This window comes from Heterodontus francisci, chromosome 4 (assembly GCF_036365525.1).
Source record: "Heterodontus francisci isolate sHetFra1 chromosome 4, sHetFra1.hap1, whole genome shotgun sequence".
In the NCBI taxonomy this organism is placed as follows: domain Eukaryota; kingdom Metazoa; phylum Chordata; class Chondrichthyes; order Heterodontiformes; family Heterodontidae; genus Heterodontus; species Heterodontus francisci.
The window spans coordinates 27,511,991-27,656,169 of NC_090374.1; the positions used below are offsets into that span (position 1 = coordinate 27,511,991).

General features: G+C 44.6%; 1 protein-coding gene and 1 long non-coding RNA gene across 3 annotated transcripts in view; one reads left to right on the forward strand and one right to left on the reverse strand.

Moving 5' to 3' along the window:
- Positions 1-601: 601 nt before the first annotated feature.
- LOC137368948 (15-hydroxyprostaglandin dehydrogenase [NAD(+)]-like) lies at positions 602-78,273 on the reverse strand. Of its 2 annotated transcripts, none has more exons than XM_068029313.1 (7): positions 77,729-78,273; positions 77,398-77,521; positions 75,835-75,941; positions 73,602-73,698; positions 18,271-18,347; positions 15,070-15,233; positions 602-824 (listed from the first exon to the last, which is right to left on the reverse strand). In XM_068029313.1, the coding sequence occupies exons 1-7, from the start codon at positions 77,819-77,821 to the stop codon at positions 818-820; spliced, it is 669 nt and encodes a 222-aa protein (XP_067885414.1). In that variant the 5' UTR covers positions 77,822-78,273; the 3' UTR covers positions 602-817. The 2 variants fall into 2 exon arrangements, with proteins under 2 accessions (XP_067885414.1, XP_067885413.1); XM_068029312.1 differs by having other exon boundaries at positions 602-10,929; positions 77,729-78,270.
- Positions 78,274-141,592: 63,319 nt separating this feature from the next.
- LOC137368632 (uncharacterized) overlaps positions 141,593-144,179 on the forward strand; it is a 9,304-nt gene continuing 6,717 nt past the window's right edge. Inside the window, exon 1 of the long non-coding RNA XR_010974792.1 lies at positions 141,593-141,916. This is a non-coding gene — a long non-coding RNA (uncharacterized lncRNA). The remainder of the gene's footprint in view (positions 141,917-144,179) is intronic.

The following is a 144,179-nucleotide window of genomic DNA, read 5'->3' on the forward strand; positions in this document are numbered from 1 at the left end:
TTCATAAATTCTTTCTCCTTCTAATGGAAGTGCTCAGCCATGTATTCTAGATGAGTTGATGCCTCCATTTAAAACAGCAGATGGGAGAATTTGATACAACTCTGCAATAAAATCACAAAAAGTATTCCCTGGGCTTTTTCGTCCTTAGCAGTTAATGCTTAGTGTTACTCAACTTTTTAAAATCCTTCTTCTAGAAACAAAATGACAGGACAGTGAAGCGAAATATGTCAGGAACTGGGCAATGCACAAGGTTAAAATCAAAGCAGTCAAGTTATTCTGTCCCATGACCATCTTCCAACCATGGGTTTGATAAGGAAATAAAAGTTGGGAGAGCTGTTAAGACGGGCTGTTGATTCACTTTACACAGCCGCACAAAGTCAACATTTAGCCCTAATTAAAGTGCAGCGCTGACTGTAATGCAGGTAAATGCAAGAGCTATTTTTAACAAAGTGAGGTCCCACAAACAGAAAGGAGATGAATTTTTGGCAGCGCTGTTTGATAGAGGAATGTTGATCAGTGTGAAATGAATTATTTCAGCCTCATTAAATGTTTATAGTCCATGGGTATTGGTATTCAAAAATGTTGATCCATGACAGCAATGTTGGCATGACAAGTTGCTTTAATATAGCTCAGTGATCAATACAAATTTACAACAGTTAAGACAGTACTAAGATAGTTAAGTTTATTGCAAAAAAACACTTTGGCATTTCCTTTTCAAATGCAAGTCGAGTTATGGTATTCTGCTGTGCTGATACTTTATTGGGGCTGAGACTTGGCACATCAAAGTTGTGAGACTTTTCACATCTCCAGCACTTCATCATTCCCTGAACAGTGCATGTAAATGTCATTTTAGTGCATCTTCCAACTTGAATCTGTTCAAAAGGTCAATTTTAACTTAAGCTACCCAGCAGGAAACGTTGAACATAAGAAATAGGAGCAGGCCCTACGGCACCTTAAGCCTGCGCCACCATTCAATAAGATAATGGCTAATCTTCGACATCAGTTTAACTTTCCTGCCAATTCCCACATTCCTTAATTCCCCGATAGTCCAAATACCTAGCAATCTCAGCCTTGAACATAACGACTGAGCATCTACAACACTCTGGGATAGAGAATTCTAAAGATTCACAACCCTCTGAGTGAAGATGTATCTCCTCATCTCAATCCTCAATGGCTGGTCCCTTATTCTGGACTCTTCAGCATGGGGAAACAACCTCTCCGCATCTACTCTGTCAATGGCCCCCACAGGTTGTACTCTGAAGTCATTGGGGGACTAAAATGTCTCAGTTCCTACACAGAACTGAAGGGAATGTCACTTCACAGCCATGTAAAAACTATATTGAATATAGAGGAAGTGGAAACTCAATATTCCGCTCTGTTGCCATACCTCCGGTGGGGCAGGAATCACAAAATGGTGGTGAGTACCCATGCAGTTTTAGTGCAACAAGGGTGTCCAACAAAGGAAGGGGGAGGGGAAGCAGACCAAATTACTGGACAGCTGATAGAATCACCTGGAAAATGGAGGGCATATGACCCTATGTATGAATCCACTGGGACCACAGCTTGAATGTTGAGTGCATTCCAGACCATTCACCAGGTTTGGTCCTCACTTATAGGGATCTAATAAACCATACACTTGCATCTTGTTCATGTACAGTTCATTGGGGACCTAGAAGGTGGGAGCACGGGTAATTCCAATGGGTGACACCATCTTTGTCCCATCTTTTCATGTGCCGACCCCAATTCCAATCGCCTTTAATAAACATACATTGCCATTTTAGTGGCAGATTAAATTATTTTTAACAGCTTTTGCGAACAGATTGGTCCCAAACTGATGATGACTTTTAAACTGAGTAACGAAAGAAGATACTGTGCCTTTAAATGTGTAAAAATAATATATCTTGTGGCGTTTGATCACACCATCCTTCACATAGAATGATGTGAAAACTCAAGCCTCAATGTTAACTTTGCCTGCCTGGCATAAAACATGCAGGGGGAGGAGGGAACAGTTAGAATAGCGTGGGTAGGGGGTTACTTACCCACTCTTTTTCCTTTCAGGCAACAAGATGGGATCCTCTTTAAACATGCAGATCATGTTGGAGGATGTCATCAGGGCCCAATCTACCATTTTAGCCTAAGGCCTGAGCAGTGGTGGTTTCCCCACCAGGCCAAATCTGCTGGGGACAGTGCTCAGGGTCACAAGAGGCCACTCAGCCTTTTGTAGTTTTCATATGGGGGACAACAGGAGCAGGATTGGACCTCTGGACACCAACAGAAAACCTTTGGCTTCCTCAATCCTCCCTCAACATACATTCCTCTCCCAGTTTCCTTCGATGGACTTCCCTTGTGCCAGGGACAGTTCTTAGGCAACAACCATCCGAATTACCGCTCAGGCCAGGCAGTGATTCCTGCTGGGTTTTGGTGGGGGTCCAATCTTGCATATGTAAATCTCAGCGAGCTTGTTGCTCACCTTCCCCATGCTTTGAGTCAATAGCGAGGCCTCAAAGATGGTCAATATTACAATAGAGTAACATCCCCAGTGTTAAATGAGATATTAGAGTGGGCCTACTCTACGATTTGTTGGAGAGTTTTCTTGAATCCTCATTTACTCTGCAACTATGTTTGAATTTCTTCCAACTCTTTTGGAGTTTAAAATTGAAGCACATGTCCCAAGTTTGTTTCATTCGGATTCTAATACCCAGCGAAAATTCTGAATGCTGTTTATAAGTGTGTTCAGCTGGGTGAAAGCCTGATTTCCATCTTCACTTCCTTCTGCCTGATCTTGCCTCTAAATGGCCCTACCCTCAGCCCTTCAGGATTCTAAGGCCCGGGTCGCATGAGGAAATTTCAATTTAGCTCTGGCCTTAAGAGCTGTAGTGTGACTAGGCCATGTTACTCAATGAGAGATTGAGGAAACAGGGCTTGTGTTCCCTAGAGTTTCAAAGAATGAGAGGTGATCTCATTGAAACCTACAAAATACTTAAAGGGATAGACAGGGTAGATGCAGATAAGATGTTTCCCTTGGTAGGGCAGTCTAGAACCAGGGGACACAATTTCAAAATAAGGGCAGAGATGAGGAGAAATTTCTTTATTCAGAGTTGTGAATCTTTGGAATTCTCTACTCCAGAGGGAGCTCAGTCATTGAGTATGTTTAAAGTAGAGATTGACAGATTTCTAAATACCAATGACATAAAGGAATATGAGGATAGTGTGGGGAAAAGGCATTGAAGTGTAAGATCAGCCATGATCGTACTGAATGGTGCTGCAGGCTCGATGGGCTGAATGGCCTACTCCTGCTGCTATGTTCCTATGAAATCTGGAACCAGGAAGGGGTGCAGCAGGGAGCGGGTCAGTCAGAAAGTTGTGGGGAACCCAAAATTCAGGGTTCCCACATGTTGTGGAGTTTTAATGGGGGTGAGGAGGTCAATTGGGTACACTGCCAATCCCGGGCAGGGGGCTGGTGGGGAGGAGGTTGGAGGATTTCTGCTGCGGGATGTCGGGGGGGGAGAGGGAATTACAGGCCTGAGCGGGGAGGGGCTAAATCAGAGGCCTCATTGGGGAGTCAGATTTCTTATTTGAGGGCTGGGGGAGGGAAATTGGGACCTCATGGTGGGATCCGAGGCTTTGGGAGAGAAGGTGGAGAAAGGGTTTGGAGGTGCCTTGGGCAGGCACCTGAATCCAGGAGGTAGGAGTGAAGGCTCATACCTCCTGAATCCACCTGAATCCTCACCTCGATGAGGCTGCTGGGTTCCCTGATACTTGCCCAACCACAGTTAAAATTTCAAAAGCTGAATAGCAATGAGGCATGCAGCCTCATTATCATAATTAAAGTTCCAACCTGCTTTCTTGGAGCAGATTGGTTGCCCGCCCACATTCCGGCCTCAGAAATGGGCGGGCTGGAGGCAGGTTTGGGTCAGAAAACAGATTTACCAAACTATAACCACCCCTCCCACCCAACCCAAACCCATCCAGACTAAACACCAATTATGGTCGAAAATCCAGGGGAACTTCCCTCTTTGCACAAACTTTGCATAAGGTTTTCGTAATCTCCCTTGGATCTCCAAATAGGATCCTGGCAGATCCCCTTCCTAGCCGTGACCAGGTATAGCCAAGCTAGGTCAGTCCTCTGCCATTTTTCCGAAGTTCTGGAGTTACGGTAGGAGACCAGAAGAGAGCATCAGTAGAATTTTAGAACCAAAGTGTTTATGATTTTTCTATAATGACACACAAAGAAATCCCCCTCCCTGATCCCCAGTGATGCTCACATCCCATGACTGAATTTAAAAAATGAAAACGTCTTTGCTTTGGTCTCTTTCCAGCATATAAAGTACATTTTACCATTAGGATAGATTTTATGAATCCTTGGCCAACAATGTGTTGAAAAATCATGACCAAGGCACTTGCCATACTTTAATACACAGTGACGGTAGGCAAGGATTTGGAATGTGGTTGCTTTTATCCCTCCTCGTGGTTTTGTTGATAACTTTTTAAAAAAATTCATTCTTAGGATATGAGCATCGCTGGCAAGGCCAGCATTCATTGCCCATCCCTAACTGCTCTTGAGAAGGTGGTGGTGAGCCGCCTTCTTCAACTGCTACAGTCCATGTGGTGTAGATACACTCACAGTGCTTTTTCTCTGTAGCAGTTTGATACAACAGAGTGGCTTGCTAGGCCATTTCAGAGGTAAGTTAAGCAACCGCATTGCTCTGGATCTGGAGTCACGTGTACGTCAGACCAGGTTAAGATGGCAGATTTCTTCCTCTGGAGGACATTAGTGGGATTTTACAAAAATCCAGTAATTTCATTATCACTGAGACTAGCATTTTATTGTAGATTTTATTGATTAATTGTATTTAAATTCCCCCAGCTGCTTGGGATTTGAACTCAAGTCCCTACAGCATTAGTCCAAGCTTCTGGTTTTCAGTCTAGTAACATTACCACTATGCTACCTTCCCCTATTGTCATAAAGTACTGAGCTGTACAGACCAGGAAGTTCTCAGCCTCAGTCCCCGGTATTTGCTGTTCTCACGGAGCAGAAAAGAATGAGGCTGATCCTTGGTACTGTAGTGAAGAGTTCTGAGGAGTACATCATAAACTAGGGCTCTTCAGCCTTGGAAAGAAGGTCTCGGGCGACCTGATTAAACCCCTCTGCCTCTTCTGCTTTTAGGATGCTCCTTAAAACCTACCTCTTTAACTAACATTTCAGTCACTGTCTCAATATCGTTTTAGGTGGTTTTGTGTCAAATTTATTTGGTAATGATCCTGTGAAGCGTCTGGAGATGTTTTACAACGTTAAAGGTACTTTGAAAATGCAAGTTATTGTTGTTGAATGCAAAACTGGAATAATACAGATAAGGCGGAGTGCAGATTCAGGGTTATATAGGTGTAGATTTAAAACTTTACATAGAGCTGACAGTGGTTGAGGCAAGACACTAGGAGCTGATATTCCAGCAGGATATGATCAAATTGGTTGAATAACTCTCTCCATCTGAACCTATCTCAGGATCATGTGATTCAGCTGGACTGGCAGTGGATACATTGTAATTCAGCATGTCTGGATGGGAAGAGGAAAATATTCCCCAAACTTTCCTGTTTTTGATCAAGCTTCAATATTCCCTGTTGGAAAGTGTGTATTGGGTCAGGTGCACTTGTTTATAATATCCCAACATTCATTATTTAAGCTCAGTTAGGTGAGTCACTGGAGGCCTCCAGCATCCATGGAATGACACTACTAGAGGTGATGAACGTACTGAACCGGCTGCTCAGGGAGAGAGTGAAAGGGTAGTAATGGGTGCAGCAGAAACATAGAAATATAGAAAAATAGGAGCGGGAGTCGGCCATTCAGCCCTTTGAGCCTGCTCCACCATTCAATATGATCATGGCTTTGTGTTAAACCTTACTATAAAAATGATGAGAAATTGAGCTCAGTAAGTATGGTAATTTTTGGCTTATATGTCTAAATAAAGTCACCATGAAAAGTGCTGGATTGTTGTAAAAATCTAATGGGTGTAATGTCTTTCAGGGTAGGGCGCCTGGTCTGGCCTACACGTCCTACTCTATGTTGACTCTTGATGCCCTCAAGCAACTAGGCATGGGCAATAAATACTTTCCAGTGCTGGTCCGAGGGAGAAAATTATATTTTACTTCTTATATACATATAAGTTATCTTCTTTTCCCTGAGGGTTTTAGGATAGGTTAAAGTAAGTAAAAGCCACATGTCTCCATAGATGGAATTTTAACTCCTGTGTGGAAAAAGGGGAACCCAAGGTGGAATAGATCCAAACTTTCCTTGTGGGGTCTCGAGGAGCACTCCTTCTGTTCCTCGCACCACAAAGCTTGACTTTAAGTTAAAATTGCATCAGGGACTTCATGACATTATAGCGAGGGCCCTGATTCTCTTTTAATCACAAACTCCTGTCAGAGTAAGAGGGGGGCTTCAACCGCCCAAGCAAATAGCTGTGTTAAAATGGCCACAGGGTGGGAAATGAGGGTGAAGTGCACATCACTGGATTTTAACCCCAGTTCCACCTGGTTTCTACTGGGGATATATGAGAGTTAAAAATCCTCCCGGTACATGTGAGAATCTGAAGTAGATGATAGTTCATGATTGGCAGCCATCATGGAATTGTATGACCCAGAAGGTGGTCATTTGAGCTCATTGTGCCTGTGCTAGTGATGCAAAAAAATGGGGCAAGAGCATGTCTAGGAGCAGAATGAATGGACTGGATATTAACAGGGGCAGGTGCAGAGTTTCGGGTGGGAAACCAAAAGCGCATCTTTTGTTGCTGACAGGATAACCCATTCGGAAGTCAGCCTGATGGGCAGTCTTAGCTCCGATGGGCACAGGGTGGACTTGGGAGATGGCAAGTCCAATCCACAACTGCGGGGAGCACTCCTGTTCCTCCTGGGCCCACAAGCAGTGCTGCAAAGGCACTTGTTTTCTCCCTGAATATGTCCGCACCTCTCTTGTGCTATTGGGTTTCCCAAGTTACTATGTGGGGTCAGAGTAAGGGAGAAAGGAATAAAGTCTGAATCAGGGCTAATGTGCATGTATGTGAATGCACGGAGTGTGGTTAGTAAGACTGGTGAGGTATAGGCGCAGCTTGCCTTGTAGAAATATAATGCTGTGGCTATAACAGAGACCTGGCTCAAAGAAGGGCATGACTGGGTGTTAAATATTCCTGCACACAAGGTGTTCAGGAAAGATAGGAAAGGTTAAAAAAAGGGGAGGAGTGGTTTGATTAAGGAGAGCATTGCAGTTCTGGAGAGAAAGGATGTCTCACAGGGGTCGAGGACAGAATCAATTTGGCTCGAGGTAAGAAACAAAAAAGGTGCAGTTACATTGCTCGTTGTTGTCTATAGGCCACCAGCTTGTGGGAAGGACGTGGAGGAACAAATTTGCAAGGAAATTACAGAGAGGTGTAAAAATTATAGGATAGTTTTAATGGGGGACTTTAATTATCCAAATATTGACTGGGATAATAATAGTGTAAAGGGCAGTGAAGGGCAAGAGTTCCTAGAGTGTGTTCAGGGATATTTTCTGCAACAGTATGTTGCTAGTCCAACAAGAAAGGAGGCACTGCTAGACCTGGTTATTGGAAATGAGGTGAGCCAAGTGGATCAAGTATCAGGAGGAGAGCATTTAGGGAATAGTGATCATTGTACCATAAGGTTTAGGCCAACTATAGAAAAGAACAAGGAGCAATCCAGGGTAAGAATAATTAACTGGGGGAAGGGCAACTTCAATGGGGTAAGAATGGAGCTGGGCGAATAAACTGGAGCCAAAAGCTGGCAGGAAAACCGGTAGATGAACAATAGGCTACCTTCAAAGAAGAGATAGTTCGGGCACAGTCAAGGTATGTCCCCTCAAAGGGGAAAAGTAGAACAAACAAATCCAGAGCTCCCTGGATGACAAAAGAGATAGAGATTAAGATAAATAAGAAAAAGTGTACTTTTGACAGATGCCAAGTAGAAAATACTATTGAGAACCTGGCTGAATATGCAAGGTCCAGAGGGGAAGTGAAAAAGCAAATAAGAGAAGCAAAGAGAGAGCATGAGAAGAGACTGGCAGCTAGCATTAAAGGAAATCCCAAAGTTTTCTATAAGCATATAAATAGTAAAAGGGTGGTAAAAGGAGAGGGGCCGATTAGAGACCAGAAAGGAGATTTACACATGGAGGCAGAGGGCATAGCGGAGGTATTAAATGAATACTTTGCATCTGTCTTTATCAAGGAAGAAGATGCAGCCCAGGCAATGTTGAAAGAGGAGGTAAATCAGACACCAGAGGGGTTTAAAATTGATAAAGAGGAAGTATTAGATAGGCTGTCTGAACTTAAAGTGGATAAAGCACCAGGGCCGGATGAGATGCATCCAAGGATACTGAGGGAAGTGAGGGTGAAAATCGCAAAGGCACTGGCCATAATTTTTCAGTCTTCTTTAGATTCAGGGGTGGTGCCAGAGGACTGGAGAATTGCAAACGTTACACCCTTGTCAAAAAAGGGTGTAAAGATAAGCCCAGCAACTACAGGCCAGTCAGTTTAACTTCGGTGGTGGGAAAACTTATAGAAAAAATAATTTGGGACAAAATCAATAGTTGCATAGACAAATGCATGTTAATTAAGGAAAGCCAGCATGGATTTATTAAGGGAAAATCATGTTTAACTTACTGGAGTTTTTTGAGGAGGTAACAGAGAGGGTTGATGAGGGCAATGTAGTTGATGTGGTGTACATCGACTTTCAAAAGACATTTGATACAGTGCCACACAACAAACATGTGAGAAAACTTGTAGCTCATGGAATAAAAGGGACGGTAGCAACATGGATATGAAATTGGCTGAGTGACAGGAAACAAAGAGTAGTGGTTAGGCTGGAGGAAGGCTTGTAGTGGAGTTCCCCCAGGGTCAGTGTTGGGACCCTTGCTTTTCCTATATATATTAATGACCTAGACCTTGATGTACAGGGCACAATTTCAAAGTTTGCAGATGATACAAAACTTGGAAACATTGTGAACTGTGAGGAGGGTAGTGTAGAACTCCAAAAGGACATAGACAAGTTGGTGGAATCGGCAGACAGGTGGCAGATGAAGTTCCATGCAGAGAAATGTGAAGTGATTCATTTTGGTAGGAAGAACATATAGAATAAAGGGTACAATTCTAAAGGGGTTGCAGGAGCAGGGAAAACTAAGTGTATACGTGCATAAGTCATTGAAGGTGGTAGGACAGGTTGAGAGAGCGGTTAATAAAACATACAGTATCCTGGGCTTTATTAATAGAGGCATAGAGTACAAGTGCAAGGAAGTTATGTTGAATTTGTATAAGACACTAGTTCGGCCTCAGCTGGCGTACTGCATCCAATCCTGGGCGCCGCACTTGAGGAAAGATGTGAGGGCATTGGAGAAAGTACAGAAGAGATTCACGAGAATGGTTCCCCAGGGATAAGGAATTTCAGTTATGAAGATAGATTGGAGAAGTTAGGACTGTTTTCCTTGGAGAAGAGAAGGCTGAGAGGTGATTTGATAGAGGTGTTCAAAATCATGAGGGGTCTGGAACGACTAAATAGAGAGAAACTGTTTCCACTCGTGAAAGGATCGATAATGAGAGGGCGCAGATTTAAAATATTTGGTAAGAGAAGCAAAAGTGACATGAGGAAAAACTTTTTCACACAGCGAGTGGTTAAGGTCTGGAATGCGCTGCCTGAGAATGTGGTGGAGGCAGGTTCAATTGAAGCATTCAAAAGGGAATTAGGCAGTTATATGAAAAGGAAGAATGTGCAGGGTTATGGGGAGAAGGCAGGGGAATGGAACTGAGGGAATTGCTCTTTCGGCAAGCCAGTGTGGACACGATGGGCCAAATGGCCTCCTTCTGCCCTGTAACAATTTTATGATTCAGTGAAGGACTAGGAAACCCAACAGCCCAAACCTGGACTTGTCAACCATGCAAAGCAGGTTAAATCAGTGGCTGCTAGCTTCATTAAAATATTTAAATTGTCAACCTCCCTCTTTGTCCCACATCAGTAAAACCTGGAAGTTGGGGGGGGGGTGTTGGGGTCATTGTTTGTGTTTTAAAAATTTTAATATCTGTCCTGACTCCAACCAACACTTTCAGAGATTAAAATTCAGCCCAGAGAGCCAAAAATATTAGGCAATGTCAAAAGAAAAAAATCTGTTTGCGGACAATTACAGAAGCAAAAAAAAAGAAAAAATATAATATTACAGTCTTTGAGCTATTAAATGACATATTCATGAGATCATTTTGCACATATGTACTGGGTCTGGTGGATCACACTGACCACGCTAAAAACTGCCCAAAACACAAACACACAAAAAAAAACATCGTTGCATTTTACTGATTCCTGCAAAACTTGAGCCTTCATCTGGATAAGTGGATTAAGGAGCTATTTGTCTGAGGGGCTCAGGAGGTCCCTCAGTATATCTTGTAAATAAAGCCTTGGCAACTGGAAAAGCATTGCAAATTCAAGCTCCTTATTGTTAGTTTAAACCGTAATTACTCTAATGGAACCCACAATCATTTCACACCGCTGGGCTCCTTTTGATGATAAAAATGGAATTAACTTAAATAATTTAAAAGAAAAAGGCTATTACAGAAATTCGTCCAGAAATGAACCTGCACAATCTTTGGCTGTTCAGAATTAGTGCAAAGCACAGTTTTAGCTACAGAGGATTTTTCCCCCCCCACTCTACATTCTCTTCCATCGAATTCAGGGGCAAGAGAATTTGAGAACCACACTGTTGGCGAGACTGGTGCGATCTCAGCACTCATATAGGAGGCATTTTACTTCAGATTCGGCTGAATCAGCGTCGTCTCGTAGATCTCAAAATGGATTCCCTTTGCCTTAGTTATCTTCATTACTGCTCCATTCAGCTCTTCCTCTTGAAGTATTTTCATCAATCCCTGAACGATTAGGGATGGGCTGAAAAGCGCAAAGTGTTTTATTTTTAAAAATCGGTTACGATGCAAATATTTTCACATGCATCTACAGAAGCATCTTAAGCGCAGGAAAATAAGGGGTGATCTGAAGCGTTTACAATGTTAAAAGAATTCGACAGGGTAGGCCCAGAGAAACTATTTCCTTTGGTCAGGAAATCAGAAGGTGAGGACAAGTTCTGAAAATTAGAGTGAGGTTATTCAAGGGAATTCAGGTCGTACTTGTTCTGCACAAATAATGGTGGAAATATGGGGCAGGATTTTTAGCCCCTGATGAGGGCAAGGACTGAGGCGAGTGGGCTCAAATATTCACGCCGCTGGCTGGGGTGCCAGTTTGCCGGCACCATTCCACCCTTGGGCTATTTGCCCAGAAATGGGATGTGCGTCAGGGTGTCCACAAGTGGCCACTTAAGGCCTATTTTCAGAGGTTGACTGGAATGTTGCAGTTGGCCTCCAGGCATCCCGAGGTGTCAGGGAACAGACCAGTGGCAGAGCAGGAAGACAAGCGCACCAGGCAGGCTTTGAGGCTCTCTGCACCTGCCTGCCTCAGCTAAGGCCGCAGGCTGCCCTGTCGAGCCACTCTCCTCCCACAATGGTGACCCAACTGCTGAGGGAATTTTCTAATTTAAAAAATGTGGAGAGAGGGCACCTCCATCTTGATGTGCTCTCTCTCCCTTAACTGGAAAGGAAGGCTTCTGCTTCTTCAGTGTTGGAGGGCCTCCTATTGACTTTCCAGCTTTGAAGGCCTGCAAGGATGGTGGGCCCACCATCTAGCCACTAATAGGCCAACTCAGGGAAGATTACAGCCAGGTGACTATTTCCCACACAGTGCGGGGTTCTGACCCCCATTTGACCCCGATGTCAGGGTCCCGAAGCCCATGGGGAAAATTGAATTCTCTCCCCCAAGAGGCTGTGGATGCCGGGGATCAATTGGAGCTTTGAAGACTGAGATTGATGGAGTTAATAACACACATGGACCAAAGGCAAGCAAATGGAATGGGAGTATAGATCATCCATGACTTCAGCGAATGGCACAGAAGGCCTGAGCAATTGAATGACCTCCAATTGTTTCTAATGTTTGTATCAGCTAATGGTCTTGGAATTCTGGGGAGGGGTTGGTTTTACCTCTTTTGCCGTAACATTGGCAAGACATTGGTAGAACCACCACCGTCAAACATCCCCAAACAGAAACAGCATGAAAACAGCTGAGAAAGACTATTCCTAGAGCCATAGAGTCATAGAGTTATACAACACAGAAACAGGCCCTTCAGCACATCAAGCCCTGTAAGCCATCAAGCACCTAACTGTTCTAATCCCATTTTCCAGCACTTGGCCCGTAACCTTGTCTGCTATGGCATTTCAAGTGTTCATCTAAATACTTCTTAAATGTTGTGAGGGTTCCTGCCTCTATCACCTCTTCAGACAGGAAGCCCCTCTAGGGCTTGGTATAGCAAGAATCTGGGAGAATCCCTGTCGAGTATCAGAGCCAACATATTTAGTACTCAAAATTAACTGGTAACGGTAAGTTTAAGACTGATGTTAGAACATAGAACATAGAACATAGAGGTAGAATTTTAAAAAAAATCACTCTCAGGATGTGGACATCACTGGCAGGGCTAGCATTAATTACCCATTCCTTGTTGCCCTATAAATGTGATGGTGGTGAACCGGTGTTCTTTGTTGCGGTTTGAGGTACATCAGCAACTAATTAAAAGTCAACCAAGTTGTTGTAGGATTGAAATCACATGTAGGCCAGACCAGGCAAGGAAGGTGGGTTTCCCTCAAGTAGAGAAGCAATTGGGTTTTTGTGGCAGTCCAACAGCTTCATGGTCAGATTTTCCAATATCAACTTTTTATTTCCAAATTTTCTTCTGAAGAAACTGAATTCAAGTTCTCAAACTTGCTATTATTCACCTAAACTTCTGGATTATTATCCCACTTACATAATCATTACCTTACCCACTTCTTCACACAAACAGCTGTTCCAGGTAGGGTAGTGGAAGTGAAAACTCAAGTCATTGAAAGGCAGTTAGAGGTAGTGATGGGATAGTAGGTTTCCATGGAAGGATGGGGTAGATGGGCTGAAAGGCCTCCCTCACCATTTGGATTCATGAGATTTCTAAAACCATAGCGACTGTATGGCTGGCCAATGTGAATTTACTTGCTCAGGACTGAAATATGGGGTTAACATTCATCTTGAGCACAAAGTAGGTGCTAGAGAATCAGTTTTAGATCTAGCCCGATTTCCTTTTCAATTGATTTGGAAACCAAGCTGGTTGGCCAACATCTGAAAAAGACAAGGTAATGTTCTAGGGAAAGGACCAATTAACAGAGCAGGTCTATGAAGTATTAAGATTTCATTGTTTTCCTGGTGCTAAGGACCACCCCACCCCCCCACCCCACCCCGGCATGATCTACTGGCACTGAGGCACTTAAGTGCCCAGCACCGGGATCCTCGTCCATTTAAAGATGGGGCTTCCGCCTCCAAGAGCTGCTGGCCAATCACAGGGCTGGCAAATTAATATCAGCAGCACCATCGGGAGCAGTGGCCATTGCCCATACTACAACGGGCCTGGAACCAGGCCCAGCAATGGAGCCCGAACCCAAGGTGAGTGAGGTGGGGTTGCCCAGCAAGGGGTGGGGGGGGGGGGGGGGAAAAGGGTGTGTAAACGTATGTGGAGATTTTTCCAGTGGAGGCCCATGGAGGAGGTCACCCCCCACCTCCCCAAGCCTGCAGGGAGGTCACCTTGTTTTATTGGGGGACCTCCCTATGTGACGGAGGCCCCCTCTGCCGCTAGTTAAATCTCAGTGGCACTAGGAAGAGGCCCTTAAGTGGGGTCTCAATTAGCCTCCGGGCAGGAAGGCCATCATTGGCCTATCCCACCGTCACCCCTCAACAGCTTTCCATTGCAATTCTATTGACCCCCACCTCCAAACCAGTCTCGGGAGGTTGGTAAAATTCAGCCCACTGTGTGGAAAACACTCATTCATGGTGATTTTCCCTGGAGCAGCCAATTAATGGCCAGTTGGCAGGCTACCGTCCTATTAAGGATGGTGGGCAGGGGCGATGTTGGAGGGCCTTGAAAGCAGCAGCAGGATGCCATGGTAGGTAAGTGAGGATGCAGGTGCTTCAAAATGGAGGTGGCCTCTCTCCAACTTTCAAACTGTAAATAAAAAAAATGGCCTTTGCAGCCAGACTATCAGTGAGGTGGGGAGGCCCTCTACGATGTGGCCTGTGGCTGCTACTGAGCCCAGGCAGCCCTCCCCTCTTCCCCAGTCTCCCACCGGGATGCTCCCTTCAAACAATGAAACTGTCCTCTGTATCCTTCAGGATTCTGGAGGCTGTCTGGAAAATCCCAGTCAGCCTCTTTCAATAAGCATTAATAGGCCCTTAACTGCTTCAATCGGCTGCCTGCTGCTTGGGGGTGGGTAATCCTGCTGCACCTCCCCCCCCCACCCCCAATCCTACTTCTGGGAAAATGGCCCAGGTGCTGGACAGAGCCGGGGAACTGGCACACGGGCTGGCAGTGTGAAATTTTGCACTTGTTCGCCTGCTTCCGTTCCCGGCCTTGGCAGGGGCGAAAAAACCAGCCTGATACAATGGTTTTGAAGGATGTGCAGTGTAGTTTCACTAGAATGATATTGGGGCTAAAAGAGTTAAATTATGAGGACAGGTTGCATAGACTAGGCTTGTATTCCTGGCGGGCTGGCTTGGAATGACCCCCAAAGGGACAGAAGTAGGCCATTCAGTTCCTTGAGCCTGGTCAACCAGTTCGATCTTGTTGATCTGTATCTCAACCTCCTTTACCTGGCATTTCCTCCCCCATATCGCTTGATATCCTTACCCAACAAATATCTATCACTGTCAGTCTTGAAAATTGCAGTTGGCCTAAGTATTCATAGCTTTTCTGGGGAAGATCATTTCAGATTTCCACTACCCTCTGGGTGAAAAAGTGTTGCTCGGCTCTTTGGTGAAGAACATCACGATGAAGATCAACCATGCCACCCTCCCCTTACACAACGATGTTGGGGAAAATGGGAAAGGGGTTATACCTCAGTGCAACTCACTCCCCAACAGAAGCTAGTTTTCTTACATTACTTTTTCATCTCTCAAAAATGTACTTACTCTAGTATTCCATAGTGCTGCATCAGCTTTTTGACAGTGTCCTTGAATATGTAATATTTTCCCATCATTTCCTCACAATTCACAGAGCTTAGAAGTGGGGTATCCACAAAGCCCGGACAAATTGTGTTGATCCTCACTCCATAGCCTGAGAGTTTTGACGTTGCCTGAAAGGAAAGCAGTTGGAGTGTTACCATTCACTGTACAATGTGGTCCCACTGAGTGCATTTTATCTAATGGGGATGGATGCAAATGGTGGCTTAGCACCCAGTGAAGATCCCTGGGAGGATGGGAAAAGTTGAAGACAGGAGGTAAGTGTTCCTTCAGAATTTTTACACTCCACCAGGATGCGGAGAAATCATTTTGCATTTGGGATTTTCCCTTTCTGCTATTAGTAGGCCCTACCAGGGGTGCCCGAGGGCTATAGTAATCATCAGAGCCCTAGGTTATCACAGCCAGAATTCCTCAGGGCAGTATCCATGTCCAACCATTTTCAGCCACTTCATCAATAACATTCCCACTGGAAGAATTTTTTAATTCATTCATGGGATGTGGGCGTCACTGGCCAGGCCAGCATTTGTTGCCCATGCCTCATTGCCCTTGAGAAGGTGGCAGTGAGCTGCCTTCTTGAACCGCTGCAGTCCATGTGAGGGAGTTCCAGGATTTTGACCCAGCGACAATGAAGGAATGGCGATATAGTTCCAAGTCAGGATGGTGTGTGACTTGGAGGGGAACTTGCAGGTGGAGGTGATCCCATGCATCTGCTGCCCTTGTGCTTCTAGGGGGTAGAGGTGCTGGGTTTGGAAGGTGTTGGTTAAGGAACCTTGGTGCTTTGCTGCAGTGCATCTTGTAGATGGTACACACTGCTGCCACTGTGCCTCAGTGGTGGAGGGAGTGAATGTTTGTAGATGGGGTGCCAATCAAGCGGGCTGCTTTGTCCTGGATGGTGTCGAGCTTCTTGAGTATTGTTGGAGCTGCATCCATCCAGGCAAGTGGAGAGTATTCCATCACACTCCTGACTTGTGCCTTGTAAATGGTGGACAGACTTTGGAGAGTCAGGTGGTGAGTTACTCGCCAAAGGATTCCTAGCCAGGGAGGAGATTGCAGAGCCTTTGTCCTTGATCTTTATGTCGTCATTGTCGACAGGAATAGTGCCGGAAGACTGGAGGATAGCAAATGTTGTCCCCTTGTTCAAGAAGGGGAGTGGAGACAGCCCTGGTAATTATAGACCTATGAGCCTTACTTCAGTTGTGGGTAAAATGTTAGAAAAGGTTATAAGAGATAGGATTTATAATCATCTTGAAAAGAATAAGTTCATTAGCGATAGTCAGCACGGTTTTGTGAAGGGTAGGTCGTGCCTCACAAACCTTATTGAGTTTTTTGAGAAGGTGACCAAACAGGTGGATGAGGGTAAAGCCGTGGATGTGGTGTATATGGATTTCAGTAAGGCGTTTGATAAGGTTCCCCACGGTAGGCTATTGCAGAAAATACGGAAGTATGGGATTGAAGGTGATTTAGTGCTTTGGATCAGAAATTGGCTAGCTGAAAGAAGACAGAGGGTGGTGGTTGATGGCAAATGTTCATCCTGGAGTTTAGTTACTAGTGGTGTACCGCAAGGATCTATTTTGGGACCACTGCTGTTTGTCATTTTTATAAATGACCTGGATGAGGGTGTAGAAGGGTGGGTTAGTAAATTTGCGGATGACACGAAGGTCGGTGGAGTTGTGGATAGTGCCGAAGGATGTTGTAGGTTACAGAGGGACATAGATAGGCTGCAGAGCTGGGCTGAGAGATGGCAAATGGAGTTTAATGCGGAAAAGTGCGAGGTGATTCACTTTGGAAGGAGTAACAGGAATGCAGAGTACTGGGCTAATGGGAAGATTCTTGGTAGTGTAGATGAGCAGAGAGATCTTGGTGTCCAGGTACATAAATCCCTGAAAGTTGCCACCCAGGTTAATAGGGCTGTTAAGAAGGCATATGGTGTGTTAGCTTTTATTAGTAGGGGGATCGAGTTTCGGAGCCACAAGGTCATGCTGCAGCTGTACAAAACTCTGGTGACACCGCACCTGGAGTATTGCGTGCAGTTCTGGTCACCGCATTATAGGAAGGATGTGGAAGCTTTGGAAAGGGTGCAGAGGAGATTTACTAGGATGTTGCCTGGTATGGAGGGAAGGTCTTACGAGGAAAGGCTGAGGGACTTGAGGTTGTTTTCGTTAGAGAGAAGGAGGAGGAGAGGTGACTTAATAGAGACATATAAGATAATCAGAGGGTTAGATAGGGTGGATAGTGAGAGTCTTTTTCCTCGGATGGTGATGGCAAACACGAGGGGACATAGCTTTAAGTTGAGGGGTGTTAGATCTTGGACAGATGTTAGAGGTAGTTTCTTTGCTCAGAGAGTAGTAGGGGCGTGGAACGCCCTGCCTGCAACAGTAGTAGACTTGCCAACGTTAAGGGCATTTAAGTGGTCATTGGATAGACATATGGATGAAAATGGAATAGTGTAGGTCAGATGGTTTCACAGGTCGGCGCAACATCGAGGGCCGAAGGGCCTGTACTGCGCTGTAATGTTCTATATCTAGCCTCTGACCTGCTCTTGTAGCCATTTGCTGTGAATAGCTCAGGGCAGGAACTCCTGGTCCTGTAAATAACCAAAAAATCTGTCCTTATATTTCCAATTTGAAAACATTAAGATCGAACACATTTGGGGGAGTGAGTGGCGGTGAGTTAGATACTGGCCACCTTCTGGGAATTGGGTTCAAATCCACTCCAGAAAAACAGGATGAACATTCTCTCTCTCAAGGATGTGGCATGGGCTTGGCAGTCTCAATCCAGATCCTTGAGGGAAAGGGCCTCGACTTCAACACAAGACACAATGCCGCTCAAGACAATAGGACAATTAATATAAAGAGCGGAAAAATGTCAAATGATGTCATGTTGATTGCCAGTTTGAGGGTAACGCTAAGCCTTTTGATGTGACAAGTCTTGTTGATGTGACAAGGTGAAAAAACCTTCACTTTGCATCGAGCAACTGAGTGGAATGTTACATTCCGTGGCACTAGCAACTTGAGCACAAAGCTACATACAATATAAAAATCAAAGAAATTTAAAATGCTATTTCTGCCTGACCACAACAAAGTATGAACTGCAAAAGCGCACGGAGATGATAATGAAAATGGAAGGAAGTAATGACTCAGGCATACTCACTGCTATAGCCCTGGTGAATCCAATCACACCATGTTTTGTGGCTGTGTAGACTGGCCCATGTGGTGCTGGGTATATACCTAAATGGAAATGGAAGAACACAAGGGTGAATTGAACAACAACTTGCATTTATATGCCATCTTTAATGTAGTAAAATGTCTCAAGGTGCTTCACAGGAGTGCTATCAAATGCAGTTTCACCCTGAGCCACATATTTGGGACAGGTGACCAAAAGAGGTAGATTTAAAGGAGTGTCGTAAAGGAGGAGAGAGGAGTCGAGAGGCAGAGGGGTTTAGAGAGGGAATTGCAGAGCTATGAGTCTAGACAGCTGAAGGCACAGTGATGGTGGAGATATGAAAATCTGGTGTGTGCAAGATGCCAGAATTGGAGGAGCGCATGTCTCTCAGAGGGTTGTAGGCTGAAGGAGGTTACAGAGATAGGGCGGGGAAAGAACATCGAGAGATTTTAAAACAATGATTCCTGAAATATGAACACCAAATACCGGTTATGCAACTCTGACATCATGCATTATATGTCAGAGAGCACGAGAGAGAGGAAGAGTGAGTGATCTCACATCTGCACACACTTATCAACCTTTTCCATTATAATTTGGGATTGTTTTCATTAGAACAGAGGAGATTTGACAGATATGTTTAAAATTATGAAGGGTCTAGCACAGGGTTGTCCAACCTTTTTTTATGTTGGGGGCCACATTACAATTTTTGGCTTAAATTGGGGGCCAATGAGACAATTTCTGAAAGAGAAAAGCATTGAAAATTTATCTTACTATTAATCAAATCAATAACAAATGTGCATTATTGTGAAGAAGTGAGATACCTGGCATTTTTTTTGCTTGCACAAGTAGTCAACGTTTGCCTGCACAATTCTTGTAGTAATGCAAAGTATTCCAGATAGATGTCCATCTGTCAGGAGTGATCTTGATCACTCTCTCTTCCTCCCTCCCTCTCTGTGCACCCCCCCATGTTGTCCCCCGAGAACCTGCCGGAAAACCGCAAATCTGTCTGAGGTTGGGAAACTGCTATGAAACTGATAGCACAATGTTTTAAAAAGCTAGTCATAAAGAAGACAACAATGGAAAATCTCTTATCTCTAAAATACATCCGTGGGCTGGATGGAAACCTTTGGCAGGCTGGATCCTGGCCCACGGGCTGTATGTTGGACAACCCTGGTCTAGCACATGGAGTCATAGATATAAGAATAAACATAAAAGATTTAGGAGAGTGGGAGAAGCAATTTTACACAAAAAGATGCAACACGATGCACTACCAGAAGAATAGGTGAGATAGGTAGTTGAAGGAAGGGGGAATAAATGGACAGAGGAACAGGTTGGCCACATGGGATCAGGAATACTGCTCCTATGGAAAATATACACCACCATAGACTGGTTGGTCAAATGGCCTGTTTCCATTGTTATGACCAGGTGACAGAAGTGTCTATAGGTCCCTCTCAGCCTTCACCTGGTCTTACTATAATTTTAAAACACCTTGTTTTGAGCTCCCCCTTGGTGAATCCTTGTTCACTACTTTCCAATTATAAGGCAAAGAAATGAGCACAAACAGGCTTTCTTAGGTTTAAAGAAGAAAGGTGAAATTTATTAAAACTTAAACTCTAATTCGGTTAACGCCTACGGATACACAACATGACCACACTAGCGTGCATACGTGATACACACATGCAGATAGGGACAGAAAAGAGCTGAAGAAAAAATAAAGTGGAAAGGTTTGAGGCAATCTCTGAGGACTGTTTTTTGTTACTGTGCTTCGAGCTCGCTGTAGAGTCCATGATTGAAGATCTGGTCTTGCTTTTCATTGGGGCTCAGGATTCTTCTTAAACCTTGTTCACTGTAGGAGACCTTTCTCTCTTGGGGTTCATGTGTCTTCAATGGATCTTGGAGTTCCGTGAGAAAGAGATGGGAGCAGAAAGGAGAGGCTTTTTTCAATCCAGGAGCCAAGAGCTTTCTCCCAATTCAAACACTGTTTCTACAATTTAAAACTCCCCAAGTTGGCCAGCAGGGTAGACATGTGACTGGTATAACCACTTCTGGCTTTGTGTATTGGGTGGGTTAGGGAATGGTCCTTTGTTCCTTTATTTGATGCCGCACCACCACAAGTAGGAGAGAATGCAATTGGAGGTTGGCATGTTTACACAAGAATTCCCATTATAAATGTGGATGGGAGCATAAGAATATAAGAAATCAGGACAGGAGTAGGCCATTCGGCTCTTCAAACCTACTCCATCATTCAATATGATCAAGGCTGTTCTTTTACCTCAACCCCAACTTCCTGTACTATCCCCATATCCCTTGGTTCCCTTAGTATCCAAACATCCATCTATCTCTGTCTTAAATATATTCAATGACTAAGCATCCACTCCTCTCCGGGGTAGAGAATTCCAAAAATCCACAACCCTTTGAGTGAAGAAATTACTTAACTCAGTCCTAAATGGTCACTCCCCAGTTCTAGTCTCCACAGCCAAGGGAAACATTTTCTCAGGATCTGCCCTGTCAAGTCCCTTAAGAATTTTATATGTTTTACTGAGATCACTTCTTCATTCTTCTAAATTCTAAAGGAGTTTAATAATTAATTTTTTAAAGAAGTGCAGAATGCATAGTTTAAAAATGACTGAATCAGATCTACATCTGATTCAATCAGCCCCTGCCCCCAAACTCTGCTTCACTTTAAGACAACATTTGGCTTTGACTCCCTGGGGGTAAATTTGGCTTTTTTGGACAACAGTGAGAAATGGTTGAAATTTGAGCAGCTTGCCCAAATTTCATTCCTATTAACTTTAATGGAAATGAGAGTCGAGAGGGATGAGACCCGATATTGTCCATTTCATGCTATCACCCAAAGTCAAAATGCTGTGCGTAATATCATGGGAGATAAATTAGCATTTTCAAAATGATTCTGTGAGAGCAAGGCACAGGAAGAGAAGCGTAGCTTTGTGTGCTGTTCCCTCCTCGACTCGTTTTGCTGCCACTTCTCCTACTCAAGCTCAGAGACCAACAACTCTATTGAAAAAAAGGGAGAGGATTTTTATCAATGGAATTCATAAATGGATAAAGGGGTTTGGGGGGGGGGGGGTAGGTGCAGGAACAGAGAGTGCTGGCAGTTCTCATACACAAATCTGTGAAGGTGGCAGGACAAGTTGTTAAGTCTGTTTGATCCTGAGCTTTCTAAACAGAGGCATAGAGTACAACAACAACTCCACTAAAACAGACTATCTAGTCATCATCTCATTGCTGCGTGTGGGATCATGTTGTGCACAGTTGGGCTAGCCAGTTTGTTATGTAACCAAAGGAATAAAAACGAGACAGAGACACAAACATTTCCTTTTGTGAGGACTACTGAGTCTCCTGTAGCATTGCTTGTTAACAAAATAAAAAAAAACTTGCCCTTAAATAGCACCTTTCATGTCCTTCGAATGCCCCAAAGTGTTTCATAAGTAATGAATTACTTTTGAAATGTAGCTACTGTCGGCACATGTTGCAGGTAATTTGAAGGTCATTTGAACAGCGATGAGATAAATGGCCAGTTAATTTGTTTTTTGCTATTGCTGGTCCAAGAATAATGTTGTCTTGAACACCCAGAGAAACCCTTATTCTACTTCGAAAGTGTTCTATGGGATCTTTTATATCCACTCAAGAAGGCTGTAGGGGGTTCGAGTTTAAGTTCAAGGAGCTGAGTGGCCTACTCCTGTTCCTAATTCGTATGTTCATATGTTTACCATGTTTTCCAAAAGACAGCACCTCTGACAGTGCAACACTTCCTCAGTACTGCATTGGAGTGTAAGCCTAGATTATGGGCTCAATTCTTGACACGAGGTTTAAACCTGTAACATTCGATTCAGAGTGGGCATCTGGATGTAAACGGGAGGACGGGCTCTTCAAGTTGAGTCTGAAGCTTGTAGATCTTCAAACATCTCAACATCAGGGTGCTGTAAATGGAGTTATAGCTTTTGTGCATGTAGTCTGACAATTTGGAGGTGAAATTTATCTTGGGCAGTTGAGCAAAGCAAACAATAGTGCATCGGCAGAGGGTTTTACATGCTGCCAAATTTTTGGTGCCATTGAAATTCATGAATGTCTTTATTGCGAGGAATTTATAATATCCTCATCTCAGAATTCACAACAATGTTATCAAAAGTTTTCTTCCCAGCCAGAGACGGGAATGAGAGTGTCATGGCAGCTGCATCACATATAATTTAGTTTTGCTGCAATGATCGGGCAGAATATCTTTAAGGGGAAAAATAGGTTTTGTGGCAATATAATTAGGAACACAAGAACATAGGAACAGGTGTAGGCCATTCAGTCCCTCGAACTGTTCTACCATTCAATGACATCATGGTTGGTCTGTACCCTAACTTTATCCACCTGTCTTGGCTCCATATCCCTTAATACCCTTGTCTATCAAAAATCTATCAATCTCATTTTAAAAATTATTAATTCAGCTTGCATCTATTGCTTTTTATGGGAGAGAGATCCACATTTCTACTGCCTTTTGTGTGAAGTAGTATTTCCTAACTTCTCTCCTGAATGACCTGGCTCTGATTTCAAGGTTATGTCCCCTCGTCCCAGACACTCCTCACCAGCGGGAGAAGTTTCTCTCCATCTACCCGATCAGTTCCTTTCCAAATCCCAAAAACCTCAAATCAAATCATCCTTCTATATCCCAGGAGATATAAGCCTAATTTATCTCATGTCTTTTCATAATGTAACACTTGAATTAATGAGTAAGAAAAGTAGAAAATTAGCAATTAGAGAGGAGATAATGCAGACTTAACCAATGAGGAAGAAAAGATGTTTGACCAATGAAGAGAAAAAACAATGTATAGTCATGACAGACACTGCAGTCACAATATTTGTTTTTCTTTTACAGTTAGGTAGATGGATGGATGCATAATTGAGTTGTTTGTGCATGGGAGGAGTCTTCTCATTACAAAGACTGGATTGATGTCAGCGTCCTCTACGCTGCGAGTATATGACGCCTGGGTTATTGAAGTATAAATGTCAAGATCTTATGAGAAATAATCTTCAGCTGATTACAGGGAAATTCTATCTCTAGCATATGCTGCAGAGTGCCATTCCTTCCTCATTATACCCAATAAACACACAATTAAACTGCTTACACGTTACAGGAACGCAAATAAAGTGTTGGTGCGTCACATTTTTAAAGAGGAAAAGCCCCATGTTACGCAAAAGACTGCAGGTAAACAATCTTCACAAAAGCATATGCTTGACTAAGCTAGAACACATCTCATGAGTATAATAAGAGTAAAGCAGTTTAGAACTCTGAACAATGCTAGAAACATTTTGCTGATTTAATAGAAGTGTCGCTCGGGTCAGTAATGTACTCATTAGAGCAGTAGACTGGGATCCCAGAGATTTTAAATTTTCAATTGCCCCACGGCAGGTAGTGAAATTGACTTCAATAAAGATGGTCATTTAATGACCTCGAAAACTGCTGTATTATTGTGAAATCTGGTTTGCTCATGCCATTCAGAAAGGGGAACTTGCTACCTAACCTACATGTGAATTCAGCCCCACACAATCTGGTTGACAATGCCTTCAAGCAAGTCCCTCGGTTGTAAAAATAATCAGGCAATTTGGGAGGAATAATGAAATGTGGCCTCTCTAGCATCACCCGCCTCTCGACAGTACATGAACACAATCAACACTTTTATATAAAACTGGCAGTCTGCTACTTTAAGAGAGGAACTCCATTAAAGAAGCAGGTAAATTCATTTCATACAAATATGGTAAAAAAGGGGTTGATTTGGAGTACCCTGCTCCCAGCAGAAAGCTGCACTCAAAGGGAACATGGGTTGCTCGTATTTTCCAACAAGCTCTCCCTGCGTCACGATCTGGCCTCTTCATTGTTCATATATCAACATCATGGTGTTAGGTTTATAGTATAACAACAACTTGCATTTATATAGCACCTTTAACATCGTAAAAATGTCCCAAGTCACTTCACAGAAGTGTTATCAACCAAAGCTCAACACTGAACCATATCATGAAGATATTAGGACAGGTGACCAAAAGCTTGGTCAAAGAGGTAGGTTTTAAGGAGTGTCTTAAAAGAATTGAGAGAGCAGGAGAACTGGAGAGGTTTAGGGAGGGAATGCCAGAGCTTAGTGCCTAGGCAGTTGAAAGCATGGCCACCAATGGTGGAGCGTTTAAAATAGGGGATGTGTAAGAGACCAGAATCGAAGGAGCATGTGGATAAAGTAAAACAGTAGAGCAGGGCCCCATTACAGAACCTCAATCAGGTGTGTGTTATGGCTGAGAAATAAAGCCCTTGTTAAAAAAAGGAAGAGCTCACATTTATATAGCACAACCTTAGGATGTCCCAAAGTGCTCATCTAAATACTTCTTAAATGTTGTGAGGGTTCCTGCCTTTATCACCCTTTCAGTTAGTGTGTTTCAGATTCCATACACCCTCTGGGTGAAAACTTTTTTTCCTCAAATCCTCCCTAAATCTCCTGCCCCTTACCTTAAATCTAAGCCCCCTGGTTATTGATCCCTCCGCTAGGGAAAAAGTTTCTTCCTATCTATCCTATCAATACCCCTCAATCAGGTCCCCCCTCATCCTTCTCTACTTTAAGGAAAACAACCTTAGCTTATCCAGTCTCTCTTGATAGCTGAAATGCTCCAGCCCAGGCAACATCCTGGTGAATCTCTTCTGCACCCGCTCGAGTGCAATCACATCCTTCCTATAGTGTGGTGACCAGAACTGTACACAGTAATCCAGCCGTGGCCTAAATAGCATTTTATACAGCTCCATCATAATCTCCCTGCTCTTATATTCCATACCTTGGCTAATAAAGGCAAGTATCCCATATGCCTTCCTAACCACCTTATCTACCGGTGCTGCTGTCTTCAGTGATCTATGGACAAGTACACCAAAGTTCCTCTGTACTTCCTAGGGTCCCACCATCCACTGTGTATTCCCTTGCCTTGTTAATCCTCCCAAAATGTGTCACCTCAGCTGGAATATTGCGTACAGTTCTGGTCGCCACATTACAGGAAGCCATAGTTGCTCTGGAGAGAGTGCAGAGGAGATTTACACGAATGTTGCCAGGGCTTGAAAGTTGCAGTTATGAAAAAAGATTGGATCGGCTAGGGTTGTTTTCCTTGGAGCAGAGGAGGCTGAAGGGTGACTTAATTGATGTGTACAAAGTTATGAGGGGCCTAGATAGAATAGACAGGAAGGACCTGTTTCCCCTAGCAGAGAGGTCAATTACCAGGGGGCACAGATCTAAGGTGATTGGTAGAAGGATTAGAGGGGATATGAGGAAAAACCTTTTCACCCAGAGGGTGGTTGGTGTCTGGAATTCACTGCCAGGAATCATGACGGAGGCAAAAGCCCTCAATTCTTTTAAAAGGTACCTGGACATGCACCTGAAGTGCTGTAACCTGCAAGGCTATGGATGAGGTGCGGGAAGGTGGAATTGGATTGGGCGGCTAGTTTTTTCGGCTGGCACAGACACGATGGGTTGAATGGCCTCTTTCTGTGCTGTAATTTTTCTATGGTTCTATGGAGAATATTACAGATGGTCTAGTTATAATCTTCCAAAGTTCTCTTGATTCAGGAGCCATTCCTTTAGAAAGGAAAACTGCACAATTCACTCCACTGTTAGAGAGAGAAACCAGGGAATTAGATGCTAATTGTACATGATTGTGTATAATTGTAGGCATTATCTGGGATTTCACTTGAGCTCATATAAACAGTCACTTATTGAAACTGTGTGTGGTTGAGTTAGGAGGTGTATGCCTGTGATGTTTAACACTGTAAATAAATATAAGACTGAGTTAAGATTGGCTCCGGTATCATCCTTCACCAACTGACTTTTTAAACATGGTAGCAGAGAGTGGTTGCCTAAAAGGTGAAGGTTATAAATGACGAAAGAAAATTCAGATGGAAAACTACAATCCTAGATGTCTGCTGCCTTGAAATGATTCCGGGGGAAACTGTGATTTTCTGCAGCCTTGGTGGAATAAAAAGGGACATCTGCGATAACACACAAATAGAGGACTCAATTATTGCCAGATTTCGAAATGTTCCAGATAGTGGATGTAGGCATCAATATAATGGAAATGTTGCAGACTGGACAAATGGAGATGAAAGCACCTTTACCAGATCTGGCTATTACAGAAGATAGAATTGGAACAGCAATAATTGGTTAATGGATCCCAGGAATGACCAAGGTACAATAAATTGATGCTTCAAGTGTGACCTAAAGTATCATTATGTGATGAACTGCCCAAAGTGGAGAGGCTGGGTCCTTGAAATGACACATGCCACAGAAATCTGAGGCAGATGAAAATGATAATTAATCTGAATGAATTGTACTGATCACAAGGCATTTTAGTCCTGTGATGAATGTGTTAGTTGCAAACACATTTAACTGTGCCCTGCTAGATAGTGCATGTACTTCAATTGTATGTGGATCAGTTTGGTTAAAATGTTGTCTAGATTCACTAGGTAGTGAGGATAGATGCAAGGTTAAGGAATATAAAAGTACTATGTGCTTCAGTTTTGGTGGTGACAACACAGTGAGGTCACTAAAAACAGTCATAATTCAATGTAAAATAGCTGGAATAAGCCATTTTATCACCACTGATTGTAGTCTCCAGTGAAATACCTATGCTGTTGAGTAAACCTGCTATGAAAAAGGCACAAATGGAACTTGATGGAGCATGATAAGGCAATTATTTTTGGATAAACTGCAGATCCACTGACTTTCCAATCAGGAGATTATTGTATCCCCTTAACAAAACCTGATGTTTCTCAGTGTTAAAGAAATACTAATGGCATCAGGTGACAAGAATCAGAGAGAAAAAAACAAATTGTCTTAAAGTTACATAGACAATTTGTTCAACCTACTTGTCAGAGGTTGAAAACTCTGCAAGTGTGGTTGAATAAGGCTGTATAAGGCTACTAGAAGAGAAGTGTGAAATTTGTAAAAAAAAAAATAGGAGGACGCCACCATGTCCTATTGTAATCACATTCAGCTTAAATGAGGTAATTACCATGGATTTAAAATATGGGACAAAGAAATGTTTTCATTTTGCATTTTGTACATAAGATTTAGTCTTTCTCCAATAAGGACAAAAGGGTGATTATAGGCAAAATTATGGAGAAATGGATAGGGACTGGACCTGGGGGACCAGCAAACCTTCTGACTGATAACAGAAGGGAATTTTCCAATGACTACTTCAAAAGACATATGTGAAAACATGACCATTATGAATACCACAGCTAAAAGTCCTTTCAGCAATGGACTCTGTGAAACAAAATAAGTGACAGCCATTCACTGGTTCATTCCTCAGGGCAATGCCTTGACCAATTAGAGTCAAGCTGCCGGGTTTCAAATTTCAAACAAAACTTGGCAGTTAACTGTCAGTCACCATAAACTGGTGCATTCTCCATGGCAACGCCTCTACCAATCATAGTTCACTTGCCAACCAATCTGCACTCTCTTCTCATACAGTATAAAGTCATTGTTTTCCCTCACATTGGTATTCTTGCGGATTGTCCTGATGAGTACAAGACAAAAAGCTTCAACATGTCTATATTTTCAGCAATACTCAAATTTAGGATAGAGTAATTTAAAGACCTTAAATTTTCAGCTGATCAGAGAGAGCCAGCATTGATTTATAAAGAGTAGGTCATACCTGACAAACCTGATAGGATTTTTTTGAAGTAGTAACTAAGTAGCAGACTGGGGAATATCTATGGATGTTATTTATATGGACTTCCAGAAGGTGTTTGATAAAATCCCTCATAACAGGCAATTAGTGAAAGTTGAAGCTCATGGAACTGAGGGCAAATTATTGACCCTATCAGGAGTTTGACTGAGTGGCAGGAGATTGAGAGTAGGGATAATAGGAAAGTACTCTAATTGGCAGGAGTGACTAGTGGTATCTCATAAGGATCTGTTTTGTGGCCGCAATTATTCACTGTATTTATTACAACTTAGATGATGGGAGAGAGAGAGAGACACATATCCAAGTTTGCTGATGACACAAGGATAGACACCATCGTAAGCAGTGTAGATAGAAGCATAACATTACAAATAGATATAGATTGAATAAGTGAATGGGCAAAACTGCGGCAAATGGATTTCAATATTAGGCATATGTAATGTCATCCAATTTGGATCTATAAAGGATAGAGCAGAGTACCTTTAAATGATGAAGAGCTGAAAAGAGCTGCGATCCAAGGAGACCTAGGGTTCCAGGTATATAGGTTAAAATGTCATGGACAGGTACAAAAAGAAAATTTAAGAAGGCGAATAGAACGTCAGCCTATGTATCTTGAAGACTAGAATGCAAGGGTTTAGAAATCATGCTACAGCTATACAAAGTACTAGTTAGACCATACCTAGAGTATTTTAAGCAGTTCTGGGCACCACACCTTAGATAGGATATAATAACCTTGGAGGGAGTGCAGTGTAGATTTACTAGAATGATACTTGGGCTCCAAAAGGGGAATTTTATCCTGATGGCGGGGGTCTTGAAGTTCGGAGAAACTGACGCCGAGAACCTTGTGGCGCCTCTTCTCCAGAAGGCCCGCCAAATTTAGTACCAATCAGGCACTTAAATGGACAGTGGCGGGCCTTCCCTGTAGCTGAAAGTCCTGCCCTTTCAGAGCTCCCGGCCAACCAGTTGCGCCTATCAGAGGCTGAGGAGCATCATTGGAATCAGGCCTGAGGTAGGTCAGGAGGGGTCTCGTGGGAGTGCCTTTTAATGACGGACACCGCACAGCCCACCCACCCCGCCCCCCATCCCATCCCCACTCCAGCTCCAGAGCCAGAAAGCAGCCCGCACGGGTTTTCATGCCATGCTTTCCATGTGGCAACAGGGCCACCCACCGCATGGCAAATCGTGGCTGTGGCAGGAAGAGGTCCTTAATTGGGGGTGAATTGCCCAGTTAAGGGCCTCAATTGGCGGCAAGGTGGGAAGGCCTTCCTCCCTGGACTAAAAATTTTGACTAAGGCAGGATGGTGTTGTGAGCCCTCTCCCTTGCCCCACCCCACCTACCACCATCCTACCCAATGTTCTGCTCTCTCTGCCTCTAAACCCGCTGTGGGGGAGAGCATAAAATTCCTCCCCAAGGGTCAAATTATGAGAAGCGATTACTCAAACCAGGGTTGTATTACCTGGAATTTAGATTAAGGGGTGATTTGATAAAAGTTTAAGATACTAAGTGGAACAGATAGGGTAGGTAGAGAGAGAGAAACTATTTCCCCCAGTTGGAGAATCTAAGTCTATGGGACACAGCCTAAATTTAGGGCCAGGCCTTTTGGGAGTAAAGAGTAAGGAGTAGAAGAAGTTTGGAACTCTCTTCCACAAATGGAAGTTGATGCTGGGTCAATTGCTAATTTTAAATCTGAGACTGATAGATTGTTAGCCAAAAGGTATTAAGGGATACGGGGAAAAGGCGGGCATATGTGGTTAGGTCACACGTCAGTCTCATTGAATGGTAGAACAGGATCGAGGGGCTAAATGATCTATGTTCCTATCAACGTTTACGTAGTGCCTTTAGCTCAGGTTGGGCTTTGATAGGACATTGAGGCTGTGAACAGTCTGGTTTGGCCCTGGACAGTGGCTGTGGAGGAGGATGGAATGAATGGCAAGACCCATAGAAAATGACTTTGATCACAATGTTTAATTTGAGGAAGTTCTGACTGGATGCTAGATAAGCAGTCTGACAACAGAGACAATAGAGGGAACAAGATAAATGGTGGAGAGTTTAGGTTGGATGTCATCAGCATACATGTGGAAACTGACTCCATGTCTGTTGCCAAGGGACTACATGTAGTTGAGGAAGAAGAGATGGCCAAGGATAAATTGCTGGGGGATTCCAGAGATAACTTTATTGGGGACAGGAAAAGAAGCTATTTCTGGAGGTGTTCTAGCTAAAAACAAATAGGTAAAAGTGGAACCATGTGAGGGTGTGCAATGGCAGGAGAGTCACAGGAAGAAGCTTGCATGGTCAACTTTGTCAAAGGCTGCTGAAAGGCTGAGGAGAAGAAGGAGCGATAGTGCAACACAGGTCATTTGTGGCTTTAGTCACAGATATAGCTGGTCCTTATCTGCAGTATCAGCACTCATTGATTTTTATATCCTCAACCTTTGCCCCATCTTAGTAATCTGGACATCTGTCATCATTGCTTTCTGGAGTGCAGAGTCTGTTATACTGAACTGCACATAGCTGAAGTGTAATTTAACACAGCCTATCTCGCGTGACTCATGCTAAAGAAATCAATATCCTGGAGAAAAACCACAAGACTTGAAGATCTGTATTTGTTCACAGCTCACAGAAACCGAAAGGATAGCTGCGGTTGATGCTGTTGTTTCATGTTGAAACTGAATCCAAGAAAATTTTAATTACTCTGCCCTGAGAACTACGACAATCTGGATTTTGTAAACATCTTGAAGGTAACAAAATATCCCAAGGTGCGTCACAGGTGCGGTTGGATTGAGCATGTGTAAGTTAGGAGAGGTGGCTGAAGAGAGGTTTTAAAGAAGAACTCACATTAAATGTAGCATTTTATCACATTCTCAGGATGTGATTATAGAGAATTACATAGAAATTATACCATGGAAACAAATCATTTGTCCCAATCAGTCCATCTTGGTGTTTATTCTCCACATTATTTCTTCCATATCCCTCGATTCTCCTTTCGTTCAACCATTAAATGTTGACATTGTTGCTACTTCAAGTGCTCACTCCGCTAGGAAATTCTACAGCTGCAAAACTCAAGGCTTTTCCCTCTCTCTATCTTAAACCTCTTATATTTAATCTTGTATTCATGTCCTCATGATCTTGATTTCTCTCATCATTTGAAAAAAAAAAGCACTTCACAACCAATGAATTACTTCTGAGGTTGACTGTAATTAGGCAAACGTGACTGCCAATTTGTATTATATGCAGCATGGTACCTTAAACATTCATTCCCTCCATCCCTGGCACACCATGGCTGTATTGTGTACCAACTACAAGATGCACTGCAGCAAGTCAACAAGGCTCCTTCGACAGCACCTTCCAAATCCATGGCCTTGATCACCTAGAAGGCTAAGGGCAACTGGTGCATGAGAACACCACCACCTGCAAGGTCTCTTCCAAGTTACATACCACCCTGACTTGGAAATATATAACCACTCCTTCATTGTTGCTAGATCAAAATCCTGGAACTCCAGACTCAACAGCACTGTAGGTGTACCTACAACACGCAGACTACAGCAGTTCACGAAGGCTGCTCACTGCCACCTTCTCAAGGGTAACAAGGAATGGGCACTAAATGCTGGCTTTGCCAGTGAAGCCCACATCCTATGAATGAACACATTACAAGAAATTGTCCTACAAACAGCATTTTTATGAATGGTGCTTTTCATGCAATGAATGTTGGCTAGGACCCAGGAAAACTACTCGCTGTTCTTTGAATAATGCCGCAAGCTCTTTTGAAACTACGTCAGCAGCCAGACAGGAGTCTTGGCTTAAAATCTCATCCAACAGATGACATCCCTAACAATGCAATACTCCTTGAGCCCTGCACTGAAATGTCAGCTTGGATTATGTGATCAATTCCTGAAGCAAAGTTTCACTCCACAAGCTTCTGATTCAGAATTGAGAGGGCAACTGACTAATCCAAGCCAAGCCAAGACTACTTAAGAAGGCACTTCCAGGTGATAGAGCTGTAGCAAGGTGGAAGGGTTTATGAAAGAGAATTCTGGAATGTGGGGCAAGGTGACTGAAGCCCTCTATCATCATGAGTGAAATGGAGCCAAGAGGAACACTCAGTAGATCAGAATCCGAAGAGCAGAGGGCATGAGTGAGATGCAGAGCCAGAAAAGGTTTCACACGCAACTAACCACTTTTCCAAAGTTTAGTCACTGTTACTATGTAGACAAATTCAGCAGCCACTTTACACACAGCAAAGGACTGTTAATTTGTTGGTTTAGAGATAAATGTTGGCCAGGACAATGGGAGAACTTCGCTGCTCAATTACAAATAGATACGGTGGAGAAAGGAGCAAGGGCACAGAGGGATTTTGTACTCAGCTCAGGGCGCATTTTCCTAAGTCAACAAGTTTAATTTGGCACCTTGCCTAATCGAGATGGCAAACTTTGTTAATGATCAACGTTCCCCTCCCCTCTCCCTACTCCCACCATCAAAATGCTTGATTAAAATCACTAATAGCTATTGATTGGTCCGGCTTCCACTGTTCTGACCAGCTATCATTCTCAAACGCCAGCAAGCTGTGTCAAAGTGCTCAAACAAATACAAGAGGAAAACATGTATTAATTGGCATACTTAGACTTCTGGAGCTGGAATTCACTGCCTGACTGTTGACGTCACATCTCAGCTGCACAAACTGACTGAAGCTTGTGGGGAGGGCGAGGCAGGTAATGTGACACCAGCAATGAAATGTTAATTTTGGAGAAGGCACAATGCCCTGGGCCTATGGGTGATGCTGATCCCATGATTCAGAGTGTCTCAGAACTAAGAACAGGCTAAATGTTCTAAAATTCCTGCGTGCTGATCCTACCTGTCATTTAGTTTCCTGTGTGTGAGGTAGTCTCCATTCAGGTAAATACTGACAGAACTTTTTGGAGGGGCGTGGAGGTAAGTCGCAAATGAAGTGAATTGTACAAGACAGTTGGCATTTGAAAGAAGTGTTGAAGGAGAATCTGATCCAAATAAGTGAAGGTGTTAATAAAACAAAAATGCTGGAAACACTCCGCAGGTCTGGCAGAATCTGTGGAGAGGAACAGAGTTATTGTTTCAGGTCTATGCTGCTCCACAGATGCTGCCAGACCTGCTGAGTATTTCCAGCACTTCTGGTTTTTAGTTCAGATTTCTGCATCCTCAGTATTTAGCTTTTGGGAAAAAAATCAGAGGCTGGTTAATCAAAATCTGCTGAAAATGCATTGGATCAACATGACAGATGCCAACTCTGGCTTGGTGTATTCCTGGAAGTTACATCACATTGCTTCCTGTTACCAACTCCCACCACTGACCCATCCTCCAGGTGCACTGCCTTCCCATGCCAATCGGGAAGGCAACAGACTCTTTGCTACCTGGCTGCATTCCCCTCAACTATCAGTGAAACAACCATTTCCCAGCACATCCATCTCCAATATACTTAAAACTGTAGTGTTCAAAGCAAATGCAAAGCACATTTTTATTTAATGCCCCTATGATTTTTCTCCCATGTTGTGTGTAGCAGTGTCCTGGAAATTCATCTGGAGTCTTCAGAGCAATGCTAGAGGGTTGGCAACCCTAATCAGAAACCTGAACCGTAAAATGATTGCTCTTCAAAGGAATCAAGCTTGAAATTGCGGAGCAATACTGGAAGCACTCAGGAAGTAGCAATGATCCAACAGCGGTCCAATATAGCAAAGTATAAAAGACCAGGAAAAGAAGAATTTGCTGTAAAACTGGGAGGGAAGAGGCTGAGGTTAATTGCTACAGATGTAGAGCAAAGGTAGAGCCAGCACAAGAGCAGAAGATTGAACTTGGAGACCAAATTAGCACTGGACGGAGTCAGTAGACCTTATTTAAAAATGCAGAAACCTCAAAAGCAGATAATTGTGCAAAGCTGGGTGGCAGGTCAGACGACTGAACAGAATATAAAGAACAGCAAAGAATGACTAAAAGATTGATAAGGAGGGAAGAATTAGAGAATGAGAGAAAGCTAGCTAGAAATATAAAAAAACAGAAAGTAAGAGTTTCTACAGATATTTAAAAAAGAAAAGAGTTAACAAAGTGAGCATTGGTCCAATAGAAAGTGAGTCTGGGGAATTAATAAGGGAAAATAAGGAGATGGCAGATGAATTGAACAGGTATTTTGCATCGGTCTTCACCATAAAGTAACATCCCAGAAATTGCTGTAAACCAGGAAATGGAAGGAAGGGAGGAACTCAGGAAAATTACAATCATCAGGGAAGTGGCACTGAGCACATTGTTGGATCTGCGGGCTGACAAGTCCCTGGGTCCTGATGAACTTCATCCTAGGGTCTTAAAAAAAGTGGCTACTGAGATAGTTGATGCGTTATTTTCAATTTTCCAAAATTCCCTAGATTCGGGGAAGGTTCCATTAGATTGGAAAATAACCAATGTAACTCCTTTATTCAAAAAGGGAGGGAGACAGAAAGCAGGAAACTACAGGCCAGTTAGCTTAACATCTGTCTTAGGGAAAATGTTGGAAGGTATTATTATTTATAGCAGGACACTAAGAAACATTTATGGTAATCAGCAGAGTCAACATGGCTTTGTGAAAGGGAAATCATGTTTAAGCAATTTATTGGCATTCTTTGAAGAAGTAACGTGCTGTGGATAAAAGGAAACCAGTAGATGTATTGTACTTAAATTTCCAAAAGGCATTTGATAAGGTGCCACATCAAAGGTTAATGCGTAAAATAAAAGCTCATGGTGTCGCAAGTAACATATGGAAAGAAGATCGGTTAGCTAACAGGAAACAGAGAATAGGCATAAATGGGTCATTTTCTGGTTGGCAAGATGTAACGAGTGGTGTGCCGCAGGGTTCAGTGCTGTGGCCTCAACTTTTTACAATTTATATAAATGACTTGGATGAAGGGACCGAAGGTATGGTTGCTAAATTTGCTGATAGGTAGGAAAGTAAGTTGTGAAGAGGACATAAGGAGGCTATAAAGAGATATATATGGTGAGAGATTGCAGAGCTTTGAGATGCAGAGGGATCTGGGTGTCCTAATGCATGAATCGCAAAAGGTTAGTATGCAGGTTCAGCAACTGTTTTGGAAAGCTAATAGAATGTTATTGTTTATTGTGAGGGGATTTGAATATAAAAGTAGGGAGGTTATGCTTCAGTTATACAGGGCATTGGTGAGACCACATCTGGAGTACTGTGTACAGTATTGGTCTCCTTATTCAAATAAAGCATGTAAATGCGTTAGAGGCAGTACAGAGAAGGTTCACTAGACTAATACCTGGAATGGGCAGGCTGTCTTATGAGGAAAGATTGGACAGGATTGTATCTGGTGGAATTTAGAAGAGTAAGAGGCGTTTTGATTGAAATATATAAGATCCTGAGGGGTCTTGACATGTGGAAAGGATGTTCCCCTTTATGGGAGAAGATAGAACTCGGGGTCACTATTTAAAAATAAGGGGTCACCCATTTAAGACAGAGATGAGGAGAATTTTTTTTCTCTCAGAGGGTTGTGAGTCTTTGGAACTCTCTTCCTCAAAAGGCGGTTGAAGCAGAGTTTTCAAATATTCTCAAGGCAGAGGTAGATAGATTCTTGATAAGCAAGGGGGTGAAAGGTTATCGGGGGTCGGCTGGAATGTGGAGTCAAGGTCACAATCAGATCAGCCATGATCTTATTGAATAGCGGAGCAGGCTCGAGGGGCTGAGTGGCCTACTCCTGATCCTAATTCGTATGTTTGTATGTTTGTATAATAAAAAGATGAGCATTTATATAGTGCCTTTCACAATCTCTCAAAGTACTTCACAGTTAATGAATATAATTACTTAATGTGCAGTTATTGTAGTAGTAATGCAAGGCAAAGAGACAGTCAATTTGTGCAGGGCAAGCTCCAACCAACATCAATGAAATAAATAATGGGAGAATCTTTTTTTAAATGCTGTTGAGGGATAAATATTGGTGAGCAGACCAGGGAGAACTGCTTTGCTCTTCTTCTAAATAGTGCCATGGGATCTTTTACATTCATCTGAGGGGCAGGTGGGATCTAGGTTTAAACAGCCCATCCAAAAAAGACGGTTCCTTCAACAATGCAGTACTCCCTCAGTCCTGCACTGGCAATGTCAACTTTGATTATGTGGTGCAGTCTCTGGAGTGGAACTTGAATGCACAAACATTTGACTCAGATGGAATGCCACCCACTGAGCCACGACCAACAGCTAGAGATCCCTAGGAAACACAACTTGTCAGATCCTGATGATCAGAGTAGATTCCCTTTATCCTTACTCGGTCTCTGACGTTCCAACCAATTACAGGTAACTTCCACGAAATTTAATTTTTGCTGATAATCCCTTATGCAGAATCTTATCAAATGCCTTCTGGAAATCCAAACAGACAATATCCATACCCACCACCCCCCCCCCCATCCCCCGACCCCTCAAAAAATTCAAATAATAAATTTATTTGTATCCAATTAAAATTTATCACATGCCAACAGAAATAAGAAACATATTGGGGGTGGGTGGGGGGGTGGGGGGGGAAACAATATTTTCTCATCAATACATTCTTTGTATTCACATTTACAATTTTGCCATAAATAACCAAGACAACATATCCCCCAACATGGGCGCCTCCAACAAGTTTCCACACGTGAGGCGGCCATTTCCTTTCATCCTGTGGAGCAGCTCATGGCAGTCGCAAAAGATGCTCAGGCTATTTAGGAGTGGACATGTCATCTTCATCAGAGACTTTAATAGTGATTAATTACAGAATGGCAATGAAACACCAATTTGCATTTATACAGCACCTTTAGCGCAGTAAAACACTGAGAAGCATAAGTCAGAAAATCAATACTGACTATTTACCCACTTAATGTCCCTACCCAATGAAAATGTAGCAAGCTCTGTTTTTAAATTTTAAATTGGCCTTGCCTCAGCTGATTTTAGTGGAGATAGCTTTTTGTAGAAGTGACCAAGAATAATGAGGGGTCGGTGCGGTGTGGTGGGGTGGTGGTAGAGAAAAGAGGGATTAAAGGTTATAGGTTAAAATCGAGAAAGAATAATACGAAGAAGCAGCTGACAAACAGAGTACACTGTGAATAGATTCTGACAGGCCAGTTATCATTAGCAGTATTTTTTGTTTTCATGTCACACTGACATTTGCAGTTTATATCGACAAGCAGCAAACCCATTATTGGCTTTTTTATGACAGGAGTTAGTGGAATTGACTTTAACCCTTTTGTTCAGTCCTAAATATGGGCGCAAACTAATGTTCAGGCCTTTACTTCTGAGGAGATCTCTATGCCTCAACCAGACTTTTCTCTTTACAGATGCACCGAATGGGAGGGTAGGTTTTCCAATTAGGCCTCTGATCAAAGCGTTAGTCGGATGGTCTGTTACCTTCATCTGATTCTGTAGGGTCAGTTCCAATCACAAGTTGTGGGTTAGCTTCTGGTTCATGTTGGGCCTGATATGTAGAACTTGTCAGATTGAGGGTGGGGGAACATGCAGATGTGTACAAGGGGTGATAGGCAAATTTAAAACGGATGCAGCCACTTAAAGATCAAATGGGATCAAAATGCCGGTAGCCTTTATAAAGGCTTTTTATATTCAAAAGCTGTATGAAAGATAAAAAGCTTTTAGTGTCATTCAAAACTTGTTGGTATTTTATTTACATGCCATACAGAATTAAAAAAGAATATTGTTGAATGCATGTTGTGTCCAAAAAGCAAGATTGAACTTGCAAAGCAGTAGTTTATCATTCCCTTTGAACACAGAGGAGCAGAAGCATATCTTGCCAAGGCTAGCTCTGAGTGAGAATGAAATATAGATCAAGTCAAAGCACGATAGTCAGGAAAATATTTCCAGTTGCCAACCTCAACGTGGATTAGTAGCTCCCAATTCATGTTCTCAACACATAAATGCTTCAGGAAGGAGGTGCGAGGGCCAATATCTCCCCTCCAATTGGGACAACTTCCAGTCAGAAGCAGTGTTCACAAGCAACACTGGTTGGAAAATTGATTGCTGCAGCCCTCTTGATTTTCCACTTTTTTTTTTATTCATTCAGGGATGTGGGCATCGCTGGCTAGGCCAGCATTTATTGCCCATCCCTAATTGCCCTTGAGAAGGTGGTGGTGAGCTGCCTTCTTGAACCGCTGCAGTCCATTTGGGGTAGGTACACCCACAGTGCTGTTAGCAAGGGAGTTCCAGGATTTTGACCCAGCGACAGTGAAGGAACGGCGATATAGTTCCAAGTCAGGATGGTGTGTGACTTGGAGGGGCACTTGCAGGTGGTGGTGTTCCCATGCATTTGCTGCCCTTGTCCTACTAGTTGGTAGATGTCGCGGGTTTGGAAGGTGCTGTCTAAGGAGCCTTGGTGCATTGCTGCAGTGCATCTTGTAGATGGTACACACTGCTGCCACTGTGCGTCGGTGGTGGAGGGAGTGAATGTTTGTAGATGGGGTGCCAATCAAGTGGGCTGCTTTGTCCCGGATAGTGTCGAGTTTCTTGAGTGTTGTTGGAACTGCACCCATCCAGGCAAGTGGAGAGTATTCCATCACACTCCTGACTTGTGCTTGTAGATGGTGGAAAGGCTTTGGGGAGTCAGGAGGTGAGTTACTCGCCTCAGGATTCCTAGCCTCTGACCTGCTCTTGCAGCCACGGTATTTATATGGCTACTCTAGTTCAGTTTCTGGTCACTGGTAGCTCCTAGGATGTTGATAGTGGGGGATTCAGCAATGATAATGCGGTTGAATGTCAAGGGGAGATGCTTAGATTCTCTCTTGTTGGAGATGGTCATTGCCTGGCACTTGTGTGGCGCGAATGTTACTTGCCACTTATCAGCCCAAGCCTGGATATTGTCCAGGTCTTGCTGCATTTCCACACGCACTGCTTCAGTATCTGAGGAGTCACGAATGGTGCTGAACATTGTGCAATCATCAGCGAACATCCCCACTTCTGACCTTATGATTGAAGGAAGGTCATTGATGAAGCAGCTGACGATAGTTGGGCCTAGGACACTACCCTGAGGAACTCCTGCAGTGATGTCCTGGAGCTGAGATGATTGACCTCCAACAACACAACCATCTTCCTTTGTGCTAGGTATGACTCCAGCCAGCGGAGGGTTTTCCCCCTGATTCCCATTGACCTCGGTTTTGCTAGAGCTCCTTGATGCCATACTCAGTCAAATGCTGCCTTGATGTCAAGGGCAGTCACTCTCACCTCACCTCTTGAGTTCAGCTCTTTTGTCCATGTTTGAACCAAGGCTGTAATGAGGTCAGGAGCTGAGTGACCCTGGCGGAACCCAAACTGAGCGTCACTGAGCAGGTTATTGCTAAGCAAGTGCCGCCTGATGTTACTGTTGATGACACCTTCCGTCACTTTACTGATGATTGAGAGTAGGCAGATGGGGCAGTAATTGGCCGGGTTGGACTTGTCCTGCTTTTTGTGTACAGGACATACCTGGGCAATTTTCCACGTTGCAGAGTAGATGCCAATGTTGTCGCTGTACTGGAACAGCTTGGTTAGCGGCGCACAAGTTCTGGAGCACAGGTCTTCAGTACTATTGCCGGAATATTGTCAGGGCCCACAGCATTTGCAGTATCCAGTGCCTTCAGTCATTTCTTGATATCACGCAGAGTGAATCGAATTGGCTGATGTCTGGCATCTGTGATGCTGGGGACTTCAGGAGAAGGCCGAGATGGATCATCAACTCGGCACTTCTGGCTGAAGATTGTCGTAAATGCTTCAGCCTTATCTTTTGCACTGATGTGCTGGGCTTCCCCATCATTGAGGATGGGGATATTTGTGGAGCCACCTCCTCCAGTTAGTTGTTTAATTGTCCACCACCATTCACGGCTGGATGTGGCAGGACTGCAGAGCTTAGACCTGATCCGTTCGTTATGGGATCGCTTAGCTCTGTCTATCGCATGCTGCTTACACGGTTTGGCATGCAGATAGTACTGTGTTGTAGCTTCACCAGGTTGACACCTCATTTTGAGGTATGCCTGGTGCTGGCTCCTGGCATGCCCTCCTGCACTCTTCATTGAACCAGGGTTGGTCTCCTGGCTTGATGGTAATGGTAGAGTGGGGGATATGCCGGGCCATGAGGTTACAGATTGTGGTTGAGTATAATTCTGCTGCTGCTGATGGCCCACAGCGCCTCATGGATGTCTCGTTTTGCATTGCTAGATCTGTTCGAAATCTATCCCATTTAGCACGGTGGTAGTGCCACACAACACGATGGATGGTATCCTCAATGTGAAGGTGGGATTTCGTCTCCACAAGGACTGTGCGGTGGTCACTCTTACTAATACAGTCATGGACAGAAGCATCTGCAGCAGGCAGATTGGTGAGGACGAGGTCAAGTATGTTTTTCCCTCGTGTTGGTTCCCTCACCACCTGCCGCAGACCCAGTCGAGCAGCTATGTCCTTTAGGACTCGGCCAGCTCGGTCAGTAGTGGTTCTACCGAGCCGCTGTTGGTGATGGACATTGAAGTCCCCCACCCAGAGTACATTTTGTGCCCTTGCCACCCTCAGTGCTTCCTCCAAGTGGTGTTCAACATGGAGGAGTACTGAGTCATCAGCTGAGGGAGGGCAGTAGGTTGTAATCAGCAGTAGGTTACCTTGCCCATGTTTGATCTGATGCCACGAGACTTCGGAGTCGATGTTGAGGACTCCCAGGGCAACTCCCTCCTGACTGTATTCCACTGTGCCACCACCTCTGCTGGGTCTGTCCTGCCGGTGGTTAACCACATTGCTGTGGGTCTGGAGTCACATGTAGGCCAGACCAGGTAAGGACAGCAGATTTCATTCCCTAAAGGCCATTAGTGAACCAGATGGGTTTTTACAACATGGTCATCATTAGACTAGCTTTTAATTCCAGATTTATTAATTAAATTCAAATTTCACCTTCTGCTGTGGTGGGATTCGAACCCATGTCCCCAGAGAAATACCCTGGGTCTCTGGGTTACTAGTCCAGTGATAATACCACTACGCCACTGCCTACCCTTAACTTAAATGAATAGAAAGGTCGGGGACTTCTGAGGCCCAGGGTTTCCCGACTGGGGATCTCCATGGGCGCCCCTTCTTGGCAGGAGCATACAACTGTGAAACAATGTTTTATGAAAAAACTTGCACTTATTTAGAGCCTTTCACAATCTTAGGACATCCTAAAGTGTTTTTCAGCCAGTGGAATATTTTTGAAATGTAGGTACTGTTGAAATGTTGAGAAACATGGCAGTCAGTTTGCAAGGTCCCCCAAATAGCAATGAGACAAATGATCAAAGCATCTCTTTTTAAATGGTGTTGGTTGAGGGATTAATGTTGGTCAAGGCAACTCCCTTGCTCATTAAATAGTTTGAGGAGAACTTATGTCCATTTGAGAGGGCAGATGTGGCCCTCATTTAACATTGCATTGAAAGGCAGCACCTGGTTCGAGCCTGGTTGGTGCCTTTCCAAATGGATTTTAAATAAAGAGAAAAATGATTAACCAAAATTGCAAAATTATTAAAAGCTAGGAAATGATTAACCAAAAAGTCAAACATGATATCGAAAATAATGTTCAAAAACTAAGTCTGAAACTGGAAATGATTAACCAAAAAGCAGGGAAACGAATCAAAATTATCAGCCTCGATTCTGTGCTTACATCTTTGAAGTAGGACTTGAACCCATAAACTTCTGACTTAGGATGAGGGTGCTATCACAAGAGTAAATTTTGCATCACTATAAATTGATTGTTCTTAAACATTGGACTGAATTTTACCCTCGGACGGGGGCCATCCACTAACTGAAATCCAGTCCAGATTTTACGATCCCCAGGCCTGTAATAGGTCTGAGGCGGGACTTCCACCTCATTGAGGCAGGAAGTCCCGCCTACTGGAGCTGCCAGCCAATCAGTGGGCCGGCAGCTCTTAGTCCCAACAGCACAACTGGGAGCAGTGGCCACTGCTGGAACCGAAGCCCTGCTTTGCAAAGAGGAGGGATGCCCCCGGAAAAGGTCGGGCCCTAGCGAGGCAAGGGTGGTCGAGTGGGGGGAGCGGGGCGCGCCATGGACGTTGGGGTTGGTTGGGGCATCGGGAGCGGCCCTCCGTTGGGCATAGGGTGCCTGACCAGGAGGGCCCTCCCTCAGGATGTCAGAGAGCTGCCTGCTTTGGTTAGCGACTTTTCTCAGGCCTGGGCCGCCCGACCGGCCAAGGGTAAAATCCCCGTGGCGGCGGGTGAAGGCCCTTAAGTGGCCATCAATTGGCTACTTAACGGCCTTGATTGGCCTGGGGCGGATGGGCCGTTTCCCGCCGCCCTGTGTAAAATGGTAGTGAGGTGGGAGCAGGTCAGGAAGGGCTCCCTGAGCCTCCTGCTACATTTTACGCACCCCCACCCACCCCCATCCTGCTCTTTTGGTGGTGGGGGGGGGGGGTAAAACTACGGCCATTGTGTCAGAATTTGCTGTACCAGGATATCTAATATGAACGCATGTTCGTATGAATCTAACACTTCTGTTGTTTAGTTATAGCCTCCATTGCACTCTTGAGGTCAAAAAAAATTTTGCTCAGAAAGTTGCTGAAAGTGTGAAATGGGAATCAGGCCATCTCCTGAAGCAATGAGATTTGAAGACTGAAAAATAAATTCAGCAAGGACTGAAGGGAGAGCAATTTAAATGTCAAATCGGGTACAGAGAGAGAAATAAAGAGGAGGTAAGAAAAATTAAATTAAGGGAGAAGGAAAAAAAAAGAGACAGGAAAAGAAAACATTTTAATGGATTAAAATCACACCAGAAAAAGTCAATACCTGAAGGAATGAGATGCCACACTTTTCAATTACTTTTTTGGTGCCACAGATGTTGATTGGCAGTCATTACCATGTTGTTGAGAATATTATACTTTTAGTGACAAGACTTATTTGTCTGTGGCGAGTTTAATGGACAAGAGCAAATACAGTAAGTTCATACAAGAAACAGGGAGGCTAAGAAGGAGATGCTGTTTTGGCAAAGCTCATGACCGAGTGAAGCAACTCTTGACAGCAACTTTTGGATATTGACATTTAACTGCATATCAGCTCGTCGCCTCAAGTTGCTTTACCATTTTCCCAGGGAGAACGGTGGGAGTCATTAGCCTTGCTGTTGCTTTGGAATTAAATTCTGGTCTGTTATTGTAACAATATTGGTGACAGGGGGTGGGGGGTCGGGAGGGGTGGTAGTGAGTCTGGGAGTCCAGCTTCATGATGCATGAGCTATCAACAGGCAGAATTACAATGGGAGACAGGAATTTCTCTGAGCCAGTGGGAAAAAAAAGTAGTTTGTACACAGTTTGCAACAGGCTGAGAATTGCAAGGAGTCATGATGCTTGCTACTCAGTGTTGGAACTTGAGACTCAGGATTGGGTCTCACTTAAAGCAGCCAGAAAGAGCTGTGAAAGAACATTGTCAGATCTCAGTGGAAGAACTGACTCAAGAGCCTGAATTTTCCCAGCCCTGTAGAAAGGGGAAGTGGGGGGGGGGTGGAAAAATAGATGCTGCCTGTCGCATTGCTCCCACCGCAGAGGTTTCATAGGGGCGGCCTGGGAAGTGGATAGCCTGCCCACTGCCTGGAGGTGGGCAGCCAATTTACATAGTTAAGGCCTCCAATTAGGGATGAGTTACTGGCAGCAGAGCAGACCCCAGCCACGTGGCAAGGCCTCCATGGGAGGTGGCCTTCATCCAGTATTCTGGTGGGCCATTGGGGCCAGAGGCTTCATCTCACAAAATGGGAGCACCAGGCAGGAAGGGCAACCCCCGTGGCCCCAATGATCTAACTAGAGGGATTTCCCCCTCCAGCTTGGAGGAGCCTGCCACCTTTCCCACGTAAATATTTAATTATTTTTATGCTTCTGAGGGCGCCTCCATCTTGAGGCTCCCTTGCAGCCCCTGATCTGCCTAAGCTGTGTCCACATCTTCCAGTGGAGCTGTTGAGGCTGCAGAGCTACTGGCCCTCTGATTATCATAGAGAGATACAGCACCAAAACAGGCCCTTTGGCCCAATGAGCCAAACATCAACCACCCATTTATACTAATCCTACGTTAATCCCACTTCCCTCTCACATCCCCACCTTCCCATACCACCTACCTACACTAGGGGCAATTTACAATGGCCAATTTACCTATCAACATGCAAGTCTTTGGCATGTGGGAGGAAACCAGAGCACCCAGAGGAAACCCACACGATCACAGGGAGAACTTGCAAACTCTGCCCAGGCAGTACTCAGAACCGAACCTGGGTCGCTGGAGCTGAGGTTGCGGTGCTAACCACAGCGCCACTGTGCCTGATTGCTGCTGGCATCAGGAGCTCACCTGCCATCCTTAATAGAACGGCGAGTTGGAGGTGGCCAATTAGGAGGCCTCCTCCGGGAAAATAGCTCCGCCGGTCTGGCTCCCAGCAAATGCGGGCTGTGGACCTCCATTTGGTTGTAACATTGGGGTCCTGAAGTTTCCGGAGGGTGGTCTCAATGTTGTTGAGCTCAGAATGATGGAGGACCTCAATGTTTGGTGATTTTTGTCCTGCTACTGAATTCTCATGATGGACTTCAGGTGTCTTTGGTGGAAGCATTCCAGAGCTTTGATGTGGTTCCGATAGTAGACCCAGGATTCTTCACCATACAGCAGGGTGGCAAGGACAATGGCCTGGTAGAGTTCAATTGTCCTTGATTGGCAAATAGAATAGATGCTTTCAAAAGGGGGCAGCTAGATAAATGTACGAGGCAGAAAGGAATGGAAGGGTATGCTGACAGGGTGAGGTGAAGTAAGGTGGGAGGAGGTTCCTATGGAGCATAAACCAGTCGGGCAAAATGGCCTGTTTCTGTGCTGTAAATTTCTATTTTCAATCCAGGAAACTCAATTTGGCTTAGTTGAAAACATCAGGAAAATTAATTTACTTTCTTTTATAAAATAATTTTCCAGTAACAATTCTCCACGTAACACTGTTAAGACTATAAATATACAGCAGTTTGTATATGAAAAGTATTTCAATATTCAATTCTCAAAATCAATGAACAATTGGTATCTACATGGGAACATCAGAGATGATTGTCTCTGTGTACTATTTGTTAGAAGTCATTAAATATGTGCAAAGTCACTGTGGCTTGTACTCTCCTCATTTTATAAAGCCAAGGTGATTCTCCTTCACTAATGTGACATGGGTTTGGTTCCTATAAATAAGTGACATCTAGGAAAAAGCCTTCATCATGGTTACATACAATAGCAGCCAACTGCACGTGACTGGAAACGTGAAGACTCATCTGCCATTCACAAATCTAATACTTATATGATTAAAATGCATGGCAAGAGCTCATTCTTGACAGAGTGCTGCAGCACAAACTTTCAGATGTGGCTTTCACACACTATTTAGAATAAATGTCTTGTGAGGGGCAAAAGGGGAGGTGTTATAGTTGAGGTTCCTGTGGTTAGTCTTTAACTGAAAGTCAATTCTGCTTGGAAAACTCTTCAAAGATTACTGAAACCTTCTCTTTGTGATTATAGAGGATATAAGTAACATCCCAGAAATAGCTGGAAATCAGGAAATGGAAGGGAGGGAGGAACTCAAGAAAATTACAATCGCCAGGGAAGTGGTACTGAGCAAATTGTTGGAGCTGCGGGCTGACAAGTCCCCAGGTCCTGATGGACTTCATCCTTGGGTATTAAAAGAAGTGGCTAGTGAGATAGTTGATGCGTTAGTTTTAATTTACCAAAATTCCCTAGATTCAGGGAAGGTTCCGTTAGACTGCAAAATAGCGAATGTACTTTATTCAAAAAGGGAAGGAGACAGAAAGCAGGAAACTACAGGCCAGTTAGCTTAACATCTGTCATAGGGAAAATGTTGGGAGCTATTATTAAAGATGTTATAGCAGGGCACTTGGAAAAAAATTCAAGGTAATCAGGCAGAGTCAACATGGTTTTGCGAAAGGGAAATCATGTTTAACCAATTTGTCGGAGTTCTTTGAAGAAGTAACATATGCTGTGGATAAAGGGGATCCTGTAAATGTACTGTACTTAGATTTCCAGAAGGCAGTTGATAAGGTGCCATATCAAAGGTTATTGCAGAAAATAAAAGCTCATGGTGTAGGGGATAACATATTGGCATGGATAGAAGGTTGGCGAGCTAACAGGAAACAATGGGTCATTTTCTGGTTGGCAGGATGGTGTGCCACAGGGTGCTGTGGCCTCAACTTTTTACAATTTATATAAATGACTTGGATGAAGGAACTGAAGGTATGGTTGCTAAGTTTGCTGATGACACAAGATAGGAAAATAAGTTGTGAAAAGGACATAAGGAGGCTACAAAGGGATTAAGGTTAAGTGAGTGGGCAAAGATCTGACAAATGGAGTATAATGTGGGAAAATGTGAAATTGTCCAGGAAGAATAAAAAAGAAGCATATTATCTAAATGGTGAGAGATTGCAGAGCTCTGAGATACAGAGCGATCTGGGTGTCCTAGTGCATGAATCGCAAAAGGTTAGTATGTAGGTTCAGCAAGTAATTAGGAAAGCTAATAGAATGTTATAATTTATTGCGAGGGGAATTGAATACAAAAGTAGGGAGGTTATGCTTCAGCCACATCTGGAGTACTGTGTACAGTTATGAGACCACATCTGGAGTAAATCCGAAGAAGGGTCACTGACCCGAAACGTTAACTCTGCTTCTCTTTCCACAGATGCTGCCAGACCTGCTGAGTGATTCCAGCATTTCTTGTTTTTGTTTCAGATTTCCAGCATCCGCAGTATTTTGCTTTTATTCTGGAATACTGTGTACAGTATTGGTCTCCTTATTTAAGGATGGATGTAAATGCATTGGAAATAGTTCAGAAAAGGTTTACTCCACTAATACCTGGAATGGGCAAGTTGTCTTATGAGGAAAGGTTGGACAGGCTAGGCTTGTATCCACTGGAACTTAGAAGAGCAAGAGGTGACTTACTCTTGTGGATGTGGAAAGGATGTTTCCTCTTGTGGGAGAATCTAGAACTAGGGGTCACTGTTTAAAAATAATGGGTCACCCACTTAAGACAGAGATGAGGAGAAATTATTTCTCTCAGAGGGTCGTGGATCTTTGGAACTCTCTTCCTCAAAAGGCGGTGGAAGCAGAGTCTTTGAATATTTTTAAGGCCGTGGTAAATAGATTCTTGATAAGCAAGTGGGTGAAAGGTTATTGGGGATAGGCTGGAATATGGAGTTGAGGTTACAATCTGATCAGCCATGATCTTGTTGAATGGCGGAGCAGCTCAAGGGGCTGAGTGGCCTACTCCTGCTCCTAATTCATATGTTCATATGAATCAATACGCCAGAGACTCTCCAATGAGATTTGACAGCACAATATTTCAATACAATTTACTGTTATAAAGATGCCAAAATGTCCATTTAATAACCCTTGTGGGTTGGCAACGTTGTGAAGTTAACAGTTTGCTGTGATTTAAGTGCAGCAGAATGCAGCTCAACTAGTAAGCAAGTCCAGAGAACTAAAAACGATGACAAATCAAGTTTAATAATCTATGTTGAATTAGCTAACTTCTGACACTAGCTAGAGACAGCAAACTGGCCTCAACATCCCCAGGTTAGGGAGGAAGAAGTCCCATACCCCTAATGGAAGTGCACAGGAAATAACAATAATTGCCCACCCTCCACAACTGTAACTGAGTCTCCAGGAACTAAATTAACTAGAATGGGTGCCACTTTACTTCAACACTCGACTGACACGACCTTGGCTAAGTTCAAAAATGAACTTGGTGGCAGTCCAAAGAGACTTGGAATAAATAATGTTTTTACAGAAATGCTATTTTCCTAAAAAGAATAACCAGAGGCAATAAATTAATTAAAATTTCCACAAGATATACGGCCTCAAAACAAGATATGCAATGCAAAATAAAATTAAATCTTGGAGACAGTTATAACGTCAAGTAATAAATTCAACGTAGACCACTGACAAAGCCACTGACAAAGTTTAACAAAACCACAGGAACACAGAAGACTGTCAGCTTGGAACTCAGGTCTACAACTGTGCCATCTGGATTTAACTATGCAATAAATTAAATATGCTGTAAAATCTATCGAGCTATACTACATCAAAAGATACAGAATTCAATAGGTAGATACAGATAAACTATTTCCTTTGGTGGGAGAATCCAGAACAAACGGGCATAATTTTTAAATTAGAATTTGGTCATTTAGGAGCACTTATTTTTCATTTTTACACAAAAAGTAGTGAAAATCTGGAACTTTCCCAAAATGGCTGGGGATAATGGATCAATTAAAATTTTTGTTAGGCATGGGTAACAAACGATATGAAATAAAAGTGGGCAAACAGAGTCAAGGTACAGTTCAGGTATTATCTAACTAAATGGTGGAACTAGAAGAGCTGAATTGCCCACTTCTGTTCTCGTACTTGTTTGCTGCATTTCCTGTCCCCAAAACCTTACTTCCTATTTTCACTTTTCCATCGCACTTTAAAAACATTTTTTTATTTTGAAAATGATTCATTCATCGTATGTAGGCACCACTGGCAAGACCTTCTTGAACTGCTGCAGTCTATGTTGAGGTAGGGAGTTCCAGGATTTGACCCGGCAACAATGAAGGAACAATGATATCTTTCCAAGTCAAGATGGCATGTAACTTTAAGAACTTTCAGATGGTGGTGTTTCCATGCGTCTGCTGCTTTAGTTCTACTAGGTGGAAGAGGTTATGGGTTTGAGGTGCTATCGAAGAAGTCTTGGTGAGTTACTGCACTGCATCTTGTTGATGGTACACACTGCTGTCACTGTGCGTGGTCCGTGGTGAGGGGGAGTGAATGTTAAAGTGATGATCAATCGGGCTGCTTTGTCCTGGATGATGTTGAGCTTCTTGAGTGTTGTTGGAACTGCACTCATACAGGCAAGTGGAGAGTATTCCATCACACTCCTGATTTGTGCCTTGTGGACAGGCTTTGGGGAGTCAGGAGGTCAGTTACTTGCTGCAAAATTCCCAGCCTCTGACCCGCTCTTGTAGCCATAGTATTGTTGTGGCTGCTCTCGTTGAGTTTCTGACCAATACAAGCTCCCAGGATGTTGATGGTGGTGGATTCAGTGCTGGTAATACCATTGGAAGTCAAAAGGAAATGGTTATATTCTCTCTTGTTGGAGATGGCCATTACCTAGCACTTGCGTGTTGCAATTGTTACTTGTTACTTATCATCCCAAGCCTGAATGTTGTCCAGGTCTTGTTGCATATGGATACATACTGCTTCATTATCTGAAGAGCTGGTGAATGGTACTGAACACTGCGTAATCATCAGCGAACATCCCCACTTCTAACCTTATGGAGAGAAGGTCATTGATGAAGCAGCTGAACATGGTTGTGCCTATGTCACAGCCCCAAGGAACTCCTGCAGCAATGTGCTGGGGCTGATTTGATTAGCCTCCCAACAACCACAACCATCTTCTTTTGTGCTAGATATGACTCCAGTTAGTGGAGTTTTCAATTTTACTGGGGGCCCTCAATGCCACATTTAGTCAAATGCTGCATTGATGTCAAATGCAGTCACTCTGACCTCAGCTCTGGAATTCAGCTCTTTTGTCCATGTTTGGATCAAGGCTGTAATGAGGTCAGGAGCTGAGTGGCCCTGGCAGAACCTAAACTGAGCATCGGTGAGCAGGTGCCGTTTGATAGGACTGTCGATGACACCTGCCATCACCTTGCATTTGTATTGTCCTTTTGACAACTACAGGATGTACGAAATTACTCCACAGGCATTGAAACACTTCTGATGTGTAGTCATTGTTGTATATGGGAAATGGTGCAGCCAATTTGCATCCATCATCCCATCAACAGTAATGAGAAAAATGACTGGATTATCTGTTTTTAGTGATGTTAATTGAGGGATAAATATTGGCCAGGATACCAGGAGGAATGCTGCTGTCTTCTTCGAATAGTGTCATAGAAAACTTTTACATCCACAGGAGACAGGGCCTCAGTTTAAAGTCTCATTTGAAAGGTAGCATGTCCTAAAGTGCATCGCCACCTCATTATTGCACGGTACAGCACACCATTGAGGCTGCACAATTCTCTGGGATGGGGCTTGAAGCCATACCCTTCTGACTTAGATGCAAGTGTGCTACGACTGAGCCAGGACTGACACAATTTGTGCTAATTGTTTCCACGATAAATTCCTATGTCTGCTTTTATAATACGAACATACACATTAAGAACAGAAGTCTGCTATTTGGCCCCTTGAGTCTGCTCCACCATTTAATAAAATCATTGCTGATCTGTTTGTGTTTCTAATTTCACACTCCCATCTACCCCTGATAACTCTTGATTCCCTTGCCTAACAAGAATCTATCTACCTCCGCCTTAAAAATATTCAATGACCCCACCTCCATCACCTTCTGAAGCAGAGTGTTCCAAAGTTGCACAATCCTCCCAGAGAAAACATTTCTCCTCATCTCTGTCATAAAAGGGTGACCCCTAATTTTAAAACAAGGCTCCCCAGTTCTGGACTCACCCACAAGAGGAAACATCCTTTCCACATCCACCTTGTCGAGACTGTTCAGGATCTTATAAACTTCAATCAGGTCTCCCCTCACTCCTCTAAACTCCACTGAAAACAAGCCCAGACTGTCCAACCCTTCCTCATAAGAAACTCGCTCATTCCAGGTATCAATCTAGTAAACCTCCTCTGAACCGCCTCCAACACATTTACATCCTTCCTTAAATAAGGAAACCAAAACTGCACACAGTATTCAAGATGTGGTCTCACCAATGCCGTGTATAACTGAAGCATACACCTTTACTTTTATTTTCAATTTCTCTCTTAATAAAGGATAGCATTCCGTTAGCCTTCTTTATTAACTGCTGTACCTGCATACTAACATTTTGCGACTCCTGCACGAGAACACCTAGATCTCTCTTTACCTCAAAATTCTGCAGTTGTTCTCCGTTTAAGTAATACTTTGCTTTTTTATTCTTCCTGCCAAAGTGAACAACTTCACATTTTCCCACATCATAATGGGTGGCACAGTGGCGCAGTGGCTAGCACCGCAGCCTCACAGCTCCAGCAACCCGGGTTCAATTCTGGGTACTGCCTGTGCGGAGTTTGCAAGTTCTCCCTGTAAACCGCGTGGGTTTTCGCCGGGTACTCTGGTTTCTTCCCACAGCCAAAGACTTACAGGTTGATAGGTAAATTGGCCATTATAAATTGCCCCTAGTATAGGTAGGTGGTAGGGGAAGGTGGGGATGTGGTAGGAATATGGGATTAGTGTAGAACATAGAACAGTACAGGCCCTTTGGCCCACGATGTTGTGCCGAAACTTTAACCTACTTTAAGATCAAACTACCTACATACCCTTCATTCTACTATCATCCATGTACCTATCCAAGAGTCACTTAAATGTCCCTAATGTATCTGCTTCTACTACCACCGCTGGCAGTGCATTCCACGCACCCACCACTCTCTGTGTAAAGAACCTACCTCTAACATCTCCCCGAAACCATCCTCCAATCACCTTAAAATTATGCCCCTTGGTGATAGCCCTTTCCGCCCTGGGAAAAAGTCTCTGGCTATCCACTCTATCTATGCCTCTCATCATCTTGTACCCCTCTATCAAGTCACCTCTCATCCTTCTTCGTTCCAATGAGAAAAGCCCTAGCACCCTCAACCTTTCTTCGTAAGACATGCCCTCCAGTCCAGGCAGCATCCTGGTAAATCTCCTCTGCACCCTCTCTAAAGCTTCCACATCCTTCCTATAATGAGGCAACCAGAACTGAACACAATATTCCAAGTGTGGTCTAACCAGGGCTTTATAGAGCTGCAGCATAACCTCGCGGCTCTTAAACTCAATCCCCCTGTTAATGAAAGCCAACACACCATACGCCTTCTTAACAACCCTATCAACTTGGGTGGCAACTTTGAGCGATCTATGGACATGGACCCCAAGATCCCTCTGTTCCTCCACACTACCAAGAATCCTGCCTTTGAGCCTGTATTCTGCATTCAAATTCGACCTTCCAAAATTAATCACTTCACACTTTTCCAGGTTGAACTCCATCTGCCACTTCTCAGCCCAGCTCTGCATCCTGTCAATGTCCCGTTGCAACCTACAACAGCCTTCCACACTATCCACAACTCCAGCAACCTTTGTGTCATCGGCAAACTTGCTAACCCAGCCTTCCACTTCATCATCCAAGTCATTTATAAAAATCACAAAGAGCAGAGGTCCCAGAACAGATCCCTGCGGAACACCACTGGTAACCGAGCTCCAGGCTGAATACTTTCCATCTACTACCACCCTCTGTCTTCTATGGGCCAGCCAATTCTGTATCCAGACAGACAACTTTCCCTGTATCTCATGCCTCCTTACTTTCTGAATGAGCCTACCATGGGGAACCTTATCAAACGCCTTGCTAAATTCCATATACACCACATCCACTGCTCTTCCTTCATCAATGTGTTTTGTCACATCTTCAAAGAATTCAATAAGGCTTGTGAAGCATGACCTGCCCCTCACAAAGCCATGCTGACTGTCTCTAATCAAACTATGCTTTTCCAAATAATCATAAATCCTGTCTCTTAGAATCCTCTACCGACGTAAGACTGACTGGTCTATAATTCCCAGGGTTATCCCTATTCCCTTTCTTGAAGAAGGGAATAATATTTGCCACCTTCCAATCATCCGGTACTACTCCAGTGGACAGTGAGGATGCAAAGATCATCGCCAAAGGCGCGGCAATCTCTTCCCTCGCTTCCCTTAATATCCTTGGGTATATCCCGTCTGGCCCCGGGGACTTATCTGTCCTCATGCCTTTCAAAATTTCCAGCACATCCTTCCTCTCAACATCAACCTGTTCGGGCATATCAGCCTGTTTCACGCTAACCTCACAAATGACCTGGTCTCTCTCACTAGTGAATACTGAAGCTACCTCCTCTGACTCCAGGCACAAGTTCCCTCCACTATCCCTGATCGGCCCTACCCTCACTCTGACCATCCTCTTGTTCCTCACATAAGTGTAGAACGCCTTGGGATTTTCCTTAATCCTACCCGCCAAGACTTTTTCATGTCACCTTCTAGCTCTCCTAAGTCCATTCTTCAGTTCCTTCCTGGCTACCTTGTAACCCTGTCTGATCCTTGCTTCCTCAACCTTAAGTAAGCTTCCTTCTTCTTCTTGACTAGCTGTTCCACATCTCTCATCATCCAAGGATCCTTCACCCTACCATCCCTTCCTTGCCTCATCGGGACAAACATATCCAGCAGTCGCAGCAAGTGCTCCCTAAACAACCTCCACATTTCTGTCATGCATTTCCCTGAGAACATCTGTTCCCAATTTATGCTCCCCAGTTCCTGCCTAATAGCATTGTAATTCCCCCTCCCCCAATTAAATATTTTCCCATCCCGTCTGCTCCTGTCCCTCTCCATGACTATAGTAAAGGTCAGGGAGTTGTGATCACTATCACCGAAATGCTCTCCCACCGAGAGATCTGCCACCTGGCCTGGTTCGTTGCCAAGCACCAAATCCAACATAGCCTCCCCTCTAGTCGGCCTATCTACATATTGAGTCAGGAAACCTTCCTGGACACACCTGACAAAATCTGCTCCATCCAAACTATTTGCACTAAGGAGGTTCCAATCAATATTAGGGAAGTTGAAGTGACCCATGACAACAACCCTGTTACTTCTGCACCTTTCCAAAATCTGCCTCCCAATCTGTTCCTCCGTGTCTCTGTTGCTATTGGGGGTTCTATAGAAAACTCCCAATAAAGTGACTGCTCCTTTCCTGTTTCTGACTTCCACCCATACTGACTCAGTAGACAAACCCTCCTCGACGACCTCCCTTTCTGCAGCTGTGATACTATCCCTGATTAGCAATGCCACTCCCCCACCTCTTTTACCTCCCTCCCTATTCCTTTTGAAACATCTAAACCCTGGAACATCCAATATCCATTCCTGCCCCTGCGATATCCACAGGGTTAGTATAAATGGGTAGTCGATGGTCGGCACAGACATGGTGGGCCGAAGGGCCTGTTTCAGTGCTGTATCTCTGAATAAAATAAAATAAATAAATAAAAATAATCCATCTGCCAGATTTTTGCCCACTCACTCAACCTATCTATATCAGTCTGAAATCTCCTCATGCCCTCTTCACAACATATTTTCCTACCTATCTTTGTGTCATCTGCAAAATTAGCTAACTCCCCTCATCTAAGTCATTGATATAAATTGTAATAAGTTGAGGCCTGAGCACAGACCCTGTGGGACTTTACTTGTCACATCCTGCCAATCAGAAAAGGACCCATTTATGCATACTCTCTGTTTTCTGCCAGCCAGCCTATCTTCTATCCATGCTAATATGTTACCCCCTACACCATGAGCTCCTACTTAGCACAATAACCTTTTATGTGGCACCTTGTCAAATGCCTTCTGGAAATCCAAGTACAGTACATCAGTGGGCTCCCCTTTATCTACAGCGCATGTCACTCCTTCAAAGAACTCCAACCAAACATAATTTCCCTTTCACAAAACCATGCTGACTATTCCCGACTACCTTGAGTTTTTCTAAGTGCCCTGCTAAAAACTCCTTAATGATCGATTCTAACACCTTCCCCATGACAGACTTCAAGCTAACTGGCCTATAGTTACCCGTTTTCTGCCTCCCCCCTTCTTGAATAGAGGGGTTATATTTGCTACTTTCCAGTCTGATGGAACCTTACTAGAATCTAGTGAATTTTGAAAAATTAACACCAACTCATCTACTACCTCATTAGCCACCTCTTTTAAGACCCTAGAATGAAGTCCATCAGGACTCAGGGACTTGACAATCCTGCAGTTCCATCAGTTTGGTCAGTACCGCTTCCCTGGTGATTATAATTTCACCAAGTTCCTCTCTGCCTTCCACCTCCTGATTTATAGCTATTGCCAGAATGTTTTTTGTATCCTCTATAGTGAAGACAGAAGCAAAATATTTGTTCATTACACCTGCCAATAATGGAAGTTGCCTATGTAAATGTCATGTTGTAATTACATCACCAGCACTGGCAGGAGGGTGTAACACCTCAGCGCTGCGTCTAAGCTCCTCAGCCTATACTGCAAAGAAATTCCTGTGCTCCAAACAGCTCTTCTTTCTTCCCTATTTACTGTTAATGTTACGATTTAATTGTTGTTATGACCGAAGTGGGAGGAGTGCACTGTCTTTTCTAGTCTCACTTCTCTACAGGTCACAACATATATTTAAATGTTTACCCAATTACCGATACAGTCAATATACTCTACTCTTTATCCCAGAATAAAATACCCCAACCAGGTTTTTTAATAAACAAAATTATCAGATTATAAAAATGAGTCATATCCAGTAATGAAGCAAAGCATTAACACACAGATTGAAATATGAAAGTTCCTTTTTAAATCCCCCATACACACACTGAAAAAAATAAAGAAATTCTTTTTGCAGAGATCTGTTACAAAACCAAAAGGCAAAAAAAGACTTTGGCCAAATACAAGTTCTCCCTGTGTCTGCGTGGGTTTCCTCCGGGTGCTCCGGTTTCCTCCCACATGCCAAAGACTTGCAGGTTGATAGGTAAATTGGCCATTATAAATTGCCCCTAGTATAGGTAGGTGGTAGGGAAATATAGGGACAGGTCGGGATGTGGTAGGAATATGGAATTAGTGTAGGATTATTATAAATGGGTGGTTGATGGTCGGCACAGACTCGGTGGGCCGAAGGGCCTGTTTCAGTGCTGTATCTCTAAACTAAACTTGCGAATTCTCAAAGAGAAAAAATTATATGAAAAGATGTCAGTTGTCCCTTTTGGTCTGGCGTCCGAGTGCACGTAGACAGGTCATTGGGATCTTTTCTGGAGCAGTTCTTTTCAGGCGACGTCGAGAATTAATCTGGCAGGTTTTTTTCCAGCTTTTCAGGAGAAATGTGGCATCAAGGGTTTCGGATATCACGCTTTTCAGCAATAGGGGGAAAGAGATGAGTGGAGTGTTTTTTCCTTGGCAGGCTCATTTTCAATTGTCTTCAAAACAGTTCACACCCCAACTGAACTGAAAACAATATCCAAACACCAAAACAGAAAGTGAACATCCTGATCTCCATAAACCTTGACATGTGGTTTCCACAATTTAAATATGTCTTTAAAACATTTTTTTTAATAGAATCACTCTCATAACACTAAACAATAAATTCAAAGTATTATATAAAAATAACAATGTACAACAATAACACTGGGATTGAACTACAACTTCACACCCTTATTCACTGATTTCAAATCCTCTAGCCCTGCTTCATCTGAAGACTACACTTCATCTTCACTCATGATGTGTGTGATACCATGGGACTTTAACTAGTACAAACAAAATAAAATGAACAAACTTGTGAATAAAACAATTGCTCAGGCAGCACCTTGACAATTCTACATATGTCATTGTAGACAAGAAACTGGCAGTTCATACAGGTTAAAGCAAAGCAAAAACCTGCATCACTAGTATTGACAGGTACTAAGTTACAGACAACATCACACAGCAAATGCTTCCCAAACAGGATAACTCAACCGACATTATAAACTACCTCCAGATTACATTCCAGTGTTTGTGGCTTCACATGGTAACTAACTCTAAAGCAAAGGAGGTATCCAATAAAAATTAGACAAAAATACAAAACAATATTTGGAGTATTTAACCAGATAGCAAGGTCGGAACAAAACAGAGTACAGAAACTGAAATTTCAAGTCCTTTATGTAGCCTTTCCTAACCTCAGGACATCCCAAAGTGCTTTACAGCCAGTGAAGTAGTTTTGAAGTGTATTCACTGTTGTAATGTAGGAAATGCAGCAGCCAATTTGCACACTGCAAGCTCGCACCAACAGCAAAGTGATAATGACCAGTTAATCATTTTAGTTTAATCATGTTGGTTGAGGGATAAATACTGGCCCACGACACCTGAGAGAATTCTCCTGCTCTTTAAATTGTGCCTTGGATCTCTTACATCCACCTAAGGGGGCAGATGGGACCTGGATTTAATGTCTCATCTGAACGGAAGAAAATTCAAACCAAAAGCATTTGGATAGCAAATCGGCACAGTGGCACAGTGGTTAGCACCGCAGCCTCACAGCTCCAAGGACCCGGGTTCGATTCTGGGTACTGCCTGTGCGGAGTTTGCAAGTTCTCCCTGTGTCTGCGTGGGTTTTCGCCGGGTGCTCCGGTTTCCTCCCACATCCAAAAGACTTGCAGGTGATAGTTAAATTGGCTGTTGTAAATTGCCCCTCATGTCAGGAGGTGATAGGGAATATGGGATTACTGTAAGGTTAGTATAAATGGGTGGTTGTTGGTCAGCACAGACTCGGTGGGCCGAAGGGCCTGTTTCAGTGCTGTATCTCTAAATAAATAAATAACAAAAGGACCCTCGGCATCCAGTGACATTATATAATACAAACACACACAATGGCCTGCAAGTAAACACCAGAGTATCCTAGCTTACGCCAAACATGAGGGAGATCTCAATGAGGAAAAAAAAAGATATTTGACTCCACTTCAAAGCAGGATGAATGCAAACATTGTAGATAATGGTCGGCAAAAGTACCTGATCAAAGACAACAAGAAACAAGGCTCTGACAGGACATTGCCACATATCCTGCACACCTATCCGAAATGTTGGCCACATGGCCTGGGCAATAGGTTATTTTATTGAACAGAGTTTCGCTGTCCTGTATTCCTGCTCCATATGTTGAAGTACCCTACAATCGCTTTCTTCAACTTGCAAGTTGCCCCTCATACTTCACTAATGTACATTGCCCTCTACTCTGTTACAAACTCAGGAAATGCTGTCGACACGTGGCAAATCAGTCAATATTTGGGCAGAGAACAGAGGAGCCAATGCTTCAGACCAGAGTGTTAATTGGATGCTAATTGTGTGCAGGTGGTCGGCATTAATTGGGGTTTTACCTGAGCGCATAAAAAGATATTTATTGGAACTGTGGTGTGGTTGAGTTTGTAATGTTTCACTCTATTTATAAATTTAAGACTGAGTAAAGATTGGCTCGAGTACTATCCTTCACCAACTGGCTTTCTGGAATAGAACACAGAGCCCCTCCCACCTGTTTCTCATCTCCTGCTCAGAGTTTCAATCCTTGCCCTCTCTGTGTTTACAATCCCTACCTCACCTGCTCTACCTTTGTCTAACTCCAAATTCCTATCTGCTCCATAATACTGATGGAAAAGGCAGGATTGCTGCATCCTTCATCTTACAGTATCAGGAAGCCTGAAGAAAACTAAGCTAGACCAATTCTACAGCAATAGGAAGGCGAACAGTTTCATTGAGCACAGAAACTCAAGCCAAGTGCAAGTGTCCGCACTGTTAAACCGAATGTCTAATTAATCCCTTAACTCTCTCTCAAAAGGCACAGCAATATTTTACAACAGCAAAACAATGCTGGAGGCAGCAATGGAAGATAGGTAAAGTGAGTGAGAGTAAAGGGGACCTGGAAGATGGCACATGACCATGAACAAAAAAATAGACTTGCATTAATATAGCATCCTTCATGACATTAGCACAAAGCACTTTACAGCTAATTAAATACTTTTGAAATGCAGTCACTACTGTAATGCAGGAAATGTGTAAGCCAATTTGCACACAGCAAGGTCCCACAAACAGAAATGTGAAAATGATCAGATGTGATCTTTAATGATGTTGGTTAAGGAATAAATATTGTCCAAGACATTGGGGAGAACTTCCCTGCTCTTCAAATAGTGCCAAGGGTTCTATCTATCCACCTGGTGGGGCAGACTAAAGGCATGGAATTGGAGGTGTAGGTGAAGGAACAGGTGTTCTAGAAAGTTAGTGATATCATATGCCACTATTAACATCACATAAGATATTTGTCTACAATGATAGTTAAAATCTTGATAATTGCCATACCTTGCAATAAATTAACAGATCTCACAGTCTCAGCTCCTTCAGTCATGAAGGATGACTAAATTGATAAGGGACTGGAGGCCTTTTGGTATTTGTGCAATCGTACCCCAGCAGAGGTGGTGAGAAAGTTAGCAGAAGGAGGAAGGATGATATATTACTATATAAACTGAATGAGCCCAGCATTCCTAGGCATCCATTTCACCAACCACTGCGGAAGCTGGAAATCTCATCCCAGGACTTTGTCATCTGGCCGGGCACACTGCAGTGCAGTGGCGTTCTCTCTGAATCATCTTCTGGAATGGCAGAACGGTGGCATGCCACTCTTCTGGGGAGAGCCAAAAAAAAAAGTTCTAACCTTTTGTTCATTATATTTTCTACTCCCGATGGAGCAAGGAGGCCCCTTAGGGAAGCCGAACAATCTCCATCAAACTTTTACTCGGGGAAGCAGAGTCTCTCGAGGCTCTCAAGATGGCTCAGACCAGCTCTTCCTCATTACAGGGAATGGAAGGGGAGAGGAGGGACAAAAAAGAGTAGACTGAAGATCTGTTAATACCTGTTTCCTCCCCCACCCCCTCCCCAACCCCAACACCCTTTAAAGGGTCAGTGTTATGACCAGGTGAGAAAGGGGTCTCGGGGTTCCTCTCAGCCTTCACCTGATCTTACCATAACAGGGTTTAATTTTTAAAACACTGTGTTTTTAGCTTCCCCTTGGTGAATCCTTGTTCACTGCTTTCCAATTTTAAGGCAAAGAAACCAGCACAAGCAGGTTTTCTTAGGTTTAAAGAGGAAAGGTTGAAATTTATTAAACTTAAACTCTCATTCAGTTGACACCTACGGATACACGACGCGCCCATGCTAGCATGCATACGCAATACACACATGCAAGTAGAGAGAGAAAAGAACAGAAGAAAAATAAAGTGGAAAGGTTTGAGGCACTATCTGAAGAGTTTTTGTTATGGTTCTTCGAGCTCACTGTCGAGTCCTTGATTGTACGTTGTGCTTGCTTTTCATTGGGGCCCAGTATTCTTCTTAAACCTTGTTCGCTGTAGGAGACTTTTCTCTCTTGGGGTTCATGTGTCTTCAGTGGATTTGAAGTTCCTTGAGAAAGAGATGGGAGCAGACAAGAGAGACTGTGGCGAGCCAACCAGGAGAGGGTTTTTACAGTCCAGGAGCAAATCGACACTCTGAGTTCAAACTGTTTGTACAATTCAGAAAAAAAAACAGGTTGCCAAGCAGGCTAGTCACATGACCAGATGGTCTGACCATGTCTGTTTGTGGATTCTCTGGTCTTAGACGACCTTGGAATGTCTCTTCTTACACACAATACCTGGTGCTCAAAGTCCATTGTGGGTTAAATTGGATAAGGGAGTAACCCCTTTGTCTCCACAAGCACTGTCTATGAATATGAAAATGTATTTCCAGCCAGGGGCCTGGTGATTTTTTTGAATAAGTCCTTTCTTCACTTCAGCAACAGTTCTCAAATCAATGCCCATATGACAAAATTAATATGCCTCATTCTCGGCAGGTGGGGGTCTGGCGTGTCAGTCAGTGTAAATAAAGTGCAATCTTGGTGCCACCAGGTCCTGCTCAAAATTCCTGACCTTCCAGGGAGAAATCTATCTTTCTGTTCTCTCTCGCCCCATAAATTTTGAGACCAATGGATTTAAGGATCATGTAATCTTATCCACTTTTGAGATGCAACGCTATCAGCGCTTGATCATGAGAAATCTGAAGATCCACAAATGTTTTGAAATTCAGCAGGGCAGATTTTCCAATTTAACATTCCTAACACAAAGCTTTTCCCAATGGGAGCGGGCATTTGGAATCTGGGTTTGTAGGTCAGATCTTCCATTGAACTGATTTCAAAGGACAGAAAATACAGCAAAGGCACCAATTTTCAAACACAGAATCATATAACACAGAAGGAAGCTGTACTGCCCATTGTCCCTGTCCCAGTTCATTGAAACATTTACGTAATTAATTCCACTCCACTGTACTTTCCATAGACATGCTAATTTTTGCTTTTTTAACTAAATATTCAATTATCTTTTGAGTTACTATTGCCAGGAAGAACATTCCTGTTCATAACAATTTGTTCCATATAAAAATTATTCATGTTACCTCTGGCTATTTTGTCAATTATCTCAAACCTGCTCCTCTGGTTACTAACCTTCCGGCTAGTGGAAACAGTTTTTCCTTATTTATTCGACAAAATCCCCTCAATTTTGAACACCTTTATTAAATCTCTGCTTAACCTTCTCTTCTCTGCTCGAAGGAGAACAATCCCAGCTTCTCTAATCTCTGAAGATAAAAGTGGTCCCTTATCCTTTGTGCCATTCTCGTAAATCTCCTCTGCACTCTCTCCAAAAGATATCCTCCTTAACATATGCAGAGCTTCACAAATCTGCCCTTAAAATCCAAAACGTAACCATGTTCCGAAGGTGTAAATGATGGCTCAGCACGAACTTCGAGCCAGAGAGGATGTTTGGTTCTCTGGAAACAAGTCACATTTATTCCTGATTTTAGCAAAACAAAACACTAAGCCAGCAAGATAATGCTTAATGGCCTTGCTTATCTAACCTCTTGAAATTTCTGCTTTTAAGCATTTAGCATGCAGCCAGCTGACCTGGCAGAAACAAAAGAAAAAACAAACGTAGAACATTTTAAACTATAATATTCTGGTGAAGACAAGCACGATAGGATATAGGAAATGTAGATTGAGGTTGCCAAATGTTGAAACTGAAAAATGCTGGGAATACACAGCCAGTCAGGCAGCATCTATGAAGAGAGAAAGAGTCAATGTTTCAAATCGGAACATGGAAAATTTAGAAATGTAATAGATTATAAGCAAGTGAAGGGAGGGGGGGGGGGGAAACGAGTGGGGGGGAAAGAACAAAAGGGAAGGTCTGTGATAAAGTCGGAAGGCAGGAGAGATTAAATGACAAAAGACTTGACGGTGCATTTTTTTATTGATTCACGGGATGTGGGCTTCGCTGGCGAGGCCAGCATCTATTGCCCATCCCTAATTGCTCTTGAGAAGGTGGTGGTGAGCTGCCTTCTTGAACTGCTGCAGTCCATGTGAGGTAGGTACACCCACAGTGCTGTTAGGAAGGGAGTTCCAGGATTTTGACCCAGCGACAGTGAAGGAACAGCGATTTAGTTCCAAGTCAGGATGGTGTGTGACTTGGAGGGGAACTTGCAGGTGGTGGTGTTCCCATGCATTTGCTGCCCTTGTCCTTCTAGTTGGGAGAGGTTGCGAGTTTGGAAGGTGCAGTCTAAGGAGCCTTGGTGCATTGCTGCAGTGCATCTTGTAGCTAGTACACACTGCTGCCACTGTGCGTCGGTGGTGGAGGGAGTGAATGTTTGTGGATGGGGTGCCAATCAAGCGGACTGCTTTGTCCTGGATGATGTCGAGTTTTTTGAGTGTTGTTGGAGCTGCACCCATCTAGGCAAGTGGAGAGTATTCCATCACATTCCTGACTTGTGCCTTGTAGATGGTGGACAAGCTTTGGGGAGTCAGGAGGTGAGTTACTCGTCACAGGATTCCTGGCCTCTGACCTGCTCTTGTAGCCACGGTAGTTGTATGGTACTCCAGTTCCGTTTCTTGTCAATGGTAGCCTCTAGGATGTTGATAGTGGAAGATTCAGCGATGGTAATGCCATTGAATGTCAAGGGGAGATGGTTAGATTCTCTCTTGTTGGAGATGGTCATTGCTTGGCACTTGTGTGGCACAAATGATACTTGCCACTTATCAGCCCAAGCCTGAATATTGTCCAAGTCTTGCTGCAATTCTACACGGACTGCTTCAGTATCTGAGGAGTTGCGAATGGTACTGAACATTGTGCAATCATCAGCAAACATCCCCACTTCTGACCTTATGATTGAAGGAAGGTCATTGATGAAGCAGCTGAAGATGGTTGGGCCTAGGACACTACACTGAGAAACTCCTGCAGTGATGTCCTGGAGCTCAGATGATTGACCTCCAACAACCACAATCATCTTCCTTTGCGCTACGTATGACTCCAACCAGTGGAGAATTTTCCCCCGATTCAGTTTTGACTTCAGTTTTGCTCGGGCTCCTTGATGCCATATTTGGTCAAATGCTGCCTTGATGTCAAGGGTAGTCACTCTCACCTCACCTCTTGAGTTCAGCTCTTTTGTGCATGTTTGAACCAAGGTTGTAATGAAGTCAGGAACTGAGTGGCCATTGCAGAACCCAAACTGAATCTTACTGAGCAGGTTATTGCTAAGCAAGTGCTGCTTGATGGCACTGTTGATGACACCTTCCATCACTTTACTGATGATTGAGAGTAGGCTGATGGGCGGTAATTGGCTGGTTTGGACTTGTCCTGCTTTTTGTGTACAGGACACACCTGGGCAATTTTCCACATTGCTGGGTAGATGCCAGTGTTGTAACTGTACTGGAACAGCTTGGCTAGGGCGCGGCAAGTTCTGGAGCATAGGTCTTCAGTACTATTGCTGGAATATTGTCAGGGCCCATAGATTTTGCAGTATTCAGTGCCTTCAGTCGTTTCTTGATATCACGTGGAATGAATCAAATTGGCTGAAGTCTGGCATCTGTGATGCTGGGAACTTCAGGTGGAAGTCGAGATGGATCATCAACTCGGCATTACTGGCTGAAGATTGTTGCAAATGCTTCAGCCTGATCTTTCGCACTGATGTGCTGGGCTCCCCCATCATTGAGGATGGGGATATTTGTGGAGCCACCTCCTCCAGTTAGTTGTTTAATTGTCCACCACCATTCACGGCTGGATGTGGCAGGACTGCAGAGCTTAGACCTGATCCGTTGGTTATGGGATCGCTTAGCTCTGTCTATCGCATGCTGCTTAAGCAGTTTGGCACACAGATAGTCCTGTGTTGTAGCTTCACCAGGTTGACAGCTCATTTTGAGGTATGCCTGGTGCTGCTCCTGGCATGCCCTCCTGCACTCTTCACTGAACCAGGGTTGGTCTCCTGGCTTGATGGTTATGGTAGAGTGGGGATATGCCGGGCCATGAGGTCACAGATTGTGGTTGAGTACAATTCTGCTGCTGCTGATGGCCCACAGCGCCTCATGGATGCCCAGTTTTGCATTGCTAGATCTGTTCGAAATCTATCCCATTTAGCACGGTGGTAGTGCCATACAACACAATGGAGGGTATCGTCAATGTGAAGGCGGGACTTCGTCTCCACACGGACTGTGTGGTGGTCACTTCTACTAATACTGTCATCAACAGATGCATCTGCAGCAGGTAGATTGGTGAGGATGAGGTCAAGTACGTTTTTCCCTCTTGTTGGTTCCCTCACCACCTGCCACATACCCAGTCTAGCAGATATGTCCTTTAGGCCTCGGCCAGCTCGGTCAGTAGTGATGCTACGGAGCCACTCTTGGTGATGGACACTGAAATTCCCTACCCAGAGTACATTCTGTGCCCTTGCCACCCTTAGTGCTTCCTCCAAGTGCTGTTCAACATGGAGGAGTACTGACTCATCAGCTGAGGGAGGGCGGTAGGTGGTAATCAGCAGGAGGTTTCCATGTCCATGTCTGACCTGATGCCATGAGACTTCATGGGGTCCGGAGTCGATGTTGAGGACTCCCAGGGCACCTCCCTCCCGACTGTATATCACTGTGCCACCACCTCTGCTGGGTCTGTCCTGCCGGTGGGACAGGACATACCTAGGGATGGTGATGACAGTGTCTGGGACATTGTCAGTCAGCTATGATTCTGTGAGTATGACTATGCTCGGCTGTTGCTTGACTAGTCTGTGGACAGCTCTCCCAACTTTGGCACAAGCCCCCAGATGGTAGTAAGGAGGATTTTGCAGGATTGACAGGGCTGGGTTTGCCGTAGTTGTTTCCGGTGCCTAGGTCGATGCCGGGTGGTCCATCTGGTTGCAAGTCCAAATGAGACAGGTAAAGAAACAAAAAGATGTGTCTCGAGGTGTGAATGCAACAGATGCCATCCAAAAGTTAAAAAAAAGAAAAATGAGAGTAAAACCAAAACGTATCATTTAATTTTTTTCCCACCCTCCCCCTTTCATTTGCTCAAAACCTACTCCATTTCTAACGTTACCCAGTTCTGATGAAAGGACAACGACCTGAAACATTTACTGTTCTTCTCCCCACAGATGTTGCTCGCCCTGCTGACCTTTTCCTGCACTTTCTGTTTTTATTTCAGATTTCCTGCATCCACAGTATTTTGCTTTTGTATAAAAGTGTTGCAACCAATTGTTTGGCCGACCCACCCTGAGGTTGATTGTGGAAAGTGGTGAAATTTTGCTCTAGGTCGACCGAGAAGTGGTTGCAGCTTTCCAAACAAAGTGCTAAAAATTCATCTGCACTCGTTTGCCGGTGCAGGGGTTACAATTTGTGATCTGCCAGCGCTCGGTTGCACAGAGGCAGGCAGTATGCAAACTTGATGCTGCCTCATTAGTCTAATTGTAGCATTCAGCCAGGTGGAACCTGCTCTGCTGGCTGAACACTCAATGTGGGGCCGAGTAACATGCGTGGCTTGTCTGCGTTCCAGATAGCCTCCAGCTCTTAAAGGCAGTCTGCCTCGCTTCAAAGGGGAACTGCATTGATTGAAAGGAAGTAGCTGCTCACTGCCAGTGCTGCAATTTGAAACAAAGTAAAAAGGAGCACCAGAGCAGAGAGAGCTCTCAGATTCACTTAGTCATGAAGGTGGACACAAGGAGATAGAGGCCAAGGGAGTCAGGAGGACATGAAGGAACCTGTTCTGAAGGGAATGGGGCAAGTGGAGTGGGAGATCAATTCCTGGAGTATGGCCCCAAGACCCTGGTAATAGTCATAGAGAGATACAGCACTGAAACAGTCCCTTCAGCCCACCGAGTCTGTGCCGACCATTAACCACCCATTTATACTAATCCTACATTAATCCCATTTTCCCTCTCACATCCCCACTTTTTCCCTTCATTCTCCTACCACCATTTGGGGCAATTTTTACAATGGACAATTCACTTATCAACCCACAAGTCTTTGGCATGTGGGAGGAAACTGGAGCACCTGCAGGAAACCCACAGGGTCACAGGGAGAACTTGCAAACTCCACACAGGCAGTACCCAGAACCAAACCCAGGTCGCTGGAGCTGTGAGGCTACGGTGCTAACCACTGCGCCACTGTGCCGCCCTGTGTCACCAACAAATTCAATGACCTCACATCGGTGGCCTATGTCAGTGAATGCATCTTCACATGGCATCCCACACCCATACAACCTCTCACAGTGCTCAATGCACTGCACCCCCACTTACCCATCAGCAGTCCCTAGCAGTCAGGACTCAGGCCCAACATTCAGATACTCCACATCACTAACCTTCCAAAGCTGCCAGCCTCACACCCACCTCTCGCTGCATCTGCATTGCTCCAGCTATTCAGCTATGGCAGGCACATCACTCAGCCACAGCACGTTATAAATCATTGAGATTCTTCCCTCTCTATTGCAGGACAGGGTGGCACACTATAGAAGGGAGCAGAGCAGAAGCAGCGAGGGACAGGCATGCCTGAATCCGCTGAGCCCCATGGCAGCTGTGACAGAGCCCGAAGCATCCAGCATTGCCAAGACTATCCAGGATGGCTACATATTACTACCTTATGCTCCTTCTCAGCTCCCAGCTCCCCCTCATGGTATGAAGTGAAAGCTGCTGATGCTGTGACCATGAGCCGCTTGTGTTCTACCCCCGCCCCCATTTTTGATTTTCTGCTTTCAAATACCCAAACGCTGCCACCTGCCCAGCCTCAGCAGCTGTGTGAGAAACACTGAGACTGCACACCACTGATGAAGAAATACCGTCACTAGCTCAGAAGCTAGTAAAGAGTGGGGATCTGCACGTGGTGAGTCGCCGGGCTGAGTGGGCTGCAGGAATGCCGGGGGAAAGAGTAGTTCAGATGCCAGTTCCCCGAGGGAGAGATCACAGATGGGTTCTGCTTAGTGGACTCAGAAGAGGACTTCAATGGGGTGACGTACAGGAGAACACTGAACAGCATGCTTGGTGCATTGGTAGGCTGGACAGAGAGCTTCCTGTCACTCTCAAGGGGCATGATGGAGTCCAGCTCCAATGTGGCACTGGGCATCACACAGAGTTTGGAGCCCATCCTTTGCAGTGTGGAAGTGGTGGCCAGCTCCATGACAGCCTGCGTGGACCCAGCAGTGATGCAGCATCTGGTGGATGACGTCTCAGTTTCCACTACAGCACTAGAGGTAGCCCCCATCCCCTCCCCCGTCTCAGTGCTGCAGTAGAATCTTAGACAGACGTCATGAGATCCATGCTTGTTGCTGCTGGCATCTAGGCTGTGGATCTCTGTGCTGGAAGGTGCATGCAGGTTCTCATGGCAGTCCAACAATTTGTGCTTCACAGATTACTAGGACTGGCAAGGTGTTGCCCTGTGGGATGGCACCAGAGCACGAACTTGCTATCCTTTCACAGGATGACAGCATCCATGCTCCCACACAAAGCTGCTCCAGGGTGTCCTGCAAGGCCATGTGTGGTCTCCCTTCATGAAAGTCAGCAGCCTTCCTTCAGCCATGCAGCAACCACTGGTGTAGAACCAGGCCAGGCAAAAGCATCTGCAAGACAGGCATTAAGTGAATGCACAAGGGAGGAGAGTCCATTTTTGTTTGTATAAGTGGATGTTTTTTGGATAAAGATGTTATGGAAAGATTGGAGGCCCAAGTGTGTGCAGTCAATGACTCCCTGCGTCATTGGGAGCCCCGCTATAGTGAGGACACTATATGAATGTGTTTTTTTTCCCCTTTATCTTTGAAATGCCTTGGCCGTGAGATTGTGCTCCATATTGCTTCTGGTGTCAGCACTATGAAAGACGCAAAGTCTTTAAAAGGGTGCGCAGCCCCCTTTCAGTCATTTCCAGCATGGGTCACATGCGTGCTGGACGCATCAGGAGTAGTCGTGACATCAAAGTCATTTCGGCTGTATTTGGTGCACATCTTTGGAATTTGGACTATGCTGGTCTAGTAAGCACCTGTGAAGGTGAAGTATTCATATGCATGAGGGGTGCCCCCACTAGCACTATTTGAAGGGGCAGGCGGCCAACTTGCAAACTTGCTGTGGCAAAGTGGCAAAGTTTGTGGAAATACTGTGGCTTGTTTCTGGAGGTCTTATGATGAGTTGATGCATCCATTCATGGAGGGCAGATCACCTGTACACACTGAGTCTGCAAAAGGTATGCGGCCTGTGGTTGCAGTGCCTCTGGGTCTACAACATGGCCAACAAATGGAGCCGAGGCTGCCAGAGGTGGGGGGAGCAGGGGGGGGGGGGGTGGCGTTGAAAAGAGAAAGGAGGAGTAAGGCTCTCCACAGAAGGCACCAGTTACTGAGGATTTACAGGGAACACTTCTACCTCCACCTCATCCAGCTGCAATACCTGAGGCAACTCAGATTCAACAAAGAGTGGTCACAAAACTGTGTCACCTTCTTCAACAGGACCTGCAACCTTACACCAGGGCGAGGACAGTGCTGCCAGTAATGGCCACAGTCATGTTAAACTTCAATGAGACAGAGATCATTCCAGATGGGAGTGGGCATCATGCTGGATATCTCCCAGTATACTGTCCATTGCTACATCCACGAGATGCTAGAGGCCCTGTATGTGAAGCGAGGTAACTTTATCGTATTCTCTCCAAGCAGAGACAAACAGAATGAGTGACCATATGGGATGTCTCAAAACGCTTTATAGGCCATTAACTACTTTTAGAAGCGTAGTTACTATTGTAATGTAGGAAACGCGAGGGCCAATCTACACACAGCAAGCTCTACACAAACAGCAATGGGAAAATGACCAGCTAATCTGTTTTAGTGATGTTGGTTGAGGGATAAATATTGACACAGACATCAAGTAAAGTTGGGCTGAACTGCAGCACAGCATGAAAGTTAAAACATAGAGGGAGAAAAGTTTATTCATGCAGGTAAAAGTAGAGGGGCAAGAGGACTTCAATCTTCACTGGAAATTAGGATGGAACAGCTGTGAGGATGACAGAAGCTACAATTTTCCACTTTACCACAGACAAACTGCACAGTTATAGGATGGCATACTTTTCTTTGGCATCCTTATTTTGGGAAAGTAGAAAGCTGGGGATAAGGAACGCTTATTCCGCTTATCAACTTTATCAAGTTGCCAATGGTCATTTGTTTTGTTTATCAGAAGTGTGTCTGATAAGCGCAGAAATCTATTGTTATACTCGAGTCACCACAACAAACTGAGAAACACACGCAACATAAATTCAGTTAAGAGACATTGAACACGTTGGCAACAACCACAATTTAGTAACTAAGTATATTTAGAGGTATTTCTGGAATTTAACCAACTAAAACGACACAGATCACCAACACAGGACATGGTAAGTTTGTCCAGCTGAGATCACCCTACTTGCTAGATGATAGGGTTTTCTGGAGCAGAATAGGATATCTCTTAGCTTCCATTGATGTAAGCCATCAATTGTTCAGTTATAAGCAAGTTACTTCATGTCCTAATGTGATTATCTAGTACGTAATGTAACAGTAGTTAATGAATAATACTCAGGAACACTGTGGATATGACTGACTCAGTTGTTGATTTATAAAGATCACCAGGGACGAACGCTCCCATCACAGTTTGGCCACTTTGGAGCCAACTCAACCGCAAAAGAAACCCAACTTATTGTATTGAAGATGGGAAGAGCAAGAGATATATCAATACTAAAGTTACTGCTCATGTACAATTCAAATGTAATCAAATTCAAATTGCATGGAAGAGTAAGGAGGATTTCATTTTTGTACAACTAGATCCACAGATATCAAAGTTTTACACTATTACACTGCATGCTACACAATGATGAAACAGGCTTGAGAGGGACTGAGTGGCCGACTCCTGTTACTATGTAAGGCATTCAGGGTGCGGATAAACTTTGCTGCAGCAGGGACTTCTTTGGCCTCCTTATCTCGAGAGACAATGGGTAAGCGCCTGGAGGTGGTCAGTGGTTTGTGAAGCAGCGCCTGGAGTGGCTATAAAGGCCAATTCCAGAGTGACAGGCTCTTCCACAGGTGCTGCAGAGAAATTTGTTTGTCAGGGCTGTTACACAGTTGGCTCTCCCCTTGCGCCTCTGTCTTTTTTCCTGCCAACTACTAAGTCTCTTCGACTCGCCACACTTTAGCCCCGTCTTTATGGCTGCCCGCCAGCTCTGGCAAACGCTGGCAACTGACTCCCATGACTTGTGATCAATGTCACAGGATTTCATGTCGCGTTTGCAGACGTCTTTAAAGCGGAGACATGGACGGCCGGTGGGTCTGATACCAGTGGCGAGCTCGCTGTACAATGTGTCTTTGGGGATCCTGCCATCTTCCATGCGGCTCACATGGCCAAGCCATCTCAAGCGCCGCTGACTCAGTACTGTGTATAAGCTGGGGATGTTGGCCGCCTCGAGGACTTCTGTGTTGGAGATACGGTCCTGCCACCTGACGCCAAGTATTCTCCGGAGGCAGCGAAGATGGAATGAATTGAGATGTCGCTCTTGGCTGACATACGTTGTCCAGGCCTCGCTGCCATAGAGCAAGGTACTGAGGACACAGGCCTGATACACTCGGACTTTTGGGTTCCGTGTCAGTGCGCCATTTTCCCACACTCTCTTGGCCAGTCTGGACATAGCAGTGGAAGCCTTTCCCATGCGCTTGTTGATTTCTGCATCTAGAGACAGGTTACTGGTGATAGTTGAGCCTCGGTAGGTGAACTCTTGAACCACTTCCAGAGTGTGGTTGCCAATATTGATGGATGGAGCATTTCTAACGTCCTGCCCCATGATGTAGCTGATGTAGCGAAATAGCACACAATTGAAACAATGGGGCAATATCCATAACAAATGGTGTTGATCTAGCTAGGGAGGAGGCTGAAAGAGACGCTCGATAATTAGCATGTCTAGTCATTGCAGAGCAAGAATTAATAAAGTGAACAGAATGTTGGAGCTATATTGTTAATTTGCTCGAGTACAAGACAAGAGGTCAACTAGGAATGTAGGACCTGCATATAGGCTCCAAGATGTATCACATTTGTTTGTCATATATTTTTCCAAAGTTCCCCTATTATAACCTGTTATAAAGTTGCATATCTTCCAACTCAGTGAGAAGCCAGCTAGCATTAATGAAATAACTTTATCTGCAATAGTATCTTTCCTTCAAGTGCCCCCGTGAGTGTGTCAATACTTGTGATGAGTTCCCCAATATGTAAAAGGTTCAGAAACTACTACATTAAAATAGCTGCCCTACCTTGTGAACATTAGCTTATCAGAGAGAATATCTGCAAATTACAGACAGAGAAGCTCCGAGTGCCAAGGCAAACACCACCGTATAGTGAATTTCTCCCAGTGTTACTTTTGCACAAATGCTTCCTTCCCTTTGTTATTTCATGGATGGGGGAAAAAAAACCTCTACATTTCCCTTGTGAAGTTCACCGACTGCAGCCAAAATGTTCGCGGATCGAGAGTTTCACTCTGCTCGAGGTACGAATTTGGGCATATGACTGGAAAAATTGAGAAAATTTGCAGAAAAATAAAAGAATGTTTCTTGAAAAAGGAAGCAGTGGCATTGCAGTGGGGGACAATGTCGATTCAAAGTCCATCGATAATAAAGTCATGTTTAAATACTCAGAGACCTTTTCCAAATATAGTTAAACCTATATTAAACAGGGAGGAAAGACTAGTCTGATTGCATTGTGTAACATCATAAACACCACTAATGCAAAGCAAAGAGAATGATTGAAAATAACTAAATCTTGAAAATGCTGGAAATACACAATAGATCATGCTGCACTAGCAGAGAGAAAAGACAGAGATGTTTTGAATGGATCACTTCAGAAAAGAAAGACTTGAGTTTCTATAGCTTCTCACAACATCAGGATGTCTCCAAGTGCTTCTCAGATAATGAAGTACTTTTGAAGTATAGTCACTGTTGTAAAGTAGGAAGCATGGCAGCCAATTTTCACACAGTAAACTCCCATAAACAGTAATGGGATAATTACCAAAGTGATGTTTAGTTTAGTTTAGAGATACAGCACTGAAACAGGCCCTTCAGCCCACCGAGTCTGTGCCGACCATCAACCACCCATTTATACTAATCCTACACTAATCCGATATTCCTACCACATCCCCACCTGTCCCTCTATTTCCCTACCACCTACCTATACTATGGGCAATTTATAATGACCAATTTACCTACCAACCTGCAAGTCTTTTGGCTTGTGGGAGGAAACCGGAGCACCCATTGAAAACCCATGCAGACACAGGGAGAACTTGCAAACTCCACACAGACAGTGCCCAAAATTGAACCCGGGTCGCTGGAGCTGTGAGGCTGCGGTGCTAACCACTGCGCCACTGTGCCGCCCCAGTGTTGATTGAGGGATAAATATTGGTCAGGACACTGGTGAGAACTCCCCAGCTTTTCTTCCATATAGTGCCTTGAGAACTTTTACATCCATCTGCAAGGGCAGACAGGATCTTGGTTTAACATCTCATCCAAAGATAGCACCTCAAACAGTATTACACTGGACTGTCAGTCTAGATTTTTTTTTTGCGCTCAATCTCTGGAATGGGCTTTGAACTTCCAACCTTCTGCCTCAGAGGCAAGTGTGCTAGCAATTGAACCACAGCTAACACTAAAGGCAAACATTTTAATTGTTTTTAAAAACATTCTCTTTACAAGAGATATGCTGGTGATGTGGGGCAGGCCTGTTGATGTCTGGGAGAGGTGAAGAAGGTTGGTACTTGGGTGCAGACCCTTCCTCAAGCACAGTGCTGTTGGGAGGAGTGTATGATATTGATGCTAGCCTGTTAATTCTCTTTACAGGACTGTCCCCCCTATGTTTTGTTCACCGTTTACATTTTTTTTAAATTTAAGACCTACCAGAGTATCTGTGCCTTTTTAATTCAAATTCTCCCAACTGCCTGACTATTACCTTGAGTAGGCCTCTCACCATCTGAATTCACTTGCACATACTTTTTTTTTCTCCTTTAACATATTTGATGCTTCTTCCTGTTGCCCAACTGAGATGATCCGATATCATTTAACAATTTCCTGTATTTTTTCAATGGAAAATGTTCAACAATTCTACTCACTTAATCTCTGTCCTTTTTTAAAAAAATTTTCTCCACTTAATTGCATTACAATTTTTGCCTAAAATTTCAGCCTTTGGTTCTGTGGAGCTCTGTCCTTGACATTTTTTCTCAACCTTGCTGCTTGCTTACGAAGCTTCCTGTTTAAGTTCCATCTTAAATCTCTTTCTTTTAGGGTGCAATCACAATGGGGGCCAAGTTCTGCTCCTGGTGCACTCCACGAGCAGAAATCATGGAGTTTGCATTGCTCTCAGCCTTCAGTCATGGAATCAATCATATCGAATCATAGAGTGCTAAAGGTGGCCAAATCGATCCATTGTGTCTGTCTTTGCTCTGGAACAAAGGCTACCCACCCAATTCGTCCCATTCTCCAAATTCTTGCAAACAGCCAGAAAAATGAATGAGAAATTGCAGGGTAGGAGTCTAAAATTTTTATTCCAATGTCATTACACCTGTGACCACAGCAATTCCTTCCTCATCGATGAACAATTTTTCAACTCGATGTCAAAGCAATTCCTACTTTTGTGAACCCTCGTAGAACATTGTAGCAGAATAGTATTCCTGCTAAATATATTTCCTCGATAACAGCATCTCTGTTTTTAAACCATCCGAGATATTTTCTTACCTGCTAAAGATGCCATGTTCACAATAACTCCTCCTTTTCCACCATGCTCTTTGCTCATGTATTCCAGCGCTATGTATGTTCCTCTTATCACTGAGGTCTGACATTTAGAAAATACAATTTATTTTTAAATCAGTTAAAAACTCAGTAACCTGCTGATAAAGTGCAAATCTGGGTTAGGTATTCAGCGATGAGATGGATTCCCATGTCAACCTTGTAACATATACTGTTTGTTTCCCAGCAGTGAACACATATTGTCTGCTGGGAACATATATTGGAAACTTGGGTGTTTTGTTGTGTATGATATTTCTCAAGCTGGGATGAGATACTTAAGACTAGAGAAGCTCCTTAGAGCAGAGAAGGTTAAAGGGATATTTAATAGGTGTTCAAAATTATAAGAGGTCTTGATAATAAGGAGCAACAGTTTCCATTGGCAGGTGGGTCAGTAATCAAAGGATACAGATTGAAGAAAATTTGCAAAAAAAAGTCAGCAGCTGGGGAGATTTTTTTTTAAAACCCAGCTCTATTTCGATAACTCTTCCAAAAAGCCAGCACAGCCATGAGAGCTGAAAGAATCTTACAGCTTAGAAGGAGGCCTCTGATTCATCATTTTGAATAGTTCAAAAATTGTAGGCAAAATGCATCTGAATTTCCTATGTGCAGTGAGAGATCAGAAAGTTAACTCCTTATACTTAATTGTAGATTGGTATTGATTTGAAAGAGTTATAAGATTAAGATTAGAGATACAGCACTGAAACAGGCCCTTCGGCCCACCGAGTCTGTGCCGAACATCAACCACCCATTTATACTAATCCTACACTAATCCCATATTCCTACCAAACATCCCCACCTGTCCCTATATTTCCCTACCACCTACCTATACTTGTGACAATTTATAATGGCCAATTTACCTATCAACCTACAAGTCTTTTGGCTTGTGGGAGGAAACCGGAGCACCCGGAGAAAACCCACGCAGACACAGGGAGAACTTGCAAACTCCACACAGACAGTACCCGGAATTGAACACGGGTTCCTGGAGCTGTGAGGCTGCGGTGCTAACCACTGCGCCACTGTGCCGCCCATTCTAGATCTTAACTGGGATTTTGGCCCATACTATTCAGCTTACTTTGTGTCCCTAATTAGTTTAATCACACTCTTTAATTTTGGTGATGCTTTTCTAAGGTGGCTTGTAAGTGAGCCTTTGGATCATTTCTCCATTATCTGTGATCATAACCCGATTACAATTCTTAGAGGTGCAGAACTATTACTGTTGAGCGTCAATGCAAAATTGACAGCACTATTTTATACTCAGACTCCTATCTGACAACAGGTCACAGCAAGTGTGAGACGCTCCATTCTCACTTTGGGCGACCCTTCCCCAAATGGCTTAAGTTTCACACTGTGTAGTTCCCACCTCCAGTCAAACCAGGTTTAAAACATGCTAGTTGGAACTCCTTGGGAGTGGGCTTCGGAAATTCAAACAGAGTCTTTTTACTGCTTTGACAAAGCAGGGACTACCAACCCAAGTGCACTCTCAAAATATTAAAATGTTACTGTCTGAGATTGCAGCTCTTTGGCAGCAAGCATGAGTAGGTACGGCCCTTTCTTGGTCACCAGAATTGAGTACACAAAAAGGCAATCTAAGAGGGGATCATGCCCAGCCAACAGATCAGGGATCTACCAGCTATATAACAGGAATCCTAACAGCAGTAGATCTGGACAGAAGCGTGTGATGAAATATAACCACAGCCTAAAGTATTTTTCTTCAAACAAATGTGATAGCATGAAAAAAAAATCAATGAAGCACCAGTTTTCAACTGAGAATGACTGACTTTAATTCCAACCTTTACAGCTAGCGTATTGATGTGTGTATTCTATGTTAATTAAAGCACTCTGAATTATTGATCACATAGCACAGAGTGTAGCCAACATTAATTTAGTGAGCCTGTGTCGAGAAACCTGTTTTGAAATTCAGCATCACACTGAATTATTTTATAACAGGGCTGAATTTTCTCCAGATTATAGATAAGAGATGTCTTCATTGAAATTGGTCCCTGCTGCTCCCCTCACACCTCCCAAAAATGAAAAGATACGAGATGAAAAATGCAATTCCCTGCCATTTCTAAGCCAATAATGATTAATTTTGAAGTGGGATCTGTCTTTGTGAGTAAGGAGGGCTTTCAGATTTATGAACAAGGCAGGATATTAACTGAGAACTCGAGATTTTTTTTCTTACCAAATTAATGTTGATTGTTTGCTCCCAGTTGTTTTCATTATTTATGCCGGCATTGTTACACACTATATCCAAACTTCCAAAGAGATCAATTGTCTTCCTAAAAGCACCTAAACAACAAGGCAGAATCATTGATTAGTACAACACAGAAGGAGGCCATTTGGCCCATCGAGTCTGTGCCAGCTCTTTCAAAGAGCAATCCATTTAGTCCCACTCTCCTGCTTTTTCCCCATATCCCTGCAATTTATTTCCTTCAAATATTTAGCTTCTGAACATTATTACTTAATTTGTTTCTACCAGCCTGTAAGACAGTGCATTCCAAATCTTAACTATTTGCTGCAGAAAACAGATTTTCTTCACAACGTCTCTGGTTATTTTGCCAATCATCTTAAATCTGTGCTCGCTCTTTATGGAACCTTCAGCCAATGGAAGCAGTTTCTCCTTATTCATTTGAGCTAAACCCTTCATGATTTTAAAACACCTCCATTGAATTTCCTCTTAGCTTTTTCTGGAGGAGTTTGCTGGAAAAGTCTTTTTCGTATTTTTGACAGTGTTCACTTTTCACAAATGACAGGTTAATGTGAATTTCACTGCTCATTATAAAAAAAAAATTATAGGAGAATTTGTCCATTCTCCCTCATGTCCTGGCTCCACCTATAGAATGATTTAAAGGTTACCAAGCCTTTGGTCACCTGAAAAAACATCTCCTGCTTTGGCTTGGTCTGAATTTGTGTCCAATTTATGCTCCTGTGACATTTTACTATGTTAAAGGTGTGATATAAATGCTTAGTTAATGTTTAGTTTAATCTCACACATTGCTCTCTTGTGCATTTTTTAATATTTTAGGTCTTTATCTAATTCTCTAAAGAATGTTTTCATCATCTTGGATTCAGTAGCCCCTCACAGTTATGCATTCTAGTGACTTGCTACACAGTCACTGCACACTTGCTTTTTAAAAAAGGAATTCATTGCATCAGGAACCTTGGGACTTTAAATAAAAGCAAAATACTGCAGATGCTGGAAATCTGAAACATAAACAAGAAATGCTGGGAATACTCAATAGGTCTGGCAGCATCTGTGGAGAGAGAAGTAGAGTTAATGTTTCAGGTCAGTGACCCTTCATCAGAAGGTTATGAATGAAGAAGGGTCACTGACCTGAAACGTTAACTCTGCTTCTCTCTCCACAGAAGCTGCCAGTCCTGCTGAGTATTTCCAGCAATTTTTTGTTTTTATTTGGGACTTGAAATCCTGAAACGACTGTGGTTTTACGAGCAGCTTAACACATTGGCACTCAATTTTAAATGGGTTAACATCATCAGAGGGAATCACTTGATTTGAAGATGTTATGTATCCAGGAGATAATGTCACTGCAAATTCTGGCTGATATAAATACAAATATCTAAGCTCTGTGTGTGTGTGTGTATTTGACATTTATCAAAGGACATGTTGAACAGTGCAATCAGCAAGAAACCTGCACAGTTGCAAATCCAACACACGCTACTACAGATCATATTACAATTAGCATATCTTTTTAAAGAGGACAAACTCTTGTCCTGAGCCACTTACATTTCAACTGTTCCTCTGATCCCACGTCGCATGCGATGAATAAGCTGCGAGCAGCATCAAATTCCCCATCCAATGCTTTCTTGCAGTCTTCGCCAGCACTTCCATTTAAATCCACAAGAGCCACCTTGGTATGAAGGGTATGTAAGAGAGGACAGGAGGGAGAGGGTGGGGGAAAGGCAGGAGGGAGAGGGGTTGAAGAGGAAAGTGGGGCGAAGAGGGGAAAGACAGGAGGTGGGGGGAGGGAGGGGGAGTAAAATAAAATTAAACAATGCAAAACAAAGCGATTCAGCAGTTGAACTTGCTCCGAGTAGTGTCGGGTTCAGGTTTGTACCTTTGCGCCGTGTCTCAGCAGAGCTTCAGTGAAGGATCTGCCGATTCCCTGTGCTGCCCCTGTCACCAGCGCCACTTTGCCACTGAGATCCATCGGGGACTGTGAGGTGCTCCGATCCTCCAGCCTGAGCTTTATCCAAGAGGCAGGGAGGGAGTGGACTGGCCGCTGGGAGACTTCCCTGCTCTCGGTGCAAACTGTGAACTTCAGCAAGTGGTTTCCCACCGTCACGTCAATGTTTGCATCACGTGCAGTCACAGGGCTTGCAAAGGGTAACGATGATTAGTGACAGAGGGTAACCGGCCACTTCTATGAACACATTGCAAATCCCCTCCCTACCCTCCTTAGGAGCATCTGGATCCGCTCCCCATCTCTGTGCCAGTCGCTAATGGGTTTGATGTTGTGGAGACCCTGGTTTCCTCTCTGCCATGCAGCAACTATGCAATCAGAGTGAGCATGTCCAAAACTTGAGTGAAACCAGCGGACTGTTAAAGGGACACAAATTGAAGAAACGAACTGGCTCTATCATTGCTCGAGATGTGCCTACTCCAGACACCCAGCCGATGTAAATAAAAGCCCCTTACGGGACCTCATGACTTCACATAGCTTTACAACCAACTTTCTGAAGTGTTGTGATGTAGGGAAACACAGCAGCCAATCCGCACACAGCAAGCTCCTGCAAACAGAATTATGATAATGACTGGATAATCTGTTTTAACGATGTTGGTCAAGGGGTCAGTATTGTCCAGAGTTCCTGCTCCTCTTCAGAAAGTTGCATGGGATCTTTCTATTCTCTGAGAAGGCAGACAGAGCCTCAGTTTGACATATCATCCAAAAGCAGCACCTCCAACAGTACAGCACTCCCTCAGTACTGCACTGGAGTATCAGCCTGGATGAAGATGCTGGAAGGGCGTTTGAGTCCACAACTTTCTGATTTAGAGAGAAGCAAGCTACCAATGAACCACAGCTGACACATAGGAAGCACAGACATTTCAGCCACTCAACAATTCTGACAGTAACTGCATCTTCCAAGCCTCTTACAATGTCAAAATTCCTGTCAGTCCCTCACCTTTAATAAAATCATCGAATGGTTACAGCATAGAAGGAGGCCATTCGGCCCATTGTGCCTGTGCCAGCTCTCAGTAACAGCAACTCAACTAGTCCCACTCCCTTGCCTTTTTTCCGTAGTCCTGCAAATTTTTCTCCTCAGACAATTAACCTTATTTAATATGCGTGGCCCTGGTATGACAATTCAGTTACAAACTAGAACCAGAATTCCTCCCTACTAACATACTGTGGGAGTACATACGAACATACAAATTATGAGCAGGAGTAGACCACTCAGCCCTTCAAGCCTGCTCCGCCAGTCAACAAGTTCATGGCTGAACTGATTGCTCCACATTTCCACCTACCCCTGATAACCTTCCACTCCCTTGTTTATCAAGAATCTATCTACCTCTGCCTTAAATATATTCAAAGACTCTGCTTCCACTGTCATTTGAAGAAAAGAATTCCAAAGACTCATGACCCTCTCAGAGAAAACATTTCTCCTCATCTCTGTCTTAAATGGGCGACCCCTTATTTTTAAACAATGTCTCCTCGTTTTAGATTCTCCCACAAGGGGAAACATCCTTTCCACATCTACCCTGTCAAGATGCCTCAGGATCTTACATGGTTCAATCAAGTCGCCTCTTACTCTTCTAAATTCCGTGGATACAAGCCCAGCCTGTCCAATCTTTCCTCGTAAGACATCCTGCCCATTCCAGGTATTAGTCAAGTAAACCTTCTCTGTACTGCCTCCAATGCATTTACATCCTTCCTTAAATAAGGAGACCAGTACTGTACACAGTACTCCAGATATGGTCTCACCAATGCCCTGTATAGCTGAAGCATAACCTCCCTACTTTTGGATTCAATTCCCCTCATGATAAGTGATAACATTCTACTAGCTTTCCTAATTACGTGCTGTACCTGCATACTAACCTTTTGCAATTCATGCACGAGGCCACCCAGATCACTCTGCATCTCAGAGCTCTGCAATTTCTCACCATATTTTAACCACATGGACTGCAGCAGTTCAAGAAGAAAACCCACCCACTGCCATCTCAAGGACAACTAGAAATGGGCAATAAATGCTAGTGTCGCCCATATCCCAAGAATGATAATAATAATTAAAAAAGAAAGAAAATCCTGGAAATACATCTATCATCTTTGAAAAGAGAAGACAGGTTAACCTTTTGGGTGTACACAGGTTCGTGGGAACTTTGTTAACCTTTTGGGTGTAAACATGTTTGTGCGAACTTTATTAACCTTTTGGGTGTAAACCCTGCAAATAAACTCAGCCGAAAAAACAAGTAACTCCTCAAGCATTAATAATTGGCCTTTTCTCTCTTCACGTGCTGGAAAACTTGCTGTGCGTTATTATCTTAGGCGCAATTTTAAATCACTCATACAGTCATCCATTGAGAGTAAAATCCAAATGCCACACATACTGCACATTCCCTGTCCTTTTTTTTTATTCATTCATGGGATGTGGGCATCGCTGGCTATGCCAGCATTTATTGCCCATCCCTAATTGCCCTTGATAAGGTGGTGGTGAGCTGCCTTCTTGAACCACTGCAGTCCACGAGAGGTAGGTACACCCACAGTGCTGTTAGGAAGGGAGTTCCAGGATTTTGACCCGGCGACAGTGAAGGAACTGCGATATAGTTCCAAGTCAGGATGGTGTGTGACTTGGACGGGAACTTGCAGATGGTGATATTCCCATACATCTGCTGCTCTTGTCCTTCTAAGTGGTAGAGGTCGCGGGTTTGGAAGGTACTGTCTAAGGAGCCTTGGTGCGTTGCTGCAGTGCATCTTGTAGATGGTACACACTGCTGCCACTGTGCGTCGGTGGTGGAGGGAGTGAATGTTTGTGGATGGGGTGCCAATCAAGCGGGCTGCTTTTTTCTGGATGGTGTCGAGCTTCTTGAGTGTTGTTGGAGCTGCACCCATCCAGGCAAGTGGAGAGTATTCATTCACACTCCTGAATTCTGCCTTGTAGATGGTGGACAGACTTTGGGGAGTCAGGAGGTGAATTACTCGCCTCAGGATTCCAAGCCTCTGACCTGCTCTTGTAGCCATGGTATTTGTATGGCTACTCCAGTTTAGTTCCTGGTCAATGGTAGCCCCTAGGATGTTGATAGTGGGGGATTCAGAGATGATAATGCCATTGAATGTAAAGGGGAGATGGTTAGATTCTCTCTTGTTGGATATGGTCATTGCCTGGCACTTGTGTGGCGCAAATGTTACTTGCCACTTATCAGCCCAAGCCTGGATAATGTCCAGGTCTTGCTGCATTTCTACAAGGACTGCTTCAGTATTTGAGGAGTCGCGAATGGTGCTGAACATTGTGCAATCATCAGCAAACATCCCCACTTCTGACCTTATGATTGAAGGAAGGTCATTGATGAAGCAGCTGAAGATTGTTGGGCCTAGGACATTGGGCCTGAGGAACTCCTGCAGTGATGTCCTGAGCTGAGATGATTGACCTCCAACAACCACAGCCATCTTCCTTTGCGCTAGGTATGACTCCAACCAGCAGAGAGTTTTCCCCCGATTCCCATTGACTCCAGTTTTGCTAGGGCTCCTTGATGCCATACTCAGTCAAATGCTGCCTTGATGCCAAGGGCAGTCACTCTCACATCACCTTTTGAGCTCAGCTCTTTTGTCCATGTTTGAACCAAGGCTGTAATGAGGTCAGGAGCTGAGTGGCCCTGGCGGAACCCAAACTGAGCGTCACTGAGCAGGTTATTGCTAAGCAAGTGCTGCTTGATGGCACTGTTGATGACACCTTCCATCACTTTACTGATGACTGAGAGTCGGCTGATGGGGCGATAATTGGCCGGGTTAGACTTGTCCTGCTTTTTGTGTACAGGACATACCTGGGCAATTTTCCACATTGCTGGGTAAATGCCAGTGTTGTAACTGTACTAGAACAGCTTGGCTAGGGTGCGGCAAGTTCTGGAGCACAGGTCTTCAGTACTATTGCTGGAATATTTCCAGATAGATGCCAGTGTTGTAGCTGTACTGGAACAGCTTGGCTCGGGGTGCGGCAAGTTCTGGAGCACAAGTCATCAGTACTCTTTCCGGAATTTTGTCAGGACCCATAGCCTTTGCAGTATCCAGTGCCTTCGGTCGTTTCTTGATATCACGCGGAGTGAATCGAATTGGCTGAAGTCTAGCATCTGTAATGCTGGGGACTTCAGGAGGGGATCAAGATGGATCATCAACTCGGCACTTCTGGCTGAAGATTGTTGCAAATGCTTCAGCCTCATCTTTTGCACTGATGTGCTGTGCCCCCCCATCATTGAGGATGGGGATATTTGTGGAGCCACCTCCTCCAGTTAGTTGTTTTATTGTCCACCACCATTCACAGCTGAATGTGACAGGACTGCAGAGCTTAGATCTGATCCGTTCGTTATGGGATCGCTTAGCTCTGTCTATCGCATGCTGCTTACGCAGTTTGGCATGCACATAGTCCTGGATTGTAGCTTCACCAGGTTGACACCTCATTTTGAGGTATGCCTGGTGCTGCTCCTGGCATGCTCTCCTGCACTCTTCATTGAACCAGGGTTGATCTCCTGGTTTGATGGTAATGGTAGAGTGGGGGATATGCTGGGCCATGAGGTTACAGCTTGTGGTTGAGTACAATTCTGCTGCTGCTGATGGCCCACAGCGCCTCATAGATGCCCAGTTTTGCGTTGCTAGATCTGTTCGAAATCTATCCCATTCAGCACGATGATAGTGCCACACAACATGATAGACGGTATCCTCAATGTGAAGGCGGGACTTCGTCTCCACACGGACTGTGCGCTGGTCATTCCTACCAATACTGTCATGGACAGATGCATCTGCGGCAGGCAGATTGGTAAGGGCAAGGTCGAGTATGTTCTTCCCTCGTGTTGGTTCCCCCACCAGCTGCCGCAGACCCAGTCTAGCAGCCATGTCCTTTAGGACTCGGCCAGGTGGGTCAGTAGTGGTGCTACCGAGCCACTCTTTGTGATGGACATTGAAGTCCCCCACCCAGAGTACATTTTCTGCCCTTGCCACCCTCAGTGCTTCCTCCAAGTGGTGTTCAACATGGAGGAGTGCTGAGTCATCAGCTGAGGGAGGGCGGTAGGTGGTAATCAGTAGGAGGTTACCTTCCCCATGTTTGACCTGATGCCATGAGACTTCATGGTATCCGGAGTCGATGTTGAGGACTCCCCGGGCAACTCCCTCCCTACTGTATACCACTGTGCCACCGCCTCTGCTGGGTCTGTCCTGCCGGTGGGACAGGACGTACCCGGGGATGGTGTTGGCAGTGTCTGGGACATTGTCTGTAAGGTATGATTCAGTGAGTATGATTATGTCAGGCTGTTGCTTGACTAGTATGTGGGACAGCTCTCCCAACTTTGGCACAAGCCCCCAGATGTTAGTAAGGAGGACTTTGCAGGGTCGACAGGGCTGGTTTGCCATTATCGTTTCCGGTGCCTAGGTCGATGCTGGGTGGTCCGTCCGGTTTCATTCCTTTTTATAGACTTTGTAGTGGTTAGGTACAACTGAGTGGCTTGCTAGGCCATTTCAGAGGGCATGTATGAGTTAACCATATTGCTGTGGGTCTGGAGTCACATGTAGGCCAGACCAGGTGAGGACAGCTGATTTCTTTCCCTAAAGGACATTAGTGAACCAGATGGGTTTTTACAACAATCAACAATGGTTTCATGGCCATCATTAGACTAGTTTTAATTCCAGATTTATTAATTGAATTCAAATTCCACCTTCTGCTGTGGTGGGATTCGAACCCCTGTCCCCAGAGGAATACCCTGGGTCTCTGGATTACTAGTCCAGTGACAATACCACTGCGGCACCGCCTACTGCCTGTTTGCTCAGAATATACCTAATTAAAACCCCTTGTCAGAATCCCACTTTCTGTCATGTGACCAGAGCATCTCTTTCCATTGTCCTCATAAATAGTTTCTGATGGTTAAGGCATTGTCAGACGATGGAGTCCGGGTAGCACTCATCCACCTACCATCTTGATAAAAGAGAGCTTTTCACACCGATTTTCTGGATTTCTAATTTGGAGTCCAAACGTCTGCGGCAGTATTGTGAACCTTGTTTTTTTAATTCGTTGGAGAAATGCAGCAGTCACACAGGAAGGGTCATTTGTATTTTAATGACTTCGCGAAGACATGAAAATTAGCTTGGGGTTTTTGCAGTTCCATGTGTGTTGTCAGGAAAGAAAAGGTCACTTGCCCTTCAACTCTATTTTGTTTACAGAAAAGCATTCACTATGGGTTTACTTCGTAAGTTCATGTTTATAGTTCATAAGTTCGTATTGCTTGATTGTGACAATAGGTAGAGGGGAGAAAGGTTTACATAGGAACATAGGAGCAGGAGTAAGCCATTCAGTCCATCGAGCCTGCCATTCAATACGGTCATGATTGATCATCCACCTCAATGCCCTTTTTCCACAGTATCCCCATATCCCTTTATGTCATTGGTATTTAGAAATCTGTCAATCTCTGCTTTCAACATACTCAATGACTGAGCTTCCACAGCTTTCTGGGGTAGAGAATTCCAAAGATTCACAACCCTTTAAGTAAATATATTTCTCCTCATCTGTGTCCTAAGTGGCTTCTCCCTTATTTTGAAATTGTGTCCCCTGGTTCTAGACTCCCCAGCCAGGGGAAACATCTTAGCTGCATCTACCCTGTCTATCCCTTTAAGTATTTTGTAGGTTTCAATGAGATCACCTCCTACTCTTCGAAACTATAGAGAATACAATCCCAGTTTCCCCAATCTCTCTTCATAGGACAGTCCCGCCATCCCAGGAACAAGTCTGGTGAATATTCGTTGCACTCTCTCTATGGCAGTAGTATCCTTCCTAAGGTAAGGGGACCAAAACTACACACTGAACACCAAGTGCGATCTAACCAGGGTTCTATACAATTGAAGCATGACATCACTACTCCTGTCCTCAAATCCTCTTGTAATAAAGGCCAGCATACCATTAGCCTTCTTAATTGCTTGCTGCACCTGCAGATTAGCTTTCAGTGACTTATTGACGAGGACACCCAGGTCCCTTTGTACATCTGCACTTTCTAATTGCTTAACATGTAAGAAATACTCTGCACATCTATTCCTCCTACCAAAGTGGATAACCTCATATTTTTTCACATTCTTGCCCACTGACAAAGTCTTTCCAAATCCCCTTGAAGTTGCTTTACATCTTCTTCACAACACACGTTCCCACCTAGTTTTGTGCCATCCATGAACTTGGAAATATTACATTTGGTTTAGGGAGGGAATTCCAAAGCTTAGGGCCGTGGCAGCTGAAGGCACAGCTGCCAATGGTGGCACAAATAAAATAGGAGGTGCTCAGTCATCCAGATTTAGAGTTATAGAATCATAGAAGGTTTAAGGCACAGAAAGAGGCCAAAATAAAAGCAAAATACTGCGGATGCTGGAAATCTGAAATAAAAACAAGAAACGCTGGAAATACGCAGCATGTCTGGCAGCATCTGTGGAGAGAGAAGCAGAGTTAATGTTTCAGATCAGTGACCCTTCTTCAGAAAGAGGCCACTTGGCCCATCGTGTCTCTGCTGGCCGAAAAAAGTTCACCTATTCTAATCCCACCTTCCAGCATTTGGTCTGTAGCCCTGCAGATTACGGCACTTGAGGTGCATATCCAGACTCCTTTTGAATGAGTTGAGGGTTGCTGCCTCAACTGCCCTGTCAGGCAGTGAGTTCCAGACCCCCATCACCCTCTGGGTGAAAACATTTTTCCTCATCTCCCCTTTAATTTTTCTATCAATCACTTTAAATCTATGCCCTCTCATCACTGACCTCTCTGCTAAGGTGAATAGACCCTTCACCTCCACTCTATCCAGGCCCCTCAAAGTTTTGTACATTTCAATCAGATCTCTCCTCAGCCTTCTCTGTTCCAAGGAGAACAACCTCAACCTATCCAATCTTTCCTCATAGCTGCATTTTTCCAGTCCCAACAACATCCTCGTAGATCTCCTCTGTACCCTCTCTAGTGCAATTACATCCTTTCTGTAATGAGGTGACCAGAACTGCACACAGCACTCAAGTTGTAGCCAAACCAATGAGTTATACAGTTCTAGCATAACCTCTGTGCTCTTATATTCTATACCTCGGCTAATAAAGGAAGAGATTCCATATGCCTTCTTAACCATCTTATCGACCTGTCCTTCTACCTTCAGGTATCTGTGGGCATTCACTCCAAGGTCCCTCACTTCTTCTACACTTCTCAGTATTTTCCCATTAATCGTGTATTCCTTTGCCTTGTTTGACCTCCCCAAATGCATCACCTCACACTTCTCCAGGTTGAATTCCATTTAACACTTTTCTGCCCATCTGACCAGACCATCACCATCTTTCTGCAGCTTACAGCTATCCTCCTCGCTATCTACTGCATGGCCAATCTTTGTGTCGTCCACAAACTTCTTGATCATGCCCCCTACATTTACGTCCAAGTCATTAATATATACCACAAAAAGCAGGGGACCCAGTACTGAGCCCTGTGGAATGCCACTGGAAACAGCCCTCCAGTCGCTAAAACACCCATCAACCTTTGTTTCCTGCCACTGAGCCAATTTTGTAGCCAGCTTGTTGCATTTCCCTGGATCTCATGAGATTTTATTTTTTAACCAGTCAGCCATGTGGGACCTTGTCCAAAGCCTTGCTAACATCCATGTAGACCTCATCAACTGCACTACCCTCATCTTCCTTGTTACTTCTTCAATAAATTTGATCAAGTTGGTCAAACAAGATCTCCCTTTAACAAATACATGCTAACTATCCTTGATTACCCTTTGCCTTTCTAACTGACAGTTTATCCTGTCTCTCAGAATGGATTCCAATAATTTGCCCACTACTGAGATTAGACTGACTGGCCTGTAATTAAGCAGAGGTACAACATTAACAGTTCTCCAATCCTCCAGTACCACACCTGTATTCAGTGGGGACTGGAAAATGATGGTCAGACTTCTGCTATTTCCTCTCTTGCTTCTTTTAACAGCCTAGGATACATTTCATCTGGCCCTGGTGATTTATCAACATTCAAGGAATGTAATCCCATTAATACTCTCCCAATGTTTATCATAACCAATATTTCACATTCCTCCTCCTTAACTACAATATCTGCATTGTCCCCTCTTTTGTGAAGACAGACACCCAGTATTCATTAAGAACTATAGATTACCTTTGTGGTCTTTTATGGGCCCTACTCTCTCCTTAGTTGCCCTCTTACCCTTAATGTATTGATAAAACATCTTTGGGTTCACCTTGATTTTGCTTGCCAATATTCTTTCATGCCCCCTCTTTGCTTTCCTAATTTCCTTTTTGATTTGACCCCTCCACTTTCAATACTCCTCTCAGCTTTCTGTAGTATTGAGTTCTCGTTGTCGGATATAAGCTTTCCTTTACTGCCTTATCTTAAGCCGTAGGCTCCTTGATATCCATGGGGCTCTAGATTTGGCTGTCCACCCTTCTTCTTTGTGGGAACATGCTTACTCTGAACCCTTTGAATCTTCCCTTTGCATGCCTCCCACTGCTCTGATACTGATTTACCTTCAAGTAGCTCTTTGCAGTCCACTTTCGCTAAATCACTCTTCAGTTTAGTAAAATTGGCCTTGCCCCAATTGAGAACTCTAATTCCTGTTCTATCTCTGTCCTTTTCCATAATTATGTTAAAACTGACTGAATTATGATCATTACCACCAAAATGCTCTCCCACTGCCAGCTCTTCCACCTGCCCATCTTCATTTCCTAAAATTAAGTCTAAAACTGCGCCCTCTCTTGTTGACTAGCTACAGACCGGGCAAAAAAAGTTCTCCTCAATTTGGAGGACCACAGATATCTCAGAGGGTTCCAGGGCTGGAGGAGATTACAAAGAGAGGTAGGGGGAATGTCTTGGAGGAATTTGGAGGGTGAGAATTTTAAAATCGAAGCATTTGCTTAGCTGAAGGAAATGTAATTCAGCAAGCACAGGGGTGATGGGTGAATGGGATTTGAAGCAAATTGGGACATGGGCAGCAGAATTTTGGATAACCTCAAGTTTACAGAAGGTAGAACATGGGAGGTTGGCTAGGAGTGCATTAGAATAATCAAGTGTGGAGTTAACAAAGGAATGGATGAGGGTTTCAGCAGCAGATGAGCTGAGGTGGGGCAAAGCCAGGTGATGTTACAGAGGTGAAAATAGGTGGTCTTAGCGATGGAGTGGATAAATGATTGGAAGCTGATCTTGGGATCAAATATGACACTGAGGTTGCGAACAGTCTGGTTCAGCCTCAGTCAGTTGTCAAAGAAAGGGATGGTTTCAGTGGCTGGGGTACAGAGTGTGTGGTGGCAGCCGAAGAAAATGACTTTGGTCTTCCCAATGTATAGTCAGAGGAAATTTCTACTCATCCAGGCCTGCATGTTGTGCAGGGCATCATCGATTGCACCCATGGGCCCATCAAGGCACTAACCAAGCGCTCAGTGAGATTCATCAACAGAAAGCATTTATACTGCCTCAAAGTTCAACTGGTCTGTGACCACAACAAGATGTCGTAGGCGCTCGCTTTCCTGGAAGCACCCATTAGTCCTACATTCTCCGACAGTCCAGGCTGCTGCAGCTCTTTATTCCACCGCCCCCACCCCCCCCCCCCCCCCAAACTCCTTGGATGGATTCTCGGGGACAAGGGACAACTGATCTGATTGTCTTATATTGACTCCTTCATGGGTTACAACACTAACTAACATCTTAACAAGCTGCTGACTAGCACGTATGTGGAAGATCAATATGATAATCTAATTTCCTCTGTCCTCTATTCTTGGACCCTTGAAGATATGGAGATAATCTCCTACAGTTAGGTGCTGAAGTACACTGCCAACAGTAGGCAACCAATGAGTAGGTGTGTTTACTGTCTGAAAATACTGCTGCTACCTTGGTTAGTATAACCAGTCTTCAGTACTTCCTCTTTTACATTCCATCAGTCTCTGAGTTGTTGCTCTGGACCCCAGAACCTCTTAAATAGGATTTCTATGTTTTCAAACATACAAAAATGACGGGCTAGAAAATACCAGTTGGCCCAACAAGCCTGCTCCGTGCTCATGATGGCTGGAGCATTATGACTAGACACTTCCTGTCACTAACCACCAACAACCCCCCAACCCAACCAACCCCACCCCCACTCTTTTCTTCTCAGGCATGTAATCTCCTCGGAGACGCAACAAAAATACCTGGACAAAGGGAACAGGGATCCTTAACCTCACATCTTCACTTCTATTTGTTCTGGGCCATTTACACTAACAAGGGCAAGAAAAGACTTGTATTTAAATAGTTCCTTTCACAACTTCAGGATGTCCCAAAGCCAATAAAGTACTTTTGAAGTGTAGTCATGGTTATAATGTAGGAAACACCGCAGCCAATTTGTGCACAACAAATTGCACAAACAGTAATGTGATGATGACCAGATAAATCTGTTTTTGTGATATTGACTGAGGGACAAAATATTGGCCGGGATACTGGGGATAACTCCCCTGCTCTTCTTCAAAATAGTGCCAGGGATCTTTTACATCCACCTGAGAGGACAGATGTCAGCTCAGTTTAACATCTCATCCAAAAGACTGCACCTCCAACAGTACAGCACTCCTTCAGTACTGCAATGGGGTGTCAGCCTTGAATTTTGTGCTCAGGTCCTGGAGGGGGACATTCTGTTTCAGAGACGAAAAATGCAGCCATCAAATGGTGACCTGTGCATCTATTATTGTCCACAATACTGTAATGTACGTCTGATTAAAAAGTTCCTAGAACTGTATGAGTTTCACGTACTCCAGCAAACTATACAATCATGACATCAATTACACTGTCGCCCACCATGTGGAAGAAAACTGAGTTGAGGAACTGTTGTACACATATGCTGAGCTTTCTTATTGATTGAGTGACACAATAAACAACAGCTAGGGGTAGATTTTCATAGAATCAGAGAAAGTTTAAGGCACAGAAAGAGGCCATCCTGCATGACAGTGGTGTTGCTGAAAAATGGCTGGGAAATTTTTTGTAGCCTCATGGTTAAATCCTTTCCCATTTCATACAGTGCAAGATGTTCCAGCGAGATAGTTTGTTGTTTGTGTAATGAGTAACAGAAAATTATGCATTGTTCAACACTATAGCCTGTATGAAAACTTCAGTGTAAAACCAAATTCAAATAGTTTGAGGGAAATAGTAGTGTGGAGACAGTAAGCTGTAAAGGTATATGAGCAGATGCAATGTAGTCCACAGGATCATCTGATTTCTGTCTATTATTCAGATATCTCTAGTTTTTAGAAATTAACTCTCGGAATTAGGACATTGCTGACAAGGCCAGCATTTATTGCCATCCCTTGTCGCCTTTGAGAATGTGTTTTTTTATTTGTTCAGGATATGTGGGTATCATCGGCTCGGCCAGCATTTATTCCCCATACCTAATTGCCCTTGAGGAGGTGATGGCGGGCTGCCTTCTTGAACTGTATAGTCCATGTGGGGTGCTGTTCGGAAGGGGGTTCCAAGATTTTGACCCAGCGACAGTGAAGGAACAGCGATATAGTTCTAAGTTGGGAATGGTGTGTGACTTGGAGGGGATCTTGCAGTGGGTGGTTTTCCTATGCTGCCCTTGTCCTACTATGTGGTAGAGGGTTTGGAAGGTTTGAACCAGCGTTGGTTCCTGGGCTTGATGGAAATGGTAGATTGTGGGTAATGGTAGCAGACCTTCTTCTTGAACCGCTGCAGTCTGTGTGGTGAAGGCTCTCCCACCATGCGGTTAGGTAGGGTGTTCCAGGAGTTTGGTCAGTGAAGATGAAGAAATGGCAATATACAAACAAATCAGAATGCTGTGTGACGTGGAGAACAACTTAGAAGTGATGGCGTTCCCATGTACTTACTGCCCTTCTAGGTGGTAGAGGTCATGCGTTTGGCAGATGCTTTTCAAATACAAAAGGTTTTCTTTCAGGAACATAAGAACAGGAGTAGATCATTCTGCTGTAGACCCTGTCCACCATTCAGTGAGATTATGGCTGATCTATACCCTCTCTCCATTTATGCACCTTGGTTCTATACCCTCAATAGCTTTGTCTAGCAATCATCTATCAATTTAAAATTATTAATTGAGATAACATCTACTCCTTTACTCCTACTTTATGTGGCAGTGAATTTCTACCGCTATTTGTGTGAAGGTGTAACTTCCCTTCTGAATAGCCTGGCTCTGATTTTTATGTCTCCTTGTCCATGTCTCCCTCACCAGTGGAAAAGGTTTCTCAGCATCGTCCCTATCAATTTCTTTCAAAATCCTAAAAGCCTCAATCAATTCACCCCTTAACCTTCTATATTGCAGGGAATACAAGTCTAGTTTATATAATCTCTCTTCATGATTTAACTCTTGGAGTCCTGGGAACATTTTGGTGAATTTGCACTGCCAAGGCCAATGCATCCTTTCCAAGGTGTCTTTTTTTCATTCTTTTATGGGATGTGCACATTGCTGGCAAAGTTAGCATTTGTTGCCTATCCCTAATTGCCCTGGAAGTTGAGTGGCTTGCAGAAGGCAGTAAAAAATCAACCACAATTCTGTGGGTCTGGACTCATATGTAGGCCGCACCAGATTAAGACAGCAGATTTCCTACCCTAAAGGACACTAGTGAACCAGATGGATTTTACAACAATCGATGATAGTTTCATGGCACCATTACTGAGACTACCTTTGAATTCCAGATTTTTTGGGTTTGCACCTGGGTCCATAGGGGATTAGCCTCGGCCTCTGGATTACTAGTTCAGTGACATTACCACTACACCACCATCTCACCCCAGTGGTGCCCAGAACTGCACACAATAGTCCAAAGGGGTCTTTGTGTAGCTGTCGCAAAATTTCTCCTCCTTTATATTCTAACCCCCTTGTTATAAAGGCTAACATTCCATTACTATTTTTTTTGTATCTGACTACTACATGATAGTGATTTGTATAATTGGACCCCCAAATCTCCTTGGCCTCCACTGTACCTAACCTTTTGCCATTTAATAATAAATGTTACTTGTTCCTTTGGTATGTGAACTATTGTAACATTCACAGGACTACCAGTAACATCCAAAGAATATGTAGGTTTTTATGATAACTTAAATGTGCACATCTACATATATCTCACTCTTTTGGGCTACACCAACAACTCCCTGGTCATGTGTGATGCAGCATCACTTTCTCCAGTGACCTTCACTTACAGCCTCTAAAAGTGGTCACAATATCCTCCTTTTTTCCAAAAATAAAAACATATGTAACAATATACAATGATGTTGCTGTTCGGACTAAGTATACATGATTAAAACAAAACATTATTTACAAGTAAGCAAGTTTAGCACTCCCTAAATCATAGAGGAGGTTTGCTTATTCGTCCTGATCTTGTTATCTTCAAACTCTTCACAGAACTGAGCTCGTCTTTATAACTCCTCTGAGACTCTGATAACTCAGAACTCTGGTTGGCATGTTCTTCCTCTGTGCTCGTAGCCTCTATACGGTCATCTTCAGACTTTGTCTTTGAATATGTCTGCGATGCCACAGGGTTGTCAAATGCAGTGTTGTCATTACAGCTCTCTGAGTTGACTTTGGTTCCATCCGAGAATCCACCATAGGGTGTCTGGACTCGTATGATTCGAGCTGGTTGTATATCCTCGCAACGTCCACGGGATACCAAGTTCCTGATGCATGATTGAGGACTCTGACCTTCTGTCCTACTTGTATTCGAGCCATTCTTGTCCTGCTTGCCTTTCATATGATGCCTTCATCTTCCCTTGTTTAGAAAGAAGTATATCTTTTACTGTAGAAAACTTAGAGAGATGATGACTGGCAACATCACCAATCACCAGCAATCCTTTTGGTCTCTGGGTACTTGCTGCAATGAACTGAAGCCTGAGGAGAGACTCTCGGTCGTAGTGCCTCTTCATGCCAAAACTTCCAGCCTATGTGTTGTCCTTCACATGCACTGACCCAATACACTTGACCTGGATATTTTCTACCATCTCCGGTGCGTTATTGAGTTCATGTATTGTGACAATTTGCAAATCTCAGCATACTGGACATCCTGCAACAATGTAAAATATTTGTGGTAGCCATTCAGTGCTCCCATAGCTGCACTGCAAGGTTATCCTTCCAATGCACATGATTGGAAAACCATTGTAGGCAATCAGCCTCGCCGTGTCAGGTCACACCATTGGTTCCCATTTCTTTAGGTACATATCCTTCGGTACAGAGAGCAGTAGAATATTTGCACTTGCTCTGGTGTTAAATTTCACTCTCAGCTTATGCTTGCCACTTTTCTGTGGACATATAAGCCCGATTACGGTGCATGCCTCAGAGTGTGTAGTAGCATTGACATGTTGATCCAAGATAACCTTGTGGAATACTTGCTTGCTGTTCACATGAGTGCATTCTTCGTCCATGTCCTCCTAACAATCTATCTCTCTGCTGACCTGATGTACCTGCTTGGGCTTTTGTTGTGTGTTGGCATGCCTTCTGTTGTGTTTGCCATACTGTCTTGCAAATGTTCTCTCTGCATGTGATATGCCACCATTCCTGTGTGCCATATGTGAGCTTGGCCTTCTGCACTGCCTTGCCCAATGTCCTCGCATGCCAGATGGTGTGCACTGATCCTGATATGCCGGACAACTGCAAATTTGGTGAGTCAGGCCACATTTGCTACAAGGCTGAGCAGACATCTCAGCCTTTATGACCATACCAATTGTTGTAGCTGTCGCCAATGCTTGTAACAGTTGGCACTCAGCCATGATGGCTTCAAATTTCCTTCCCTCATTGAATGGTGTATCAATGGTGTGCCCTTTCATCTTTCCTGGCAGATATTTTTGAAAGTCCTCTGGTACGGTAGATGTGATTACTAGCTCTATAATCCATTCCGGCAATTCGATATCTGGGAACAAAGAAGTCATCTTCTTAAGCTTTGTCTTGGCACTTTGCAACAAACTGGTCAATGCTTTGCCTGTAGGTCATAAGCTCAAGTCTGTGTACTCGGAAATTGACTTTTACCTTGAGTTGTTCCTCCAGGAATGTCCATAGCTTGCTAGGGACCTTCTGATCCTCAGCTGACAATCCTGATGTATTGGCCATTGCAGGCCCTTGTTGCCCAGTACGATCTTGATTTTCACAGCTTGTTTCTAGGTTTCTTGATTCAGGAAACAGTTCCATCCTTTGCAAAACAGTTTAAACTCAGAAGGTATGTCCAATCCCTTCTAATGCATAATTTGATACCTGAAAGCCATTTTCTTTTTGACTTTACTTTTTCACAAATATAGGTTTATCACAGGTTTTCTTTTTCACAGGCACACTTCTTTCACAGGCTCTCTGCTTTACTGGTTTTCTGTCTCACAGGTACAGCTTTCTGTTTCTTTTCTTAGACAGGTTTGTTTTTGCAAGACTGCCCCATTTAAGAGTGAGAGATTACAGCTGCTTTCTTTGTTTACACAGCTCGGCCAGGATTTTACAGAGCTGCCAACGTTGGGCTCCGTGGCATGGGGGGGAGGGGCCGGAAAATCATTCCGGCAGTGGCCCCCCATGGAACCCAACACCGGGAGTGCTGGGGCTGAGCCCCCAGTGGCAGGAGAAGAAATTCTAGCCCCTTGTTTGTTTTTTTTAAAATGAGACATCCCTTTTATCTCTGCAGAGAGCTTCAGTTTGCAGTACTGGCAGCTGGAAATCTGGAATTAAAAACTAGTCTAATGATGGCCATGAAACCATTGTCAATTGTTGTCAAAACCCATCTGTTTCACTAATGTCCTTTAGGGAAAGAAATCTGCTGTCTTTGCCAGGTCTGGCCTACATGTGACTCCAGACCCACAGCAATGTGGTTGACTCTTACATGCCCTCTGAAATGGCTAGCAAGCCACTCAGTTGCATCTAACCACTACAAAGTCAATAAAAATGAATGAAACTGGACAGACCACCCGGCATCGACCTCGGCACCGGAAATGACAACGGCAAACCCAGCCCTGTCGACCCTGCAAAGTTCTCCTTACTAACATCTGGGGGCTTGTGCCAAAGTTGGGAGAGCTGTCCCACAGACTGTTCAGCAACAGCCTGAAATAGTCATACTCACGGAATCATACCTTACAGACAATGTCCCAGGCACTGCCATCACTATCCCCGGGTATGTCCTGTCCCACCGGCAGGACAGACCCAGCAGAGGTGGTGGCACAGTGGTATACAGTTGGGAGGGAGCTGCCCTGGGAGTCCTCAAAATTGACTCCGGAGTCCGTAAAGTCGAATGGCATCAGGTCAAACATGGGGAAGGTAACCTCCTACTGATTACCACCTACCCCCTCCCTCAGCCCATGGGTCAGTACTCCTCCAAGTTGAACACCACTTGGAGGAAGCACTGAGGGTGGCAAGGGCACAAAATGTACTCTGGGTGGGGGCTTCAATGTCCATCACCAAGAGTGGCTTGGTAACACCAATACTGACCGAGCTGGTCGGGTACTAAAGGACATAGCTGCTAGACTGGGTCTGCGGCAGGTGGTGGGGGAACCAACAAGAGGGAAAAACATACTTGACCTTGTCCACACCAATCTGCCTGCCGCAGATGCTTCTGTCCATGACAGTATTGGTAGGACTGACCACCACACAGTCCGTGTGGAGACGAAGTCCCGTCTTCACATTGAGGATACCGTCCATCGTGTTGTGTGGCACTATGACCGTGCTAAATGGGAAAGATTTCGAACAGATCTAGCAATGCAAAACTGGGAATCTATGAGGTGCTGTGGGCTATCAGCAGCAGCAGAATTGTACTCAACCACAATCTATAACCTCATGGCCCGGCATATCCCCCACTCTACCATTACCATCAAGCCTGGAGACCAACCCTCGTTCAACGAAGAGTGCAGGAGGGCATGCCAGGAGCAGCACCAGGCATACCTCAAAATGAGGTGTCAACCTGGTGAAGCTACATCTCATGACAACTTGGATGCCAAACTGCATAAGCAGCATGCAATAGACAGAGCTAAGCGATCCCATAATCAACACATCAGATCTAAGCTCTGTAGTCCTGCCACATCCATCCGTGAATGGTGGTGGACAATTAAACAACGAACTGGAGGAGGTGTCTCCACAAATATCCCCATCCTCAATGATGGGGGGCCCAGCACATCAGTGCGAAAGATAAGGCAGAAGCATTTGCAACAATCTTCAGCCAGAAGTGCCGAGTTGATGATCCATCTCGGCCCCCTCCTGAAGTCCCCAGCATCACAGATGCCAGTCTTCAGCCAATTCGATTCGCGCCGCGTGGTATCAAAAAACGACTGAAGGCACTGGACACTGCGAAAGCTATGGGTCCTGACAAAATTCCGGCAATAGTACTGAAGACCTGTGCTCCAGAACTTGCTGCACCCCTAGCCAAGCTGTTCCAGTACAGCTACAACACTGGCATCTACCCTGCAATGTGGAAAATTACCCAGATATGTCCTGTACACACAAAGCAGGACAAGTCCAACCCGGCCAATTACTGCCCCATCAGTCTACTCTCAATCATCAGCAAAAGTGATGAAAGGTGTCATCAACAGTGCCATCAAGCAGCACTTGCTTAGCAATCACCTGCTCAGTGATACCCAGTTTGGGTTCCGACAGGGCCACTCAGCACCTGACCTCATTACAGCCTTGGTTCAAACATGGACAAAAGAGCTGAACTCAAGAGGTGATGTAATAGTGACTGCCCTTGACATCAAGGCAGCATTTGACCGAGTATGGCATCAAGGAGCCCGAGCAAAACTGGAGTCAATGGGAATCAGGGGGAAAACTCTCTGCTGGTTAGAGTCATACTTAGCGCAAAGGAAGATGGCTGTGGTTGTTGGAGATCAATCAACTGAGCTCCAGAACATCACTGCCGGAGTTCCTCAGGGTAGTGTACTAGGCCCAACCATCTTAGAACAACAAAAGAGAACAAAGAAAATTACAGCACAGGAACAGGCCCTTCGGCCCTCCAAGCCTGCGCCGATCCAGATCCTCTATCTAAACATGTCGCCTATTTTCTAAGGGTCTGTATCTCTTTGCTTCCTGCCCATTCATGTATCTGTCTAGATACATCTTAAAAGACTCTATCGTGCCCGCGTATACCACCTCCGCTGGCAACGCATTCCAGACACCCACCACCCTCTGCGTAAAGAACTTTCCACGCATATCCCCCCTAAACTTTTCCCCTCTCACTTTGAACTCGTGACCCCTAGTAATTGAATCCCCCACTCTGGGAAAAAGCTTCTTGCTATCCAGCCTGTCTATACCTCTCATGATTTTGTACACCTCAATCAGGTCCCCCCTCAACCTCCATCTTTCTAATGAAAATAATCCTAATCTACTCAACCTCTCTTCATAGCTAGCGCCCTCCATACCAGGCAACATCCTGGTGAACCTCCTCTGCACCCTCTCCAAAGCATCCACATCCTTTGGGTAATGTGGCGACCAGAACTGCATGCAGTATTCCAAATGTGGCCGATCCAAAGTCCTATACAACTGTAACATGACCTGCCAACCCTTGTACTCAATACCCCGTCCGATGAAGGAAAGCATGCCGTATGCCTTCTTGACCACTCCATTGACCTGCGTTGCCACCTTCAGGGAACAATGGACCTGAACACCCAAATCTCTCTGTACATCAATTTTCCCCAGGACTTTTCCATTTACTGTATAGTTCACTCTTGAATTGGATCTTCCAAAATGCATCACCTCGCATTTGCCCTGATTGAACTCCATCTGCCATTTCTCTGCCCAACTCTCCAATCTATCTATATTCTGCTGTATTCTCAGACAGTCCCCTTCACTATCTGCTACTCCACCAATCTTAGTGTCGTCTGCAAACTTGCTAATCAGACCACCTATACTTTCCTCCAAATCATTTATGTATATCACAAACAACAGTGGTCCCAGCACGGATCCCTGTGGAACACCACTGGTCACACGTCTCCATTTTGAGAAACTCCCTTCCACTACTACTCTCTGTCTCCTGTTGCCCAGCCAGTTCTTTATCCATCTAGCCCGTACACCCTGGACCCCATGCGACTTCACTTTCTCCATCAGCCTACCATGGGGAACCTTATCAAACGCCTTACTGAAGTCCATGAAGATGACATCTACAGCCCTTCCCTCATCAATCAACTTTGTAACTTCTTCAAAGAATTCTATTAAGTTGGTAAGACATGACCTTCCCTGTACAAAACCATGTTGCCTATCACTGATAAGCTCATTTTCTTCCAAATGGGAATAGATCCTGTCCCTCAGTATCTTCTCCAGCAGCTTCCCTACCACTGACGTCAGGCTCACCGGTCTTTTATTACCTGGATTATCCCTGTTACCCTTCTTAAACAAGGGGACAACATTAGCAATTCTCCAGTCCTCCGGGACCTCACCCGTGTTTAAGGATGCTGCAAAGATATCTGTTAAGGCCCCAGCTATTTCCTCTCTCGCTTCCCTCAGTAACCTGGGATATATCCCATCCGGACCTGGGGACTTGTCCACCTTAATGCCTTTTAGAATACCCAACACTTCCTCCCTCCTTATGCCGACTTGACCTAGAGTAATCAAACATCTGTCCCTAACCTCAACATCCGTCATGTCCCTCTCCTCGGTGAATACCGATGCAAAGTACTCGTTTAAAATCTCACCCATTTTCTCTGACTCCATGCATAACTTTCCTCCTTTGTCCTTGAGTGGGCCAATCCTTTCTCTAGTTACCCTCTTGCTCCTTATATATGAATAAAAGGCTTTGGGATTTTCCTTAACCCTGTTTACTAAAGATATTTCATGACCCCTTTTAGCCCTCTTAATTCCTCGTTTCAGATTGGTCCTACATTCCCGATATTCTTTCAATGCTTCGTCTTTCTTCAGCCGCCTAGACCTTATGTATGCTTCCTTTTTCCTCTTAGCTAGTCTCACAATTTCACCTGTTATCCATGGTTCCCTAATCTTGCCATTTCTATCCCTCATTTTCACAGGAACATGTCTCTCCTGCACGCTAATCAACCTCTCTTTAAAAGCCTCCCACATATCAAATGTGGATTTACCTTCAAACAGCTGCTCCCAATCTACATTCCCCAGCTCCTGCCGAATTTTGGTATAGTTGGCCTTCCCCCAATTTAGTACTCTTCCTTTAGGACCACTCTCGTCTTTGTCCATGAGTATTCTAAAACTTACGGAATTGTGATCACTATTCCCAAAGTAGTCCCCTACTGAAACTTCAGCCACCTGGCCGGGCTCATTCCCCAACACCAGGTCCAGTATGGCCTCTTCCCGAGTTGACTATTTACATACTGCTCTAGAAAACCCTCCTGGATGCTCCTTACAAATTCTGCTCCATCTAGACCTCTAACACTAAGTGAATCCCAGTCAATGTTGGGAAAATTAAAATCTCCTATCACCACCACCCTGTTGCTCCTACATCTTTCCATAATCTGTTTACATATTTGTACCTCTATCTCACGCTCGCTGTTGGGAGGCCTGTAGTACAGCCCCAACATTGTTACCGCACCCTTCCTATTTCTGAGTTCTGCCCATATTGCCTCACTGCTCGAGTCCTCCATAGTGCCTTCCTTCAGCACAGCTGTGATATCCTCTTTGACCAGTAATGCAACTCCTCCACCCCTTTTACCTCCCTCTCTATCCCGCCTGAAGCATCGATATCCTGGGATATTTAGTTGCCAATCATGCCCTTCAGCTGCTTCATCAATGACCTTCCTTCAATCATAAGGTCAGAAGTGGAGATGTTCGCCTTTGATTGCACAATGTTCAACACCATTCGCGACTCCTCAAATACTGAAGCAGTGCGTGTAGAAATGCAGCAAGACCTGGACAATATCCAGGCTTGGGCTGATAAATGGCAAGTAACATTCATGCCACACAAGTGCCAGGCAATGACCATCTCCAACACTTGAAAATCTAACCATCTCCCCTTGACATTCAATGGCATTACCATCACTGAATCCCCCACTATCAACATCCCAGGGGCTACCATTGACCAATAACTGAACTGGAGTAGCCATATGAATGCCGTGACTACAAGAGCAGGTCAGAGGCAAGGAATCCTGTGGCGAATAACTCACCTCCTAACTCCCCAAAACCTGTCCACCATCTATTAGGCACAAGTCAGGAGTGTGATGGAATACTCTCCAATTGCCTTGATGGATGCAGCTCCAACAACACTCAAGAAGCTCGATACCATCCAGGACAAGGCTGCCCGCTTGATTGGCACACCATCCACAAACATTCACTCCCTCCACAACGTACGCACAGTGGCAGCAGTGTGTACTATCTACAAGATACACTGCAGCAACGCACCAAGGCTCTTTAGACATCACCTTCCAAACCCGTGACCTCTACCACCTCGAAGGACAAGAGCAGCAAATGCATGGAACCATCACCACCTGCAAGTTCCCGTCCAAGTCACACACCATCCTGACTTGGAACTATATCGCCGTTCCTTCACTGTCGCTGGGTCAAAATCCTGGAACTCCCTTCCTAATAGCACTGTGGGTATACCTACCCCACATGGACTGCAGCGGTTCAAGAAGGCAGCTCACCACCACCTTCTCAAGGGCAATTAGGGATGGGCAATAAATGCTGGCATAGCCAGTGGCACCCACATCCCATGAATGAATAAAAAAAAAGCTGCCACAGCCAGCCTTTTACTTTGTGATGGACCTCTAATGGCATTGTAGAGCTCTTCCCACTCTTTTCAGCTTAGGTTCCGCCCATGTCGCAAATAAACCAGAAAATTAATGCAATAATGGCTACAACTACTCCTTTTCAAATTTTACGACCCACTGCCAGATTACCTGAAAGCTCCAATCCCCTGGCAAATTGCCTATTGTACTCACAGAGTTTCAACACCTCCTGGGATCCTGTCTGCAGTCCTAGCTCACTGCACTGATGGGGGGTCTTCTGCCAACTGCACTCCTGGTAAGCAACCTGCTGTTCCTTGTTCTCTCTTGTGTTCTTCAGAAGGATCTATCCCACATGTTGCCACCATATAAAGTTACTTGTTCCTTTGATATGTGAACTATTGTAAAATTCACAGAACTCCAAGTAATATCCAAAGTATCTGTGGGTTTTTATTACAACTTACCTGGAACATATCACAGCTACTACACAAACACATCTTTCTCTGTTGGCCACACCCACAACTCTTTGGTCATGTATGACGCTACTCACTTTCTCCGGTGACCTTTACTTCCAGCCTCTTAAGGTGGTCTCACAACAAATAAATACTCAGATCTAACCATTTTTTTTCCAAAATGGATGACTTCACACTTACCTGTGTTGAAATCTTTCTGCAACAGTTTTGTCCACTCACTTAATCTATCTCTGTCTCTGTAATCTTATGCACTGGTCTACACTACTCACTGGACCATCAACCTTTCTGTCATTGGAAAACTTAAATACATGGCTTTCTATCATGTCACCTAAATCCTTGTATTTGTTGAAAAGCTAATGTGCTATTTCAATATTGGTTCTATGATTTTATATCATAACCAGTGCTCCCATTTTTTTCAGCCAGCAGAAGCTGATAGTAGTTCTTTTGTTGCCTTTTAAACTTCCTCTAGAACAACCTTTTGTTTCTTTACTTGTGCCGTTACAATCATTTGCTTTGCACCATCATCCCTTTTGTCATTTAATACCTCCTGCCTTCCACCCGATCACAGACGTTCCCATTTGTTCTATCCACCCCTCCCCTTCCCCTGCCTCTGTGCTTGATCTGAACTTGTAATATCTGTACATTTTTCCAGTTCTGATGAAAGGTTAAGTCTGTTCCCCTTTCTCTCCAGATACTAACAGACTTGCTGAGTATTTCCAGTGTTTTCTGTTTTTATTACATCTCTAACTTCTCCCAGTCCTGATGAAAGGTCATCGACCTGAAACATTAAGCTGGTTTTCTTTCCACTAATGCTGCCTGACCTGCTCAGTGTTTCGAACTTTTTATTTTGATTTCCAGCATATGCCATATTTTACTTTTGTGAATATGTTATTTCTGCTGCGTACACTGATTTTAAAAAAACTATTTTGACAATGATACCATGGCAAAGTTGGAGGGGCTTCTCTATGGCATGGTGCAGTTGCTGAATTTGGCCACTTGATGGTGTGTAATCTGATCTCCCACTTCCAGCCACGCTCAAAACCCAATTGGAGGAATCCAAAAACATTCCAACTTTATCCGATCTGATTTTCCTTGTCATGTTGCAGGCAGTTGTCAGTGTATTAAGTGATCCACATTTGGAACAGCCGTATACAACAGGCACATTCATCTGATATTTGAATTGAGAATTATTTCATACATATTCTAAATATGTAATGAGTAAGATAGTGATCATAAAAGATTTGCTGATTATAGCTTTGGGTATATATTTTGAAAAGGAAAACATTTGCAGGGCTATGGAGAAAGGACAGTGGAGTGGGACTAATTGTAGAGCTCTTTCAAAGAGCTGGCTCAGGCATGATCTATAAGATGCATTGAGCAACTCACCAAGGTTCCTTCGACATCACCTTCCAAAGCTGCGACCTTTACCACCTAGAAGGACAAGGGCAGCAGGTGCGTGGGAACACCACCACCCGCAAGTTCCCCTCCAAGCCACACACCATCCTGAATTGGAACGATATTGCCGTTCCTTCGCTGTTGCTGGATCAACATTCTGCAACTCCCTAACTTACCAGCACTGTAGGTGTCCTTACCCCACATGGACTGCAGCGGTTCAAGAAGGCAGCTCCCACCACCTTCTGAAGGGCAATTAGAGATGGGCAATAAATGCTGGCCGAACCAGCGACACCCACATCCCATGAACAAATAATAAAAAATGATGCACCAATTGGCCTCTTTTTGTTCTTCATTCTGCAGGAAGGCCACCATTTCCCCTCTCCTCAACTTTATTTGTTTCTGCTTAAGTTTTACAACAATAGTCTGCATATCCATAATGTCGCTCATGCACAGAACAATATCCCAGAACACTGTATATTAGGAGGACAAAACAGCAAGCACCAAGCAGGAAGGGATAAAGGAAAAGCGGACAGGATGAGGGAGGAAACTGAAGACAGAGTTAAGAGAAGGGTTTTGAGGAGGTTTTTACGTAGAGGAAGGAAGGTAGCAAGACAGAGGGAACTGTGCAGGTAGTTTCACAGGGCAGGAGCCTAATGGCTGAATGAGCCACGACCATGAGGTCATGGAGGATTATGAAAGCGAGGACAAGAATTTGTAAATCAAATTACTGACACACAGTGGAAACTTGAGAGATGCTGGATGGGATTGTGGGATATAGTGGAAACTGTATTTGAAATGAATTGAAATGTGTGGTGGGTGGAGGTAGAACAGCCAGCTCGGACAGCATTAGAGACGTCAATCCTTGGGGTGATGAAGGATTGGACTGGGATTTCGGTGGGAAGTAGTAGGGACTGAGGCAAACAGTTTTGTGAAGGTGGAACAAGCAGTACTGGTCGTAGAGTGGTTGTGTGGGAAGTAGAAAAGTGTGGGGTTGAGCAGCAGACCAAGATTCCTGGCTCTGCCAAAGGAGGCAGCTGGAAGGTTGATGGAGTCAAGGCCTGAGGAAGGTGGGCAGTGGGTAGCTGTCAAAAAGAATGCTGTACTTTTGCCGATGTAAACATGTGTGCTTGTCCAGATCTTAAGGACATAAGAAATAGGAGCAGGAGTAGGCCATTTTGCCCCTCGAGCCTTCTCTGCCATTCAATAAGATGAAGGCTGATCTGACTGTGGTCTTAACTCCACTTTCCTGCCTGCCCCCATAACCCTTGGCTCCCTTGTGGATCAAAAAATCTGTTTAACTCAGCCTTAAATATATTCAATGACGTAGTCTCCACTGCTCCCTGCGGTAAAGAATTCCAAAGATTACAAACTATCTGAGAGAAGAAATTCCTTCTCATTTCCATTCTAAATGGGAGACCCCACAAGGGGAAACATCCTCTCAGCATCTAACCTGTCAATCCCTCTGTTGAACAAACAGTTGGAGAGTATGGAAGAATGCACAGGTTTGAAGAATGTGTGAGAGAGGTAGAAACTGGGTGTTATCAGTACACGTGTGAAAGCTGAACCTATCTGTCTTGCTAGCATTGCCAAAGGGGTGCTACACAGATTGTGAAAGCAGATGATCACGGATTGACCTCTGGGTACACAGGAGGTGACTTTGTGAACAGAGGAGGAGAAGTAGTTGGTGAGAATATAGTGCCGTGTCTCAACAGGAAAAGAACATTGGCATTGAGGTCAACGGCAAACGTTCGAATTGTATAATGTAGTCTGTGATGTTGAAGGTCACAGAGAGATGAAGTGTGTATGGTTATAGTTATAGAATATTGCTGGTTTCAAGAAAAACAAATATTTTTAGCCTAATCATTTGTTAAAAATCTTAAATTTAAAAATGGATACAAATTGGTGTCAGAGATAGCATCCCCTCCAGCAGGAGGGCAATGGTTGTTGCGAAATCTGGAGTGGGAACAAGTATGAGGCAAATAAGAAGCAAAGACCTAAGAACATATGAATTAGGAGCAGGAGTAGGCCACTTGGTCCCTCGAGCCTGCTCTTCCATTCAATAAGATCATAGCTGACCTGACTGTAACCTCAATTCCATATTCCCACCTACCCTCGATAACCTTTCACCCCCTTACTTATTAAGAATCTATGTACCTCTGCCTTAAAAATATTCAAAGACTCTGCTTCCACTGCCTTTTGAGGAAGAGAGTTCCAAAGACTCATGACCCCCTGGGAGAAAAAGTTTCTCCTCATCTCTGTCTTAAATGCATGATTCTCTATTTTTAAACAGTGACCCCTAGTTCTAGATTCTCCCACAAGGTGAAATAGCCTTTCCACATCCACGCTGTCAAGATCCCTCAGGATTTTATATGTTTCAATCAAGTCACCTCTTACTTTTCTAATCTCCAGCGGATACAAGCCTAGCCTGTCCAACCTTTCCTCAAACCTGCTCATCCCAGGTATTAATCTAGTAAACCTTCTCTGAACTGCCTCCAATGCAAGTACATCCGTCCTTAAATAAGGAGACCAAAACTGTACAAAAGAAAACAAGAAATAGGAGCAGGGAGTAGACCATATGGCCCATTAAGCCTGCTCTGCCATTCAATACGATCGTGACTGATCCTAGGCTTCAATTCCACTTTTCCGCTCACTCGCCATATCCCTTGATACCCTGAGAGACCAAAAATCTGTCTATCCCAGCCTTAAGTGCATTCAGCGATGGAGCATCCACAACCCTTAGGAGTAGAGAATTCCAAAGATTCACGACCATTTGAGTGAAGTAATTTCTCCTTATCTCAGTCCTAAATGATCGGTCCCTTATCCTGAGATTGTGTCCCCATGTTTTAGATTCCTAAGCCAAGCAGTACACCAAATGTCTGAATCTGCGGTGCCTCTTGTACTGAGCAGGATTATTATTGCAACAACACATCATCAATAGGGTAAAACTAACCTGTCTCATGATGGTCTAAATTTATTTAGGGGGGAGACAGTGGTGTAGTGTTAATGTCACTGGACTAGTAATCCAGAGACCCAGAGTAATGCCCTGGGGGCATGGGTTCAAATCCCATCACTGCAGTTGGTGGCATTTAAATTCAATTAATTAATAAAATATCTGGAATTGAAAGCTAGTCTCAGTAACGGTGCCATGAAACTATCATCAATTGTTGTAAAAACCCATTTGGTTCATTCATGTCCTTTAGGGAAGGAAATCTGTCATCCTTACCTGGACGGACCTACATGTGACCCCTAACTTGCAGCAATGTGGTTGACTATTAATTGCCCTCTGAAATGGCCACTCAGTTCAAGGGCAATTAGAGATGTGTAACAAACACTGACCTGCCAGCGATGCCCGAAACAATCTCTCAGAGTCTACCCTATCCAGCCCCTTCAGAATCTTGTGGCTCTAACACCAATCTGTGAGCCACACATTTAACTCTCTAATCCTATTTACCCTACACCAATTTGCTCGTGGCTCAGGTAATAACACAATATTCTAGGCGTGGTCTCACCAATGCCCTGTGCAATTGTAGCTTGATTTATTTATTTTTATTTAGAGATACAGCACTGAAACAGGCCCTTCAGCCCACTGAGTCTGTGCTGACCAACAACTACCCATTTATACTAATCCTACATTAATCCCATATTCCCTACCACATCCCCACCATTCTCCGACCACCTACCTACACTAGGGGCAATTTACAATGGCCAATTTACCAATCAACCTGCAGGTCTTTGGCTGTGTGAGGAAACCAGAGCACACAGTGGAAACCCACACAGTCACAGGGGGAACTTGCAAATTCCACACAGGCAGTACCCAGAACTGAACCCGGGTCGCTGGAGCTGTGAGGCTGTAGTGCTAACCAATGCGCCACTGTGCTGCCCTTTTTCCCTACTTTTTTACTCCATTTCACATGCAATAAAGGCCAACATTCCATTTGCCTTCCTAATTACTTGCTGTACCAGATGCTAACTTTTTGTGATTTTGAGGACACCCAGATCCCTCTGTACCACAGCATTCTGTAGTCTCTCTCCATTTAAATAATATTTGGCTTTTCTATTCTTCCTACCAAAGTGGATAACTGCATATTTTTCCACATTATAGACCATCTGCCAAATTTTTTCCTATCTTCACCTATCTATATCCAAATAGTCACTTGGTAGTAGAGAACTTGAGCATTGCTGAAAAAAGAGAAATGCTGTCGAAGCTTTTCGTCTTGCACTCATCAGAACAGACACAAGAATGCCAAATTTCAAAGGGAGGAACAATTTATATTGCATGAGAAAAGGGTGCTGATTGGTTGGCAAGTCAACTCTGATTGGTCGAGGCATTGGAGAATTGGAGAATGCACCAGGGAACTATTGTCCCCTGCACTTTGTTGAATTCCCATATTCAACCAGCCAGTACTTGCAAAACTGGGAACACAGTGTCTAACTGTGTTAATTAGTAAAGGGTTGAAGGGTTATGGAGAACGGGCAGGAAAGTGGAGTTTGGACTGAGATGAGATCAGCCATGATCGTATTGAATGGCAGAGCAGGCTCGAGGAGCTGAATTGCCTACTCCTGCTCCTAGTTCTTATGTTCTTACGTTCTAACATTGGATGTGATTCCGCAATTGGACAGCACTTACTAAGTGCAAAGAATTAAATTAAAAACCAATTTAAGATTATCAGTCGAGATCGCAATGCGGCTCACTTGTGCTTGCCAGAAGCTGCGTATATTTATCTGCAGGATCCTGTCCCCTGCACGCAAAAGGAACATGTCCAGGTGTTGTGCCTTTTTTGAATTAAACGAAGTATGCAGAACAATAGTTCCCTGGTGCATTTTCCATGGCAATGTCTCTACCAATCAAGAACAACAAAGAACAGTACAGCACAGGAACAGGCCATTTGGCCCTCCAAGCCTGCGCCGATCTTGATGCCTGCTGAAACTAACACCTTCTGCACTTCTGGGGCCCATATCCTTCTATTCCCTTCCTATTCATATATTTGTCAAGACGTCTATTAAACGTCGCTATCGTATCTGCTTCCACCACCTCCCCTGGCAGCAAGTTCCAGGCACTCACCACCCTCTGTGTAAAAACCTTGCCTTGCACATCCCCTCTAAACTTTGCCCCTCGCACATTAAACCTATGTCCCCTAGGAACTGACTGTTCCACCCTGGGAAAAAGCTTCTGACTATCCACTCTGTCCATGCCGCTCATAACTTTGTAAACCTCTATCATGTCGCCCCTCCACCTCCGTCGTTCCAGTGAAAACAATCCGAGTTTTTCCAACCTCTCCTCATAGCTAATGCCCTCCAGACCAGGCAACATCCTGGTAAACCTCCTCTGTACCCTCTCCAAAGCCTCCATGTCCTTCTGGTAGTGTGGCGACCAGAATTGCACGCAATATTCTAAGTGCGGCCTAACTAAGGTTCTGTACAGCTGCAACATGACTTGCCAATTTTTATACTCTATTCCCACGACCGATGAAGGCAAGCATGCCGTATGCCTTCTTGACTACCTCATCCACCTGCGTTGCCACTTTCAGTGACCTGTGGACCTGCACACCCAGATCTCTCTGCCTGTCAATACTCCTAAGTGTTCTGCCATTTACTGTATACCTCCCACTTGCATTAGACCTTCCAAAATGCATTACCTCACATTTGTCCGGATTAAACTCCATCTGCCATTTCTCCGCCCAAGTCTCCAACCAATCTATATCCTGCTGTATCCTCTGACAATCCTCATCATTATCCGCAACTCCACCAACCTTTGTGTCGTCCGCAAACTTACTAATCAGACCAGTTACATTTTCCTCCAAATCATTTATATATACTACAAACAGCAAAGGTCCCAGCACCGATCCCTGCGGAACACCACTAGTCACATCCCTCCATTCAGAAAAACACCCATCCACTGTTACCCTCTGTCTTCTGTGACCGAGCCAGTTCCGTATCCATCTTGCCAGCTCACCTCTGATCCCGTGTGACTTCACCTTTTGCACCAGTCTGCCATGCGGGACCTTGTCAAAGGCTTTACTAAAGTCCATATAGACAACATCCACCGCCCTTCCCTCATCAATCATCTTCGTCACTTCCTCAAAAAACTCAATCAAATTAGGAAGACACGACCTCCCCTTTCAAAACTATGCTGTCTCTCGCTAATAAGTTCGTTTGTTTCCAAATGGGAGTAAATCCTGTCCCGAAGAATCTTCTCTAATAGTTGACTGACGTAAGGCTCACCAGCCTATAATTTCCTGGATTATCCTTGCCACCCTTCTTAAACAAAGGAACAACATTGGCTATTCTCCAGTCCTCTGGGACCTCTCCTGTAGCCAATGAGGATGCAAAGATTTCTGTCAAGGCCCAAGCAATTTCTTCCCTTGCCTCCCTCAGTATTCTAGGGTAGATCCCATCAGGCCCTGGGGACTTATCTACCTTAATGCTTTGCAAGACACCCAACAACACCTCCTTTTTGATAATGAGATGACTGAGACTATCTGCACTCCCTTCCCTAGGCTCATCATCCACCAAGTCCTTCTCCTTGGTGAATACTGATGCAAAGTACTCATTTAGCACCTCGCCCATTTCCTCTGGCTCCACGCATAGATTCCTATCTCTGTCCTTGAGTGGGACAACCCTTTCCCTGGTTACCCTCTTGCTCTTTATATACGTATAAAAAGCCTTGAGAGTTGACTTGCCACCCAATCAGCACCCCTTTTCTCACATAGTATAAATTGTTGCTCCCTTTGAAATTTGACCTTCTTACATCTGTCCGAATAAATACGAGACGAAAAGCTTCGACAGGATGTCTCTTTTTTCAGCAATACTCCAGTTCTATTTATATCCCTTTGCCAAATCTTGGTGCCCTTCTGACAACTTGCTTTTCCACCTCTCTTTGTAGCGCTTACCTGGAGGGAGGCAGGAGAGCGACAGACCTGCGAGGAACCTACCAGGCACAGAATAAATCCAAACCTCGGTTCGGAGCCTTCCACTTACCTGGAGGGAGGCAGGAGAGCGACGGACCTGCGAAGAACCTACCGGGCACAGAATAAATCCAAACCTCGGTTCGGAGCCTTCCACTTACCTGGAGGGAGGCAGGAGAGGCGACGGACCTGTGAGGAACCTACTACCTCGATGCGCCAGAGTTTGAAAAAAAAGTGACATCACAGGAAATCAGTGAGTTGATTGGCTGGTGAGTTTTTCTACTTAGGGACCAAGTCTAAACAACTAGGAGTTTAAAAATGTTGAAAATATTAAGTTTTAATAACAAGTGAGTCGCTGGTGAGTCTTATATTTTATTTTTAAACAAGGTTTATTGCTATTGGTAACGTTTATTACTATTCGTGAGTTTATTACTTCTATTGGTAATGTTTTCGTATTGGTAGGGTGTATTAACAGTGATAAGTTTTGTTAGTAATAGTGAAGTTTATTATTAGCAGTAGTAAGGTTATTAATACTCTTGGTAAGGTTTATTGGTATTGGTAGGGTTTGTTAGTATTAGTAGTAGGGTTTATCAGTAGCGGGGTTTATTTGTAGTACAAAGAACAAAGAGAATAAAGAACAAAGAACAGTACAGCGCAGGAACAGGCCATTCGGCCCTCCAAGCCTGTGCCGATCATGATGCCAATCGAAACTAAAACCTTCTACACTTCCGGGGACTGTATCCCTCTATTCCCATCCTATTCATGTATTTGTCAAGATGCCTCTTCAATGTCGCTATTGTACCTGCTTCCACCACCTCGCCCGGCAGCAGGTTCCAGGCAATCACCACCCTCTGTGTAAAGAACTTGCCTCGCACATCCCCTCTAAACTTTGCCCCTTGCACTTTAAACCTATGTCCCCTAGTAACTGACTCTTGCACCCTGGGTAAAAGCTTCTGACTATCCACTCTGTCTATGCCGCTCATAACTTTGTAAACCTCTATCATGTCGCCCCTCCACCTCCGTCGTTCCAGTGGAAACAATCCGAGGTTATCCAACCTTTCCTCATAGCTAATTCCCTCCAGACCAGGCAACATCCTGGTAAACCTCCTCTGTACCCTCTCCAAAGCCTCCACATCCTTCTGGTAGTGTGGCGACCAGAATTGTACACAATATTCCAAACGTGGCCTAACTAAGATTCTGTACAGCTGCGGCATGACTTGCCAATTTTTATACTCTATGCCCCGACCGATGAAGGCAAGCATGCCGTATGTCTTCTTGACTACCTTATCCACCTACGTTGCCACTTTCTGTGATCTGTGGACCTGTACCCCAAGATCTCTCTGCCTGTCAATACTCCTAAGGGTTCTGCCTTTTACTGTATACTTCCCACCTGTATTAGACCTTCCAAAATACATTACCTCACATTTGTCTGGATTAAACTCCATTTGTCATTTCTCCGCCCAAGTCTCCAACCAATCTATATCCTGCTGTATCCTCTGACAATCCTCATCACTATCCGCAACTTCACCAAACTTTGTGTCATCCGCAAACTTACTAATCAGACCAGCCACATTTTCCTCCAAATCATTTATATATACTACAAAGAGCAAAGGTCCCAGCACTGATCCCTGCGGAACACCCATCCACTGCGACCCTCTATCTTCAATGACCGAGCCAGTTCTGTATCCATCTTGCCAGCTCACCTCTGATCCTGTGTGACTTCATCTTTTGTACCAGTCTGCCATGAGGGACCTTGTCAAAGGCTTTACTGAGGTCCATATAGATAACATCAACTGCTCTTCCTTCATCAATCATCTTCGTCACTTCCTCAAAAAACTCAATCAAGTTAGTGAGACACGACTTCCTCTTCACAAAACCATGCTGCCTCTCACTAATAAGTCCATTTGTTTCCAAATGGGAATAAATCCTGTCCCGAAGAATCCTCTCCAATTATTTCCCTACCACTGACGTAATGCTCACCGGCCTATAATTTCCTGGATTATCCTTGCTACCCTTCTTAAACAAAGGAACAACATTGGTTATTCTCCAGTCCTCTGGGACCTCACCTGTAGTCAATGAGGATACAAAGATTTCTGTCAAGGCCCCATAAATTTCCTCCCTTGCCTCCCTCAGTATTCTGGGGTAGATCCCATTAGACCCTGGGGACTTATCTACCTTAATGTTTTTCAAGACGCTCAACACCTCCTCCTTTTTGATATCGACATGACCCAGACTATCTACACTCCCTTCCATAGACACATCATCCACCAAGTCCTTCTCTTTGCTGAATACTGATGCAAAGTACTCATTTAGTACCTCTCCCATTTCCTCTGATTCTCGCATAGATTCCCTCCTCTGTCCTTGAGTGGGCCAACTCTTTCCCTGGCTACCCTCTTGAACAAAGAACAAAGAACAGTACAGCACAAGAACAGGCCATTCGGCCCTCCAAGCCAGCGCCGATCTTGATTCCTGCCTAAACTAAGACCTTCTGCACTTCCGGGGTCAGTATCCCTCTATTCCCATCCTATTCATGTATTTGTCAAGATGCCTCTGAAATGTCTCTATGGTACCTGCTTCCACCACTTCCCCCAGCAACAAGTTCCAGGCACTCACCACCCTCTGTGTAAAGAACTTGCCTCGCACATCCCCTCTAAACTTTGCCCCTCTCACCTTAAACCTATGTCCCCTAGTAACTGACTCTTGCACCCTGGGAAAAAGCTTCTGACTATCCACTCTGTCCATGCCGCTTATATCTTTGTAAACCTCTATCATGTCGCCCCTCCACCTCCGTCGTTCCAGTGAAAACAATCCGAGTTTATCCAAGCTCTCCTCATAGCTAATGCCCTCCAGACCAGGCAGCATCCTGGTAAACCTCTTCTGCACCCTCTCCAAAGCCTCCACGTCCTTTTGGTAGTGTGGCGACCAGAATTGCACGCAATATTCTGAGTGTGGCCTAACTAAAGTTCTGTACGGCTGCAGCTTGACTTGCCTATTTTTATACTCTATGCCCCGACTGATGAAGGCAAGCATGCCGTATGCCTTCTTGACTACCTTATCCACCTGCGGTGCCACTTTCAGTGACCTGTGAATCTGTACGCCCAGATCTCTCTGCCTGTCAATACTCCTAAGGGTTCTGCCATTTACTGTATACTTCTCATCTGCATTAGACCTTCCAAAATGCATTACCTCACATTTGTCCGGATTAAACTCCATCTGCCATTTCTCCACCCAAGTCTCCAACCGATCTATATCCTGTTGTATCCTCTGACAATCCTCATCACTGTCCGCAACTCCACCAACCTTTCTTCCCTTGGTATTCTGTATTCTGGGGTAGATCCCATCAGGCCCTGGGGACTTATCTACCTTAATGCTTTGCAAGACACCCAACAACTCCTCCTTATTGATAATGGGATGACTGAGACTATCTACACTCCCTTCCCTAGGCTCATCATCCACCAAGTCCTTCTCCTTGGTGAATACTGATGCAAAGTACTCATTTAGTACCTCGCCCATTTCCTCTGGCTCCAGACATAGATTCCCTTATCTGTCCTTGAGTGGGCCAACCCTTTCCCTGGTAACCCTCTTGCTCTTTATATACGTATAAAAAACCTTGGGATTTTCCTGAATCCTGTTTGCCAATGACTTCTCATAACCCCTTTTAGCCCTCCTGACTCCTTGCTTAAGTTCCTTCCTACTGTCTTTATATTCCTCAAGGGATTTGTCTGTTCCTCGCCTTCCAGCCCTTACGAATGCTTTCTTTTTCTTTTTGACGAGGCTCACAATATCCCGCGTCATCCAAGGTTCCCGAAACCTGCCAAACCTATCCTTCTTCCTCACAGGAACATGCTGGTCCTGGATTCTAATCAACTGACGTTTGAAAGACTCCCACATGTCAGATGTTGATTTACCCTCAAACAGCAGCCTCCAATCTAAATTCTTCAGTTCCTGCCTAATATTGTTATAATTAGCCTTCCCTCAATTTAGCACCTTCACCCGAGGACTACTCTTATCCTTATCCACAAGTACCTTAAAACTTATGGAATTATGGTCACTGTTCCCGAAATGCTACCCGACTGAAACTTCAACCACCTGGCCGGGCTCATTCCCCAATACCAGGTCCAGTACGGCCCCATCCCTAGTTGGACTATCTACGTATTGTTTCAAGAAGCCCTCCTGGATGCTCCTCACAAATTCTGCCCCATCCAAGCCCCTAGCACTAGTCCCAGTTAATATAGGGGAAGTTAAAATCACCCACCACTACAACCCTGTTACCTTTACATCTTTCCAAAATCTGTCTAAATATCTGCTCCTCTACCTCCCACTGGCTGTTGGGAGGCCTGTAGTAAACCCCCAACATCGTGACTGCACCCTTCCTATTCCTGAGCTCCACCCATATTGCCTCGCTGCATGACGTCTCCGAGGTGTCCTCCCGCAGTACAGCTGTGATATTCTCCTTAACCAGTAATGCAACTCCCCCACCCCTTTTACATCCCCCTCTATCCCGCCTGAAGCTTCTAAATCCTGGAACATTTAGCTGCCAATCCTGTCCTTCCCTCAACCAAGTCTCTGTAATAGCAACAACATCATATTCCCAAGTACTAATCCAAGCTCTAAGTTCATCTGCCTTATCTGTTATACTTCTTGCATTGAAACAAATACACTTCAGACCACCAGTCCCGCTGTTCTCCGCAACATCTCCTTGCCTGCTCTTCCTCTTAGTTTTACTGGCCTTATTTACTAGTTTCCCTTCATTTATTTCACTTGCTGTCCTACTGCTCTGGTTCCCACACCACTGCCACACTAGTTTAAACCCTCCCGAGTGACGCTAGCAAACCTCGCAGCCAGGATATTTGTGCCCCTCCAGTTTAGATGCAACCCGTCCTTCTTGTACAGGTCCCATCTGTCCCTGAAGAGATCCCAATGTCCAGAAATCTGAAACCATCCCTTTTACACCAGCTGTTTAGCCACGTGTTTAGCTGCACTATTTTCCTATTTCTAGCCTCACTGGCACTTGGCACAGGGAGTAATCCCGAGATTACAACCCTCGAGGTCCTGTTTTTTAACTTTCTACCTAACTCCCTAAACTCCCCCTGCAGGACCTCATCACTCTTCCTGCCTATGTCGTTGGCACCGATGTGTACCACAACCTCTGGCTGTTCACGCTCCCCCTTCAGAATGCCCCCTGTCCGTTCAGAGATATCCTTGACCCTGGCACCAGGGAGGCAACATACCATCCTGGAGTCTCTTTCACGTCCACAGAAGCGCCTATCTGTGCCCCTGACTAGAGAGTCCCCTATAACTATTGCTCTTCTGCGCTTTGTCCCTCCCTGCTGAACAACAGTGCCAGCCGTGGTGCCACTGCTCTGGCTGCTGCTGTTTTCCCCTGATAGGCCATCCCCCCCAACAGTATCCAAAACGGTATACTTGTTAGAGAGGGGGATAGCCACAGGGGATTCCTGCACTGACTGCCTGCCCCTTCTAGCGGTCACCCATCTATCTGCCTGCACCTTGGGTGTAACCACATCTCTAAAACTCCTGTCTATGACACTTTCCGCCACCTGCATGCTCCTAAGTGCATCCAGTTGCCGCTCCAACCGATCCATGTGGTCTGTGAGGAGTTGCAACTGGGTACACTTCCTGCAGATGTAGTCGACCGGAACGCTGGAAGCGTCACGGACTTCCCACATCTCACAGGTGAAGCACTTCACCCCTCTAACTGTCATTTCTGGCACTAATTAATAAATTAATTTAAAATAAATAAATACTTATTAAATCCTTACTAAATTGTTATAATTAACTAACTGGTCCATCGTGCTAGATTTCGACTATAAATATTAAATGGTAACTAAATACAATATCTCCTCCCTCTGGTTCAGTTACTCTACTTATTAATTAGTTAATTAAGGGTGTTAATCAATTTTTACCAATGTTTTATTTTCAAATTCAGTACAAATTCCCTACCAGCCAATCAGTTCACAGCTTTTCTGTGACATCACTTTTCAGGTTTTTTTTACCCGAGGTAAGTTTTTTATACTTACCGGTCCGGAACTCCGCCGTCTTGCTCTTTATATACGTATAAAAAGCCTTGGGATTCTCCTTAATCCTGTTTGCCTATGACTTTTCATGACGCCTTTTAGCCCTCCTGACTCCTTGCTTAAGTTCCTTCCTACTTTATTATCTAACAGATAGAGGAATTGCAGGGCTTCTCCAACCTCCAGAGTGCAAATCTTGTGGTATGGGGAACTCCAGGATCCTTCTCATGTCCTGGATAACCATATGTACAGGAAGTGTCGTCAGTTGCAGTAGCTCAAGCTCTGGGTTTCAGAACTTGAACAACAGCTGGCGTCACTGCAGAGCTTTAGGTCTAGAGCTTCGTGGATAGCACATTTATAGATGGTCACCATGTCCCTTAGGAACAGGGAGAGAGGAAATGGATGACTGCCAGATAGTCAAAAAGAAACAGGCAGTTAGTAAAGGAGATCCCTGAGTGCATCTCACTCTTCAAATGGTATTCAATTCTGAATACTGAGGAAAATGATGGTTCATGCAGCCAGAGCCAAGGCTATAGAACCACAGGTGGCTCAGTTACACAGGGGAGCACAAGGGAGACTGGAAGAGAGATAGTGCTCGGAAATTTGATAGTTAGGGGAACAGGCAGGCATTTTTGTGGCTGCAGACCTGAATCCAGGATGGTGTCTTGCCTCCCTGGTGCCAGGGTCAAGGATGTCACTGAACGGCTGCAGAGCACCCTAAGGGGGGAGGGTGAACAGCCAGCAGTCATCGTCCACATTGGTACCAACAACATAGGTAGGAAGAGGGATGTGGTCACACCTTCCTAATTTAACCCTTTTTGTTTATTTTTTATAAATCAAGCAGCACTTCTGACTCCGACATCACGCAACAACCTAACATAGACAAATTCACCAAATCATAACTTACAGCCAATGTCCCAGACTCCTCCATCACCATCCCTAGGAATGTCCTGACCCACCAGAGGTGGCGACACAGTGGTATACAGTCAGGAGGAGTAGCCCTGGGAGTCTTCAACGTTGACGCCAAAGTCAAATGAAGTCTCATGGCATCAGGACTAACCTGGGCAAGGAAACCTCCTGCTGATTACCACCTACAACCTTCCCTCAGCTGATGAATCAGTACTCCTCCATGTTGAACACCACTTGGAAGAAGCCCAGAGTGTAGCAAGAGCACAGAATATACTATGGTTGGGGTCTTCAATGCCCATCAGCAAGAATGGTTTGGTAGCACCAGTATTGACCAAGCTGGCCAAGTCCTGAAGACCATATTTGCCAGAATAGTCCTGCGGCAGGTGGTGAGAGAACCAATAAGAGGGAAAAAACTACCTGTCCTCAACAATCTAAATGCCACAGATGCATCTGTCCATGACAGTATTGGTAGGTGTGACCACCACACAGTCCTTGTGGAGACCAAGTCCGATCTTCACACTGAGGATACCCTCCATAGTGTTGTGTGGAACTACCACTGTGCTAAATGGGATAGATTCAGAACAGATCTAGCAGCTCAAAACTGGGCATCCACGAGGCTCTGTAGGCCATCAGCAGAAGCAGAATTGTACTCAACCACAATCTGTAACCTCATGCCCAGCATATCCCGCAGTCTGCCATCACTATCAAGCCGGGGGAACCAACCATGGTACAATGAGGAGCTTATTTTTATTCTTTCATGGGATGTGGGCATTTCTGGCAAGGCTAGCATTTGTTGCCCATACCTAATTTCCCTTGAGAAGGTGGTGGTGAGCTGCTTACTTGAACAGCAGTAGTCCATCTGATGTGGATACACCCACAGTGCTGTTGGGTTTGGAAGGTGCTGTCGAAGGAGGCATGGTGAGATTCTATAGTGCATCTTGTAGAACGTACACACTTCTGCCACTGTGCATCGGTGGGGCAGGGACTGAATGTTTAAGGTGGTGGATGGGGTGCCGATCAAGTGGGCTGCTTTGTCTTGGATGGTGTTGAGCTTCCTGATGGTTGTTGGAGCTGCACCCATCCAGGCAGGTGGAGAGTATTCCATCACACTCCTGACTTGTGCTTTGTAGTTGTTTGACAGTCTTTGGGGAGTCAGGCGGCTGGATTTTGTTCCCAGCCCGATGTCAGGTTCTGTCGCAGGGTGGGGAGAAGGGTCGAATTGGAACGGCTGCAGCCGCCACAGAATCTAACGCCGGGATTGTTGGACCCAATCTTCCTGTGGGCGGAGTCCAATTGAGGCTCTTAAGTGGACTACTAACGAGCAATTAAGGGCCTCTTCCTGCCACCACTGGAATCTTCAGTAGTCCACATGGACTTCAGTAAGGCGTTTGATAAGGTTCCCCATGGTAGGCTGATGGAGAAAGTGAAGGCGCATGGGGTCCAAGGTGTACTAGCTAGATGGATAAAGAATTGGCTGGGCAACAGGAGACAGAGAGTAGCAGTGGAAGTGAGTTTCTCAAAATGGAGACGTGTGACCAGTGGTGTTCCACAGGGATCCGTGCTGGGACCACTGTTGTTTGTGATATACCTAAATGATTTGGAAGAAAGTATAGGTGGTCTGATTAGCAAGTTTGCAGACGACACTAAGATTGGTGGAGTGGCAGATAGTGAAGGGGACTGTCAGAGAATACAGCAGAATATAGATAGACTGGAGAGTTGGGCAGAGAAATGGCAGATGGAGTTCAATCAGGGCAAATGCGAGGTGATGCATTTTGGAAGATCCAATTCAAGAGTGAACTATACAGTAAATGGAAAAGTCCTGGGGAAAAATGATGTACAGAGAGATTTGGGTGTTCAGGTCCATTGTTCCCTGAAGGTGGCAACGCAGGTCAATAGAGTGGTCAAGAAGGCATACGGCATGCTTTCCTTCATCGGACGGGGTATTGAGTACAAGGGTTGGCAGGTCATGTTACAATTGTATAGGACTTTGGTTCGGCCACATTTGGAATACTGCGTGCAGTTCTGGTCGCCACATTACCAAAAGGATGTGGATGCTTTGGAGAGGGTGCAGAGGAGGTTCACCAGGATGTTGCCTGGTATCGAGGGCGCTAGCTATGAAGAGAGGTTGAGTAGATTAGGATTATTTTCATTAGAAAGATGGAGGTTGAGGGGGGACCTGATTGAGGTGTACAAAATCATGAGAGGTATAGACAGGGTGGATAGCAAGAAGCTTTTTCCCAGAGTGGGGGATTCAATTACAAGGGGACATGAGTTCAAAGTGAAAGGGGAAAAGTTTAGGGGGGATATGCGTGGAAAGTTCTTTACGCAGAGGGTGGTGGGTGCATGGAATGCATTACCAGCGGAGGTGGTAGACGCGGGCACGATAGCGTCTTTTAAGATGTATCTAGACAGATACATGAATGGGCAGGAAGTAAAGAGATACAGACCCTTAGAAAATAGGCGACAGGTTTAGATAGAGGATTTGGATCGGCGTAGGCTTGGAGGGCCGAAGGGCCTGTTCCTGTGCTGTAATTTTCTTTGTTCTTTGTTCTATCTTACCAGCGGCAGGGGGTCCTCCGCTATGCGGGGAACATGCCTAGGAAAATGAAGTGCCCTCCCTGCGTGCTTGGGGGAGACCCTCCTTCGTGCACATTTCATGGCCCAAGGAGGATGCCCCACCTGGGAACCACTGTACCCACTTCCCCGGGACCCACTTCTCCCTGGGCTGAATGCATTTCTCCCGACTGCCCCCCCCCCTTTACCAGGGCATTCCGGACCAGCCCTGGCGACCTCATCTCAACTTCCTCGGGTCCGGGTTTCCAGCACTGGTTCTGGGTCCTCGGCCTCTGCAGTACCAGCATTGGCCACCGCCCCCAGTCGCGCTGACAGTACTGTTTAGCTGCTGGTTCTCTGATTGGCCGGCAGCTCTTGGGGGCAGGATCACGTGTTTAAAGGGGCGGGGAACCTGCCTATTTCAAATTTGATAGCCAAAGACTGGAGAATTGCTCCGGGGCCTGATAAAGTGCAGATGCAGGGCTCCCCCCTGACTTTTCAGATCAGTGCCGGTATCCCTGCCTCCTGCAGAAAATCCAGCCCAGGAGGTGGGTTACTCACCGCAGAATTCCCAGCCTCTGACCTGCTCTTGAAACCACAGTATTTATGTGGCTGCTCTAGTTCAGTTTCTGGTCAATGGTAACCCTGAGGATGTTGATCGTGGATGATTCATTGATGGTAATGACGTTGAATGTTAAGGGGAGATTCTTAGATTCTCCTTTATAAGAGATGGTCATTGCCTGGCACTTATGTGTCACAAATGTTACTTGCCACTTATCAGCCCAAGCTGAATATTGTCCAGGTCTTGCTGCATATGGACACGGACTGCTTCATAGGAACATAGGAATGTCGGAGCAGGAGGAGGCCATTCAGCCCATCGAGCCTGCCCCACCATTCAATATGATCATGACTGACCATCCACCTCAATGCCTTTTTCCCACACTATCCACACATCCCTTTATGTAATTGGTATTTAGAAATCTGTCAATCTCTGCTTTAAACATACTCAATGACTGAGCTTCCACAGCCCTCTGGAGTAGAGAATTCCAAAGATTCACAACCCTCTGAGTAAAGAAATTTCTCCTCATCTCTGTCCTAAGTGGCTTCCCCTCTCTGGCAATCATATCTTCCCTAAGGTAAGGGGGCCAAAATTGCACACAGTACTCCAGGTGCAGTCTAACAAAGGTGCGATACAATTGAAGCAAGCCTTCACTACTCCTGTACTCAAATCCTCTTGCAATAAAGGCTAACATACTATTAGTCTTCCTATTTGCTTGCTGCACCTGCATGTTAGCTTTCAGTGACTTCTTTCTTCTTCTTTTGGGCCTCCTTATCTCGAGAGACAATGGATACGCGCCTGGAGGTGGTCAGTGGTTTGTGAAGCAGCGCCTGGAGTGGCTATAAAGGCCAATTCTGGAGTGACAGGCTCTTCCACAGGTGCTGCAGAGAAATTTGTTTGTCGGGGCTGTTGCACAGTTGGCTCTCCCCTTGTGCCTCTGTCTTTTTTCCTGCCAACTACTAAGTCTCTTCGACTCGCCACAATTTAGCCCTGTCTTTATGGCTGCCCGCCAGTGACTTATTGACGAGGATACCCAGGTCCCTTTGTATATCTACACTTTCTAATCTCTTACCATTTAAGAAATACTCTGCACATCTATTCCTCCTACCAAAGTGGATAACCTCACATTTTTCCACATTTTATTCCATCTGCCACATTCTTGCCCACTCACTAAGTCTGTCCAAATCCCCTTGAAGCCGCTTTGCATCTTCCTTACAGCACACATTCCCACCCAGTTTTGTGGCATCCGCAAACTTGGAAATATTACATTTGGTCCCCACATCAAAATCATCAAGATATATTGTAAACAGCTGTGGCCCAAGCACTGATCCCTGTGGTACCCCATTAGTCACAGCCTGCCAATGTGAGAATGACCCATTTATTCCTACTCCCTGCTTTCTGCCTGTTAACCAATCCTTAATCCATGCCAATATATTACCTCCTATCCCATGTGCTTTAATTTTGCTAACCAATCTCCTGCGGGGGACTTTATCAAAAGCCTTCTGAAAATCCAAGTATACCACATCTACTGACTCCCCTTTATCAATTCTGTTAGTAACATTCTCAAAAAACTGCAACACGTTCATCAAACATGATCTCCCATTCATAAATCCATGTTGACTATGCCCAATCAGATCATTATTATCCAGGTGCCCATCTATCACATCCTTTAGAATAGATTCTAGCATTTTCCCAATGACTGACGTAAGGCTAACACGACTGTAATTCCCTGTTTTCTTTCTCCCTCCCTTCTTAAATAGTGGGGTGACATTTGTGACCTTCCAATCTGCAGGAACCACTCCAGAATCTATAGAATTTTGGAAAATGATCAACAATGCATCCACTATCTCCATACTCTGAGATGCACAATATCAGGTCCTGGGAACTTATCAACCTTCAGCCCCATCAATTTCTTCAACAGCAACCTTCTTACTAATACTACTTTCCTTCAATTCCTCATTCTCCCTTATCCTAATCAGTATCTGAAGAGTTGCGAATGGCAATGACATCGTACAATCATCAGTGAACATCCCCACTTCTGACCTGATTATGGAGGGGAGGTCATTAATGAAGCAGCTGAAGATGGTTGTGCCTAGGACACTACCCTGAGGAACCCCTGCAGCAATGTCCTGAGACAGGAGTGCAGGAGGGCATGCCAGGAGCAGCACCAGGCATACCTCAAAATGAGGTGTCAACCCGTTGAAGCTACAACACAGGACCACATGCATGCTAAAAGGCAAAAGCAGCATGCTATAGACAGAGCTAAGTGAGTCCACAACCAATGGATCAGATCAAAGTTCTGAAGTCCTGCCAGATCCAGTTGTGAATAGTGGTGCACAATTGAACAACAAACCAGAGGAGGAGGCTCCACAAACATTCCCATCCTGAATGATGGCAGAGCCCAACACGTCAGTGCAAAAGACAAAGCAGAAACATTTGCAACCATCTTCAGTCAGAAGTGGCAAGTGGGCGATGCATCTTGGCCTCCTCTAGAGATCCTCACCATCATAGACACCAGTCTTCAGACAATGTGATTTACTCCAGGGAATATCAAAAAAAGGCTGAACATACACAGCAAAGGCCATGGGCCCTGTAAACATCCCGGCAGTACTACTGAAGACTTGTACTTCACAAGCTTAGCCAAGCTTTCTAACACTGGCATCTACCCGACAACGTAGAAAATTGCGCAGGTGTGTCCTGTCCATAAAAAGCAGGACAAATCCAATCCAGCCAATTACTGCCCCATCAGTCTACACTCGATCATCAGCAAAGCAATGGAAGGTGTTGTCAACAGTGCTATCCAACGGCACTTACTCAGCAACAACCTGCTCACCACTGCTCACTTTGGGTTCTGCCAGGGCCACTTTGCTCTAAACTTCAATACATTGGTCCAAACATAGACAAAAGAGCTCTATTTTGAGGTGGGCGAGAGTGACTGCCCTTGACATCAAGGCAGTATTTGACCAGTATTTGAGTTCCGAAGAAGGGTCACTGACCCGAAACGTTAACTCTGCTTCTCTTTTCACAGATGCTGCCAGACCTGCTGAGTGGTTCCAGCATTTCTTGTTTTTATTTTAGTATTTGACTAAGTGTGGCATCAAGGAACCCTAGCCAAATTGAAGTCAATGGGAATCAGGAAGAAAATACTCCACTGTTTGGAGCCATAGGAAGCACAAAGGAAGATGGTAGTGGTTGTTGCAGGCCAGTCATCTCCACTCCAGGATATCGCTGCAGGAGCTCATTAGGGTAGTGTCCTAAGCCCAACCATCTTCAGCTGTTTCATCAATAACCTTCCCTCCAACATAAGGTCAAAAGTGGGGATTTTCGCTGATGATTGTACAGTGTTCAGTACCAGTTGTAATTTCTCAGATACTGAAGCAGACCATGCCCACATGCAGCAAGATCTGGACAACATTAAGGCCTGGACTGATAAGTGGCAAGTCACATTCGCGCCACAGAGGTGCCAGGCAATGACCATCTCCAACAGGAGAGAATCTAGCCATCGTCCCTTGACATTCAATGGCATTACCAGCTCTGAATCCCCACCATCAACATCTTGGGGTTAACATTAACCAGAAACTTAACTGGACCAGGCATATAAATACTGTAGCTACAAGAGCAGGACAGAGGCTAGGTATCCTGCAAAGCCTGTCCACCATCTACAAGGCACAAGTCAGGAGTGTGATGGAATACCCTCCACTTGTCTGGATGAGTATAGCTCCAACAATACTCAAGAAGCTCAACACAATCCAGGACAGAGCAGCCCACTTGATCGGCACCCCATCCACCACCTTCAATATTCACTCCCTGTACCATCAACAAGATACACTGCAGCAACTCGGCAAGTCTCCTTCGACAGCAGCTTCCAAATCTGCAACTTCGACCACCTAGAAGGACAAGGGCAGCAGATACATGGGAGCACCACCACCTGCATGTTCCCCTCCAAGTCACTCACCATCCTGACTTGAAACTATATCACCGTTCCTTCACTGTCGATGGGTCAAAATGTTGGAACTCCCACGCTAACAGCACAATGGGTGTACCTAGACCACATGAACTGCAGTGATTCAAACTCACCACCCCCTTCTCAAGGGCAATTAGGGATGCGTCACTCCACAACCCTGCCTTCAGCTAAAGGGAGTTTAGTGAAGAACATCTCTTGGTGCAGGACAGCAGTCAAGCAAATACAACTGTCGATCATTAGGAATGTGCGGTTCTTGTGATATTGTTTACTCTGATTATGTAATAATTGGCCTTTATAGCCACTCCAGGCGCTGCTTCACAAACCACTGACCACCTCCAGGCGCGTATCCATTGTCTCTCGAGATAAGGAGGCCCAAAAAGAAAAAGAATATGCAGATAATGTAATCAGCAGTTTTATTTCCTTTCTCATCATCACATGTTCACGCCTTAAAAGAAACAAAGTCTGCTTCAGTGGCATCAACATCATTAAGCTTATATTTTTGAGTGAATGTTTAATCAGGAACATACTAATCTTCCATACTGGCCTTGCCAGTGACGCCCACATCCCATGAACAAATATTAAAAATATGGTTTTGGACATCCTGAGGTCAAGAGAGGCCCTATAAAGATGAAAGATTTTCTTCTTTCCATTTTTTGCTGCGTGCAAGGGAAGGGAGGAATTGGCTTCTCTTTGCTCCTTATATATGAGAGTAATCTATGCTTGGGACATTCCTCCCTTCACTTTTATTCTTATTGTTTTCTTTTCAAAGGCTTTAGCAGCAGGAGGGCCGGTATATGTTAATACATCTCAAAGAATTCTGCTGCTAGTTCATTGCCAAATGGCAGCCTGCCTGAGTTGAATTGATTCATGGCATTTGTGAGCACTTTTAGCTTCAAAGTCTTTTCCAGTTCCTCCTGCCTGCTCCCTCCACTGTGTCTCTCCACAACCCTGCCTTCAGCTAAAGGGAGTTTAGTGAAGAATATCTCTTGGTGCAGGAAAGCAGTCAAGCAAATACAACTGTTGATCATTATGAATGTGCTGTACTTGTGATATTGTTTATTCTGATAATGTAATAATTCTATACAGATTATGTAATCAGCAGTTTGCCAATTTTATCTCCTTTCTCATCATAACATACTCAGGCCTTAAAAGGAACAAAGTCTGCCTCAGCGGCATCAACATCATTAACTTTATAGTTTTGAGTGAATATTTAATCAAGAACATTCTAATTTTCCTTACTGGTGTGTTGTTTTGCTCGCTAATTCATTTACTCTATATTTCATTTTAACCTCTTCCAAAACTAGGGACTATACATAGAACATAGAACAGCACAGTACAGGCCCTTCGGCCCACGATGTTGTGCCGAACCTTTAACCTACTCTAAGATCAAACTAACTACCTACCCTTCATTCTACTATCTTCCATGTATCTATCCAAGAGTCGCTTAAATGCCCCTAATGTATCTGCTTCTACTACCACCACTGGCAGCGCATTCCACGCACCCACCACTCTCTGTGTAAAGAACCTACCTCTGACATCTCCCCGAAACCTTCCTCCAATCACCTTAAAATTATGCCCCCTGGTGATAGCCCTTTCCACCCTGGGAAAAAGTCTCTGGCTATCCATTCTATCTATGCCTCTCATCATCTTGTACCCCTCTATCAAGTCACCTCTCATCCTTCTTCGTAAAAGATAGTAACTAATACCTCCAATAAAAATTTTGGGAGACACTTAACAGCCCAATTTTAACTCACTCAAAAGGCATTCACATACATAGAGAATGGTTAGAATGTGGAGCCTGCTACCCACAGAGTGATTGAGGCAAATAGCATAGATGGCTTTAAGGGGAAGCTAGATATGCAAATTTGAATAAAGCAATGGAAGGGTATGTTGACACGTTTAGGTGATGCAGGGTGAGTAGAGGCTCTTTTGAAGCATACGAACAGTTCAGACTTTTGAGCAAGTGGCCTGTTTCTGTGCTGAAATTTCTGTACTGTTCAATGTAACTTTCTTTTTCATTAATTCATGGGATTGTGGGTGTCACTGGCAAGGCCAGAATTTGTTGTCCATCCCTAATTGTCCTTGAGGAGGTGATGGTGAGCTGCCTTCTTGAACCGCTGCCATCCATTTGATGAAGGTGCACCCACACTGCTGTTAGGGAGGGGGTTCCAGGCATTGATCCAGTGATTATGAAGGAATAGTGATATTTCAAAGTCAGGACGATGTGTGACCTGGAGGGGAATTGCAGGTGGTGGTGTTCCCATGCATCTGCTGTCCCCGTCCTTCTCGGTAGTAGAAGCCATAGGTTTGGAAGCTGCTGTCAAAGGACCCATGTTGAGTAGTTGCAGTGTATCTTGAGGATCTTGAGCGTCTTGCACCGGTGGTGCAGGGTGTGAATGTTGAGGGTGGTGGATAGGGTGCTGATCAAGTGGACTACTTTGATGGTGTCGAGCTCCTTGAGTGTTGTTGGAGCTGCACTCATCCAGGCAAGTGGAGAGTATTCCATCACACTTCAGACTTGTGCCTTAGTGGACAGGTGTTGGGGAGTCAGGAGATGAGTTATTCACTGAAGAATTCCCAGCCTCTGACCTACTTTTGCAGCCACAGTATTTAAATGGCTGGTCCAGTTAGGCTTCTAGTCAATGGTAGCCCCCCCCAGGATGTTGATCAGCGGGGGAATCAGCGATGGTAATGCCATTGAATGTTAAGGGGAGATGGTTAGATTCTCTCTTGTTTGAGATGGTCATTACCTGCAGTTGTGTGGTACAAATGTTACTTGCCATTTATAGTCCAAGGCTAAATGTTGTCCAGGACTTGCGGCATGTGATCATGGACTGATTCATTATCTAAGGAGTTAGGAATGGAACTGGACACTGTGCAATCATCAGCGAACATCCGCACTTCTAACCTTATGGTTGGGCCCAGGACACTGCCATGAGGAACTCAGCAATGTCCTGGAGCTGCGATTGTTTTTTATTCTTCCATGGATTGTGAACATCGCTGGCTAGGCTAGCATTTATTTCCCATTCCTAATTGCCCTTGAAAAGGTGGTGGTGAGCTGCCTTCTTGAACCGCTGCAGTCCATGTGGGGTAGGTACACCCACAGTGCTGTTAGGAAGGGAGTTCCAGGATTTTGACCCAGCAACATTGAAGGAATGGCGATATAGTTCCAAGTCAGGATGGTGTGTGACTTGGAGGGGAACTTGCAGGTGGTGGTGTTCCTATGTATCTGCTGCACTTGTCCTTGTAGGTGGTAGAGGTCGCAGGTTTGGAAGGTGCTGTCGAAGGAGCCTTGGCGAGTTGAGGCCAAGATTGGCATCCAACAACCAGAAACATCTTTTTTGTGCTAGGCATGACTTCAGCCAATGGAGATTTTTCCCCTGATTCCCATTGACTCCAGTTTTGCTAGGGCTCCTTGATGCCATACTGAGTCAAATGCTGCCTTGATGTCAAGGGCAATCACTCTCACCTCACCTCTGGAGTTCAGCTTTTTTGTCTGTGCTTGGATCAAAGCTGTAAAGAGGTCTGGAGACAATTGGGCCTGGCGGAACTTAAACCTAGCTTCACGAGCCGGTTATTGGTGAGCAGATGCCTTCTATCACTTCGCTGATGATTGAAAGTAGACTGATGGAGTGGTAATTTTCTGGACTGAATTTGTCTTGCTTTTTGTGGGAAGGACATACCTGGGCAATTTGCCACTCTGTCGGTTAGTTGCCAGTGTTACAGTTGTACTGGAACAGTTTAGCTCGAGGCACAGCTAGTTTTGGAACACGCCTTCAACACTACAGCCAGGATGGTGTTGTACACAATGTGCTCAACTGTTTCTTGTTATCACATGGAGTAAATCTCAAGCAGATGTGATGCTGGGAGCCTCAGGAAGAGGCTAAACATCCACTGGTACTTCTGGCTGAAGATGGTTGCAAACGTTTCAGCCTTGTCTTTTGCACTGGCATGTTGGGCACCTCCATCATTGAGGATGGGGATGTTTGTAGAGCCTCCTCTTCTATGTTCATAGATTAACTGTCCACCACATTCAACGCTGGATTTGGCAAGGCTGTAGAGCTTAGATCTGATCCGTTGGTTGCGGGATCACTTAGCTCTGTGTTTCGCATGCTGCTTCTACTGTTTTGCATGCATGTTGTCCTGTGTTGTCACTTCACAAAGTTGGCACCTCATTTTTAGGCATGCCTGATGCTGTTCCTGGCATGCTGTACTGCACTCCTCATTGAACCAATGTTTTCCTCCTAGCTTGATGGTAATGGAATGATGAGGGATATGTTGGGCCATGGAGTTACAGATTGTGTTTGAATGCAATTCTTCTGCTGCTGATGGCTCACATTGCTTCGTGGATGCCCAGTTTCGAGCTGTTAGATCTGTTAGGTTGCACAATGGAGGGGGTCCTCAGTGTGAAGAGGGAACTCTGTCAGAACTCCGATGAAATGTCACAGACCAGAAATGTTAATTCTGTTTCTCTCTCCACAAATGCTGCCCAATTTGCTGAGTATTTCCAGCATTCTTTTGTTTTGAGTGGGAAGGGAGAGAAAATCTTTCAGCTCCAGGATTGGCTTTTCCTCACACAATCCTGCCCAATTCTAAATTGATTGTGTAGAGTAAGTATTTGCCTTTGCTTTTCCAGTGCTGTTTCAGATGCTCTACCCTTTGCTAATTGCAGCTTCACAACCAATTTTGAGGATTAATGTTGCCCATTGCGTGTGCGAGAAAGCCCTTATTTTTTCAGATTGGAAGCAGTAAAGCTGTGTGTAGAAATCAGCAACTTTTAGTGACCCATGTTCAACTCTTGGATAACACAGCCTTCTGTAGTTCGATTCTAAAGCAAAATATTGCAGATGCTAGAAATCTAAAATAAAAACAGAGAACGCTCTGATGCATTTCTGATGAAAGGTCATCAACCTGAAATATTAATTCTGTTTCTCTTTCCACAGATGCCGCCAGACCTGCTGACTAATTTCCAGTATTTTCTGTTTTTATTTCAGATTTCCAGCATCCATAGTAGTTTTCTTTTATACTGGAAAACACTCAGGGTGTGAGGCAGCATCTGTGGAGAGAGAAGCTTTCAAAATGTAATTGGATAAATAATTGAAGGGGACATACTCATGGGGCTTTGGGGAAAAAGCAGGGGAGTGGGATGAATTGGGTAGCTCTTTCAAAGAGCTGGCACAGGCATGATGGACTGAATGGCCTGCTTTTGTGCTGTACTATTCTATGATTCAATGTTCCATGAAACACAGTTAATGTCTCGGGTTGATGACTTTTTGCTTGAGATCTAACAGTTTATAAGCAAGCACAGAGTGAGGGGAAAGTTTGGGTGATGGGGGAGGAAAGAACAAATGGGAAGGTCTAAGGTACGGAAAGGATGCAATTGCACAGGAGAGGGTACAGAGGAGATTTACGAGGACGTTGCCAGGACTGGAAAAATGTACCTATGAGGAAAGATTGGATAGGCTGGGGTTGTTCTCCTTGGAACAGAGAGGGCTGAGGGGAGATCTGATTGAAATGTACAACATTTTGAGGGGCCTGGATAGAGTGGAGGTGAAGGGTCTATTCACCTTAGCAGAGAGGACAGTGAAGTGGGGGGGGGGCATAGATTTAAAGTGATTGGTAGAAAAATTAGAGGGGAGATGAGGAAAAAACATTTTCAGTCAGAGGGTGGTGATGGTCTGGAACTCACTGCCTGAAAGGGTAGTTGAGGCAGAGACCCTCAACTCATTCAAAAGGAGTCTGGATATGCACCTCAAGTACCGTAATCTGCTTGCTGTGGATCAAATGCTGGAAGGTGCGATTTTCTATGCCGGCACAGACATGATGGGCCAAGTGGCCTCTTTCTGTGCCTTAAACTTGCTATGATTCTATGTGTGTGTGTATGTGTAAGATGAGGGGAGCCTGTCTGCTGTCTGTGAGGTGCGTTATTTGATTCGAACTGACGCGTTATTGAGCCAGACTCAGACAGTTTCCTTCCCTTTAACATTTGGCTACTCCAGAATGAGGTCAGTTCTGGAAAATGGAGCAAAGTTTTAAAGTTTTAACACTAGATGACGATTGCAGCTGCTTTGAGTACTCTTAAAACAAAATTAGCTGAGCACCAATGTACAAAGGAGCCATTATACCACCAGCCCCAACAACACAAAGGCTGACCATTGGTTCTGTCTCATTCACTCACTGGGATGCCAAGTTGGTTGACACAAAGTACGGTGACTGCTTTAAACTATTAATAATTTTATTTAGAGCCTTATTTTATTTATTATTATTATTGACTATTCCAATGCTTTCCCGGCATGCCTTTCACCTTGCATCCTCCATAACTTGAGCTCATTCAAAACTCTGCTGTGCTCATTTAAGCTTGCACCATCTCATTTACCCATCAGCTCCATGCTTGCTGACCTACATTGGCTCTTGATTTTAAAATTCTCATTCTTATTTTCAAATGTCTTCATGGCGTTTACCCTCCTTATTGCTGTAACCTCCTCCAGCATTACAACCCTCTGGGATATCTGTGCTCCACTAATTCTGACCTCTTGCTTATCCCTGATTTTAATTGCTCCACCATTGATTGCTGTGTCTTCAGCTGCTTGGGCCTTTTGCTCAAGAAAACCTCCCTAACTCCTGTCCACTTGTCCACCTCTCTCTCCTCCTTTAAGATGCTTCTTAAAACCTACATCTTTGACCAAACTCTTTGTCACCTGTCCTAAAATCTCCTATGTGGCTTGGTATCAAATGGTGTCTGATAATGGTCATGTGAAGCACCTTGGGATATTTGCTACATTAACTGGGACCAGTTCTGGAGAAAGTGGAACCTGTACAGGCCAGTCAGGTTGCATCTGAACAGAGCTGGGACAAATTTCCTTGCGGGGCAATTTGCTGGTGCTATTGGGGAGGGGTTAAGCTAACTTAGCAGGGGTGTGGGAACCAGGAGGAAATGTCAAAGAGGAATATCAAGGTGCACAGAATACTGGCAAAGATAGATAGCGCTAGAGTAGGGAATAATAAGTTATTAGGTTGGGTCAGAGTATGGGAGAAATTAATAAAGCCCAAATCAGGGTTAATATGCATGTATGTGAAAGCACTGAGTGTTGTTAATAAAATTGGTGAGTTACAGGTACAGATTGACATGTGGAAATATGATTTAGTTTAGTTTAGTTTAGAGATACAGCACTGAAACAGGCCCTTCGGCCCACCGAGTCTATGCCGACCATCAACCACCCATTTATACTAATCCTACACTAATCCCATATTCCTACCACATCCCCACCTATATATTTCCCTACCACCTACCTATACTAGGGACAATTGCTAATGGCCAATTAACCTATCAACCTGCAAGTCTTTGGCATGTGGGAGGAAACCGGAGCACCCGGAGGAAACCCACGCAGACACAGGGAGAACTTGCAAACTCCGCACAGGCAGTAACCAGAATCGAACCCAGGTCCCTAGAGCTGTGAGGCTGCGGTGCTAACCACTGCGCCACTGTGATGTTGTGGCTATAACAGAGATTTGACCACCTACGGCAAAAGTGCGAAGAGAAATGCAGACTGGTTTCAATCTCAAAATGAAGAGCTGGAACCTGTCATAGCCGCTAAGCGCATTGCACTTTTGAACTACAAGAAAGCCCCCAGCGATTTAACATCCGCAGCACTTAAAGCAGCCAGAAGTACTGCACAAAGAACAGCTAGGCGTTGCGCAAACGACTACTGGCAACACCTATGCAGTCATATTCAGCTGGCCTCAGACACCGGAAACATCAGAGGAATGTATGATGGCATGAAGAGAGCTCTTGGGCCAACCATCAAGAAGATCACCCCCCTCAAATCTAAATCGGGGGACATAATCACTGACCAACGCAAACAGATGGACCGCTGGGTTGAGCACTACCTAGAACTGTACTCCAGGGAGAATGCTGTCACTGAGACTGCCCTCAATGCAGCCCAGCCTCTACCAGTCATGGATGAGCTGGACATACAGCCAACCAAATCGGAACTCAGTGATGCCATTGATTCCCTAGCCAGCGGAAAGGCCCCTGGGAAGGACAGCATTACCCCTGAAATAATCAAGAGTGCCAAGCCTGCTATACTCTCAGCACTACATGAACTGCTATGCCTGTGCTGGGACGAGGGAGCAGTACCCCAGGACATGCGCGATGCCAACATCATCACCCTCTATAAAAACAAAGGTGACCGCGGTGACTGCAACAACTACCGTGGAATCTCCCTGCTCAGCATAGTGGGGAAAGTCTTTGCTCGAGTCGCTCTGAACAGGCTCCAGAAGCTGGCCGAGCGCGTCTACCCTGAGGCACAGTGTGGCTTTCGTGCAGAGAGATCGACTATTGACATGCTGTTCTCCCTTCGTCAGATACAGGAGAAATGCCGTGAACAACAGATGCCCCTCTACATTGCTTTCATTGATCTCACCAAAGCCTTTGACCTCGTCAGCAGACGTGGTCTCTTCAGACTACTAGAAAAGATCGGATGTCCACCAAAGCTACTAAGTATCATCACCTCATTCCATGACAATATGAAAGGCACAATTCAACATGGTGGCTCCTCATCAGAGCCCTTTCCTATCCTGAGTGGTGTGAAACAGGGCTGTGTTCTCGCACCCACACTTTTTGGGATTTTCTTCTCCCTGCTGCTTTCACATGCGTTCAAATCCTCTGAAGAAGGAATTTTCCTCCACACAAGATCAGGGGGCAGGTTGTTCAACCTTGCCCGTCTAAGAGCGAAGTCCAAAGTACGGAAAGTCCTCATCAGAGAACTCCTCTTTGCTGACGATGCTGCTTTAACATCTCACACTGAAGAATGCCTGCAGAGTCTCATCGACAGGTTTGCGTCTGCCTGCAATGAATTTGGCCTAACCATCAGCCTCAAGAAAACGAACGTCATGGGGCAGGATGTCAGAAATGCTCCATCCATCAATATTGGCGACCACGCTCTGGAAGTGGTTCAAGAGTTCACCTACCTAGGCTCAACTATCACCAGTAACCTGTCTCTAGATGCAGAAATCAACAAGCGCATGGGTAAGGCTTCCACTGCTATGTCCAGACTGGCCAAGAGAGTGTGGGAAAATGGCGCACTGACACGGAACACAAAAGTCCGAGTGTATCAGGCCTGTGTCCTCAGTACCTTGCTCTACGGCAGCGAGGCCTGGACAACGTATGCCAGCCAAGAGCGACGTCTCAATTCATTCCATCTTCGCTGCCTTCGGAGAATACTTGGCATCAGGTGGCAGGACTATATCTCCAACACAGAAGTCCTTGAAGCGGCCAACATCCCCAGCTTATACACACTACTGAGTCAGCAGCGCTTGAGATGGCTTGGCCATGTGAGCCGCATGGAAGATGGCAGGATCCCCAAAGACACATTGTACAGCGAGCTCGCCACTGGTATCAGACCCACCGGCCGTCCATGTCTCCGTTATAAAGACGTCTGCAAACGCGACATGAAATCGTGTGACATTGATCACAAGTCGTGGGAATCAGTTGCCAGCATTCGCCAGAGCTGGCGGGCAGCCATAAAGACAGGGCTAAATTGTGGCGAGTCGAAGAGACTTAGTAGTTGGCAGGAAAAAAGACAGAGGCGCAAGGGGAGAGCCAACTGTGCAACAGCCCCGACAAACAAATTTCTCTGCAGCACCTGTGGAAGAGCCTGTCACTCCAGAATTGGCCTTTATAGCCACTCCAGGCGCTGCTTCACAAACCACTGACCACCTCCAGGCGCGTATCCATTGTCTCTCGAGATAAGGAGGCCCAAAAGAAAAGAAAAAAAAGAAAAGAAAGGGCTCAAAGAAGGGCAAGACTGGATATTAAATATTCCTGGATACAAGGTGTTCAGGAAAGATAGGAAAGGGAAAAAATGGGGAGGGGTGGCAGTGTTGATTAATGAGAGCATTGCCGTACTGGAGAAAAAGGATGTCTCAGACAGGCTGAGGACAGAATCAATTTGGCTCGAGCTAAGGAGCAAAAAAAGATGCAGTTACATTGCTCGGTGTTGTCTATAGGCCACCAACTAGTGGGAAGGATGTAGAGGAACAAATTTGCAAGGCAATTACAGAAAGCTGCAAAAAATATAGGGTAGTTTTTGAAGAGGTAACAGTGAGGGTTGATGAGGGCAATGCAGTTGATGTGGTGTGCATGGACTTCCAAAAGGCGTTTGATACAGTGCCACACAACAGACTTATGAGCCAAGTTATAGCTGATAGAATAAACAGGGCAGTAACAACATGAATACGGAATTGGCTGAGTGACAGGAAACAAAGAGTAGTGGTCAATGGATGTTTCCGAGCTGGAGGAAGGTTTGTAGTAGAGTTCACCAGGGGTCAGTGTTGGGACCCTTGCTTTTCCTCGTATATATTAATGACTAGACCTAGGTGTGCAGGGCACAATTTCAAAGTTTATGGCTGATACAAACCTTGGAAGCATTGTGAACTGTGAGGAGGATAGTGTAGAACTTCAAAAGGACACAGACTAGTTGGTGGAATGAGCAGACAGGTGGCAGATGAAGTTCAATGCAGAGAAATGTGAAGTGATGCATTTTGGTCGGAAGAACATGGAGAGGCAATATAAAATAAAGGGTACAATTCTAAAGAGGGTGCAAGAGCAGAGGGACCTAGGTATATATGTGTATAAGTCATTGAAGGTGGCAGGACAGTTGAGAGAGCGGTTAATAAAGCAAAAAGGCTTTGTTAACAGGGGCATAGAGTACAAGAGCAAGGAGGTTATGTTGAATTTGTGTAAGACACTAGTTCGGTCTCAGCTAGCGTATTGCATCCTGTTCTGGACACTGCACTTTAGGAAGGATGTGAAGCTATTAGACAGGGTGCAGAAAAAATTCACAAGCATGATTCCAGGGATTAGGAACTTAAGTTATGAAGGTAGATTGGAGAAGTTGGTACTTTTCCTTGGAGAAGAGAATGTTGAGAGGTGATTTGATAGAGGTGTTCAAAATCATGACGCGTCTGGACAGAGTAGATAGGGAGAAACTGTTCCTACTCGTAAAAGGATCGAGAACGTGAGGGAACAGATCTAAAGTAATTGTTGAAAGAAGCAAAAGCAACATGAGGAAAATTTTTTCATGCAGTGAGTACTTAAGGTTTGGAATGCACTGCCTGAGAGTGTGATGAAGGCAGGTTCAACTGAAGCATTCAAAAGGGAATTAGACTGTTATATAAAAAGGAAGAATGTGCAGGGTTACCGGGAGAAGGCGGGGAATTGGCACTGGGTGAATTGCTCATTCGGAGAGCCAGTGCAGACATGATGGACCGAATGGCCTCCTTCTGCAACAATTCTGTCATTCTCTGTGATTCTGTAAAGGCACTACATAAGTGCAATTTGTTCTTGTTGTTCTATTATCTTACAGTTCATCAGTACATGGGGAAAGAAACAGTTGTAATAAAGCAAGTTTCTTAAGTGAATGGAGGTCAAGTCTCATCAGCTTCAGCTTGTTGGTGATGTGATTGTGTAAACAACTTGCCTAAAGCACATTGCAGCCAATAGGAGTTGCTGCTTGTCTACGTAACCCATTGCACAACTGTAAGAAGTGTGAGGGAAGACATGGTGACAGCACTGGACATGGTTGAATAACTTCCTCATGGTATAGACACAGCCCTAATCTCTGAAGAGTATCTGCAGCAGTTTAATTTTTCACAATGTGAGCCAACCCTTTAATAGCGGCAGCTGGGCTTGGTTCCGTGGCTTTCATGAAATTGATACCGAATGTTGTTTTGCTGAAGATTGTTCAATTTATGTGGAGATGGTTACGCTGAGCATTTGCAGATCTGCAATTGTGTTAATGCCTTGTAAAAGGGTTACAATGTTTGAGTTTTGCTGCTGCTGCATTGACCAGTGGAACCAGACCAGAGGCCTTGACTGATTATAAAAAATAAAATAAGCTAATTGAAAGGACACGGTCCATAATATAGGACAACACAAAGGTCGAAAAGTGTCAGATGGAAAATGTTGTCTGTCAGACAGTTCTTTCAGCAAATCATTAACAATCATTGGTTGAAAGCCACTTTCCATTCTGCCTTAATTGTGAGCTGCTGACTTCCTCCTTAGTGCCATGCCGATGCGACCACAGCCCTCATTAACATATGTTTTCTCATGGGCAATAGCGCGCATTGCAGCTGGTCACAGGTCAGGGAACACAAATGGAAAGGAGGCGACAGCCTCACTGAGAATCCATCCCTGAAGGCAATTGGGGGTGGGTGGGTGGGTGGGTAGAGGGGTCTGGGCTTGAAAAGCTGTGGCACCTGGGATTGTCGATGTATTTAGGTATTGTGGCTGCTTCCCAAAAAGTGAGCACACACCTGCAGGAAACGCTTTAGGTGGTTGCAGACCAGTTGAACATTGATTAAATGGAAGCCCTTCCTGTTGATAAAGGTAGCTGGCTGGTCAGTGGGAGCTTTAAGGTGAGTCTTTATTGGATTCTCTGTGAGTGGACATCAGGGTGGCTGGAAATGGGTAATTATGGGATTGTCTCTTGCCTCCCTGGCATGTTGATAAATCTGCCTGTCCTCTGGCGCAAGGTCTTCATCATCTATTGCTGCTTGTTCCTCTCCCTCCTCTATATCCTCCTCCCCCCCCCCCCCCACCACTCCCTCTGCAGGGCTACATTGTGAACAGCACAGCAGACCACTGCGATACACAAGACCTCACCGGGGAATACTGTAGAGCTCCACCAGATCGATCAAGTCAGCGGAATTTTATCTTCAGTAGCCCAATGGTCTGCTTGATGATTGCTCGTGGAGCTGTGACAATTGTTGTACCTCTCCTCCACTGCATTGCGAGAGTTCCTCACAGGTGTAAGAAGCCAAGACTTCAATGGTCCGCACTTGTCCCTGAGAATCCATCCCTGAAGGCAATCAGAGGGGCTTGAAAAGCAGCGACACCTAGAACTGTCCAAGTATGTATGAGTCGTGGCTGCTTCCCAGGAAGTGGGCACACATCTACAGGAAACGCTTTTGGTGGTCACAGACCAGTTGGCCAATGATTGAATGGAAGCCCTTCTTGTTGATGAAGGTGGCTGGCTGGTCCGTGGGAGCCTTGATGGCCACATGCGTGCAATCTATCACACCTTGTACCCAGGGAAATCCAGCAATGGCCCAGAATCCGATGGCTCTCTCAGCCTTAATGTCAGGGTCGGTCCGGTAGTGCACATAGTCACCAGCCCTCTTGAACTAGGCATTGGTCACCTCTTTGATGCAGCAGTAGGCTGCTGCCTGAGAAGCCCCACACATGTCCCTGGTGGATCCCTGGAAAGATCCGGAGGCGTCGAAGTTTAGTGCCACTGTGATTTTCAGGGCCACTGGCAAAGGGTGACCTCCAAATCCCAGAGGTTGCAACTTGTCCTGCAGCAGAACGCATAAGTCAGTGACGGCCTCCCTGGAGAGTGTGCCTCCACTCGAACATTTGGAGTTAGTTGATACGTCAGGTACACTATGTGGCGTACGTGAACCCTTCTTGGCATAGCCGGCTGCTGTTGGTCTCGTTGTGGAGCTTCACGGACAGGCACAGCAGCCTCTTGACCCTCCCTCCGTCGTAGGTGCTGCATCACGTCACTGGGGTCCAAAAATACAGGGTGTATGAGACCCATGCCAGGTGACCTGTGGGTCTGCCGATTGCTGTCAATGCAGAGATGACCCTGCCTTGGCAACTGAGCTTTTGACGATTCTCTTGGCGAAGTCCTTGATGGCCCTCAGAACCCAACCTTGCTGATAGCCCACCCTCTCTTCCAGCAGTGTGAGTGACCAAACATATCACACAGCAGTTTAGTGACCAAAAACAGCCCCCATCCCCCAAACCCACAATAAACCCTTAGAGAACCCCCGAGAGCCCTAACACCCTTACAGAGCCCCGAGACCTCAACCGCCCCCCTTGCAGAGCACACAACAACACAATCTGACAATGGCCTCCGAACTCGCCTCTTCTCCAATGCAATAATGCTGAGGGCTGCCTCCCTGTTATGGCACTGAAGCCTCTAGCCTCATTACTGCTAGGTTTTAACAGTCGTGAACTTGAAGGCATGTGAGTGTTTCCCGCCATCCACTAAATCAAGAGACTATCATGAAATCATGGATAATTATATTTAAATGCTTATAATAAAAATCTGCTCAGCAACTTAAATTGCTTCCCGTTGCATCGGGTGGTTGCTTTCCTGCCGCTGATAAAGTCTAGAACCAAAGATGTGACGGCAGATTTTGGGGCAAACAGTTCCGATGCGATTTTCTGTCTCCCATGCCACTATTCCAGCCTTAAATGGCCGCATTCAATTCTGCCAGGCAAATAACAACAGCTCAAAATTACTGGAATTTTGGAGATTAACAATCCCATGGCACTAATTGAAAAAGGTTGGTGGGGGGATGGTGGGGCGGAGGGTTGGGAATTCTCCCAGTACACTGGCCAACATTCCTGTTAACCAACACCACCAAAACTAATTTGACCTGTCATTCAATTCATTTGCTGTATTTGGGATCTTACAATGCACCAATTACCAAATGCATTTGCCCATCTAACAATAGCGACTGCACATCAAAATACTTAGAATTATAGAATGGTTACAACACAAAAGGAGGCCATTCAGCCCATCATCTCCATGCTGACTCTCTGCAGGAGCTACTCAGCTAGTCTGACTCCCCAGCCTTTTCCCTGTAGCCCTGCAAATCTTTTCTCTTCAGATAATTATCCAGTTCTCTTTTGAAAGCCATGATTGAATCTACCTCCACCACACTCTCAGGCAGTGCATTCCAGATCCTAATCACTTGCTGTGTAAAAATGTTTTGCGTTATGTCTCCTCTGGTTCTTTTGCCAATCATCTTAAATGATGAGAGTTGCAAATGCTTCAGCCTTATTTTTTGCATTGGTGTGCCATTATTGAGGATGGGGATGTTTGTGGAGCCTCCTCCTCTGGTTGTTTAATTGTCTACCACCATTCACGACTGGATGTGGCAGGACTGTAGAGCTTTGATCTGATCTGTTTGTTGTGGGACCATTTAGCTCTGTTTATCACATGCTGCTTTCACTGTTTAGCATGCATGTATTCCTGTATTGTACCTTCACCAGGTTGGCATCTCATTTTTAGGTGTGCCTGGTGCTGCTCTGTCTTTCTTCCTATCTTTCTTTCTCTTTTATTTCTTTCTCTTTCTTTCTCTCTTTCTTTTCTTTCCTTTGACTGCCTTTCAATAGTAATTCATTGGCTGTGAAGTTCTTTGGAATGTCCTGAGAACGTGATAGGATGCTATAAGATCAGTCCTTCCAACGTACAATTTTTATACCAGTGGCCATGGGACTCAGGCTGCTTAACCTTTTAACTGCTGTCAAACGAACTCTTGCCTTGAGCCATCTGGGATTGGATCAGAAAGAAAATAGTTAACCAGCTTCTTGAAATCGAGGCACAGCCCTGTAAAGCCTTGTTATTTATGCCTTATGCTGATTACAGATTGTCTATACTCTGCCCAGTTTGCTTGTTTTTAACCACATCATAATATCCGTCCACCAGTGTCTTTTTTCAATGAGATTTACTTGTCAAGCTTACCAAATGTAATCAACACACAAAGATTCCTAAGGCAATTAATCCTCAGAAGTAAATGTCTTTAGAGAACGCATGTCTCAGTGACGATATTTTTTGTTATTAGTTGGGTTAATTTACTTTGTTTAACCGCTTTAGACTTTTGACCTCTTTTATTGATTAAACGTTCCTCTCCAGTAGGGTGCTTAGGTCAAAGGGCAACTACTGAACATATTTCTCCAGGATAGTCACTTGTTGGAATCACTTTAGCAGCCTGTTTATTTTAACCAGCTGTAGATGCACCCCTCCTCCTACCATTCCATTTGACTTTCTAAAATATTTGCGTTGGTACTGGCTGTTTGTACATGTAACAAAGATTGACACTAGGACAAAGTTGGCTCCTTTAGAACATGGTAATGGTTGTTTTATCTTTGGATGGCTGATTGTCTGACATGTATGGAAACCCTGTTGCAATCCTTCATAACTTTAAAGACCTCATATACTTGTCATATACTTGAATTTCATGAGGTCTTTGGTAAGTATCATATGGTAGGATCATGACAAAGCTTAGGAGATGTGGAATCAGGAAACAAATAGCTGAATGGATAGCAAATTGGCTAAAAATAGAAAGTAGGTTGTAGGGGTAAGAGACAGTTATTCAGATTGGAGGAAGCTAGAAAGTGGTGTTTCATAAGGATCAGTGCAGGGAACACTGTTATTTATAATTTACAATAGCAATTTGGATTTCAGAATAAATAATGCGAGGAGAAATTTCTTCACCCAGAGAGTGGTGAGCCTGTGGAATTCGCTACCACAGAAAGCAGTTGAGGCCAAAACATTGTCTGTTTTCGAGAAGGAATTAGATATAGATCTTGGGTCTAAAGGGATCAAAGGGTATGGGGCAAAAGCGGGAACAGGTTACTGAGTTGGATGATCAGCCATGATCATAATGAATGGCGGAGCAGGCTCGAAGGTCCGAATGGCCTACTCCTGCTTCTATTTTCTATGTTTCTAAAATCCAAATTTGCAGATGATACCAAACTGGGGAGTATAGCTTACACTCAGGAAGAATGTAAGACAACACAAGAAGACAGTCAAAAACTTGCAGACTGGGCAGTTAAGTGAAGAAATGAACTTTAACATGGATAAATATGTGGTGATGCATTTTGGTAAGAAAAATAGAAACATCACTGCACCTTAGAAAGTAAACAACTGAATGGGGTAGAATGTGGGAACATCACCACCTCCAAGCTCCCCTCCAACTCACATCGCATCTGACTTGGAAATATATTGGCATTCCTTCACGCTTTCTGTGTCAAAATCCTGGAACTCCCTTCCTAACAGCATTGTAGGTGCACCACTGGGAAACGAGGATAGTGCGGGAAGGTTGAGTTGAGGTACAAGATCAGTCACAATGGTGGGGGAGGAGTCCCAGCTTCCAGTGACAAGTCTCATCCTCCAGCTACCTCCAATAAATGGCAAGATCATGTCATCACCAATGCCCTGGAGCTTTGCAGATCTGCACAGCTCAAGTATTAGATTACATTCATCTTAAGTGGAGACAATCCCAAAATAATTTCATTTAAAAACTTCACAACATTCAGAGAAAGTTCATATTGTGTGATATGAATTGTTTCAGAACAGAACTGGAAAAACACCACACTAGTTCACAACATGATGCAGTCTCCTCACCGTTAAATTAACGTGCAAAATCAGGACTGCGATTTAGACCACGGCTCAAATCGGGATAGTTGTTAACCTCCTGCCTGGCAGGAATGGTGCAGGTGGGGATAGTGGGTGGGGGGTGGGGTTAGAATAGAATGTGTTATGTTTGTGGTCAGAAGCTGCAATGGAACTTTAACTTCTGGACTTGTGAGGCCTTCATGGAGCCAGCATCAATTGCAGAACTAAGGCATGAATGGCGGAATGGCCAGAAGAGGCAGAGGTAAAATTTGGAAAAGCCATTTAGCTATAGAATCTTTATAGGCCAGGAGGAGCAGGATTGTTCCACCAGTCCCTGACTTCACAAGAAGCCCTTTGTCCCCCCAGCTTTAGACTTGCCTCAGCATCGGCTACCAAAACTCTTGCCTATCACTAAGGTTACGTCACGAACTGTACTCTTGGACCCCTTGGCATCCGTGTCCTTCTGACCTGATTTTTGCTCCCACCCATCGACCCTGACATTTATCCCTCAGATTCAGCTGGGACGCTGTCCTGGATTATTTAAATGAGCCCCGGGAATTGAAACAGTCTTAGGCTCACAATGAGCTCTAGCCACTCAGAACAACCCCTCCCCCCTACAGATTTCTTAGAAGCATTTTTAATTCCTTATGTCTGAGAGGATTTTGATCTCTTTCATTATTAAAGCTATATAACTATGAGTAATTGTTTTTGTTATTTTTAAACTGAAGTAGAAACTAGAAAAATGACTCATTCAAGGAGCATCTGGTTACTGTTATATTAGATGACAGCAGTGGGGTTGATCATCCAGAATGATTCCAGAATGGGCAGAAAGACTTTCTTCATCCAACCTGATCTTTTCATTCTGTGAAAATGTAGAGGGGAGTTTCCAGGTGAAGTTTTAATGATTGAATAGGGGACAGGCACCTCACTGAAGTAGAACTCAGTAACTTGCAATACATGATAACTGGATTAGTGTCTGTGCAACAGTGGCACATATGGGAGTGCTTTACTGGATGTTAAGCATTTGTACATGAACTTCCTTGATCAGACGATCTGACCTATGGCCATGTACTAAGCTGCTCACCAATCTGACTATATCCCATCCACTATATTCATAAAGCATCTGCTGAGTGTCATCATCAGCATGTTAATGATTAGAAAGAGAGAAAGAGAGACGGCATTGAAATGACAATTTGACTCGGCTGTGGCAATTCTCATTACCTGTTCGTAGGAAAGATATCACTGTGCTTGAAAGGGCACTCAAGTGAGCAACTAGCATTCGGGATTTTAAACTACAAGGAAAGTATTTGATTTGAGCTCCGACAACATCTTACGCTTCATCCAAAAATGTCACATCTCCCCAGTGCGGCACTGGAGTTTCAGCCTAGATTTTGCGCTCAAGTCTCAAGTGTGGGATTTGGATCCATGATTTTCTACCTCAGTGGCAAGAGTGCTACCAACTGACCAAGGTTGATACTGTGCAGCCACATAAACAACATACTCGGTTAGTATCTGACTATGTAGGTTCTGTTGGACGGTGTTACTTATAAACAGCATTGTAACATTTGTCGCATTTTTTCCATTATCAGCCTTGAAGTGAAGCCTGCTGACAGTGTTAGCATGGCGGAACACCCTATCATCTAATAGTGCCTTGCATCCCTTTTCCTAATGTGTGCAAGCAGCCACACTGGGGTTTTTGTGAGGGAACAGAAAGGGTTGTTGAGGGTAATGCAGTTGATGTAGTGTACATGGATTTCCAAAAGGCATTTGATAAAGTGCCGCATGACAAGCATATCAGCAAAGTCAAAGTCCATGGAATAAAAGGGACAGTGGCAACATGGATATAAAGTATGTTGAGTCCGTGTAGAAATGCAGCAAGACCTGGACAATATCCAGGCTTGGGCTGATAAGTGGCAAGTAACATTTGCACCACACAAGTGCCAGGCAATGATCATCTCCAACAAGAGACAATCTAACCATCTCCCCTTGACATTCAATGGCATTACCATCACTGAAACCCCCACTATCAATATCCTAGGGGCTACCATTGACCAGAAACTGAATTGGAGTAGCTATATAAATACTGTGGCTACAAGACCAGGTCAGAGGCTAGGAATCCTACGGTGAGTAACTCACCTCCTGACTCCCGGGGAGTCACTGTTACATCACCTCTTGAGTTCAGCTCTTTTGTCCATGTTTGAACCAAGGCTGTAATGAAGTCAGGAGCAGAGTGGCCCTGGCGGAACCCAAACTGAGCGTCACTGAGCAGGTTATTGCTCAGCAAGTGCTGCTTGATAGCACTGTTGATGACACCTTCCATCACTTTACTGATGATTGAGAGTAGGCTGATGGGGCGGTAATTGGCCGGGTTGGATTTGTCCTGCTTTTTGTGTACAGGACATACCTGGGCAATTTTCCACATTGCAGGGTAGATGCCAGTGTTGTAGCTGTACTGCAACAGCTTGGCTAGGGGCGCGGCAAGTTCTGGAGCACAGGTCTTCAGTACTATTGCCGGAATATTGTCAGGGCCCATAGCTTTTGCAGTATCCAGTGCCTTCAGTCGTTTCTTGATATCACGTGGAGTGAATCGAATTGGCTGAAATCTGGCATCTGTGATGCTGGGGACTTCAGGAGGAGGCCGAGATGGATCATCAACTCGGCACTTCTGGCTGAAGATTGTTGCAAATGCTTCAACCTTATCTTTCGCACTGATGTGCTGGGCTCCCCCATCATTGAGGATGGGGATATTTGTGGAGCCACCTCCTCCAGTTAGTTGTTTAATTGTCCATCACCATTCACGGCTGGATGTGGCAGGACTGCAGAGCTTAGATCTGATCCGTTGGTTATGGGATCGCTTAGCTCTGTCTATCGCATGCTGCTTACGCAGTTTGTGTTGTGTTGTGTTGTAACTTCATCAGGTTGACACCTCATTTTGAGGTATGCCTGGTGCTGCTCCTGGCATGCACTCCTGCACTCTTCATTGAACGAGGGTTGGTCTCCTGGCTTGATGGTAATGGTAGAGTGGGGATATGCCGGGCCATGATGTTACAAATTGTGGTTGAGTACAATTCTGCTGCTGCTGATGGCCCACAGCGCCTCACGGATGCCCAGTTTTGCATTGCTAGATCTGTTCGAAATCTATCCCATTTAGCACGGTGATTATGCCACACAACACGATGGATGGTATCCTCAATGTGGAGGTGGGACTTCGTCTCCAGAAGGACTGAGCGGTGGTTGCTCCTATCAATACAGTCATAGACAGAAGCATCTGCGGCAGGCAGATTGGTGAGGCCGAGGTCAAGTATGTTTTTCCCTCGTGTTGGTTTCCTCACCACCTGACGCAAACCCAATCTAGCAGCTATGTCCTTTAGGACTCGGCCAGCTCGGCCAGTAGTGGTGCTACCGAGCCACTCTTGGTGATGGACATTGAAGTCCCCCACCCAGAGTACATTTTGTGCCCTTGCCACCCTCAGTGCTTCCTCCAAGTGGTGTTCAACATGGTGGAGTAATGAGTCATCAGCTGAGGGAGGGCGGTAGGTGGTAATCAGTGGGAGGTTACCTTGCCCATGTTTGACCTGATGCCATGAGACTTCGTGGGGTCCAGAGTCGATGCTGAGGACTCCTAGGGCAACTCCCTCCCTACTGTATACCACTGTGCCACCACATCTGCTGGGTCTGTCCTGCCAGTAGGACAGGACATACCCAGGGATAATGATTGCAGTGTCTGGGACATTGTCTGTAAGGTATGATTCCGTGAGTATGATTAT

Coding starts and splice junctions, on each gene's coding strand:
- LOC137368948 (XM_068029312.1), bottom strand. CDS start 77,821: ATGGATCTCAGTGGCAAAGTGGCGCTGGTGACAGGGGCAGCACAGGGA. Junction 15,234..18,270: donor GATTCACCAGGGCTATAGCA/GTGAGTATGCCT, acceptor CTTTCCTTTCAG/GCAACGTCAAAACTCTCAGG. Junction 10,930..15,069: donor CAGCACTATGGAATACTAGA/GTAAGTACATTT, acceptor TGCGCTTTTCAG/CCCATCCCTAATCGTTCAGG.